The sequence below is a fragment of the Helianthus annuus genome, chromosome 3 (genome assembly GCF_002127325.2).
Source record: "Helianthus annuus cultivar XRQ/B chromosome 3, HanXRQr2.0-SUNRISE, whole genome shotgun sequence".
Lineage (NCBI taxonomy): Eukaryota > Viridiplantae > Streptophyta > Magnoliopsida > Asterales > Asteraceae > Helianthus > Helianthus annuus.
This window is the reverse complement of record NC_035435.2, coordinates 157,253,262-157,397,440: the sequence shown is the minus strand read 5'-3', so window position 1 is coordinate 157,397,440 and position 144,179 is coordinate 157,253,262. Positions and strand designations below refer to the sequence as shown.

Here is a 144,179-nt window from a genome sequence, read left to right as displayed (position 1 = left end):
ATTGAGCATAAAAATACACATATTTAGATTAAATGCTCATTTTTTCGTTTCTTGTGTGAATAGCCGCTCGGTCTTTACAAATCTAGAACTTGCCACGACGATACATTCCCGGTCCTTACCAACTTAAACCCAAGTAAGTAAATGACGGAGGCATTAGGACTAACTATTTTTCTTTCAAAACCATTATTTTTCAATTTTTTTTTACCTACCCAAAATCCCCCTAGAAAACCCCTTTGAGCCTAAGCCTTTCATTTCATTACCCCCAAAACAATTTTCTACCCACCAAAAACCTTTTTCATTTTTTTCACCTTTATTTTAGTGACAAACTCGGTTTTTCATAAACATACCTTTACGTGATCCTTAAAAAAAAAAAAAAAAAAATGTTGAAGTCAAAAACAAACATAAGCTACAAAAAGCTTGTTTGGAGAAATACTTCAAAAATAAATGTCACCAAAAATAAGGTATTTTACGAAAACCGACACTTGTTACGATTTTCGCCCTTTTTACTAACCACTAACCAACCACCCACCTTTAAACCCAAGCCTTCACCCCAAAAGACCTCTTGATATTTACAAAGGTAAAAGTTAAAAAGGAGGAGGATTGATCGCTTGGCAAGCATATGGAAAATGTAAATCCGTGCCGCTCTCGAGCGATTCACTTAAATATACACCTTCGGCCGAGTGATTGAGTGATCTCCCGTGAGGTATGTGAACTTGTATATAAATGGAATTTTAATAAGGCATGCTATGCCAAATTTAGTAATTTATCTTATGTAAAGTTCAAAATAAACCATGACGAATAAGATTGTAAATAAAATAAAAATAAAACCTATACAAACCTTGGATTCCCGACACTCTAGGACAAGTTAAAAAACTTCTCTTCTACCTATTCCATTTGGGAGTGTAAGCCACATTAAAAGAGTTTTGCTTGAGGACAAGCAAAAGTTCAAGTGTGGGGGTATTTGATGTGTGTAAAATGCAACATATAAAACACATCAATTAAGGCATAAAACTAACCCTTTTTAAGTACTAATGTTGGAAAAAGAGTGTTTTTGTCTTCCTTTTGTATTTTCAGGATGAAATGAGCTCAAAATCACAAAAGAAGCAAAAAGACTACTAAATCTACCATAAATACAAGAAAAGGAACAAAAGTGAACTGCCCGGACCCTCAACGGCACCTCCCAAGACAAAGAGAAGAGAAACAGAGCCTGAACACGCCCCGTGTCCAGTGAACACGGGGGCGTGCCCAGGAAGCAGCAGAAAAGACAAACCAGTAGAAGCTTCCATTGCTCACCACGGGGCCGTGCCCAGCGGACACGGGGGCGTGTTGAAAGTACAGCAGGCGCATTAATTGTAATTCGCAATTACAATTAATGAAGAGAGAGAATGTCAGACGGGCACGGGGCCGTGTTCAGCGAACACGGGGCCGTGTCCAGCGTTCTGTTCAGCCTATAAATAGAGGAGCTTGGCTTCATTCTCTCTCATCCCTTGGCACACCACCTCTCTCACACTTCATCCACCACCCACCACCACCATAACACCATCATCCACCACCATCATCCATTGTCCATCATAGAGTGTGTGAGTCGTCTCGGGATCCAAGATTGATCGTAAGAGTTCTTGACAATCAAGGCCATGTTTGCCTAAGTCTCTTACATCACTTGGTGAAGACAAGTGTTTAGTATAATACTTTTTATTTTTAATCTTTTGCACTTTTTATTTGGTTTTGTATTAATGACTTTAATAACTAGTTACTTATGTTGAAGGTGATCTTTCCTTATCGTTTGTCCGTGGTGTCTTGGCATTATTTTACTGTCTATATAAAATAAAAGATTTTCACCATTCATATCTCCACGGTCTATATGGAGGTATGTTGGCTACCTGGTCGGGGGTTAAGGGAATGGTTTGGTAAAGGTCTTGCCCTTGTTCAGCGTTTAGAGGTCCTGCTTGGGACCTGGGTCAAATTTAGTAGGATCTCCTTCAATGCCCATAGGTATTGGATGGCGGGGATCCAAACTCTTTGACCCCCTCATAAGCTAACTACTATTAATACTATAACCCGGCTATTTAGGACTGTATCCCTGCTGACTCAGACTACTTAGCCGAGGGTAACGTCACCGCCAAAAGCGGGGCCTACCATAATTTGCATTAATAACTTAATTCATTATCTTTCAATAATCCAACCCTTTAGGATTGTATCCTTGCTAACTCAAACTACTGGGTTGAGGGTAACGTCACCTCCGAAAAAGGGGCCTACTACAATAACTAAGATAATCTCTTAAACAAGTGCAAAAGTGCGAAAATAATCAAAGGTTATACTAATACACTTGTCGGATCCAAGTGATTCATCTTGTCTATCTGTTTTTATTTTATTTTATTTTTCAGCATTTAGTTAGTTTTTATTTTTCTTAGTTTAAAACATTTTTCTAACTTTTTGATTTGATTAGACGTTGAGGATAAACCGGTATTAAAAGCTCTTGTGTCCTTGGACGACCTCGGTATCTTACCAACACTATACTACGTCCACGATGGGTGCACTTGCCCATATGTGTGTTTAGTGTTAGTAAATATCGTGTTTTATAAATTTAAAACTTGGCTAAAAGTGTAAAAAGGGCTTAAATATATATCTAAAAACATATATACACTAACACGCATCAGATTTCCATCCACCTTCTTTGCCTCATATTTAACTCTTTTTGCCCAAATATATACCTTAAACTTTTATGGTCCGTATAGATAGTAAACTTACTTCCATACAGATAATGTCTCCAAATTTTAAGGGCAAAAATTATGGCTCCTAACTCTAGGTCATGAGTTGTATAATTTTCTTCGTGCTTTTCCAATTGCCTAGAGGCATACGCAATTACCTTTTTGCGTTGCATCAACACACATCCATATCCTAATTTTGAAGCATCACAGTATACTTCAAAATCCTCAGTTCCTTCGGGTAAAGCTAAAATTGGAGCATTTGTCAATTTGTGCTTTAGAATCCTAAAAGCTTCCTCTTGTCTAGATCCCCATTCAAACTTAACGGCTTTACAGGTTAGCTTAGTTAAAGGTATAGCTATCCTAGAGAAATCTTTAATAAATCGTCTATAATATCCAGCTAATCCTAGAAAACTTCTAACTTCTATAGCCGTTCGTGGAGCTTTCCAATTTGTGATTGCTTCTATTTTAGCAGGATCTACGTGAATTCCCTCGTGATTCACCATATGACCTAAAAATTGCACTTCTTGTAGCCAGAATTCACACTTTGAGAATTTGGCATAAAGCTTTTCTTTTCTTAACAAAGTTAAGAGTGCATGTAAGTGCTTACAATATTCCTCCTGACTTTTGGAATAAATGAGTATATCGTCAATGAACACGATTACAAATTTATCCAAGTATGGTTTACAGATTCTATTCATCATGTCCATAAATGCAGCTGGAGCATTTGTTAATCCAAAGGGCATGACTGTAAACTCATAATGACCATACCTAGTTCTGAAAGCAGTTTTAGGTATGTCCTCCTCTTGTACTTTCAGCTGGTGATATCCAGATCTTAAATCTATCTTAGAGAAATACCTAGCTCCTTGCAATTGATCAAAAATATCATCAATCCTAGGTAATGGGTATCGGTTCTTAATTGTGACTTTATTCAATTCCCTATAATCGATACACATTCTCATTGATCCATCTTTCTTTTTCACAAACAACACTGGTGCACCCCAAGGGGATGAACTAGGTTGTATAAATCCTTTGCTTAGTAATTCATCTAACTGCTTTTTCAATTCTAGCATTTCAGTAGGTGCTAATCGATAAGGTGTCTTAGCTATTGGTGTAGTACCTGGAATTAAATGAATTCTAAACTCTACTTCCCTATCAGGTGGTAACCCAGGTAATTCTTCTAGAAAAACATCTGGGTATTCTAAAACTATAGGGATGTCCTGAAGTTCCTTACTTTTAGTGTTAATGATTACAGAAATCATATACACCATTTCTTGTTTCTTGAATAACTAGCCAATTTCATTACTGAAATGAATTTTAGTGGCTTCCGAGGTCTATCTCCTGTAATTAGAATTACTTCTCCTGTGGGGGTACGGATTTCTACGGAATTCTTATCACACAGGATTCGAGCATGGTTGGCGACTAACCAATCCATTCCTAATACTACATCGAATCCGGCTAAATTCATAGGTAACAGGTTTGCAGAAAACTTATGGCCTAACAGTTCTATTTTTCCTTCTTGCAATACCTTATCTATGTTGACAGAATTTCCATCTGCCGTTTCGACTGTAAAAATCTGCCTAAGGGTAGTTAAAGGTAGGTTAAGAGCTTGGCAGAATGCAGTATTAATGAAACTTTGGTTTACACCAGAATCAAATAATACTTTTGCATAGACGTTATGCACTAAGAACGTACCCGCTATCACGTCTGGAATGAGTTCGGCTTCTTGAGTGGTCAGCTGGAATGCCCGTGCATTTTTCTTAGTAGTTCCTTCGGTTGTTTTAGCTCTACTGTCTGCTGGTTTAGCTAACTTAGGACATTCAGACTGGAAATGTCCTGTTTCTCTGCAGTTATAACAGACTCTTGTTTTCCTTCTGCAGTCTTCTTCCCGATGTCCTTTCGCCTTGCAGAAGTTGCAAAATATATTGCACTGTCCATAGTGTTTCTTTTTGCAGTTTCTGCAGAAAGGAGGTGATGAGGATTGCCCTGTTCCCCTCTTTTTGAACTTATTGTTACTATTACCCACGTGAAATCCTTGTGTAATCTTCTGAGCCAATTCCTTCTTGCGATCTTCCTCTCTGGTGCAGACTAGTTCATCGGTTAAGGTATTAGCTAATTCCACAGCATCGTCAATCGTGCGTGGTCTCGCAGCTTTAACGATGTTACGGATTTCTCTGATTAATCCCCAAATATAACGGGAAATAAGTACCGGTTCTGGCGAAGCCAGGGAAGGTACCACTCTCGCATATTCGAAGAATGTCGAAGTATATCCTCAACAGTCTACACCTATCATACGATGACTCGGGAACTTGTTTGCCATTTGTTCCTTCTCGTATTCGGGACAGAATTTTCTTTCGACAAGACTCTTAAATTCTTCCCAGTTCATCGCATAGGCCACCCTTCTTCCTTTTGCTTGTAGCACCGTGTTCCACCATTCTAGCGCCCCTTCTTTGAACAAGTTTGATGCATACATCACTTGATCTTCTTCAGCACATTTACTTATTGCAATTACTGCTTCGGTTTTCTCTAACCAACGCAGTGTTGCAGTTGCCCCTTCATTACCTGCAAATTCTGTGGGTTTACAGGCAAGAAATTCTTTGTAAGTGCAACCAGGCGTTGCAGCTTTCGTTCTCTTATAGAGTGGGGCCTGTTGCGGATCATAATTGTTATGATTGCCGCCTCCATTTATGTTGTTACTACCGTTATCTTCTGGAGTACGTTTACTAGGAATTAATTGTGGTTCGACAGGTTTTTGGACAGCAGCCACAATTTCTGGAATAGCATTGGCTATCCCTTGAGCAATAAAGTGCTCAATATCTTGTCTAGTTATATATTGATCTTCCTGATTTTACTCAGACTGATTTACTTCATTAACTGGTTCACTATTAGCGTTTTCCATCTGCTAATTAGTATTAGTAGGAATTATTAGTGTCTAATTATTAATACCAAAATCACAGATAAACACATAGATCAGTATAACATGCAAGCATAGCCAAAATTGTCGATGCCTCGACTTCTGTTTTGTTTTATATATTATACCTGCTTCAATACACACTTTTTATCTTACAGTATTTTATTGCCCATTTTACAAAGTTAGTTTTACTATATTAGTTATAATACAAACAAACTTCTCCAAACCCCTCCTATCTTTTGGTTCGCTGGCAGTTTCAGTAACGACGCTCCCTCTCGTCGTACTTCCAAGAAATCTGCTCCCCCATTTCCCGGATCCTATTCCCGGTGCCTATCAGTTCTTCACCAAACTGACGTAGTTCAGCTAAATTTTCATAGCTCATTGGCGGATTAGGGATTGGTTCTGGATCAAACTGTGGGAGAAAACTATAGGGACTATTAACTATATTTTGGAATTGCCAGTCATTGGTCCACCATTCCTCCATTTGGCCTAATGGTCGGGTGTGAACTAGTGGGTCTGGAGTAGCTGGTCCTAGGTTTATTGGGAATTGGGCTGTAGCAGGATAAGAGAAGAGATTATCGTTGATAGGCTCTAGAACATCACAATTATCCAGTAGGCGGTCTATTTCGTCCTGGAATGTGATTTCCTCAGACTGTTTAGAACTTTCTCCGATCTCTATTCCCTTTTGCTTTAGGTCTATCCCTATTTCTGCTGGCTTGGAACTTTCTCCGGTTTCTATTTCTTTTCCCTTGCTCACACTCACAGGGTTTTCTATTTTAGGGATTCTCCTAGGTTTCCTTCTGCGCACCTTTCGCCACCCTACATATCTTCTCTTCTTTTTAGGTTTTGCTTTTTCCAGCGGTGGAGCTTGGAATTCCAGAGGTTCCTCTATGTCAGCAATGTAACCAGTGAAGTTGTGGAAGACTTCAATTGGCACAGGATAGAGGTTGAGGTTCTGAAATGCTTCCGGCATCTCATTCATGCTGTACGGCATATATGCAAAATGCACAAAATGCTAAGTTAAAACTTTGGAACAAAGTTTAACAAATAAACATTTTTATTGCACATCAATTTGTACAACATAACAGCAAACAGAACATACTCAGATCTATTTATTTATTTACTGGGAAGTAAATATTTCTAGATTTAAGGCTTAAAGATTTGCATTTTCTGCTACAGTAGCGAGCAGATACAGATTTGCCCATTTTTCATCTAAGTTATTTTCCCCTGGTGGATTACTGTTAATTTCCTGAATTTCCGGGTTAAACCTCACTCTCTTGGTTTGGGGTTTCTTTTTCTCTTGACCCTTCCTAATAATCAAATTCCTTTTCTCTGGTGTAAGTGGGTTTTCATAATTTGCCTTACGGAAAAAGATTCCTTTTTCTAAATTGGTGGGAGATTTGGAGGAAGAGGTTCCCTGTTCTTTAGGTGTACTATCTAATTTGCGGTAGATAGCAGAAATCTTTTGTTTACCCATACTGTAATTTTAACAATTAATCAGTTAATAAGCATATATTCACAGAATGATAAATAAAATTTTCAATAAACTTAAATTAATTAGAACAGTGAGCTTAATCAGTAAGCTTAAAACAGTGGCTCTGATACCACCTTTTCCTGTCACGGCCCCCGACTCGGTTTGACCCGTTTCAGGAACCGCGGGACAGGAATCCCGTGGTATTTAATTTAGGCGACAACGGAAGTCTTTTTAAAACAGGATCTTTTAATAATTTAAACTGCTCGTTTCATAATTTAGGGATAAATTCCCGAATTTTACAATAATGTGATTTCTCAGGGAAATCTTTTATTTTCAAAACATGTTCATTTATTTATTTACATTGAGCCACTTTTCTAAGCTGGGAGTGCTCCACGGCACTTTTCTTTGCTCATACCAGATCACCTGAAACATGTTTGAAAAAGGTTTTGTCAGCGGGGAAATACTGAGTGAATCATTCATTTTGCTGAAAACGACACATTTGTTATAATCTACAGTATTAAGGGGAATTACAATGTTTCTGATATCAAACCAACTACCCACAGTATTTGTCACTCGACCATCCATTGGCTAGCCCATTTGTCCAATGGTGTCTGTGACTGTGGTCAGATCACCCCTTGGCCACCCGTTTGTCCAAGTGTGACGGGAAATAAGTAATGTATACAAAACCCCACATACCGGCTGTAATTTGGTGATTACATAGACTTAATCACTGTAACTATAACTTTGAAAATAAATTGGAGTTTTGTAAAACAGTTTGATAAAAAGAGAATGTCTCACAAACTGTGAGAAAAGAGTTTATAAAAGAGGAATGACTCACATTGCAGATTTACGAGCAGAGTATAAGCTTTACTGATTAGCCTTCTAACCTAATTTAATTAACAATGCACACACAAACGGGATTAGTAACTAATTCAGCAGTTACGTCAATTCACGAGATTAAACCCTCACAACTATTATCAAGTGCGATACTTAACAATTCAATGGATTCACAACGAATGACAGAGCATAGTCCGAATTCGAACAGCACTCAAACATTCAAGTTGAAATCACAATGAATAACAAAGTACAAGCTCAATTTGAGCAGCACTCGGACAATCGTTGGATAGTTATAATCGATCGGACGTTGAATCGTAATAGCGATCGAGTTATTACCCTGATTGCGGCAGCACCTCGTGATCATGTGTGTTTAATTGTGATATAACAGCTATAACTCGACGTATACAGAAGCTATTTACGTCGTTTTAACTCCCTTGTGCGAGTCCCAAGGTCGGCTATTTATAGTAATTTTTTGGGACTCCCTTACGGACCGTATGCCGGGCCCCTTACGGTCCGTAAGCTAAGCAGTCTAATTCATAGGCTGCCTAGCTCGGGACTAGCCTTGGTGAATCAAATGAATTGGCCAATCAGAACAATCCATCGTTTATTTTAGATAACTATTCAACTAGGGTTTGCCCCCCTCGAGTTTTAGGGGCCCTGATCCTGATTCTGATTGTTCTGAAAATTTTAGGGTTAGTGCAGAATTATTTGGGTGTCTCAATTAGGGTTTTCTTATTGACTAATTATTGTCCTAATTATTGATTTTAGTGGCAATTGTTACAGTGGGTTAGGGCCATGGTGATTTAGGGTTGATGTGTTAAGAGGCAGTGGCGGATCCAGGATTTTTTTCCAGTGGGTTCATTGTTTTTAGATGCTCTAATTTCATATAACCGGACATAAAAAATTCGGGTCGGGTAAATTTCATATAACCCTGGACGTAAAAATTTCGGGTCGGTGCAACTGAGTGGTGGTTCTTAAATCGTGGGGTTGTCCTGAAGTATGTTTAGGAGAATCAAGTTCTGAGCTTTCCTGAATTTTCTTAATCATGAATGACTTTAACCATCATCAAGAATAGATACAACTTTCTTGAATAAAACAACAGTTTCCTCTCTTTGTACCACTATGTGTTTTAATTGTACTTGATCTTTGGGTTAAGATAACTAAATAAGACTTTTGTGGCAACTTGAAAGAACAAAGCTTATACTGGACACATTTTGCAATCTGGTGTCAACTTAAAGGATGAGTTTTGTAATTTATTCTTCAATTAAAGGTGATGAAGAATCGTGGGTAAGCTTTTCAATTGAAGGTGATGAAGAATTGTGAGTTTAATGGTAATTTTGGGGGTTTTATAAGAAGATGAATTAAAATGACAAATATACCCTCACATGTTAGGCAAGTAAGGGGATTAAACTGAGAAAAGTAACCTGGTTAGTCATAAAGGATTGAACTTGCAACAAAAATAAACGTAAATGTTGTTTTCAGCAAGTTTTAAACATAAAAGTTAAAACCTGCAAGTTTGAGCAAACATAAAAGACGTTTTGTGCAATTTACTCAAAAGCTAGAGCAAACAACTAATGATGAAAGGGTGGTTTTGTGACAAAGCCATAGTCATGACTCTATATATTTTATTGAACCAAAGACACAAAACTACAATCACCCTATTAAACCGAAGACACAAAATTACAATCACCCTAAACTCTCTATTTATACCGCAATAACTTGTAGAAAAGCTACCTAACTTGACTAAAATTAGGGGTGCAAACGAGCTAAGCCGAGTTAAGCCCGAGCTCAACTAGGCTCGAGCTTGTTTAACTTATGAAAAGCTCGAATTGAGACGAGCTTTGTTTCTAAAGCTCAAGCCCGACTCGTTTATTGTTTCTTACTTAATTATTTACAATTATTATTTTATATATAAATTAGTTATTTTTTCATAAATTATTAATATAAATTATTATTATTATTATTTACCTATATATTTAATGTATTAATTAAAAATTTATTTAAATAGTAGGCTCGTTTAAGCTCGCGAGCCGGCTATCGCTCGATAAGCAAAGCTCGTGGTGCTCGGGCTCGTTTAAGCTCGGCTCATTTCAAACCTTTTTTTAGCCAAGCTCGAGTATCTTAGTGTGTTCGCACCCCTAACTAAAATACAAACTCTTAAAATAAGAAGCTAAATTTTTATTAATTTTAGATTAATTGCATCATATTTTTTAACGGTCAATGAATCCATCAAATGAGCTACTGGCGAAACTCACCACATCAAGTTACACTTGTCTCCGAACCGGAAAAAAACCCTCACCAAGGGTGGAAACCCATGAACACTTGCCCGCAGTAGGGGTGTAAACGAGCCAGGCCGAACCCGACTAGGCTCGTGCTCGGCTCGTCATGTTTTTATGAAGCTCGAGCTCGGCTCAGTTTGAGCCTACTAATTTGAGCTCGAGCTTGGCTCGCAAGTAAAGCCCAAAGCTCAAGCTCGACTCGACTCAGCTCGAGCTATTTTGAGAACAACCTTAAACGAGCTACAAGTTTGGCTCGCCAATGTTATCTTCATTATCATTATATATAATATATAAAAAAATTAAACTTTGTTTGGGCTCGTTTAGGCTGACCTTTGTATATCATGCTTGAGCTCGGGCTCGATAACTAAACGAGCTCTATTTTAGGCTTGAGCTCGGGCTCGGGTTCGTTAAGGCTTGCTTGTTCGAGCTTTTAACCGAGCCGATCACGAGTTGCTCTCGAGCCTTTGGGCTTGTTTACATCCCTAGCCCGAAGGCACGAACAGTGCGGTGAGGTAAAACCCGCTCAGCTCAAGGATCGAACTAGCGATCTTTGCCTACTCTCCTATCATCACCAGGTATCGTAGAAACTAATAAGGAGAGCAGAAATCGAACCTGAGTCACCAGATTTCTCCTTTACTGCTCTACCACCAGCTCATTGACATCATAACCTCCTTGATTTTTGATTTATATGTTCAAGAAAATGGCATTGGTTAGTTGGAAAATTAAATCAGTGCGGTGAATATTATCTATTAGAACAAAAAGCCATAAGTTCTTGTAACCACAATTTCTCTTCAATGCTTAATGGCCTCCTCCACCATCTTTCTTTATAGCTAGTTCATAAGTTAGGTTTATTTATATAAGAACAAACTATAAAATCAAAAAACATATATATAAATCGTCTAAATCATTGTATCTGTAATATATATTATGGTTTCAATAATATAACACGTATTTGTGCACAGTGGTGAAGCTTGAAAAAAAAAAATTCGGGGGGTCGAAAAGTAATGGACCTAAAAAAAGTTTTCTATCGCGTAATTTCGATGTGTATATTCGGGACGGACGCCGGTGATTCGATTCGGGTCGGGTCAAACATTAATATCAAATAAAAAACGTTCTCAAACATTAAAAAAGAAGTTATCATTTTATTCTTCTACATAGCATAATCTAATAACAAAACAGGTTAACAAATCACCCTAAATTTCAAACTCTAATTTTTATCTAAATCAAATTACAATAAGATTAAACAAATAAAATTAGACATAGTTACAGAAAAATTCAACAAGTTTAGGGAAAAAACTCGGAACAATTTCACCCCTAATTTCAACCTAAATCACATAAATTGCAACCCTAAATTAAATCTAAAGATAAAAAACACAAACCTTTAACCTTATGAAGATTGGATAGGGTGGACTTTTAAGTTGGGCTATATAATGATTTGATTTGGGTTATATAATATACATTCTAGTATTCTACCAAATATAATGATTTGGGCTATAATATTTGGACTAATTAAATATTTTATTTGGGCTATATAAATAAAAAAAATTAAAACCGGGGGGTCGAAAACGTATATACCTATATTTTTTTATAAAACCGGGGGGTCGAAAACGTATATACCTATATTTTTTTATAAAACCGGGGGGTCGAAAACGTATATACCTATAAAATCCTATACGAAACGTACATATATAACACTACTGACCGAAAAGTTCGGGGGGACGGGCGCCCCTCCCCACCCCTTAAATCCTTCGCCCCTGCTTGTGCAACTCTCCATAACCTCAACCTGTTTCAACTTGTTAACAACTCACCGAGTTATCATCGCCTGTTTCAACCTATTTCATCTGCACGCTCAACAAATAATTCATGGGTCTGCCTGCCATGAAGTTAATAACAAAGTTTTAAGTAGGTATCATCTTCCCTTTTACCATATTTATGTCGATGTACTTGTTCTTGTCTGTGTTACCCCTAAAGAGACAAGGTTGGTTTTCTAAATCCATAACTGAAGAAGGTAGGGCATGGATGGGTCTTGATGAATTATTAAATGCATTTACAAATTATATTTTCTAAGTTTTTTATGTTTTCTTTTAAAAACTAACATTTGAGTTTTTATTAAATAAATGTGTTACGTGTGAATAAACTTTTATATTAAACTAAATGAAATTGACCAAATAGTATAACTAAGAGAGACTTGAATATTAACTGTATTAAATATTTAATTTGTTAGTTTTATAAACTTTAAAATACAGCTAAAAGAAACAATATTGGGAGAATTTCGTAACCAAGTTTCCCAAATGTTACACTAAATAACTCAATTTTTTTTTAATTATTTCTAAAGTCATCCAACTTTTATTAGGTGTCTTGATGTATTGATTTTTTTTCCTTGTAAATGTTAAAAGATAGTAAGTGATCTAGATGGAAAATGCATGAATCCAAATTACTACATAGTGGATTGCTATTTTATTTTATTTTTTGTAGTTAACTTGTAGTAGGAGTACAGAAAAAATCACTAAACAATAATCAACTTTTAAAATTGTTAAATTTAAGTGACACTAAAATAAAATATAATTACTAAATATACTAACCAATATTCACAAATTTTTCATTTATGTCAACGTATCAATAAATAAAGAAAACTTCATCTGTTAGACTATACAAAGTGGAGGATTAGAAGTGATCGGAAAGCCCCCTTCACATCGTCTCGCCATAGGGTTTGAAGGTGGCGTGGGGGCAAGGGTGTGAGGATTCCCAATGGCGTGGGGCAAAGGTGGAGACAGGGTGTCGCGATGTGGTTGGTTGTTGTTGTTTGGTTTTATTTTGATTGATTGTTTTTATTTTATGTTTTTAGTTTTTTTTAAACCGCCCCCTTTAAGCCTCTTTCACCTAGTGGGTTTTGGGCTTGGAGGGCAAAACCTCTTTTGTCGATATGGCAGTCACGTGTCGCTCCACACCCCCTTCAAGCCTCTTTCACTCTGAGTAGCCATAGTAACCAAGTTTCCAAATGTTTCACTAAAGTTAATCAAGTTAATCAAAGTGTTTTTCCTCTAAAGTCACTCTACTTTTATTAAGTGTTACAAATCTTTTTTTTAAATGTTTACACTTTTTTAAAATCAATAGGCCCAAATGAACGTATACGAATATTGTTTAGTGATATTTGTATCCAATTAACTTAAAGGTAGGAGGTGGTAGTGAAGAAAAAACTTTTCACTAAATATTAATCACGTTTTATAATTGTTTAATGTAAGTCAAAATAACAAAATTAGTCATAACATAGTATCCGGGATTCATACATGTTTTATTAATCTCATTTAATTTTTATTTTTTTATGACATTTATAAAAGAAATTAACTGAAACATTTAATAAATGTTGGGGGATTTTAAAGAAAAAAACAACTCATGTGACTTTAATATTACCCTTAGAAAAAATTAATCATCTTTTTTTAAATATATGTGTAAAATTTATCATGTATAGAAAAAATGAATACACTTAGTTTTTCTTTTTTTTCTTTTTAGATATCCTTAATATCAATATATCATAGCTTCTATATATCAAGGTCAACCATCTTTAATATAATTAAATATAAAGACCATATATATAACTATTAAAATCATGTTAGACGTTTATTATCATCACGTTTACATAATCTAGTAAGTCTAAATTATTTAATTAATGAGCACGAAAATTCTAAACAATTGTTTTCTATCGTTTGCGTATTTTTATAACAACAAAACATAAATATAAGAACAAAAAGAATAAAACATTTTTACTCAAAGATTATTAACTTTTCGATCTTCAAAGATTATTGTAAAAAACATTTTTACGATATGCAATAAATTAACAAAATGAAGAATGCATTTGTCACTCAAAGTTGTAAAATGACAAATATTATGTAATTGGCTAGGAGTTGGCTAGAAAGTCCAAATTTCCTAAAAAGTGTAAAAAGTCATAAAACACTATAATGTCAACCATAAAACACACCAAAAACTCACAAATAACATGATGAAGATTACTAAAACATCATGTATGTGGATTTTGTGTTGTGTTTTAGATGTTAAGGCTCTGATTATGGAATGACAAATATTATTGTGTTTTATGTTGTTTAGCTTTTTGTGTTTTATATTCATAGTTCTACGAGGGTGTGTTTTAAGTTTTTATGGACTATTAGAGTTTGAATATGGTGTTTTAGTAATCTTCATTCTATTATTTGTGAGTTTTAGGTGTGTTTTATGCCTGAAATTATTGTGTTTTATGACTTTTTACACTTTTTAGGAAACTTGGACTTTTTAGCCGAACCTCACCCTATGTAATTAATTTCATGTATAGATGGAAGCGTTATCTAAATCTTTTTATCATTTGTCAAAACATATTTTGGGTTCAAATAAGTGCCACTTATTAAAATTTTAATTTGATATAGATAAACTCTTTAATTATGAAAAATTGTATATTTGTCTTGTCTTTTTAATACTTTGTGTTTGGTGTATTGCTTGTGTCTCCCGATGTTAAAACTTTTTTTGTGTCCTCAAGACAAAATACATACAAAAAGGCATATATATATCTTTCTTTCTTTGTATTTACTATGTAATATGTAATTTTCCAAGTTAATAAACGACAAATACAACATATTTTTATGTATAATTGAATTACATCATCATTTCCTAAAATTAATTGTACATTCTTAATTTAACTCCATGTTTCCATACATGGTAAAATTAAGTGTACACTCTTAATTTAACTCCATGTCCAACATTTCTCAAAAATATACCCATGTGTCATATGCTCATATCTCATATTGTTTACTTTTATTTGTTTAAATTCTTTAAAAATAAATAAATGTGTATATATTTTAAACAATTATCTATATATAATAAACCAAGCTAATAAATAGTGCTTGGTTTATTGCACTATTCATTGGCTGTCACGTGGTAACTTTTTTTTGTTGTTTTTTTTTTGGTACGATCCTGTTCGATATCATTACATGAAAATAAAAACCGACACCAGCCTGCTATTGAATACACCAAAAGTCGGTACCGAATTGATATTGAAATTCTTTTAGTTCAAGAAATCCGGTCCTGCTACCCGATACCATTTGGTCATCCATGATCACAGGTAGCGTACGAACAACGGTATCATAAAACTTTTTTTTTTATTTTCTTCAACTTTTAATTATTTTTTTTTTAGTTTTAGGGTTAGGATGAGCTCGGTGCCAACCGATATAATTGTTTTTAGTGTAATTTTTAACGACAAATTTCTTTTAGTCTGTATTGTCTATGGGACTTAAACCCAATACCTATCTCTTTCAAACTTAGGTGTTTACAAGCTTAGTCTTTGTTAATGGACCACCACCCTATTAGTGTTTTTAATGTAATCACGACGATAAAAATGTTGGAAAGGACGTGAATGCTCAAGTTCCGGAATACAAGTCAGGGACGAAAGTAGGGGTGTTCATCGTTCAGTTTATGGTTTATTTGGTTTATTCGGTTCGATTTATTCAGTTTTCAAAATTTTATACCCTAAACCAAAAACCAAACCAAACTAAATTAGAAATATGCAAACTAAACCAAAAACCAAACCAAACTAAATTAGAAATATGCAAACGAAACCAAACCAAACCAAATTTAACCAAATTGTGCCTAAGTACCTTTCTTCCTAATTTATATTTATGTTTGTGTTTTAACTTCCGAACATCAAATCAACAACTAATTTAAACCTAACAATATATAAATAAAAGATATAGCAAATAAAACAAACATATCTATAAAATTGTCGTACATATAATCACAAAGTTAAAACTTCAAAAAATAGATCATAGAATCTATACATAGTCAACAAGTCTAATGACACAAAATATAAATAATCTTCAAATTATGGGGATACATATACTTAGATATTAGACTTAGTATTTTTGGCTAATAAATTGTATATAGTTTATTAAACACTATTAATTTTATTTAATAATTAATTAAACTAACGGTTTATTCGGTTATCCAAATAACCAAATAAACTAAAAGTTTTGTTTAATAATTAATTAAACAATAAACTAAAAGTTTTGTTTAATAATTAATTAAACTAACGGTTTATTCAGTTATCCAAATAAACCAAATAAACTAAATTAAATAATAATGTGGATCCAAAAACCGTATTCACAATTCGGTTTCGGTTAGAAACCAATCCGAAAACCGAATTCATTGTTCAAATTGATTTATTCGGTTACGATTCGGTATACGGTTTTTCTAAACACCCCTAGACGAATGGAGATGCAAGAGGTGGGACAAGTACACGCCAAGACGCAATGAGAGATAGTGTGGGTAACCAACCATAGTCAAGCAATGAATCATTAAATCTCACTTCTTTACAACTTATATCCTGTCCCCACTTCTCTGTCTTCATATACATATGTACACATCTTCTCATCTTAAAACCCCTTCAAAATCCACCCACCAATCTCTGAGAAATCCCTTCAAAACCCAACCCAACCCAAACCTCTTAACCCATATACACAAATCTCCACATAAAAACATGCATTCATGAGTTGGGTCTTGACCAAATATCTTATCCGGCGGGGTGGTGAACGTGAATGTGAATGGGTTGTCTGGTCTCTCATCTCGCTGCGAAATTCGCATTCTTTCCTCCATCTCCCCCAACCTATCAGATCAAGACACGTGGCGACTCCACTCCGGTTGCTGTCTACACATCCAACTCTATACCCCTCACTGATGAAGAAGGCTCACTTGATGTGTTGTTGTTAGACACCAAAAGTGGCAACAAGATTGTTGCTTTTTATCTCAAGAACCCATATGCAAGACTCACATTGTTGTACTCTCATGGCAATGCTGCTGATTTGGGTCAACTGTTTGACCTTTTTCTTCAACTTAAAGCTAATCTCAGAGTCAATCTCATGGGGTCAGTTTCTTAATTCCTTATTCTTCTTTAAATAAATTCTTGGTTTTTGAACCTTTAAGTTATAATCTTTGTTCATGAATATGTGATTTTTTTAATGTTTTCCATGTGTTTTCTTTTTTGTATGTATTGTCAAAATCTTATTTTTTAGTTTTTACCGTCTGTTGTGTGTATAATGTGTGCCTTTTTTAATTTTCTTTATGGTTTTTTTGTTATATTTATTTGGTTGTTCAAAAAATATTGATTGCTGGGAATTTTCTAACAAGTACCAATACAGGCTGTACCAAATCAGTAACGGTACCGGTATTCATTTTTATAGTCATCGGTTTCAATACTTTTGCAATACTGGCTGCGTCGAAGCTTGAAAATTTCCACCGGGGTTGGAAGTCACTAGACCTAAAAGTATATGTCTATTTTTTTTTTTATAAAACCGGGAGTCGAAAACGTATATATCTAAAAAATTCTATACGAAACGTACATACATAACACTACTGAGCGAAAAGTTCGGGGGGTCGGGCATCCCCCGGCCCCTTCAATGCTTCGCCCCTGAATACTGGTACCGAACAAGTATGGTACCGCCATTATTATTGATACAGTATTCAGTTTACATATTTACTCATTTGCGGTATTGGTACTTTTCAGTTCGGTATCATACCGATCTCATCCATTTTTACCGTCTTTTGTGTGTATAATGTGCATATTTTTAATATTCTTTATGTTTTTTTTTATATGTTGACCAAAATCTTGATCTTTACTGTTTTTATGTGTCTATTGTATGTATTTTTATTTGGAAATTTGATTTAAATAATCCCAACTTTTACATATGTGTATAAGGAAATGTTTTGTACCATTCCCGACTTTTAATATATTTTAGTTTTTGTCGACGTGAACCGCTTATGTGGCAAAAAAAGTCAAAGTTTTGCTGACGTAGACGATTTATATAGCAAATAAGCCAAAGTTTTGATGACGTGGACTGCTTATTTGTCAAAGTTTTGATGACATGAACTAGTTATATAGCAAAAACTAACTATGTTAACTTTTAGTTAGGATGAGAATATGAGATCGTTCTGGGAAAATAGAAAATAGGTTAAAAGTGGTGACTGTTACAAAACATTTTCTTAGTTGGAATTATTGTAGGCTAAAATATCAAAAGTTAGAGTTTACCAAAATCTAATTTTACTTTACTTTTTGTTTTATATGTCCTGTTCTTGATTTTGTTTTTCTTTTTATGTGGATTTGCATCGATATTAGCATTAAATTATTGCAAGTGTGAACTGTCCTTCTCCCACGAGGGTTGGTGAATTGCACACAGCACACTTCCCCTTTTTCTGCCAAAGTTATTACCTTTGCTATCTCTCTAGGTTACGTGTGCCTTTTTGTGTTAAAAAGTTACAAGTTTTTAAGGTTTCTGTTGCCAAAATCTAAAATTGTTTTTACAACATTTTCTTACCATTTTACAACTTTACATCCTTGTGAACACAATAATCTATCTTTAAAAAGTTATTGATTTTATTCACATAGTTTACACTTTATGTTTCCATTTTGTTTGAAGTTAGTGGCTAAGTTCATTGTATATGCTGTAGGTGAATAGAAGTGTTAATTACGACGCTTACTTGTTTAAAATATACGTACTTGTGTGATAAAAAGAAAAATACTTGTTACCCTTAAACCGTTAAATGTGTTGTGTCTTCATGTATGCAAAAATTGTAGGCATGGATATAAGATCATGTAAAGATGATATGGATATATATATTTAAAGCATTTATATCTATCACATCAAAGAGTCTACACTACATCAACGTTAACAAATTAAATGACATTTAGTCACGCACAACCTTCATATATGACGATTGTGCTAGTGACCGACGTTTATTTCACATGTTTTTGGTATGTTAAACAAATTCAAATATTTTAATATAATAAATTTGATTTAAAGTTTTTATAACATAAAAAGATATATTTATTTGTAAGGGTATTTACCTGAGAAAGAAAAAAGTTGAAAAGGGAAAGCTCTTACACATGCTTTTTCAAGTATTCACTTTAAATTTTTGCCTGTAAAGTGAACAGTTTTTACTGGCTAGTTACCTGAATAAACAAGGAGCAAAAAACAATGAAATTGACAATGGATTTTGATAGAGATAGTGGTCTTTGTGCAGTGTGCTATCCTGCCAAATGGGGTCATAAAATTCCAAACATTCTTTTTTACCCTTCAATCTTTTTTTTTTTTTCATTTTATGAAATTGTTCACCACAAAGATTTTGGGCTTTTATCAAATAACTTAAAGATCGCATTAGATGTTCTATAATTAGGTAGTGTTTGGACGTCAATGGACATGATGTGGTGGTAAGGTGCAGGTATAAGAGTATTTAGGAGTAGGTTAGTTTGTCGTTAAAAAAAGATGGTGTTTGGACGTCCAATCAAACGAATGGTTGCATTTTGAAGTCGCCAATAACTATACATATATATATATTTTTATTTTATTAATAATAACGTCATCTGGTTTTTGAAACCGATATGACCTAACAAGTGGACACTAAGAAAATATATTATTGGGATACTTGTCTTAGATTGCATTCAAAACTGTCCTTATATGCTTGCAACATTTTCTTGTTCTGTAGGTTTTTACTTTATTCTCTAAGTCTTGTCATAAACAGAACTAGATCACTTCCTGAAAATTTGGCTTTATTAAAAGTTTTAGGTTTGATTTAATTATTGCTAATTAAGATACAGCATGATAATCAAAAGTAAGTTAGTGATAGTCAATTTGTGGGCGTGAGAATTGAATTTGGCTTCTTCTTTTGCGCTTTCAAAGGTGTCATATAATGATTGATGTTTATATGTCTTAATTTTTTAAACAGGTATGATTACTCAGGCTACGGGGCGTCTACTGGCAAGGTACCAAGTTTGCAACAATTTGCTTTCGGGTTTTAATACACAACAATAAATAAACTCACTTGATTAACATATACATACACTCACACACAAAAGTATTATAAAATATCATGTAATAGTGTAATACCCTAGGAAAATCCCACATCGGCTGTCGATATGTTCATCGTTGTCAATAGCGAGCGTAGCGATTGCTATAGCGCCCTACGTAGCGTATAGGTCTAGGCTCGCTATTAGGGTTGTGGCGATAGATAGCGATTATTGCGACAATTTATTTATTTATTTATTTTTGTTTTTTTAATATATATTACAATTAAATATAGCTATAAAATAGCTGGATTTTAGGTTCTTGTTAAATATACATGTAAAATAGCATATATACCAGGGTATTTTGATATAATATACATATAAACTTTTTTTTTTTCTAGTGTATCGCTATTTATAAAATAGCCGCCCGCTGTTTATCGTTATTCGCCATTAACAACTAAGGATATGTTTACTCGTGTAATTAAACTGTTTTTTTGCATAAGTTTTAAAACAGTTTCAATTGTCCTTTTTCTTTCCAGCCAAGCGAGAGTAATACATACGCAGACATAGAGGCAGTATACGAGTGTCTTCAAACGGAGTATGGAGTTAGCCAGGAAGACTTAATTTTGTACGGACAGTCGGTTGGAAGTGGGCCCACGCTGCACTTGGCTGCTAAGCTGCCAAGGTTGAGAGGAGTGGTGCTTCACAGTGGCATTCTTTCTGGCCTTCGTGTTGTTTGTCACGTGAAGTGCACACTTTGCTTTGATATATACAAGGTGAAAGGCGATTCAAACCCTTTAATTTTGTTAGTATTTTAGTTTTACATAAAGTGGATCTAGCGTCGAATGTTGGTAACTTGCGTCTCAAGTCACCTTCAGTAATGACATATTGGTGGAATCTTTTGCAGAATGTTAACAAGATTCGCAAGGTGAAGTGTCCCACACTTGTGATACATGTAAGTTCCTCTGAATCAATAATCTTGAAGATATGTTATTTCATCGCTAAAAATCTTGAAATTTTGATCTATTGTATACAATCTTAAAGGACAAAGTCGGTGGATTTTCCACCGGCTTTGCCTTTCAGCCCCTGTACTTTAACAATATTACAATTTTAGCCCTTTGATTTTGATATCTTTCAAGTTTCATAAAATGGCAAATTTTGTCCCTAAACCTTCAACTTTGAATTTCTAAACCACAACCTCATCTTTCAAACTTTGACAACACCAACCCTCTACTTTGGTTTTCCACCATCACCCCCTTAACTCTTACAAAGTTACGTCACCAACCCTCTTCTTTTATAGTTCCACCAACACCCCCTCATCTTTTACACATTTTTGCCACCACCCCTATACTTTTACACTGTCTTTTTTAGACTTTGCTTTTTTACCCCTTGCACTATTACTCCATTTTTACGCCCGCCCAACTTTAAAAAAATTGCAATTGTAACCCCTAGACTACAACTCCTACTTTTCCAAATGGCAATGCATTGTGTTTTACGAAATGTCTTAGGCATTGTGTTTTACACTTTGTATCTACCTTTGTGTTTTACACTTTTTTTACAATTGTCTTTTACGCAGTGCGTTTTACGAATCGTGTTTTGTCTTACTATATGTTTCCAACCGTCGCGCGTCGCCGCAACGCGCGGCGGGCAAAATACTAGTTGTATATTAATGAACAAATTTCAGGGAACCGAAGATGAAGTAGTGAATTTGCTACATGGTAACGGGCTATGGAAAATGGCTAAGGACGCGTATGAACCGTTATGGATCAAAGGAGGTGGCCATTGCAACCTAGAACTTTACCCTGAGTACATTCGCCATCTTTGTCGGTTCATCCATGAAATGGAAACCATCACCACCAAGACGCGACTCTCAAAGATCAAGCCCACTCTACGCTTACCAAAAAAGTCAAAGTCAAACCGCGACACTCCATCTTCTTGTACTAATCCATGTGGCTGCTGTTGTATAAAAACCAGGCAGGCCGAGTGTTTGAAATGTCCGAGACCTCCCTGTCTGAAATGCTCAGATTGTTTCAAAGCGACCTGTTGTATACTGAACTGGAAATGTGGATGTTGTTTGTGGCGGAAACCTACATGCTCAGATGTGAAGTTACCAAAATGCCCTGCTTGTTTGCGATGTGGATGCTTTGCGTGTTCACGCAACTGCATAAACTGTTCGTGTTGGTGATATAGTTTTGTTTTCATTATGGAGGCGGCGGGGGTATACGGGTGGAGCAGGAAACTGGATAAACTGTAACTTAATTGTTTGTATAGATTTGCTGTCTGTTCAAAAACTTGGGTTATTATCTAGGAAAAATGTTGTAAGCGTTCGTGATATTCGAAATCTGTATCTGGAAGTGGTTGTTAGAGGCTGATTATTTTTGGTTCGGTTTTGTCGGTTAATGTTGTTTCAGTTTGGTTAAGCGGTTTTATGCACGTTGTTGGTTACAGGCCCCACAAAAATACACACTCTTTATAAAACTCACGTATGTATGTATGTAATATATGAAGGAGAAAGTGTGCAGTAAAGAAAAGCTTCTGTTGAATATGAAAAGGGTTCATAACAAAGAAAAATAAACAACTATTTATAACCAAACCAATCCAATCTGCACGTTCACTTCCATTCCAATTCCACATCCTTTTGCATGAAACTCGGTCAACACACCACTCGGTCAATACACCACGTTTTCTTTATCAACTCATGTGCAGCCTCTAAACCATGGGTATAATCCCTTATTCTAATAAGATTCGGTCAAACAACTCTTGACCCGTTAGCTAGACCCGACTAGTGAACCGTTGACCTTGACCCGTGACCCGTAACCAAACCGATTAACCCAACACACGTCCCTAGTTGATGCTTTGCGTGTTCAACGAAGTAGGACTAAAGTGTTTTTTTAAATTTTTTTTATATCATTTAGTGTCAAGGACGATAGTGTTATGGCCAAGTGTTATTTCTAAAGTAATTTCACATAGACTTAACGGTGAAAACTATCGGACATCCACTCTAGGAATCATCCGAGTAACAAAAAGCAAACCACTGGGAGCACTGGAGTAATTTTAAAAGTTGGGGACGGGTCACAGAAAATCTCAGATTAGTAACTGCCTATAAAAAAGTAAAATATTTTAAATTACAAAAATAGAATCACAGAAAAAGTTTGATCAAACAAATATGCAAAAAGACTGCAAAGTATCACACCACACACGGCATGGTTTTAAATTTAAACTGGCCTCGCGTTTAGGCCCATTTGTGTATTGGGCGCATGGACGGGTCACGGGCTTGGCCTGATAAAAAAACCCAGTTTGTGGATCACATTGATCGATTTTTAAATTCGTTTGGCGGGAAGCAACTAACTTTTTAGAAGTTTGTTTCAACTTTCTCAGATAATTAAAAAAAACAACAAAATTATATTTTTTAAATCATTATTTAAATATGTTTATGAGTGGCATTCTGTTTTTCATGAACGCGTACAACAAACTCCCTAAATGAGATCTTAATTATAAGGCAACTCGGCTGTAAACGAATCAAATGTAGTGAACTATTTGTGATTTTTTTTTTGTTGGGAAATGTGTGTATGTTCCTTTAATTATCAAATGAACGAAAACGAACAAGATGTATAAGGCCACCCGGGGTGGTCTGTGATGGAGGTGCCATCACGCGTGGAACAAAACAAAACACCGCCGCCACCCAATGTTATAACGCGTTGAATTTATCACGCTTTTTAGATGTTTGAGTGGTGAGTTATTTTTAAATGGAGATGGGTGTGTGGTGAGTGATGGACATTTCCACTAAAATCCAGTGATGGAATAATGATTGATGACATGACGGAACTTGATTGGAAGTTGTGAGTGAGTGATGAGTGATGACCACCCCTACCCCCCTTATACATGTCATTTTTTATTTGCCCTAATGTCTTGCTCGGTGTTTTTTTATGTTAAGCCGTCTTTCAAAAAATTGGGAATCGGATTAACGGGGGCTCAGATGAGTTGTTCATCATCACCGGCATAAAAAGCTGGCCGGCCGGGCTTAGATGAAGTTGTTTCCATCATCACAGCCACCTACAATCCAAAGCAACATTGAGTATTGATAAAGAAAGTGCTAATATAGAGTACCGGGTCAAGTCGAGTCACAGAAGGAGCGTATTCTAGGAAACCAAGTTGACCAGGTTGTCGAGTCAACGTTATGAAGCGCTTTAAGTTCTCCATCTAGCATGCAGTTCACATTGTTAAAGATTAAACAACATTTAACAAAAAAACCTTAACAAAATCTGATGCTGTAACGCGCTTAAACACAAAAACTATAACAAAAAAGCACATGTTTCCAAAGACTGCACTGCACTACAGTGGCGAATCGTGACCTTGCCAATGAAGCTTGGTGGGTTGGGCCTTCTCTCGGCCCGGGATGTGGCTGCCTATGCCTTTGTGGTTCCAGGTCTCAATCTTGGGAGTTGCAGGACCACATCTTACGTAACAGTGGGGTTGCTAACACTGACCCGGATTATGCGAGCGCCTTGGAACGCTTGCATGAATCTCTACCTGACTTTGATCTCGGCGGTTTCTCTAACAAGGACACCACCCCCAAAAAGCCACAGAAAACTTTGGCGAATGCCCTTTGTTGTCGAATCGCACAAATTTTGGGAGAAGATTTCCATTTGTCACCCCGCCAGAAAGCCGTCATTGAATACCTACAGAGGCCTCACGCTCAGGATTTCTTAACTGTTATTCCTATTGAAGGTTTGGGTCAACGTATGTCAGCGGTGGAGTACCGGTCAATCCTTAAGTACCGTTTGATGATCCCCATGTTCCCGAATGATGAAACTTGCCCAGTCTGCCGTAAAGCATGCCTGGATAAATTCGGGGAGCATGCGTTACACTTTAGAGAGTTGCCGGGGTTTAAGTATCGCCATGACTTTGTGCGAGACGCGTTAATGGATATTCTCAGACGAGCAGGGATCTCGGCGAAGAAAGAGGCACCAGTTAATTTTCTTACAGACCCGTCGGAGGGGAGATCCACCCTACGCCCAGCTGACGTGCTAGTTTTTGGTTGGGAGGGCGGGAAACATGCCTGTGTCGATCTCACAGGTGTATCCCCACTAGCCGGGTTCCGGGAAAATGGGTTTGTGGCGGGGCAAGCGGTACTGAAAGCAGAGTCAAAGAAGGTGGAAAAGCACGCGAAAGCTTGTGAGGATAATCAGCATGCCTTTTTCCCCTGGCGTTTGACACGTTTGGCTCCTTGGCACCGGAGGCAGTTCGGTTCTTGTCTAGAGTTCAGCGTGTGGTCCATAGCAACTTTTCGACCCCTCAGAGGCGGGGCTTTGTTTTTAGTAGATTAGGGTTTTCTCTTCAGAAAGGGATGGCGGCGCAGTTTGTTGCTCGTCTACCTGCTATCCTTATGTAATTTGCTCTGATGATTGGAATGAAATAAAAATTCTAATTTATATATATAAAAAAATAAAAATTATGAATTAACATATGAATTTGAGAATGAAATCAGTACTTACGAGTTTTCATTTCTAAGCCTCGTGACTTCATTTCTCAAAATACATAGTTGCTTATCATTTTATCAAACCTAAAACGTCTTAAGACATACGAACCCGAACATACTTATGAGTTTACACTTTACAAGGACAGGCGGTTTAAAGAATAACAAAACTCATATGACTCTTTTAATGTATACTTTTTTAGTACGAGTCACGGGTTGGGTCAGGCTGCCACAACGGAGCTAAAAGGACTGTAGTTACAATAAAGGAACAGCTCCAAGAACATATTACTCTAAAATAGAAACGGGCTCGTATTATGAATTTGAGTACAACTTGAATGATTTTTGAACGTTCGGCTTGCGGTGTGTGCATATAATGATTTTTGACTTCTCACACTTTTTAGGAGTTTTGGACTTTGTAGCCAACTAGTGTTATGCCCTGTCGGCCTTGCGGGCGGTAAGCAGAATATATCTCAGTTTGATAACATGTATGTCTGTGTTTCAGTTACTTGAACATACTACTCATAACACAATCTCAATAAAAACTACATTGAGAGATAGGTAAAAATATGCTCATCATAGAGTAACTTTATTAAAGTCACAGTAACAAGGGAAAAAAGCTAAAAGATGAAACACTAAAAGAAATAAAAGTAGAAGGACTAAACATCTAAGACAACCAAAGTTAAAGAAGAGGCACTAAACACATATGAACAAAGCAATAAAAAGGAAGTTTTTTTTAAAGAAACATGAGGGCTAAACACGTATATTAGTAAAGTTGAAGGTTTAAAAGCAAGATAAACAAGTCATGATCAATTACTAAAAGAAATAAAAGTATAAGGATTAAAATGTACACTACTAAAGTTAAATCAGAGAGACTAAACATGCATATAAACAAAGTTCACCAATAAAAATAAAACTTTTTTAAAAGCGGAGGGGGCTAAACACATATTTTAGCGAAGTTAAAGGTTCGAAAATAAAATACAAAAAGCCATAACCAATGAGGGGGCGTCAGGCAAGTGCCTGACACTATTCCCCCTCATGGTAAATGTAGTGTACACTATTCCCCCTCATGGTAAATGTAGTGTACATAAATGACTACATAAACTTTTTACACAATGCCTGTAAACTTCTCACATAATGCCTAAAGATTGAGAATATATACATATGTATATATAAAAAAAATACATTTTTATGCATTTTTTTAAGAAAATGTGTGGTCTGGGCCGGTTCTAACAATTCGTGTACCCTGTTCGAGCTCGAAAAAACGTGCCCTTAGACCTTAATGAAATTGAGTAATAGGAGGTCTAAACCTAATGACAATGGACTAATAACTAATCTAAACCTTAAAATTAGTTTTGTAAGTGAGCCTATGTTGGTGTTTTTATGGGTGTATACCCTATTATTTTTTTTTTCACATATACATACCAATTTTTTTAAAAAACGTTCATTCGAAATATCGGGTCCTGACCGGTGGTCCTCCCCACCCACCCTCAGGGCCGGCCATGGGTCTATCCAGAATTATTTTCAAGGTGGCTTGTTTACTCCCCTAGATTAGTGGTGCACAAATCGGGTTTTTTTAAAAACCAGTTCCGGGTATGGAACCGGGTTCGGGTAGGATCGGGTTTTACAAAATCGAGTTTTTTTAAAAACCGGGTCGGGTCCGGGTCCGGGTTTTCTACTAAAATTGTATACCCTATATACCCGGGTTCGGGTCGAGTTTTATAAAACCCGGGTATTATAATACCCTATTTCCGGGTTCGGATCCGGTTCGGGTATTCATCGAGTAGGGTTCGGGTATGCATCGGGTTGGGAAAAAACCCGCACCGGGTATTAATGCTTCTTTATATGTTTTAGTGGATGGTGCCTATTGAAATTTTAATGACATTTCTAAATTTAAATTCGATAGTGCTAGATCGAAAGAATAGTCCTGATTTGAATCCTTTTGGATTACATAAACAAGGGGAGTGATATTCCCCCAAAGCTTAAAAGCCCTCACGAAGCCCATAAGCTTAAACAGAAGTGGAATGTCTATAATTAGGTGTGTGTAATCATATTTTCAAAGATGCATCTACTTAAAACTAGAGGTAGCTATATAACTAGGTATAAAAATACCCAGTTCCGGGTATTTATAAAAACCGGTTCCGGGTATTTATAAAAACCGGGTTTCGGGTATAAACCAGGTATAAAAAACCCGGTTCCGGGTTCAGGTTTTAGATCAAATATGAATACCCGGTCCCTACCGTATGGGTCGGGTCGGGTTCAGGTTCGGGTATAGAAAACCCGGTTTTTATAATACCCGGTTCCGGGTTTTTTTTCCGGGTCCAGGTCCGGGTCCGGGTCCGGATTCGGGGTTTTTGTGCACCATTACTCTAGATGGGATGACCAAACCATCAACCCATTTGGGCCCGAACCCAATATGCCACCTTTAGGATGTTTTTACTTCACTACTTTGTTACCTTTATAAACCAAATATACCAATATATGGTTCTGTTTTTAGATACTTGGTTTATGTGATTACATATATGTTAAAAATATTGTATATAATATATGTGTAATAGTCAAATTATATATTTGTGTCATAAATAATTACATATATGTAAAAAACCAGCTTACATATGTGTAATTATAAAATTAAATATAAAAAATGAAAATTACTCTTAACATGTATGTAATCATAAAAATACATAATGAATGATAAAATTATCCTAAACATAAAATATATAAGTAAAAAGATTGTTTATTAGAAGTTCCGAGAGTTCTGTAAATATTTCAAATCGGGCCGGTTATCACCTTCCATACTGTAACATACACGTGAATTTTTTTAAAGCTGATCTAATACCAGGCCGGTTGGCCCATACCTGTTGGGCTTCGGGTATACCCATTCTATATATTTTAGGTTTCGGTATACCTGTCGAACTCGGGTTTTTCCATCCCTACGTGCATTGATACTACTTAAAAGTAATATAAATTTAATTTAGAAAAAATTCCAGTCCCATTTATTTTGTATTTTTGTGACGAGACAATCATATAAAGATAAAATTTTATTATAATTGAACAAACTCAATACGATTACAAACTAATGGTAGGTAGACGAGCAACAAGCTGCGCCGCTACCCCTTTCTGAATAGCAAACCCTACCCTGCTAAACACAAAATTCTGCCCCTTAACATGTGCGGTGTTACTGCTTACCACCTGTTGAAGCCGCTTAAGGAACCGCACCGCGTCAGGGGCGAGAGCGCCAAATGTATCGAAAGCGAACGGGACGAACACGTGCTGATTCTCGATGCAAGCTTTTTCGTGTTTAGCTACTTTGCCCGCCTCTGCCTTGGTAATCGCATGTCCCGCCACAAACCGGTGGTCCCTTAACCCAACGAGGGGGGACACACCTGTCAAATCGATACACGCGTGTTTCCCTCCTTCCCATCCAAAAACAAGAATGTCCGCGGGCCGTAGCGTAGATCTCCCTTCTAATGGATCAGTCAAGAAGTTCACCGGAGCTTCCTTTTTTGCCGAGATCCCTGCTTGCTTAAGGACATCATACAGCACATCTCGAACTAAATCATGTCGATACTTAAAGCCCGGTAATTCTTTGCAATGTACTGCATGCTCCCCAAAAGAATCCAAGCAACACTTCCGACATACAGGACACGGTTCATCAGCCGGGAACAGGGGTATCATTAAACGGTACTTGAGGATAGCCCGGTATTCCACAGCCGACATACATTGCCCTAAACCTTCGATAGGAACAACAGACAGGAAATCATATAATAAATGGCAAAATTGCTATTTGTTGGATAAATGATAGCCGTAGGAAATAGAATGGCTACGATCGATCGGTTGTGGGTGAGAACAACAGTCAGTACCCAGTTTAATATTTTTAACTAATATTGCAATAAAACCGATATAAACACATTACACGCTGTTTATGTTTAAGGAATATAATTAAAATAAACACATTAAACGAATAACATAGAAAAAACGTGACGAGCTTCATGTGTTACATGATGAACCACCACCAACGGATAATTTATTTAAAATTTAAAGTTAAAATATATGGAGGGATTAAGAAGAGGATAGCGATGGCGAGTTGCTATTTAGTAACAACGGTTCGTATTTACTAATTTTCAAACGAAAATATCCATGGATCCTCTATTTTTTACGACCACAATTATCCTATATATTATCCTATATATTAATAATACAATATTATGAATAGTACTTTTTATATTAAGTTGGATAAGTCTGGTGTAAAACGGTATTGGTATCCAGTGGCGGAGCTTGACCAAAAGTTTCGAGTGGGCGTAAAGTGATGGGACCCAAAAATTAATTTTTTCCTATCGTTATGTTTCGGGTCGGGTTGGCTATTCGATTCTAGTCGGGTCAAATAATAATAGTTCCAAATAAAACAAAGTGTATACTTACCAAACTACCCATCATTTATATACAAAGTTTATAAATATTTAGGATATACAATTTAGGAAAAATAATCCGGGGGGGGGGGGGGGGTGGATCCTATATAATTTTAAAATTTTCGGACGAAAAATCGAAACTTATACACTTCTAACTGAAACATTAGGGTGGCGGGTGCACCCCCGGACACCCACTATACTTCGCCCCTGCTGGTATCGAAGATACTGGTACGCCCCGGTTCGGTATCATTAGTGCATTTTATGTTATAATAATTTTTAAATTTGTATTACGGGTCGGGATAAACTTGGTGTCAACCGGTACTGGTATCGAAAATACCGGTACGCTCCGGTTTGTTAATGTAAAACTTATTTGAAAAATCAGGGTGGGGTTAGTGGCGGACCTTGAACGATAAATGGGGTTTGGGGGGGGGGGGGGGGCACACTCTTAAAAATCCATATTTTACACTACAAAAAACAATCTGTAAAATTAACACTACAAGCGAAAAAACAATGCAGGCCGGGGCACCCTCGGGCCACCAATAACCTCCGCCACTGGCTTTCGAAGCCATTGTTCTGTTTTAACTCCACTTAATGTCTTGTGTTTTTGTTTTGTTTGTTCCTGAAGTTTTTTTTTGTGCCTGCTGTTCCCAGTGCTTTAAAAAAAAGCTAGTAAACAAACACATACTTTTGTAAAGAACAAACACAAACGATTGAGAAGACTTGTTCGTTTAAGTGTTTGTTCATGTACAATACACTTAAATGAACGAATACAAAGCGTCAAAGCTGATTTACATCCGTTTACAACCTTAATAATGGTCACCTGTACTCCTAAATACAAAGGCCATATACACATTCAGTTGCATTGTCCAAAATTCTAGGAAATGAAACCAAGATTAGCAATGAAATCATAATGATTTGCGGAAATTTACAACATCGTTCTGTATAAATTCATTTCAGACAGATGTAAATTATGCAATTACATATGAAGTTATGGCACCTTGCTGTATATATTTTCATAACTGACTATGCACATACCAAAGAATTAAAAAAAAAAAAAAAAAACATTTTTTTAATCACATTATTATAGTGACATAAAATTGTGAGGCCTACAGTCTATGGTTTATCAACCACAAAAACAGATAGTATAAATGAAACAAGTGTTTTGTTGTGTGTATTCACTTGCACAAAGATGTGGAGATTAAAAATAGCACAAGGGGGCAATAACCCATACCTGTATAGCACAAACAACTTTGTCGGGAGACAAATATGGGAGTTTGATCCGAATTATGGAAGTCCAGAAGAACATGCTGAGGTGGAACAAGCCCGTGAGCATTTCTGGAAACATAGACATGAAGTTAAGCCTAATAGTGATCTTCTTTGGCGGATGCAGGTGATCACGGTCCCTGCTTCATACAAGTTAATAATTATATTTCGGTTATGAATGTATTAGTAATATAATATGTTGTATATTGGTATTATGCAGTTTTTACGAGAGAAGCAATTTGAACAAACGATACCCCAAGTGAAAATAGAGGACGGTGAAGAAATATCGTATGAAAAAGCTACAACCACATTGAAGAGAGCGGTTAATTTCTTTGCAGCCTTGCAGGCCGACGATGGCCATTGGCCAGCTGAAATTGCTGGCCCTCAGTATTTTATGCAGCCCTTGGTAAGATCAAAACATAATTTGCTCAAAATTTATATTTATATTTTAGTTAGTTTTTTTTTTTTTTTTTTTTTTTTTTACACCTGATCTGTTATAGATAACACATAATCCTAACTAACTCATTCAGGTCAACAAAATTATTATATTTGACAAATCAATAAATTGCAGGTAATGTGTGTGTATATCACAGGGCACCTTAACAGTGTTTTCCCACCAGAATATCAAAAAGAAATTCTACGGTCTTTATACACTCATCAGGTACGTACTATCATAATTAACATTATGCATTAATAACCGACATTTGTGAAGGCATTAACAAACGGTCACGTGGAATGAACAGAACGAAGACGGTGGGTGGGGATTTCACATAGAGGGTCACAGCACAATGTTCTGCACCGCCCTTAGTTACATTTGTATGCGTCTTTTAGGAGAAGGGCCTGATGGTGGTCTGAATGGTGCATGCACCAAAGCCCGCAAATGGATTCTTGATCATGGCAGTGTTACATACATTCCATCATGGGGCAAAACATGGCTTTCTGTAAGACATTTTCATAATCTTATTTATTACCTTGACTATTTATAAACCAAATATAGCTGGTTTTAGATACTTGGTTTATGTGAGTGGGCTGGAAGCAACCCAATGCCCCCTGAGTTCTGGATCCTTCCTTCTTTCCTACCTATGCATCCAGGTTAGTTCTCTAGTACCAAATGTATTGAAACAATATAGATAACAATGATTATAATGTTATCAATCATTTTCTATTAATATATTTTTCTTAAATGCAGCAAAAATGTGGTGCTACTGTCGGATGGTATACATGCCAATGTCGTACCTATACGGTAAAAGATTTGTGGGTCCTATTACTCCATTGATTCTGCAACTTAGAGAAGAACTTTATGCACAACCCTATGAAGAAATCAAATGGAGAAGCATAAGACATTTGTGCGCAAAGGTGAACTTTTTAACGTTCGTTCACTCCAAGGACTGTATGTAATATGACCTTACTACAAGGCCATCCATGTAACTAAGTCAACATGTAATAATTTGCCGACCCAACTTATAATTTCAGGAAGATCTATATTATCCTCATCCGTTACTACAAGATTTAATGTGGGACAGTCTCTATATTTTGACTGAGCCTTTGTTGAATCGCTGGCCATTTAACAAACTGCGTGAGAGAGCACTCCAAACAACAATGAGGCATATCCATTATGAAGATGAAAACAGCAGATATATCACAATTGGTTGTGTAGAAAAGGTACATGATTTAATAAAAATATGAATAAACTATGTTCAAAACTTATTCATGGGTTGACATTTGATGTTCAGTCACTGTGCATGCTTGCATGCTGGGTCGAGGATCCGGATGGTGTTTGTTACAAAAAGCACCTTGCTCGAGTCCCGGATTATCTTTGGGTTGCTGAAGATGGGATGAAAATGCAGGTCACTTGTCCTACAAAAACACTCTCAAAAGATGATTTTTATATTAATCCAAACGTATTTCAATATATGTTTTGTGGGTCAAGTTATTCTACAAAGGCTTCTAATTGTAAGAAGTGTAAGAAGGATTTATAGAGTGACAAGTGTCCAATAAGCTAAAACTAAACCCACTACATCACCACCAAAAACCTAAACACCCACCCCCACCCCACCCCACCCCACCACCACCCAAAAACCTAACCCCCCCCCCCCCAACCCCCAAAAACCTAAAAAAAAAATCTAAAAAAAACTAAACACCCACCCCACCCAAAAACCTAAACCCCCACCCCTCACGATGTGGGGGGTGGTAGAGGATGTTTAAGGATTTTTTTTTTTTTTTTTTTTTTTTTTTTTTTTGTAGTGGGGTTTTTTTGTGTAGTGGGTTTTTTTAGGTTATTGGACACTTGTCACTCTATAAATCCTTCTTACACTTCTTACAATTAGGATCCTTTATATTTGATCCTAATCCTATGTTTTGAATTGTTAATCATTCTACAGAGTTTTGGGAGTCAAGAGTGGGATGCTGGCTTTGGAATTCAAGCTCTGTTGGCTAGTGGTTTTACCGATGAAATTGGCCCTACTTTGAAGAAAGGACATGAATTCATTAAAGCTTCACAGGTCTCTTACAATCTGATGTATTATTTGCAACTTTATTTTTAAATAAAAGATAGAATCGTTCAGAAGGCTAATCTTCAAAGTTTATCGATTGAGACAGCGGCAGGCCCAACTAAAGACATTTTTAATGGATTAATCCAGAAGTAGTCTTAAGCCCCCGCATTGCGGTGCTGGGGGTGTAAAAGCATGCTACCAGTGTTGCGGGTTGGGGGCGTAAAACCATGCTAAATAGCAACCAAACGACGACAAAAACCAGAAAAAACACGTATTATAAAAACACGAATTTCTAACACCAAGTGACGTAAAACATAGATGGAGTCGAATTTATACCGACACATATTAGAAAGTCGAGAGGGTAAATAAATCCAAAGGACCAAATGTGACCACCAAACTCCGTGCTAAGTAGCAACCAAATGACGACCAAATCCGGAAAAACGTAAAATAAAAAGTAATAAAAAAAACTTAACTCATTTACGTTTTGTGGCAAATTATAAAAAACCAAAGTTTTGTTACAAAAATGAAAACCCTAAAGTTCACCATGCAAAAAAAAGGACAAAAGAGTTGCTATTCCTCTCCATGTTATGAATTAATATATAGAAATTTATTAAATACTCCTGTGCAGGTTAAGGACAATCCTTCTGGAGACTTTAAAAGCATGTACAGACATATTTCTAAAGGATCATGGACCTTTTCGGATCAAGATCATGGATGGCAAGTTTCAGACTGTACTGCTGAAGGATTAAAGGTATATTTATACGATTTCTATGAAAAAATAGTCATCACAAAATTCAAAAAGACCACTGTTTATGATCTACTTACTGTCTTTCTATACTCTATCCCCAGTGTTGCCTCCTATTGTCAACTATGCCACCAGAAATCGTCGGTGAAAAAATGAATCCTGAGCAACTGTATGATGCTGTCAACGTAATGCTTTCCTTACAGGTTAGTCAATGTACAATGAAACTTAAAATGTATCAAATTCATAATATAAAAATTCTTAACAAAACATTCTAAATCATCAAATGTGATCTTAACAAGTTCTGTTCGACTGCGATGATAATGTAGAGCAAAAATGGTGGATTAGCCGCGTGGGAACCAGCAGGAGCATCAGACTGGCTGGAGGTATATATCTAAGTCAAAAAGAGAAAATATTGTTATTTAAGATGCACAAATTTGATATGCATTCCAATTTTTTTTTTTCGTTATAGATTCTCAATCCTACAGAATTCTTTGCTGACATCGTCATTGAGCACGAGTAAGACTTCAATATAACTTACCATTAATATATATGACATATAATATATACATCAAACTTCTCACAAAAAAAAAGTTGACTAGGTATGTTGAGTGCACAGCATCAGCAATGCAGGCCTTAGTTTTGTTTAAGAAGTTATACCCCATGCATAGGAGAAAAGAGATTGAAAACTTTCTTATTGGTGCAAGTGGATACCTAGAGAAAGTACAGATGCAAGATGGCTCATGGTTTGTTCCTGCCTTTTACATAGAAATACAACTGTAACCAGAGGCGGCATAAATGGGTGGTTCGGCCAACGGGTTAAAAACGGAACCGGGTGGGCCGGGTTGCCCTCAAAACACTTTGTCCACAATTTTGTTCACTAAAATTCAAATGTCAAATATGATTATAAAAGTTATATCATTTCAGGAACAATCTAATTTTTTAAAGAGTAAAATGCCATTTTCGTCCCTGATGTTTGGCCAGATTTGCGACTTTGGTCCAAAAGTTTGTTTTTCCACATCTGAATCCAAAAGGTTTGAAATCTTGTCATTTTCATCCAGCTATTTAACTGCATCCATTTTTCTCTGTTAAATCAGGGGTATTTCCGTCTTTTTTTGTTAACTTAAAAGGACATCGGTCTTTTTCAGGGGGTATTCGGTCTTTTTACATAAAGTGAAAAAAGACCGAATTGCCCTTTAAGTTAACAAAAGAGATGGTAATACCCCCGGCTTAACAGAGAAAAATGATGGAGTTAACGAGCCGGATGAAAATGACAAGATTTCAAACCTTTTGGATCCAGATGCGTAAACAAACCTTTGGACAAAAGTCACATAACTAGTCAAATCTCAGGGATGAAAATAACATTTTACTCCTTTTGAAAGTTATGAGGTTGCATGCATTAAAAAAATTCTGACCCGTTTGACCCACTTCCTTCAAAACTAATTCTAACTACTTGTTTGACCTGTTGGAGATCAGACGTACTCCAAATCGACCCATTCACGAGTATATGAGTCAAAACTGCCACCTCTAGTTGGAACCAGTTTTTCTTATTTTGTTAACATGAGAAGCTGTGGTAATTAGGTATGGAAACTGGGGTATTTGTTTTACATACGGAACCTGGTTTGCCCTTGGAGGACTAGCAGCAGCAGGAAAGACATATGAGAACTGTCTCGCGGTTCATAAAGGCGTCAAATTCCTGTTGGAAACACAGATGGAGGACGGTGGGTGGGGAGAAAGCTACAAATCCTGCCCAGAAAAGGTAACACCGCAACATAAATATTGTTTAACGAAGCAAATAATAAATAAATCACAAAATGTTTAACCAAATTTCTCTATGGTTACTCAACAAACAGAAATATATACCCTTGGAAGGTGGGTCGAATCTGGTGCACACTGCATGGGCAATGATGGGACTTATTCATGCTCGACAGATGGAGAGAGATGCAACACCCCTACACAAAGCCGCCAAGTTGTTGATTAACTCTCAGTTGGAAACTGGTGATTTCCCGCAACAGGTAATTATATAATAAAAGAAGTTGTTAATCAAATTTAAATAACAGTTTATATAACTTTTATGATAACAAAATACTTAATGCAGGAAATAACTGGAGTATTCATGAAGAACTGCATGCTACACTATCCACTCTACAAGAATATATATCCAATGTGGGCTCTAGCCGAATATCGCAAGCATGTGCTGACGCAACTCTAAGGGATCAAGAACCATCAAGCCAGTGATGCATTTAAATGTTGATGAGGTGATGGTCAAGATCCATTACCCAAAATAAATAAATGGGTTGTTCGGAATAATATGATGTTGTTGTGTACTATGTGGCCATGTGCTTTGTGAGTTTATATTTGTGATGATCATACACAATATGTAAACAGTGACAAGATAAAACTATAGAATAACAGGTTCAAAAGAACAAAATAAGCTTACAAACAAGTAATGAACATAGTTGAATATGACACAAACTCATCTTCTAATAGAACGTAAGGATTGTATTATTGATTTGAATAATGATTACAAGAATGTTATATATATAGAACATAAAGATACACTTTAGCACCACTAAATATAATGATATATAAAACTAATCTTTAACTTAATTATATGTGTTGGATCAGTTCTGTTTATACATGAAGGAAAACATTGAAACATACCTGTTATAGCAGACAGTGCGTTGGAGAATCCAGTAATGGAGTTCGACATGCTTGTCATCATGATCTGGTTCCTCCTTAGGGTGCTGACTAATGATGGGGACTTAGAAAACCGAAAAGGGATATCGGCTAGGAGAGGAGGTCGAACGTAATGATGTTATGGCTAATGGGGTGTGTGTAATTGTGTAACTGAGTAACCCCTTAACCTCCACATAATTCTCCTTATATAAGCACCCTGGAGGAAACCTAATTAGTTAATAAGGGTAATATGGTCCATCAACAATTACCAACTAATTATTTAATAGGTTATAATATATTTTGATCTCTATAATGTAAATGATTATGATGGCTATAGATTAAATATCAATACGTAATATATTTAATCTTACATTCTCCCACTTAGCCGAGTAATCATTTACTATGAGTATTAGATAAGCCTGATCAGGAGTTAACACTCATTTTAGCCTTAAACAAGTACTATAGCAGAAAAATACAGCCGTTGAATCATTATGCGACTCAGGACCCCCATTAATCATACTATAGCCTTAATTTAAAACCTAATCGTCATGATCAAAATACGCGTAAGCCCTTTGTTTGACTTGTAACTTTATTTGTCTATATGCCATTATACCGGTTGAACATATTCTAAGAGACATACAAAATCAAACTGAGGGAATTTCATTAATCATAAACATAAGCTAGTACAATATGCTCAAATAAGGTCTTTACTAAATCCCATATTCCGAACATGTTCTTCATAAACCTTAGGAGGGAGACCTTTAGTCATCGGATCCGCAAGCATATCCTTAGTACTAATATACTCGATACAAAGATTATTTTCCTCAACTTGTTCACGTACAAATAGATATTTTGTATCGAGATATAAACCAGCTCCAGTCGAACTGTTACTGTTCAAGAAACTAACGGCAGCTGAATTATCACAGTAAAGCTTCAATGGTCTAGAAATGGAATTAACAATTTTGAGTCCATTGACCAGGTTTCTAAGCAACATTCCATGACAAGTTGCGTTATAAACAACAATGTACTCTGCCATTATTGTGGAAGTTGTGGTCAACTGTTGTTTATGACTCTTCCAAGAGATAGGGCCGCCTGCTAACATAAAGATATAGCCCGAAGTGGATTTCTTGTCATCTTTGCATTTGGCAAAGTCAGAATCAGAATAGCCCACCACTTCTAAATGATCGCTTCTTCTATAAGTCAGTTTATAGTCTTTCGTCCCTTGCAGATATCGAAGTACCTTCTTAGCTGCTTTCCAGTGATCTAGGCCAGGATTAGTCTGATAACGGCGAAGCATTCCAGCAATATAAGCGATATCTGGACGAGTACATACTTGAGCATACATCAAGCTCCCGACTACTGACGCGTAAGGTATCTGGCTCATTTGCTCCTTCTCAACCTCTGTTGTCGGACACTAGAATGAACCGAAAACATCTCCCTTAACTACTGGAGCGACGGAGGGTTTGCACTGTTGCATGTTATACCGTGTAAGGACACGATCTATGTAAGCCTTCTGGGACAATCCTAAGATCCCCTTGTGTCTATCTCGGTGGATTTCGATGCCAGTGACGTAAGAAGCATCTCCGAGATCCTTCATGTCGAAGTTATGCGAAAGTAACCGTTTCGACTCATGCAACATGTCTAAACTATTACTTGCCAATAGAATATCATCTACATAAAGGACAAGTATAGTAAAGTTACTCCCACTCATCTTGAGGTAGGTGCATTGATCCACTTGATTCTTCATAAAACCTTGCCTCTTCATGACTTCATCAAACTTGAGGTACCACTAACGTGATGCTTGTTTTAACCCGTAAATGGATTTCTTCAACTTACAGACTAGATGCTCCTGACCTTCAGGTTTAAAGTCTTCAGGTTGTTTCATGTAAACATCTTCGTCCAAATCTCCGTTAAGGAAAGCGGTTTTAACGTCCATCTGATGCAGCTCTAAATCGAAATGAGCTACTAGGGCCATGACGATCCTTAATGAATCTTTACGAGAGACAGGTGAAAACGTCTCTTGATAATCAATTCCCTCTTTCTGAGTGTAGCCCTTTGCAACCAATCTCGCTTTGTAGCGTTCAACGTTCCCATTTGGATCCAGTTTTGTTTTGAACACCCATTTGCATCCTACGGGTTTGACTCCGTTGGGTAATTCTACCAAATCCCAAACGTCATTTTTTCTTCATGGATTCAAGCTCATCAATCATCGCTTTATTCCATTCAGAAGACTGATCACTGCTAATGGCTTCATTGTAAGAGATAGGATCATTGAGCTTTCTGGGATCCATTTCAGTCAGGTAGGTAACATAATCATCCCAATTAGTAGGCCTTCTTTGCCTAGATGACCTCCTGAGTGGATTATCGGGTACAGCGTTTTCTTGGTTATGAGCGTTTGATGTGCCTTCGTCATGAGGTATAATGGGTTCTGATTGTAGAGGTGAATTTGGAGTTGGTGCAGTAGCTTCAGGAACAGTAGTTGCATTGGGTACAAGAGGAGTAATCGGAGTAATGGTAAGCGACGAGTCTCTCCCCCCCGCGTCTTGTACTTCTTGCAATTCTTCGTAAGGGTTGGTACTGCTCCCACTGACCTTGAAATCCTCCAGGAACGCGGCACGCTTGGTTTCAACAATACGGGTGACATGGGAAGGACAATAGAAACGATAACCCTTAGAGTTCTCAGGATACCCGATAAAGAAACAGGTAACAGTTTTAGGGTCAAGTTTCCTTAGGAAAGGATTGTAAAGTTTTGCTTCAGCAATGCAGCCCCATACTTTCATATATTTAAGACTCGGTTTCCTTCCTGTCCAAAGTTCATAAGGAGTTTTAGGGACAGACTTAGAAGGAACTCTATTGAGTATATGAACAGCTGCTTTTAATGCTTCAGTCCAGAGGAATAATGGTAAATTAGTGTTGGCTAACATACTGCGCACCATGTTCATAAGGGTACGGTTTCTTCTTTCAGCGACACCGTTCTGCTGAGGTGTACCAGGCATGGTGTATTGGTTCACAATCCCCTGGCCCTTACAAAACTCATAAAATGGACCAGGAGCTTGACCCATATCAGTATGTCTTCCATAATATTCACCGCCTCTATCTGATCTCACAACTTTAATCTGACGATCTAATTGCTTTTCAACTTCAGCCTTATAATCTTTAAAAGTTGTAAGAGATTCAGATTTCTCCTTAATAAGATACAAGTACATGTAACGAGAATAATCGTCAATGAAAGTGATAAATGAAGTATGTCCTGTTATGCCAGCGATTTGGTAGGGACCACTAATGTCAGTGTGAATGAGTTCTAATAAATTAGAACTCCGAGTGGCACCTTTCTTATTCGCTAATGTCATTTTACCTTTAAGACATTTGACACATGTTCCAAAATCAGAGAAATCGAGAGGAGGTAAGACTTCATCCTTTACGAGACGATTTAATCGTTCTTTTGAAATGTGGCCTAAACGTTGATGCCACAACATGGATGAAGTCTCTAAGTCTCGTTTCTCTTCCATCTTTGTGAGTGATTCATTAATGTTATATGACAACAAAGATTTGGAAAAGTTATCTTCTAGTTCTAATCTATAGAGACCACCATCCAGAACACCAGTACCATAAAGAACAGAATCATAGAGGATAGAGAGTTTGCGATAACCATGGGAAACAATAAAACCGTCCATGTCTAACTTTGGTCCTGATACAAGGTTCCGAGTTACCTTAGGAACATATAAGGTATCATAAAGTTTAATACATAAACCCGTTTTCATAACTAATTGTAATGTTCCAATGGCCTTCACTTCTAATTCTCGATCATCCCCAACCTTAAGCGTTCTTTGGTTTCTTTCCAGCTTCCGGATTGAAAGGAATCCCTGAGTAGAATTGGTAACATGAACCATAGAACCAGAATCAAACCACCAAGAATTAGCAGGAACACTTAAATTATAGGACTCAAGTATCATAAAATAATCGTTACCTTTCTTAGCCAGCCACTCCTTAAAGTCAGGGCATTCCTTCTACATGTGTCCTGTCTTTTTACAGAACTTGCAGCGGATACTGCCTAAGGAGTTCTTAGAGCTGGAAGGTGTACTTGTATTATGATTAGGATTAGGCATTTGGACTTTTGAAGCATCCTTCCTCTGATAATTGTTCTTCCTTTTCTTAGGATTGGAAGTAGTGAAGTTTGCAACATCAGTATGGCGATCCATCCTCATACGCTCTTCCTCCTGCACGCACATAGTGACCAGTTCACTCATTGTCCATTTGTCCTTCTGAGTGTTGTAATTGATCTTGAATGCTTCAAAGGACGAAGGAAGCGAAGTAATGATGAAATGAACAAGGAAACCATCACTGATTTCCATTTCCAGCCCCTTCAGCTTATTGGCCATGTCATTCATCATCATGATGTGCTCGCGAATGCCGCTCCTCCCATCATACTTAGTTGTCACCAGCTTGAGAATAAGGGTACTAGCGTGTGCTTTAGACGTCCCCTTGAACTGCGCCTCCACAGAAGCCAAGTAGGTTTTAGCATCTTCAGAATCAGGAATAGCTCCCCTGATAGCATTGCTTATGGACTGCTTCATAAACATGAGACACATGCGGTTACACCTAGTCCACTTTTCATGAAGTATCTGCTCAGCAGCAGTACTCTGAGTGGTAAGGTCCGCTGGCTTATTCTCCCTTAAAGCATAATCAAAATCCAGCAGCCCAAGCGTAAGCATGAGAGCATCCTTCCATGCAGCAAAGTTATCACCAGTCAAAGATGGAATCCCCTAATTGGGCGCTGATAGTGGAAATAAGATGAGCAAGTTATGATACTAAGGAAGAAGTCCTAATGTGATCTAAGGGCACGTTAAACTAAGGCGGGCATAAATAATGACCATTTTACGTTATGAAGCTGTGATATTGTCTATTACTAACATCAAAATAATAGACTTAGTTAAAATTCTACTTAAACAAAAACAAAACAGCTTTGGCCAGAAGTGTAATCATTTAAGCATATGTGCAAAGTGGTTGTAACAAATCAGCTTTGGCCAGAAATTGAAACAATCACTTTAGTTATGCACTTGTTAAGTATGCCATCTATGAAAGAATTAAATCAGCTTTGGCCAGATATTAAAACATTCATGCTTATGATGCACACTTAACATAGCTTTCGTAATACTTGAATGATAAATAGATGTATCAAGTCAGCTTTGGCCAGAAATGATACATCAGAAGCTCATTCAAGTTAAGCTATTTTGGTTTTGCAAAACATTATCTGATTCTGATTAATTAACTAAATAATTACAAAACCAATTATTTAATAGCAAACCACCCGTTAGCGCGGTGAGTTCGCTGGGGGGTGCAGGGGGACAGCGTGCCCCCGCACGGGGTTCGGGGCGGAGCCCCGAGCTAAATCTTAGTTCACATTTAAACAACCTAGAATAATGAGGTTTCGAGTCAGGTCTCGACTGAGTTATGAGATCTCGAGTCATGATGAGGTCTCGAGTCGCAACGTTGTTGTTACGAGTCGGAACCATGGTCTCGACTACTATATCTTATGAGATCTCGAGTCATGATGAGGTCTCGAGTCGTAACCACGGTCTCGAGTCGCAACCTTATGGTCTCGAGTTATGACGTTATGGTATCGAGTCACAACCTTTGTCTTGAGTTATCACGTTATGGTCTCGAGTCGAGACCTTTGTCTCGAGTTATCACGTTATGGTCTCGAGTTGTAGACCTTTTGAGCCCTTATGATTTCGAGTCGAGACCTTATGGTCTCGAGTCGAGACTGATGGTCTCTAGTCGTAATCTGATGATCTCGAAACTTCCTGTTACAGCTGTTTATTGTGATAACATAACTGAAAATTCGAAATCTAAGGGATTATGAGATATTATTTCCTGTTTTAAGGTGATCTAATTTTATCAACATATTTCGAAAATCTATTGAGGACAAAACTGATCAAAACAGGAAAAACACTTCATAATCCGAATCATATTCCTAATCATAACAGAATTTTCGAATTTTCTAAGAACATGCGATGAACCCTAAACAAAAAAAATAAAATTCTGGAACCCAAAACCTGAAACTTTTAAGACTTCTAAACAGGTTTCGGTTGTAAAACATAAACCCATTTGATTTCGAGTGAATACATAATAAATCCTTTTCCGAAAACAGGGATTTCGTTTGATTATATCCGACTCGAAAACTGCTGTTAATTATATATGGCTTTCAAAATTCCGTTTTCCAAGTTTCTATCCCAGAATTGATGGATACGAAAACAGAACCGACTAATCAACATATGCTCTGATACCACATGTTGGATCAGTTCTGTTTATACATGAAGGAAAACATTGAAACATACCTGTTATAGCAGACAGTGCGTTGGAGAATCCAGTAATGGAGTTCGACATGCTTGTCATCGTGATCCGGTTCCTCCTTAGGGTGCTGACTAATGATGGGGACTTAGAAAACCGAAAAGGGATATCGGCTAGGAGAGGAGGTCGAACGTAATGATGTTATGGCTAATGGGGTGTGTGTAATTGTGTAACTAAGTAACCCCTTAACCTCCACATAATTCTCCTTATATAAGCACCCAGGAGGAAACCTAATTAGTTAATAAGGGTAATATGGTCCATCAACAATTACCAACTAATTATTTAATAGGTTATAATATATTTTGATCTCTATAATGTAAATGATTATGATGGCTATAGATTAAATATCAATACGTAATATATTTAATCTTACAATATAGTCTATCATCCCCCGCAAGTTGAGGGTGGGAACGACCTGCAACTTGGACCTCAGCATTAGAAACCTTTGAGACGGTAGAGGCTTGGTGAAAACGTCGGCTATTTGATCATGTGTGGAGATAAACTTGACCTGAAGTTTTCCCTGAGCAACTTTCTCGCGAACAACAATTACACATTAAAAGCAACGTGGGTCATAGTTCATTTACTTGTTAGCTACTTAATTGTTTGAATATGTGAGTTTTTGTTTTGAGTCAAAGTATATAGGGCTGTTCACGAGCCGAGCCGAACCGAGCGGACCTTTGCTCGTGCTTGGCTCTTTTACAAACCGAACCAAGCGGAGCGGCTCATTTAAAACCGAGCATCAAATCAAGCGAGCATTTTTCGAGCAGTAAAAAATCCGAGCGAGCGTCGAGCAAAGTTCGAGCGATTTGGACAACCGTGTCACCCAATTTAAATTTGCTGAGAGAGATAGTGACAATGTTGGGTCTCAAGTTTTTATGTCTTTAAAAACATGCACATTTCATGGCATAATATTTTTCTTATGAATAACAATGTTGTAGCTGACGAGGCGATGATCATATTGCACGAACAATTACGTTAAGAACATGAGACGATCGACTTAGGGTAACGACATGAAACATTGAGGCGATGAACAGATTGTCGTTTATTGGTTTAGGGTTTAACTTTTAGTTTTGATTTTAATTTTTCATTAGCGTGGTTAGGCTAGTACGTATAGATATAGTTGTAAATTTGTATATAGTTTACCAAAATCTAATAGATTGGTACATATAAAACTATAAATTTAATTTATATTTAAGTATATATATATGTACAAGTGTGTGTATATACATGTTTATAGATACATGTGTATATGTATATGTATATGTATATATATATATTAATTAAAATAATAATTCGAGCCGAACCGAGCCGAGCGGATCTTTGCTCATGCTTGGCTCATTTACAAACCGAACCGAGCAGAGCGGCTTGTTTACAACCGAGCGTCAAATCGAACGAGCATTTTCCGAGCAATTTCCGAACGAGCGTCGAGCGAGCGACGAGCGGCGAGCGATTTGAACGGCCCTAAGTAGTAATAGGGTAAGAGCATTCACATCCAATCCATCATATTCTCACCCTAAATTACACTAAAAAACACTACATTTTCTCTCTCATTTTCAATTAAATAATATTTTTTTATACTTTTATCATTACCTTTTCTCTCTCCTCCATTCACAACCAGTTTCAAAATATATTAAAAAATTATAGGGGGTGAACAGTGTCCCCCCAAATATACAGATGAACAATAACATTTTCTCTCTCCTCCACTCACAACCACTTTTTATACTCTTTATATTTTAAAAACAACACATACATAATTTAATTCCTTGGATGTGAATGCTCTAAGTAGGGCTGTAAACGAACCGAACGTTCAGCGAACAGTTCGTGAACCGTTCGGCGGGAAGTTCGTTTATGTTCGTTCGATTAGCTTAACGAACGAACATGAACAAAAAATTTCGTTCGGTTAGCTTAGCGAACGAACACGAACATAGGTCTCGTTCGTTCGACTGTGTTCGTGAACGTTCGTAATATGTTCGATTACGTTCGTCCGTGTTCGTTTGAGTATATTAAAAAATAATAAATAATAAACCTTTTATCTAAACATATAGAAAACTTGACACCTTGTTATTTTTTCTAAGTTAGCTAAAATTTGGACATGCTAAGACATTTTTGGGGATAATTATGTCTAAGTTAGTTAAAGTTGATTCATCGTTTGGTGGTTTATTAGACTTGTGTTTTGATTTATGATTTGGTGGTTGTATTTAACTACTTATATCCAATATTTAAGAATAAAAATATTTTTATTTTTTTTATTTTCAAGTTAAATGTTTGTTTGCGTTCTTTTTTATTTGTTTGCGTTCGTTTGTGTTCGCTTGCGTTCGTTTGTGTTCGAGACCAGTGTTCACGAACTGTTCGTGAACAATTGAATTTCCTTAACGAACGAACATGAACATAAACTTATGTCCGGTATGCGTTCATGAACAGTACGCGAACATGTTAATTTCCTTAACGAACGAACACAAACATAGCCTTGTTCGTGTTCGTTCGGTTCGTTTACAGCCCTAGCTCTAAGTGGTTGTAGTTGGTAGTTAGTGTTTGCTTTTTGTGTAGGAGTATAAAATAGTTTATCCATCTTTTAATATGAAGTATGAATGAAAAATTATTAAATGAGTCTAAATTATCCCCAAGTGTTTTTCTAGCTTTTCTATTTTCTTTGGACCATCTGATTAACCATTCGATTTGTATCAAAGGGTGGAGGGGTACCTTTCTAGCAACCCATTTGAACTCATAAACCCAACCAACAAGAAGATGCTGTCACAACCCCCGACCCCACCCTGGGAGCGGGAGCCGTGAACCAGTCAGATGGTATCGGTGTTTATTAAATACGCAGCGCAAAATTTTCATCAAGATCGTAATTAGGAAATAAATTTCAGAGTTTCAAAACACAAAACTTTTATGATAAACAAATGGGATAAAACTCATGTTTCATTCATAATGTCTTTATAGGGATAAACTCTAATTGTTGAAAACATAAACTTTTATTTAGGAAACTTTATAGCCACTTTTTTTAAGTCTCCATTGCTCCGTAGCTGGCTTCTTATAGTTTCGCATTAAGTTACCTGAAACGCGTTTTAAAATATTTTATCAGCAAGAAATACTGGCGAGTACATTCCAATTTATAAAAAAAAAATATTAGTTGTTATAACATTACAGTATTAAGGGCGATTACAATGTTTATATCTACCCAATTACTCATTCAGTACTTGTCACTCGATCGGATCTGTATCTATGGTCATATCACACATTGGCTAAGCCATTGTCCAATGGTGAAGCTTATCAAGTAGTGTATACAAAACCCCGTAATACCGGCAGCAATGATAGAATACAAAGACTTAATCACTATAATTATAACTGATAAATATTTAGGGTTTTGTAAAACATTTTAAATACTGATTCACAAACTGTGAGAAAAAGAGAATGAACTCACTTTGTAGACTTATGTATTTCTACAGCTTCCTATCGATTTTCCTGATTATTTTCTAAAAAAACATACAATGCACATGTGTTAGTAAGATAACCCAAATCACATTAGCCATACAACACGAGACAGAACCCCAACGAACTTAGTCAGATAGAGCCTCGACATGCGTTACGGGGCCCTAGATCAATCGGGTAGGGTAACGAATTAGTGATCGAGGTTAAAATACTTACAACGAGGTATAGCTTCATGTTTTAGGGGGTATAATATCGAGCTACTTTGGCTATAACAGAGGCTGAGAGAGAAAGAAAGTTGAACGAGAATGAAAGGCAGAAGTCTGCTCCTTTTATAGCTGAATTCGGGCTTCCTCGCGCCCCGCGACTCCCCTCCCTCCTTCTTGTCACGCCCCCCGAAAGACCCCTAGCTACGGCTAGGGTGGTCCAGTGGCAGGTAGCTTGGCCAGACGTCGGGACACGTGGCACATATGTGTGTCCAGCAAGTAAAGCTCGTCGCGCCCCGCGAGACACATGGGTAACCCTGTCGCGGCCCGCGAGCTACTTAAAATGTTTATTTTATTTGATATTTGTAAAAACTAAGGTTATACTGGTCTAGTTTAGCGTATACGAGGTATTTTAGGAGCGTTTTTCGAGGGTTGTTATAGATGCCACCTCACTTGAACCCATTTCAAACTTAAGGGTGAACAGGGTCGAGAGCTCGCGAGCATACGATCTTATGCGAGTTTGAGTGGGTCTCTGCCGCAAGTCTTGCAGGGTGGTTTTCTGAGCTTGTTTCGTGAGTTGGGAAACTGCAAGATTGGGAGAAGAGGATGGCTGTTCAAAGTGTGGTCATAAGGGGTTAACCAACTTTTTCGTCCCAGATGGATTGATGAAACAATGGTTAACCGGGCAGGGTTAACACACTGGTCTCGTCAAGAAGGGTTAATCCCTTCCTCTCGAGGATCGCTGGCTGGATCACCGGTGGTTGATCTCCTGCACAAGGAAACAAGCCGTGACTCGTAACAAGGAGGATGGGGTGGGGGGTGCTCCTTGTTACCACTCTCCGGCGTGAGAATCAGTAGTTTGCTTGAGAAGCAAAGTAAGATAGTAGTAGTAGTGAGAGAGTTGTGAAGAGATACCTCAAACCTGGTTTGGGGTTGGTATTTATAGCCGAGGAGTGAAGGAGGAGGATGATGGATGGACTGACGACGTGCTGCACCTTTGCAGGTGTGTCAGGCTTGTCGGTTGTGGAGGTTACGCCACGTCAGTCCATTGCTTACGTAGCTCTGACAGGTAACTGCCATTGGTGCCACTTGCACTGTGGTGTCAGTCCCACTTGTTGAGTGCATAGGATGCGGTGCAAGCCGCATCGCTGCATGCGGTAACGTCTGAGGTTACCGCGTCTCCTACTTGTGATCAAGAAATACGCGAGATGCGGTGCTGGCCGCATCGTCGTCCGCGGAGACTATTTGCCTGCATCCCTTGTCGTGACGAAAATGCCCATATGGTGCGGTGCCAGCCGCACCGTTATGTTCATCTTCTTCTATGCCTAAGGTAAGGCTTTCTTGTATTGATAGAAGTGTTCACTGGACGCGGTGCGAGGCCGCATCGCTGTGAATACTTCCGTTTTCATACACCAGATGTGATGCTATGTCGCATCACTCTACCGTTCTCATGTTCCATGTAAGTCCTCCTTCGTTACTAGATAGATTGGATTCAACCCTTGTGCCGACGCGTTCTCGCATGGGCACAAGTAGGTTGTTAGCTGGTGGGGGTTTTGATAAGGGTAATGGTCACTCGCGGTCGATGCTGACGCGAGATCTGGGACCATACCCCTTCAAGTCCCCCCAGTCTAGTGTTGCTGCCACATACAAGTTGTATGTGGGAGGAGTACTGGACTATGGTGTTTGGAAGGTAGTTTGGAGTCTGGAGAAGATCCTAGACCATGTGGATGGTCTTTTCTGTATGTAAATCAAGCTGGAGGTCTGGAAGGGTCATCTGACGCCTCTTCCGTATCGGTGAAGGAATTTCGTCTGGTGCGAAATTCTCAGCCGTTTTATGTTACCAGGTGGGTTGCCACCTGTTGTTGTGTCGAAGGTCTCTTGGAGACTTTGTTAGTAATGCTGCACAAACTTCGAACCAACCTCTGAGATGGTGGTTTGAAGGTATGCACAGGCTTTCAACCTCTGAGAGGTGGTCTTGTCTTCACACCAATTGTTGAAGTGGTGCATGAAGAAGAAAAGAAACTTTGGATCAATCTCTGAGATCGGGATCAAAAGTAGTTGATGCTTGTAAGTGCTTTGCTCAAGCTCTATGTTCAGCATCTAGTCATGAGATGACGATCCCTTTTTTGTTGGGTTTTCGTGTTCGTCGTCATAGCTCTCTAGTAACCGCACGTCCTTTGCGGTTACCTCGTTGCGTCATTGTTGGCCATGTTTGGTCGAACAATGTAGATTTGTACTATGGGTAAATAAACATGGTCATAGGCAAGGGTATGCCCACCATTGTTTATTCTATGCGGCCCATAGGCGGGCAAACAAAGTCATAAGCAGACTTGTTACCGCTGTTCGGACGCTTGATGTTCGACAAGGGCTTGTTTAGAGCGCTTATCTGCGTTCTTTCTGGAGCCACCTACCTTCACGCTCCAATACCGAGTTTGCCTTGAAGTAGCTTCGCTCGGTGATGTGGAGTTAGCGTGGCTCTTCTGTAGCAACCAGTCTGCGGAAGCTATGGTTATGTCCGTAGCTACTCGTGAGTGTCTGCGGTTTTGCATTCCCATATTCACTCGAAGCGGGGGTGTTGCTCGGATGTAGCTCTTGAAGGTTCAGGAGACAGGGTTGCTGATGTGCGCGCGCGTACATTCCCTTCCTTCTTTATGTTAAAGAAGGTGTTCATGTACCCTCTGCGGTTGTGAACCGGACAGGAGGGATTTGAAGCTTGAAGAGAATGAAGGCGATGCGGTTTACCTGTGTCTGAGATGCGGTTCAGTCCAAAGAACAATGCTGGTTCTGAGCATCTGACACACCTGAACGGGCTCGTGTGTGTCATGTCCGCATATTCCACGTGTGCTCGTGGGTAGTGCGGATAGGTATTATACCCCCTTATAGTGTAGAGATATATATTTTTACCTATTTTTAGGGGTATGTTAAAAAACGACATGCGGTATGGGTTATGGTGCGGTATACCAGAGAAACCGCATGCCGCTTATAATTGGATAATGTAGTCGCTTTTTGTTGCATACGTGGCTGATCTCACGTGTGAGTTGGTGGAAGTTGGTGAGATCTTCCTGGCATGTGCTGAAATGAAAGGACGTTTGCACTGCCCGAGGCATTAAATGCACTGTAGCAAAGAGTGTAAACGTCTCTTATGTCAGGCGCGTGGGCGGCCACGCGCGCGTGATAACCGTCAGCGAAAACGGCGCTTGACACGTGGTGTCGCGCAATTCGTTCTTTTTGAACGTGATGATTCGTTTTCTCCCTCCGCATTAATTGCGATGGGTATATAAGGGGAAACCGTTCGTGGTTTCCCCTCACTTGTTCGAAATTTCAAAATTTTGCCGGTGAGAGAAAACTTTTTCTTTGTCTTCTCCGACGATATTTCTTGAAGTTCCGGTGAGGTTTTTAGTTTTTCCACACACTGTCTTCTGTTTCTTTGATATATCTGATGGCTGAACCATCAAGTCCACACAATGTGGAGGGTGAAAACCCTGAACAGCCGGTAGTAGCGGCTGATGAAGACGAAGATGATGACGTTGACGTTCCCGGTGGTGGGTTACCGGTGTTGAAGTGGTCAAAGGGTGGTTTTAAACTCCTGATGACCACTGTGCAGATGGCCGACGATTGGGATGCCACCTACCCACAAGAGGGGGATACCGGTGCCGATGCTCCGGCCGGTTATATAACTTTGTGGGCCGATTTTTTCAACGACGGCAACCTTAGGTTGCCGGTGACGGTGTTCGTTGCGGAGGTGTTGGAGTATTATCATCTCCATATCTCCCAACTTAGTCCCTTTGGAATGTTCCGAATTAGGAATTGAATATACATTCCGTGCCCTTGGCTTGCGCATTACAGTGGAAAATTTCCGGCGATTCTACCAGTTGACGGTGAACACCGGTTTTTTCTCGTTTACTCAACGGCATGGGAGCTTGAAGTTGATGACGCCCCCTAAGGGTGTGACAGGCTGGAAGAAGAAATTCTTCTATGTGAAAGCCTGTGCGGTCTATGCAAGCATGTCTTTCAGGAATGTCAACGTTGGAGTTTCTGATGAAGATATTCCTGTTGCCACCGCAAAGACTGTGGATTGGTTCTCTAGGCTGCGGCCTATTGAACTCAAGAAGTTGGATAACAATCAGCTGTGGGTATTGCGGATGATGCTCACTAGACCGGATAGGAAGGCAAGGCCCGTTTTGCGGGAAAAGAGTGGTGGTAAGTTTGTTACTCTTTGTTGTTTTCCTTATTTCCTAAGCCTTGTAGTAACCTGCATGCATGTGTTGTATCAGCGGATGCGGTTGGCTTGTGGAGAATGTTTGAGCCCGATTTCGAGGGCCGGGTTGAGCTTATTGCGGTTGAGCTGAAGAAAGACTTCAACCTAGAAATTCTTAGCAACTTCCGCGTACCGTCGCGTGCGGTGCTGGATGCTCCGGTGCTGGGAGACGCAAGAGGTAGTTCGTACGTTGCATTTGTTTTTCCAGTTTATCTTTTTGACTGGTTTTCTTGATTGTGTCAATCCAGGTATTCTTGCGGATTTGGGGAAGTTTGAGAAGCGCATTCCCAAAAAGTATGCGGAGAAGAAACCAGTGAAGAAAACCGCGTGGGGTCGTGGCAAGGGGAGTTCTGAAGGCTCAGTTGCCCCTTCTTCAGTTTCTGAAGCCGCAGGTACCTATCGATCTTGTTATCGCGGGTATACCGATTACGTGGTAGTATCTGACACCCTTGAGGGCTTGGGTGTTGTAGGTAGTGGTGCGGCTGCGGGTGGAACTGCTGCGGTTCCCCCTATTGTTGGTGAGAAAAGAGGACCAGAGCAGAAGGCTGGTGGTGGTGGTGAACCAAAGCGTCGGAGACTGCAGACCAAAAGGGCTGCTCCGGCGCAAAAGAAACCTGCGGTTGCTGCTGGTAAGTATATCCCGTTTCATTGTTTTGCATGTACAATATGTTGGTTTAACAATTGTTGCCCTTTGTGTTGCAGAATCCCGAGATGCAGGGTATTCTTTCTTTGACTTCCCTTCGTCTCCCCTGCATACCGCTGCTGCGGGTGCGGGTGCGGGGGTACCGAAGGAGACTGTTGTGCCCAAGGAGCCTACGGCCCCTTTTGTTGGGCCGGTTCGCGATCCCACCGTGGAGAAGACGGTGGAAACGACTGCTGACCAGATATTCGACACTGTGGATTCCTCAGACAATCTGATCTCTCCTAATGAGGGTGATGGATTGGACTTGAGGTTTTCAGATGCTGGTAAGCAGAAGTCTGATGCTGAGGTGCGGCAGCAGGATGCTGAGCCGCGGAAGTCTCCTGCTGGTGAGAAGGGTACCGGTTCGTCTGCCGGTGGTGCGGGTTATGATGGGCCTCCAATTCAGCCTGGGGAGTCTGAATTGGAGTATTACTACCGCACCTATACCCAGGGTCGAAGTACTGTTTATCACCGACCCCCTGGACTGTTATGCAGGGGGATGATATTTCCAATGACCCTTCTGCGTGCAAGGAGATTTTGGGTGGTCTGGGCACCCCGTTTGAAGTTGATCGTGCCCGTTCGGCACCCCGTGAGCTGCGGATCAACCAACTTTCTACCATGCTAGTAGGAAGTTCCATAGTGGCGAACGCCATTTTGGAAGACTATCGGGTGTTAGGCCGCAGAGAGGATGAAGCTGCTCGCTTGCGGGCCGAAGCGGAAGAGTTGGTCAAGGCTGCTCGTGCGGGTGCGGAGCAGCTTGAGAAGGATAGAGCTGCTTTTGAGAAGCAGAAGCAAACCTCGGAGTGGGCTGCCACTGCTCAGTTGAAACAGGTTCGTACTCTTGCCAAACTTCTTTCTGATGAACGCAAGAGTTGGAATGAAAAGTATTCCAATGAGCGCAAGAAGTGGAATGAATCTTGGGCGAAGCAGAATGACACTCTGTTTCGTGCTCGGCAGGAGTTGACGAACGCCAAGGCAGCGAACGTTGCCTTGGGCAAAGAAAAAGCTGCAGCTGAGGCCATTGCGGTTAAAACGCAGCAAGCAGAGGCCTTGGCTATTAAGGCGCTGGAAGAGGCCAAGGAAACGGGGGCCCGTTCTGCGAAGGCCCTTGATGAGGCCAAAGAGAGGGAAAACCGCACTTCGAAGGCTCTGGAAGAGGCGAACGCGGAGCGTACCCGCTTGGGTAGGGTTGTTGCCAGCCTTCAGGTATGTTTCGTTACCTCTGTTGTATGTTTCCTTCATTGTTTTGAAAATGTTTATCGAGTAACCTGTTTTCTGTTTTTTGACAGGCTGAGGTTCAGGCCCGGGAGGTCGCGGTTAAAGACCTTACTGCCCGCGTGTCGGTTGCGGAAGAGCGGGCTGATGCCGCTGTTGAGGCCAAGGATGCCTTGGCGTCCTCTATGGACCAGTTGAAGGCTGACCGTGAGTGGTTGCGGACTCACGGTATCGCGCGTGTAAGTATCCGTTGCCTTTATATTTGCTTGGATTAGCATCCGAGACTTATGATCCTTTTATTGCAGATTGCTGAGGCTATCATGGATGCCCCTGAGACCGCAGCTGGCTTGGACTTGGTCAAGCAGCGTGCTCGTGACGCTGGTTTTAAAGCCGGTTATAACCGCTGTATTTCCCATATGAACGTCATGTCTATAGGCGGTGTTATCGAAGAGCGATCCGGCTTTCGGGACGTGGATACCGAAGCTCACCTGAACGCGGCCGTAGCCTGCTTTTATGATACGTCCCTCTCTTGTGTAGAGGAACTGGACAATTGTTTAGAGGCTGCGGACTATGTTGATCGCCTGCGGATGCTTTATCCTGATGCGGAAGAGGAAGATCCCGCTGGTGGTGCCGAAGGAGGTGCGGGAACCAGCGGTACAAAATAGGGTTTAGGTTGGCTAGTGTGCCTCCTTTTTGTTTCCCTCTTGTATAGAATAGGAACTTTATGTAAATCCATTAAGCATCACGTGGGTGCTTGAATTTTTTGAATATAAAGTTTTTTGTTCAATTTGTACAAGTGTTTTTACTTCTTGCATGTTTGAACGTATGTATGCGGAACTTTACCCATTTGTGAATGGGGTCAAGTATACTCTATACTTTTGTCGTATGAGTACGCGTCAATTCTGTTATTTACCCCGTTAGGGTTTTAGAATTGTGTAAGCTTTGTAAAAGCTTATATATCCGGAACTCTACCCATTTGTGAATGGGGTCAAGTGTACTCCATACCTTTGTCGTATGAGTACGCGTCAATTCCATTGTTTGCCTTTTTGGGCTCAGGAATTGTGTTAAGTGTTAACAAAAAACTTGTTTATCCGGCCGGATAAATATGCAAGTCTTTTTGCCTTCTGCTGGCCTATTACAATATTTGTGTGTGGTTACCACTTTGTATGGGTATCGCGAATGAAGATTTTGCCAATCTGTTTTTGGGATACCGTAAAGTGGAACACGCATTTGTAATAGTAGTAACAAACAATAATGTATAAAATTGTTTATTTATTTATTTGCCAATGGCCTGCGGCCCGATAGGTTACATAGAGAAATGTAAGAACAAGGCTTACATATAACAGCGTCGAAGCTGTTGTGCATTCCATGTTCGTGCGATAGGTTCGCCTTCTAGCGTTTGTAATTTGTACGCGCCTTTCCCTAAGACCTCTTTGATGAGGTAGGGTCCTTCCCACTTGGGGGCAAGTTTGCCTGGGCGCTCGGCATTAGATGCCTCATTGTCGCGTAGGACGTAGTCTCCTGGGTTGAAAGTACAAACGCGGACGCGCGTGTTGTAGTACTTTTCAAGTTTGGATTTATATTTGGCCTCGTTGATGGCAGCGTTTTCGCGCCTTTCTTCCAAGAGGTCCAAATCGATCCTGTGTTCTGTGTTGTTGTCTAGTTTTTCAATAGCCAACATTCTAGGAGATGGGAGACCTACTTCCGCGGGGATCACCGCTTCTGAACCGTAGACTAGGCTGAAAGGTGTCTCCCCGTTGCTTGTTTTTGGGCTTGTACGGTGAGCCCATAAGATACTTGGGAGTTCATCGACCCAGCCACGCCTGGCCGTTCCCAACCGTGCCTTGATCCCTTCGACTAGGCTTTTATTGATACTCTCAACTTGGCCGTTCCCTTGCGGGTGTGCGACTGATGAGAATATGTGCTCAATATGTAGTTCTTCTAGCCATTTTTGAAATTCGTCGGCAGCGAAGTTGGTGCCGTTATCGGTGACAATGCACATTGGTAAACCGAAACGGCAGATGATGTGTTCCCAAATGAACTTTCTTGTTATCATAGCAGTGGTTGAGGTGAGCGGTTTTGCTTCTACCCATTTTGTGAAGTAATCGACCGCTACTATGATAAATTTGACCGCACCCGGAGCGTCAGGGAAGGGTCCCACAACGTCAATTGCCCATTTCTGAAAGGGCCATGCGGTTGTGACGGGGACTATGTTGTTCTTTGGCCGCAAGGTTTTTGGAGCATGACGTTGACAGTCAATCCATTTGCGCAACTCTTTGACAGCGTCTAGGTGCATGACGGGCCAGTAATACCCGGCATTCATGATTTTGGCCACTACCATGCGCGGTCCAGCATGTATGCCACATATGCCCTCGTGTATCTCTCGGATGAGGTATGTGGCATCCTGTGGGTTGACGCATCGCAGGAGTGGCCCGAGGTATGACTTTCGGTATAAGATACCGTCTCCCATTTGATAGTGGCACGCTTTGTGTTGCAACTTACGTTCCTCTGACTTGCTTTCGGGAGTCACACCTGATTGTAGATATGCGATAATAAGTGTCATCCATGATGTTGTGCCGTATTGAATGATATTGACTTGGCGTAGGGGTACCGAGGGATTTTGCAGAATTTCGATGCGTATCTCCTTTGCCAAGTGTTGGAAGCTGGTAGATGCAAGTTTTGATAGTGCATCTGCGGACTTGTTTTCGCTTCGATTAATATGGCGAATATTGAACGAAGCGAATTTGGATATTAGTTGCAGGGCTTGCTCGAGGTAGAGGATCATGATATCCCCTTTTGCGGCATAGTCGCCGCGTATTTGGCCTGCAACTAACAAAGAGTCGACGTGTGCTTCCAGATGTTGCACGCCGATTTTGACTGCCAAACGTAGCCCCGCTTACAGGGCCTCATATTCTGCCTCGTTGTTTGTGCTTTTGAAATCGAGGCGGATTGCATATGTAAGCTCTTGGCCGTCAGGGCTGACGAGTCGCAGACCTGCACCCGCACCTTCCTCGTTGGAGGCACCATCGGTGAATAGTGCCCATGTTTCTGAGGAGGATGGCGTTGGTGCAGGAGTTTGTGCTTCTTCGCATTCTTGGATGCGATTCACCGGTACTTCGGCGGCGAAATCAACTAAGATCTGGCCTTTAATCGCGGGGCGCGGTTTATAGTGTATCGTGTGCGCGCCCAGCTCGATTGCCCATTTTGCTAACCTCCCAGAGATGTCAGGTTTGGATAGGATCGGGTCGATCCTATAATTGGTTAGCACTGTGATGACGTGGTTTACGAAGTAGCGTCGCAACCGTCTTGAAGCGTGCACTAATGCTAGCACCAACTTCTCCATTATTGAGTATCTCGTCTCTGGGTCGTTGAGCATCTTGCTGATGTAATAGATGGGTGTTTGAACCCCCTCTCGCTCCACTATCAATACCGCACCCACCGCGTTGTCCGCGGCGGATAGGTATAATATGAGTGGCTCATCCTTGCGTGGTGCGGTTAGAGTTGGGAGTTGTATCAAACACTCCTTCATTTCCCGGAAGGCCTTTTCAGCCTCTGCGGTCCACTGGAATTGTTCTTTCTTTGAACAGCTCCGCAGGGTCTTGATGAAAGGATAAGACTTAGCTGCATGGTTGGCTAAGAATCTGTTGAGTGCCGCTAGTCTGCTGGCTAGCCGTTGCATATCTTTCATCGATGATGGCGATGGCATGCGCTCGATCGCCTGGACTTTCTCCAGGTTTACCTTGAATCCATCTTTAGTCACGATGAACCCAAGGAATTTGCCTTCTTCCATTCCAAACGAGCATTTCCCTGGATTGAGCTTTATGTTAACGCTTCGCAGAGTCTGGAATGTTCTTTCAATGTCTGTGAGCATGGTATCTTCCTCCATGCTCATGACGACTAGTTCGTCCATGTAGATTTCGACACTTTTGCTTATTTGGCCGCGGAAAGTGTCGTTCATCAGCTTTTGATATGTTGAGCCCGCGTTGCGCAACCCAAACGGCATCTTTGTATAACAGTAATTTCCGGTGGGAGTCCGGAATGCCGTTTTGTCTTCATCCTCGATTGCCATTTGTACTTGATGGTACCCTTTGTAGCAATCGAGGAAACACTTCCACCTGAATGGTGCGAGATTATCGACTTTTTCGTCGATTTCTGGAAGCGCGTAACAATCCTTGGGGCAGGCTTTGTTAAGGTCTTTGTAATCGACGCACATGCGCCAGCCCCCGGAAGGTTTCTCTACCATGACTGGGTTGGATAACCAAGTCTGGTATTTGACTTCCCGCAGGATGCCTGCGGAGAGCAGTTCTTCGATCTGCTCTTGCATCGCCTGATTTTTAGCTGACCCAAGGTGGCGTTGGCCTTGGATCACTGGGTTAATACCTGGCAAGGTATTCAAGTGATGTTGCGCAATATCACGTGGGACCCCGGTCATGTCTGCGGGTGTCCACGCGAAGATGTCTTGGTTACTGAAGAGAAGTTGCTTCAGGTGCGCTTTGGTGGCTGGGGACAAGGCGTGACCCAATGTGACCTTTTGTTCTGGGTATCTCGCGTTGAGAACCCATTTTTCTGGTTGGTCGTTGGGAGTGGGCCTTGCGACCTTGGTCGGACGTATTTCGTCCGACATCATGACGTCCCTGCGGGCATAGATTATCGCGACCCCCGATTCGGTTGGGAAACCGACCGCAGAGTGGGGGACGGATGTAATCATATTGAAATCTCCTTGGGATTCTCTCCCGAGGAGTACGTCATATCTGGAGGTGTGAGGTAAAACCATGAAGTTTACCTCTTCTGTTCTTGTGTGTCTTCCGTTGGAAAGACGCACAGGAAAATTAATCTGGCCCAGGGGAAAGACAGTTTCCCCTGCGAACCCGGCCAACGGGTAATCTACCGCTTGCAACCGATCTTTGTCCTCCTGGTCGAACTGGTTGAAGCATTGTTCGTAGATTATATCAGATGTACTGCCCGGGTCGATGAATAGACGCTCGGTGCAGTAGTGTGCCAGTTGGCCTGAAATAACGATGGCGCGCCTATCGCGCGGTCCGCCTCGGACTTTTGGAAAGACGACTTGCTCGTCTTTCCAGTCATTGTCCGGCCTTCTCGCCGCTTTGCGTGGCCTACCTTTCCCTCCGTGGATCATGTGGGTGGAAGCCACGTACATGGTTTTCTTCCCGGAGGAGGTACCTTCGCCATGAGGGGTGATGCGCTTGGTGGGTTTTTGCCCACCTGGCAAAAGGTGTTGCAGTTTCCCCTCCTTTAAGGCCCGCTTAATCTCCAGCCGGAGACTGATGCAGTTGTTGGTGGTGTGGCCCGAGTCCTTGTGGTACTCACAGTAGAGTGTGAGGTCCTGATTTTTCTTGAACTTCATTGGTTGGGCCGGTCGCAAGAACTGTGGGTCCGCAAGGAGGACCTCACTTGGCGACATGGTGATCTCGGTCCAGTTGCGGTCCCGAGAATCTTTTTTTGACGCCCGACTGTCTCGGGCGGGGTTGTAGTTCCTTGGGTCGAACGGGTTGGTTCGCGGGAAATACGGTTTGGAAATATCACGATTTCCAACGTCCCGGTTGCGTTTATTGTTACGCTTGGACCCTTGGTGGGATGTTTCGGCTTGGGGCTTTGCCTTTGCCACGTGCGGTTCGAGTGACCGCTGTGTCTGGGCGTATGTCTTGACCGCGGTCATGACATCCTCCCATTTTTTGGGCAAGCCCTCCTTGCCAGAGATAGTCATGATCATCTCTCTGTCTTTGACGGCCCGGATGAAGTGGTTTCGTGGCATCTGGTCTGCCACGTCACCTATCTCCAGGCACTCTTTATTGTAACGGACGACGAATGCCTCGAGGGATTCGTCGTCCCTTCGCCAGATGTTCATGACGTCCAACGAATCACGTTCGTGGCGTCGCTGCTGGCTAAAATGGGCGAGGAACTTGGTACGCAAGTCCTCGAATGAATCCAGTGATCCCACTGGCAAAGAATCGAACCATGCCCTCGCCAGGCCCGTAAGGGTCTGGGGGAAAAAATTACACCAAGTGGGTTCATCCCACTGGCCGTTGATGCCCGCGCCCATGAAGATGTTCATGTGGTCGTCCGGGTCGGTCGAACCACTGTATTTCCCAACGTTGAATGGGAACTTTGTCGTGGTGACCTGGGCGTTGGCGATCCGCGGGCCGAATTTGGAATTTTCGGCCGCTGCCTTTGGCCTCTATGGTTCATTCGCAGGGCGCTTAGCCGCCCTGAGGTATGTGTTGCGGGGGTGACTGGGAGGAACATAGTTGCGTCCTCCCGGTCTGCTGCTGGTGTCATGTGAATCCCCGCGGTAGGTATGGTCGTCAGGGTCGGTATGACCATACCCTTCGGTGTATGGTAGTGGGCCCAATCGGCTCTGAATGCCTGGGCCGCGTCGGGAGGTTGATCGCCTCCTGTCCTCGCCATGGGGGCCAAGGCGGGTATGCACTGGTCCTCTGGTGTGGGACCCGTACGAGGAATCGTCCTCGTTGAGGGTGCGGACCGAACAGTAAGACGATCCGCGGTCTTCACGTCGGCTTCTTGAAGCCGGACGTGAATGTACCCTGCCTTCGTATTGTAAAATACGGTCAGCAGGGGTGTGCGGTGCTGGGGTAGGCCCAACTTGTATATGCGCTTCCGCACAAGCGCGGTTGTATGTTGCTGTCAGCAGGGCTGCCTGCTGCTCGTACCAGGTATGAACGTCCATGCCTGGTGGGATCATAGATGCGAACTGTGATAAGTCATGTCCAAACGTAAAGGAGGGACCCCTTTGTGTGGACGTGCCGATGTGTCCAGGTTGGGAGGTCGAGGCATTGACCCCTACCGGAGGTGGGATTGGGGGATTTGGGTTATCCGCAGTGTTGTTTTGGTGATCAGTCATGATCTTGAGAGAGGGAAAAGGATAGATGAGAAAATGCTAAGAGTAGCGGTGGGCGCCAATGTTGAAACAATGGTTAACCGGGCAGGGTTAACACACTGGTCTCGTCAAGAAGGGTTAATCCCTTCCTCTCGAGGATCGCTGGCTGGATCACCGGTGGTTGATCTCCTGCACAAGGAAACAAGCCGTGACTCGTAACAAGGAGGATGGGGTGGGGGGGTGCTCCTTGTTACCACTCTCCGGCGTGAGAATCAGTAGTTTGCTTGAGAAGCAAAGTAAGATAGTAGTAGTAGTGAGAGAGTTGTGAAGAGATACCTCAAACCTGGTTTGGGGTTGGTATTTATAGCCGAGGAGTGAAGGAGGAGGATGATGGATGGACTGACGACGTGCTGCACCTTTGCAGGTGTGTCAGGCTTGTCGGTTGTGGAGGTTACACCACGTCAGTCCATTGCTTACGTAGCTCTGACATGTAACTGCCATTGGTGCCACTTGCACTGTGGTGTCAGTCCCACTTGTTGAGTGCATAGGATGCGGTGCAAGCCGCATCGCTGCATGCGGTAACGTCTGAGGTTACCGCGTCTCCTACTTGTGATCAAGAAATACGCGAGATGCGGTGCTGGCCGCATCGTCGTCCGCGGAGACTATTTGCCTGCATCCCTTGTCGTGACGAAAATGCCCATATGGTGCGGTGCCAGCCGCACCGTTATGTTCATCTTCTTCTATGCCTAAGGTAAGGCTTTCTTGTATTGATAGAAGTGTTCACTGGACGCGGTGCGAGGCCGCATCGCTGTGAATACTTCCGTTTTCATACACCAGATGTGATGCTATGTCGCATCACTCTACCGTTCTCATGTTCCATGTAAGTCCTCCTTCGTTACTAGATAGATTGGATTCAACCCTTGTGCCGACGCGTTCTCGCATGGGCACAAGTAGGTTGTTAGCTGGTGGGGGTTTTGATAAGGGTAATGGTCACTCGCGGTCGATGCTGACGCGAGATCTGGGACCATACCCCTTCATGGATGTAAATGGCTTCCGTTGAAATGCAATATATTCATATGGAAGGTTGATATGAATAAGATTGCAACTTTGGATGCTTTGAAGAAAAGGAACATTGATGTGGAAGACTCAACATGTTCGTTGTGTAGAGGAGGGGAGGAATCGGTTGATCATATCCTCTCCTCTTGTTATATTGCATCAGTAGTGTGGGCTCATATAAGCAGATGGTGTAGGGTCTCAAACTTGTTCTTTTTCGCGTTCAAAGACTTGTTAGACATACATGAGCATGTGGGTTTAAAAGGTATCAAAAAAGAGGCTTTCAAAGGGATAACGAGGAGTGGATGTTGGAGCATTTGGAGAGCTAGAAAACGGGTGAGATTCAACAACAAAGTGGCTAGAGTCGAAGATATTATAAGCGAAATAAAAGCGGTAGGTTTTTTATGGTTTACGAATAGGTCGAAAGTTAAATCGTTTACATGGAAAAATTGGTGTAAATTTGTAGTTATGTGATGTGTTGTTTTGTTGGCCGCCTTGTTCTGAGGTTAGCTTGGTTCTAATGAAATTCACCTAACAAAAAAAGGGTTAACCAATCATATTCCAACATTTTTGTGTGGGTTTAAAGGGTTTCTTGGGTTCATTTGAGTTGGTATATTTCTATTGGCTATGTGTGTGGGTTTATTGGGTTAAGGGGGTGGGGTAACCACCCCTTCCACCCTAAGGATGGGACACCTTTCTAGTTGAACTCACTGTCGCAACACTCGGTGTTTGCAACTTTGCTTTTCCCTCGCTCTCTTCTAATAAACACACCTTTCTAGTTGGACTAATTCATTCGGTGTTTGCAACGGGCCCGTGATGCATCGCCTGTGGGTCTTATTACTACTTTACGTAAAATCCATTATCTTTGAAAACCAAATGATTTGTTAAATTGAAAACTGGTTTTGAGTAAAATGGACCATCGAGAAACCCGGTGCAAAGCCACCAATCTTATCTCCTGCCTTTGACAAGCGACATGGTTTTGAGACCAAGCCCATACAACAATACATACAAGACCGTCGGAGGAGCCCGTCTAAGACTATGTGTTGTGGGTTAACTAAATATCCGTTAACTCATTGTCACAACCATCTATTTCTAGTCACAGATTACAAAATATGTTAACTAATCTGTGAGCTTAACCAAAGACGCACATGGCTAAGAAGAATAACAAAGACAGACTCAAGATTCCCTAATCGAAGTGTGTAGATAATTCTGGATGATCTCTCCTCTCAACTTAACACAATGAGCCTTTATATAGCAACAGCAACATCAAGTCATAGGCAGCCCTAAATCCATCAGCCCTTTAGCCCATCAACTCCTCAAGAATATAATAAGCCCAAAACAGCAATGAGTCCAGCCCAAAATGATCATGAGTCCACAACACTCGAGCAACCCTCATCATAACAAGTCCAATCATGAAAAAAATAGGCATTAGAAAATATTAATATGAGTTATATGTTTGGCATTTAAATTGAAAATAGACACATTTCAACCCTCACCACCCATTTTAGTCCACCATTCAATAACATTGTGTCACGTCTTCATCCAATACGACAATAAATAAATACAACATTGAATCTTTACCATAAGCTGAACCAATGGTTGTTGTGGTAGTGTTCCCATGGTACCCGCTTCATCCCATGGCTTCATCTTGTGAATGTCCCGACCTGTCCATCTTAAGCGTAACGTTTTATGGTATTTAATTGTAAATAAAAATTGTTCAAAAAATAAGATTACATGTACTCCTAAACACAAATGGCCATACACATTCAATTGCATTGTCCATCCACCTTGCCTAGGAGAGTAAAATCATTTTCAAAACCTATACCTACGTTCTAAATCAGGACTTAACATTTATTTTGCCGGTAAACAATAAAATAAAATAAAATAAAAATTGTATTGCCCAAAATTCTTGGGAAATGAAGCCAAGATTAGCAATAAAATCATAGAGATCTATACATATAAGGCTACACGGTATGGGGACGTTCCCACACCGTCGCGGTCCGGCGCCGCACCAAATACCGTGCCGCCCCCGGCACGTCGCGTCTTCTCCGTCTGTTCTTCGCCGTTGGAGACGGACCAAAAAAGTGGGGCCACAATAAATTATTCGACCGTTAAAAAAAAAGAATTTCCATTTTTTGAATAATTCCAAACGGTCAAATTTTTTAAATATATATATTTACCTTCCATTTTCACTTCCAATCACCAAATTAACCCCAAAATTTCATCTCTTTCTCACATAATTTTTATAAACCTTCTTCCACTATTTTATAAACCTTCTTCCACTATAAACCTTTTTACACTTTTTCATGGATCCGTTCAACAACCCGGACAACCCGAACACTCCGAACAACCCGAATACTCCCAACAATCCGACCCAACCTAATGTTTTCTCGGTTCCGGGATATTATCCGACGCTAGAACCGAACCAATTATCGCAATATTCATCGAACGCGTTTGCTTCATTCCAACACTCGCCAAACCAATTCGCTCAAATCTCCCAAAATCAAGCCCTTCAACAAATGATGATGCGGGGTGCTTGGAACTTCCCACCCGTTCAACCTCAACCGATCCCCACACCACCCGTTCAACCTCAACCGATCCCGACCCAATCCGAACCCGAAGACGATGTGGAGATTGTTCCCGAAACCCAACCGCCTACAGGGAAAGGAAAACGAAACAAAGGCAAGCAGGTGATTGGTGATCAACCGTCGAAACCGAAGACGACTAAGTGGACACCAATCGAAGAAGAAGCCTTAGCCAAGGCTTTCATTGGCACTTCTGACAACCCGACAAAAGGTTCGTAATTTTTTTAAAGTTTACATTTTTTAAAGTTTACATTTTTTAAAGTTTGCATTTTTTAAAGTTTAAATTTTTTTTTCTTACCCGACAGTAGGTTTTGTAGTTTAAGTTTTATTTATTTATTTTAAGAGTAAATTTCAAAGTTCGTCCTTTATGTATGTCTAATATATCAAAGTATGTCCTTTATCTTTAATAAGCTCAGAAAACATCCTTAATGTTTGAAAAACCAATCAGGTTATGTCCTTTACCCTAAACCTTGTTTGTTTTCCCAGTTAAATCAGGTCACATGTGAAGCACATGAGGGCATTAATGTCATTCTACCTACCAATATATATACACACCCACACATACATACAGAACACACACACTCTCGGAGGTTTTGGGTTAGTATGTATGGAATTGGGTTTTTGAGATGAAGTGATGGGCTTTTTCCATTACGGGTTTTGACCGGAAACAGAGCCTTATTACACAGAACCACCAGCGCCAACGCTCCGCCGCTCGACGCCACCAGCTCCGCCGTCTGATTCCTCTCCTTCGATTCCGGATTTGAAATATCAGCGTCTAATTCTTCTTCTTTAGGTCCAGCCATACCGACTTTTTCGAGGATCGATTCCAGCTGCTTAAATCGGACCTTTTCTAACGCCGATTCAACGTCGAGGTTGTTTTTAATGGCGATGTAGAGGCCGGTGATGCTTGCGGCGGAGACGGAGAGGTGGACGCCGAGAGCGACCTTGCCGTATTTGTTTAAGAGCTCGCGGAATCGACCTCCGGCCATTGGTTGAAGGTTTTGGTTAGGGTTAGGGTTAGGGTTTTAGATGACGGAGAGTCGTTTGACCCGCCGCCGGGAGGTACTTTTTCCTGTAGTGAAATTATTGGGCCGGGCTTTATGTAGTGACGACGGAGAAGCCCAACTGTATTATCCGGTGCACAAATTGTGTATTGGGCTTTACCAGGTTTTGGGTTAGTATGTATGGAATTGGGTTTTTGAGATGAAGTGATGGGCTGAAGTGGTGTTAGTCGGAGGTGTATTGTTGCAGGTTGTGTTTTGCGGTGGTGGTGGTGGTGGTGGTGGTGGTGGTGGGGTGGTGGTGGTGGTGGTAGTAGAGAGAGAGAGAGCAGAGAGAAAGATGAGAGTGTGTGTGTTCTGTATGTATGTGTGGGTGTATATATATATATTGGTAGGTAGAATGACATTAATGCCCTCATGTGCTTCACATGTGACCTGACTTAACTGGGAAAACAAACAAGGTTTAGGGTAAAGGACATAACCTGATTGGTTTTTCAAACATTAAGGATGTTTTCTGAGCTTATTAAAGATAAAGGACATACTTTGATATATTAGACATACATAAAGGACGAACTTTGAAATTTACTCTTATTTTTTTTGCTACACGGTAGGTTTTTTACTTTATTAGTAGGTTTAAATTTTTTTTTAACAGTAGGTTTTTTACTTTTGTTTATTATTATGTTAACACACTTTATATATTTTGTTTGTTTTTTATAGGTAATAACCAATCGGGTGAGGGGTTTTGGTTCAAGGTATTGGCTTTTTTTTAAGTTTGTGTTTTTTTTATGTTTATGTAATGTGGGTTTAATATTAATGAAAATATTTTGTTAGTATATTTGTTAAATGTTAAAAAAAATAGAATACTAAAAAAAATAAAAAAAAACATAAAAAGTGGTGGAGGACTATGACTATGACCATCCTACCATGCCCTCTAGTTTTGGAGGATGGACCATCTTAGGGAGGAATGTGACGTGGCGCCTACGTGGCGGATCATCCTCCAAGGATGGTCCATCACCATACCTTGTAGTTTAATAAAAGAAACCTCTTTGAGAACACGTGTCAATCAACAAGGCTACCTAAACAAATGACTCCTGATCTGATTAAAAAAGTTTTTTATAAATATTATTTAAGTGTGATAATATCTTTTGTTCAATATTTGAATAATTCATGGTTGTTTGTTGCCTAATGATTTAAAGATAATTTAATCCATTAAAATTTTTAAATCTTCCATTCAAACTTTATCTAACATTGGAATTGGGTTTTGAATTATTTATTAAATATTAGGATAAAGGATTCAACTGACAAGCGATTGGATCGACACTTTATTTGGAGAAATCTTCATTGGAAATGAATTGTGTCAATGTGGTCAACAAAATTAATTCTCAATTTTTTTTTATTTCTAATTTTAATATCCTTCCTTTTGTTTAATTTTTTCTACCGTATATTGTATATTATGTTGATTTACTTACTCTTTATTAATTAATTCAATGACGAATGTTATAATAACTTTACTTCTAAATTACACAAAATAGATCCTAATCTATCCATACTATTATGTTGATTCACTCTCTTTATTAATTTTTTCAATGGCGAATGTTACTTTTTGTGTTTAACGTATAGTGCATTCATAAGTTTCCATATCTTTTAAAAAAACTTAAACATATTAAGCATAGGTACTTGGTGTCTTTATAGATAGATATATTTTTCATATAAGTAAGTTTTTTCATTAGCCATTTTGGAACATAATGCTTCCCTATAACGAAATCGTTTGTTTTTTATGATATAATTTTTTCTTATTATTACGAAAACTAAACTTTGTATTAATATATTATCTTTAGTTTTTTTATGATATAACTTTTTTTTCTTATTTGGTACATATTATTAGGTTTATTTAACCCGTGTAATACATAGGGTTTTAAAAAAAAATAACTTTTTTTATTATTTATTATACAAAGTTACATTTATTTAACCCATGTATTACACAAGATTTTTAAAAAGATAACCTTTTTTTTTATTATTTGGTATATAAATTACATTTGTTAAATCCATACAATACACGAATTTTTTAAGGATATATTATTTTTATTATTTAGTATATAAAATTATTTTTAAGGATATATTATTTTTATTATTTAGTATATAAAATTACATTTAGTAAACCCGTGTAATACACGGGGTTCTAACCTAGTTTGCATATAAATCCAAAATGATTTGCAGAAACTTACGACATAATTTATATAAACCCATTTCAAACAGACAAAAATTATGAGATTACATATAATGATATAAATCTATGGCACCTTGCATAAAAAAGAAATCATTTTTGGACCACATGTAGTAAATATGCAAGATTTTGACATCTATTAAAGTCTGACATTATTGAAAAGGTTTACATATTGAAAAGGTTTATAAATTAGACATGTGGGAATTAATTGTATGTATTGAATTTTCTGAATAATAAATATCGATGATAATGAGGGTGTGTATATGTAATCACCTAATGAATATATAACTATCACCTTAAAAACAATATACTCCAGCAAACTTCACTTGAATCAAGTGTTTTGTTGAGTGTATCAACTTACAGAAAGATGTGGAGACTGGAGATAGCAGAAGGGGGCAATAACCCAAACCTGTATAGCACAAACAACTTTGTCGGGAGGCAAATATGGGAGTTCGATCCGAATTATGGAAGTCCAGAAGAACGTGCTGAGGTGGAACAAGCTCGTGATCATTTCTGGAAACATAGACATGAAGTTAAGCCTAACAGTGATCTTCTTTGGCGGTTGCAGGTGATCACAGTCCCTGCTTCATACAAGTTGTTATTTCTTGGTTATGAATGTATTAGTAATATGTTGTATATTGGTATTATGCAGTTTCTAAAAGAGAAGCAATTTGAACAAACGATAGCCCAAGTGAAAATAGAGGACGGTGAAGAAATATCGTATGAAAAAGCTACAGCCACATTGAAGAGAGCGGTTAATTTCTTTGCGGCCTTGCAGGCCGATGATGGTCATTGGCCTGCTGAAAATGCTGGTCCCTTGTATTTTATGCAGCCATTGGTAAGCTTTCACATTATGTTGGTTGAAACTTGAAACCGCTCTAAATTAATGGTTAAGGTATAACATAAAACAATCACTACTAAACAACTGATTCGTCGGTAACATGGGCGTGAATAATTTGGTTTCTAGCGGACTACCGAGTGAAGTCACCAACGGATTGTTTAGCGAGGGATTACTTATAGATCTTCTCCGAGGATAGTCTTCTTAGATGGAGCATACACTATCACAGGCTAGGCTGTTTAACGAGTGAAAGTTTAAGATATTACCAACGGACTTACTCTCGGTAATCCGTTGGTAAAATATTTTCAACAAAAAGTAAACTTATTTATATTTCAGAAAATAAAAACAAAATCTAACAAATACAAAGTCTCCTAAAAATAAGAAGTCATAAGAAGGGTATCAAACGGACTCCGATTGACCTCATTTAAGCGGCATTGGAACCGTCTCATCGAACTCTACAATGTGAGATTTTAGGTTTTTGTTTTTAGATGTTTAGCTTGTATATTTTAGACTTATTGTTTACATCATTGTGTCTTTTTATTTATCATTGTATATGTTCTATATTTGTGTCATTGTGTCTTTTATGTGACTCGTCGTGTCCTTTTTTCTTCGACATTGTGTTATATTTTGCGATCCATTGTGTTTTTATACACTTCTTATTTTTATAAGCATTTATAGAATAACTTTATCCTAATATATGTACGTAGATCGTATGTTACATAGCTATTCAAACGTATATTATTACTATATAGAGTAAATTACAAGTTTTGTCCTTTATGTTTGTACCAATCTGCAGGCGGTGTCCTTTACCTTTAAATTTGACGAGTTTTGTCCTTAACGTTTCAAAATCTTGCACGTTATGTCCTTTAGGCTAAACCCAGTTAGATTTTTTGGTTAAGTATGGTCATGTGCCTTGCACATGAGGGTATTCTTGTCATTTTACCTCTTTATGGGCTATTTTGTAACAAAACTCTTTGCTCAGGGTCTATTTTGTACAACAACTTCTAAACTCATCTTCATCATCTCCAAACTCCAACTGAACTACACCCTTCATTTGAGTTCAAACTCTGTAAAATCCACACAAACCCATCAAATTTCAGAATAATCTCATCAAATTAAACCAAACCCAAATCACAAAAGCTACAATATTCAAAACCCATATTGAAAAATACTAATTTAGATTAATTCCTTCAAATTAAACCAAACCAAACCCAGATCACATACGCTATAATCATCAAAACCCACATTAAAAAAAAATACTAATTTAGATTAATCCCTTCAAATTAAATCAAACCCAGATCAAAGTAAATCACATAAGCTACAATATTCAAAACCCATATGGAAAAAAACAAACTTGATCAGCAAACTGAAAAGGGGATATGAATATATGATCTTGAAAATTACAAAATTGAATAAATAACATGAAGTAAAGTGAAGGTTCCATGAAAGTAACCACCACCAGTACCACCGTCATCTTGGGGCTAGAGAGGGAGGAGAGAGAGAGGAAATTTCACAGTCCACCACATCCAACTTGATCCAGAGGCATGATTTATTTGGGTAAGTAAAAATTAATTTCTTTAGCTTCAGTTGTAGTTTTATTACAGGCAAAATGCTGACTTTCAAAAATGATATGTGGGCCATCCGCCATTCAGGAAAGTTTAGAAGTCCTTTGCCGATATTGGAAGAACTGTCTTTTGGTGGGCAAGGAGAGCATATGTTTGTGCCCTTGTTCAGATCCAAACACCACATTGGATCCAACCGTCTCAGATCCAACTTGAACCAGAGTGGAGATGGTGGGTCGCCGGAGGTGATGGTGGTGGATGATGGCAGAGGCAAGAGAGATAGTGAGAGAAACAAGAGAGAGATATAGAGAGAGACTGGAGAGAGAGAGAGGGGCTTTCAATTTTATACATGTTTTATTTTTTAATTAAAATAAATGAATAAAATTACAAAAATAACCTTATTTGCCTACTAAAATTACAAAAATACATTGATTTAACAGAAAAAATTAACTTGGTTTGGCTTAAAGGACATAACGTGCAGGATTTTAAAACGTTAAGGACAAAACTCGTCAACTTTAAAGGTAAAGGACACCGCCTGCAATTTGATACAAACATAAAGGACAAAACTTGTAATTTACTCTACTATATATTAAAAAAGCAAATAAAATGAACAGTTATTATAATATATTATAATCATATATTAATATATTAATAATTATTATTATTTTCTTTACTTTCTAAGTTGGATAAGCTTGGTGTCAATCAATACTGGTATCGAAAATACCGGTACGGTCCGGCTCATTATCGGTACATGAAGGTAAAAATCGATACCAGCCTTATACAGAAAACGGCAAAAGTCGGTACCGGATTGAGTTTGAATATCTTTTAGTTCGGGAAATTCGGTACTGCTACACGGTACCATTTGCTCATCCCTTATCAGAGCTCCGTGGCAAACGATACTGAAAATACCGGTTACGGTACCGGTATATGAAGGTGAAAAACGGTAGCGAACCGGTACTAGAAACGCCAAAAGTCGGTACCGAATTGGTACTTAGGATCCTTCTATTCGGGAAATTCGGTACCGGTACCCAATATTATTTGCTCATCTCTAACCACGGGTTTCATACGAACATCATTAACATACAACTTTTTTGGTTGGTTTTCTTTCGATTATTTTTTTAAAGTTTTTTACATTTTCTTTTTATTCCTGTTAGTGGTTCCGTGTGCAACACGCTCGTAGTGATTTTAAAACACATGTAAATACAGATTAAATAACAAAATAAGTTCGCCGCAACACGGCTAAGGTGATAAACCTAGTTAGTGTAATGAAGCAAAACAAAAATGTTATATAAAAATGTTATTTCAAAAATATTAATTGCTTCTAGCAACGTCGACTTATAGGGTGAACTACCAGCCCATCCACAAGTTTTTATGTGACATCGATATCGACCATGTGGTGTGCCGGGATGAATACCTAATGCTTGGTATCATGGTTTTTCTAGCGGGGCCCTCAACTTCGCCTTCCACACCTTTCCCACTTGTATAAAATAAATAAATATACTTAATTTTAAAAAAAGAGTTAATTACACAAATGGGTCCTGTGGTTTATACATAATTTCGTCTTAGGGTACTAACTTATTTTTTTAACAGGTTTAGATTCTATGGTTTCAATTTTGTAACACCTTTGGATACTAACACCAAAATTAGTTAATTAATGACTAAAATACCCTTGCATTTTTTTTAAGTTTATCAATGTAACACATTTGGGTACAAACACCTAATTTTATTTAAGTTTAAATCAATTTTACAAAATCTATTTATTTTTTTATTTTCATTATTTTATTATATCTCTTAATTAACATAAACTCTATTTATTTTTTTTTATTTTCATATTTTTATTAAATTTCTTATTTAACATAAAATCTACTTGTTACACCAGTATTTTTTTAAATAGATTTTTTAAATAAAATCTACTAGCTATGTAGTTTTATGTAAATTAAAATTTTCATTTTCAATTTTGGATTGAAATGATTGATAATAATAAATATCTTTCATGTAAAAAAAATTAAGCCTTTTTTTAACTCGTTTTTTTGTTCATTTACATTTTACCATTTTAGAAAGATATTTAATTTACATAAAACTATATAGCTAGGTATTTTAGATAAAACTATATAGCTATGTATTTTAGATAAAACTATATAGCTAGGTATTTTAGATAAAACTAAAAAAATTTAAGCCTTTTTTTTAACTCGTTTTTTTTTTTTTGTAAAATAGATTTTTAATTTACATAAAACTATATAGCTAGTAGATTTTACTGGTGCAACTAGTAGATTTTATGTAAATTAAATATTTTCTAAAATAGTAAAATGTAAATGAACAAAAAACGAGTTAAAAATGGCTTAATTTTTTTTACATGAAAGATATTTATTATTATCAATCATTTCAATCCAAAACTGAAAATTAAAATTTAATTTACATAAAACTATATAGCTAGTAGACTTTATTTAAAAAATCGATTTAAAAAAAATACTGGTGTAACAAGTAGATTTTATGTTAAATAAGAAATTTAATAAAAATATGAAAATAAAAAAAAATAAATAGAGTTTATGTTAATTAAGAGATATAATAAAATAATGAAAATAAAAAAATAAATAGATTTTGTAAAAGTGATTTAAACTTAAATAAAATTAGGTGTTAGTACCCAAATGTGTTACATTGATAAACTTAAAAAAATGCAAGGGTATTTTAGTTATTAATTAACTAATTTTGGTGTTAGTACCCAAAGGTGTTACAAAATTGAAACCATAGAACCTAAACCTGTTAAAAAAATAAGTTAGTACCAAAGGCGAAATTATGTATAAACCACAGGACCCATTTGTGTAATTAACTCTTAAAAAAATAACTAATACAGAGTTTTTTTACCCATGGCATTATAGCCTAGTGGTATCTTGGGGATGAGATAAGGCTTATGACCATTAGGTCATGGGTTCGATTCTCACAAAGGGGGTTTTCCCAAATTTATTGGGTTTCCTCCTGAATTGGTGTATAGGCATTATTGCCTAGTGGAGATGGATATGATCGGGTGGTTCTGTTGGTGGCACGATGATACTCCAGTGGTCCGTCAGTGATCCAAATTTGTCGTTCAAAAAAAAAATACAGAGTTTTTTTTTTCCAAACTAATGTTGATGGAAAAACCCATTGCATTATAGCCTAGTGGTATCTTGGTGGTGGGATAAGGCTTATAACCATTAGGTCATGGGTTCGATTCCCGCAAAGGGGTTTTTTCCCAGATTTATTGGGTTTCCTCCTGAATTTGTGTATAGGCATTATTGCCTAGTGGAGATGGATATGATCGGGTGGTTCTGCTGGTGGCACGATAATACTCCAGTGGTCCGTCAGTGATCCAAATTTGCCGTTCAAAAAAAATGTGGATGGAAAAACTATTTTGCTATTTTGATGTTTTTTGAAGACTATTTACCAAAATAGTGTTTTTATTAATTTTGTGTTCTCCTTTTCTTTTAATCAATGTAGTAAACTTTTAATTATTTTTTCTATTCAATTAATCCATTGTCTGCATTTTATTTCTTTTATTATACCATTTCTTCCAATCAACCCAATACTTTTTTTATCTATTTTTTACTTATTTTTTCTTTTAATCAACATAAAAAAACTTATTGAAAACTATTTATCAAAGATGGATATGATGACCAAAGCTTTACCTTGATTAGCATGATGGTATGTCTTGCCGAGCAATCGTATGCACCCAAGACCCATCTTATGTTCATAAGTAATTTCTTGATTGTATTTTTTTTGTATTAGTAGATAGAGGAGTAGCCAACTCACCAATTTAATTGACTTCGTTTGATAGAAAATTTGTTTTTCTTCTTTTAACTTCTTCTCGTTAATTGTATAGAATAACTCTAAATAGACCTTTTTTTTTATCAACTTTCAGAATATATGTTAATTAATTAAAGAAACAAACGTATTGGCTTGATAAAAAAAAGTATGATAAAAAAACGTTAATAGGTTAATTATTAAAAAAAACTACATGTTTGTCAACTTTTAGAATATATGTTGATGGAAGATAAAAACATATTAGCTTGATAAAAGTAAAGTATGATAAAAAAATAAAACATTAACAGATTGATTATAAAAAAAACTATATTGCGTTAATTGAAAAAATGTATGATAAAAGAATAAAACATTTATAGGCTTATTATATAAAAAATAGATTGATCGAAAAAAAGGTATAATAAAAGAATAAAAACGCAAGTGTATTGATTGAATAGAAAAAAATAAAGGTTAATTATGTTGGTTAAAAGAAAAGGCAAATCTAATACTAATAAAGCATTTCTATTAATGTCACATGGCATTCTAATACTATTAAAACATTCTTATTAATACCACATGACATTTTCTTCACTAACTTATTAATAATATTGTTAATATTGCTGATTATTATATTAATTTATTATCTAATATTTAATATATGCACCCTCTTCTTTAATATTTGAGTCTTATTAATACCCCCATGACATTCTCTCAACTAATTTAGTAATAATATTGTTAATATTACTAATTATTATTTTAATTTAATATCTAATATATGCACCCTCTTCTTTAATTAATTAATAATATTTGATATCAGATTAATAGACATAAATTTATTATAAATATTTAAATCTAAATTTACATTTATCTTTAGTTTGAATATTGCAGCATAATTGAATTATAAACCCACAAAAACATAATTAGTTAATAATATTATTAATATCATATTAACAGACATAAATTTGTTATAATACCTAAATCCAAAATTTTGCATTTATGTTTACTAGAAATATTGAAACATAATCCAATGAATTATAAACCTACAAAATTTATCATCAATAATAAAGAAACATGTATCAATACACGACTTAGCAGTGATATTTGGATTTATAATTTTATATTTTAATTGATTTTTAAATAAATAATAAAATCCATTTTGATTTTTTATTTAAATCAGTCATATATTTTAGGTATTGTTTTATGTTGATTAGCCTAACACATTGTAGATAAATTTATAGAGGATTAACAACATGCAATAAAATTAATAAAGAATGTGTATTGCATGTGTTGATGATAGAAACTATGTAATTCTATAATGTTTAAAAAAAATGCATACCTGAATTATTTTTCATACATATAACAATATAAAATGAATGTACGATTACACAAATCTCTAAATAGTTCTTTGTACACGACATTTGTTGTTTTGTTTGTAATTTAATGGATATTAAATTTTGTTTATAACAATCTATTCTAATAAATAATTTTATAAAATGCCATGTGTCTAAGCATTTTTTTCTTACCAAAATTTTCTAATTTTCCATATACACATTAATATTTTTAAACAAATATAATAATTAGTATCAAATTCTTTGAGATAGACATGTGCCTCCTAAGTCAAATATATTTAATTTAAATCCTTTATATTTTTAATATAAAAACCTATACCTAACAATATACCTAGCCCTAATTGTATATAATGTAAAACACCTATTTTGTACCATATTACATAGCCATTCAAATTTCGAGTTAATACTACATATGCTAAGTTTTATTGATTAAAACATAAACTAGATTATGATATGACACTTAATTATTATTTGCCAAAAATACAGGATTTATAAGTAGTATTAAGTTATTATTTTAGTGTGTGTGTATATATATATCGAATTGAATAATAGGGATGGGTTAAGCAATTCAAAGTTGATAAAGAGGATATAATTATAAAAAAACAAATGTTGTGCATAAAGAATTTTTTAAAAATTTGTGTATTGTAATCGTCTTTTCTTTTTTCTATTGTTATACATAACAAAAAATACTTCAGTTTTATAACTTTTTATACATAGTACAAAATTATATAATTTCTATTATATACAATACTGTAAATTTCGTACACATTATTATATTTTTATTTTTCTATTATACAACCACATGTAATACATGGGTCTATAACTTAGTATAAAATAAACAAAAACACTATTTTAGTAAACAGTTTTTAAGGAATACTAAAATGGTAAATATTTTTTCCACCATCACTAGTTTCGGAAAAACTCGTTAATACATACCTTGTGGATGATGTCTTCCTAATGAGGCTTTCATATCCAATGTGGAGGGTACAACCTGAATGATGTTAAAGTCAAGGTTCGGGCGCCTAAAAACTAGTCCATCTTTCTCAAGCACATGTATTGCTGCATATTGGCACACGTCCCTCATAACACAAGGACCACCAAAACAACTCTTTAGTATGGTTGTTGTCATCCACAGTCATGAATCTGCATAAGTAAGACAAATTCGGTGTGTCAAAAAAAAAAAAAAGATAGAGAAAGTAAACGCATTTAATAATCAATAATGTACGTGTCATCTTCGCCTATCCTAATCTCTTTCCGGGATGATCGAGATTTTGAGAAACCTCCCCTTGTACATGGGGGCACAACCCAAATGGATTTAATAATCAATGTTTTCTATTTTCTTTATTATTTATAAAATTGTCAGTCAAGTTGATGTCCATTATTTATTTATTTTCTATATATATATATATATATATATATATATATATATATATATATATATATAGAGGGTAGGCTAGATAGAAAACCCTATATATATAAAAAACCCGAGAAAACCCAAGCTCCCGACATTTTTTTTTTTTGAAAAAAATAACACATGTAATATACATGTTTTTAAGACTTTTGGGCCAAAAAAATCAAAAAAGCGCCGAAGGGATATTTTTTAAAAAAAAAACAAGTTTCAGCAATTTTCAGCGAAATTATGGATTTTTTGCTTAACACGTGTTAGGAGCTGAAATTTGTTTATTTTTTTTAAAAAAATCCCTTCGGCGCTTTTTTGTTTTTTTTGGCCCAAAACACTCTAAAACATGTATATTACATGTGTAATTTTTTTCAAAAAAAAAAAAATGTCGGGAGGTTGGGTAAAAATGGCTTCCCATTTGAGTTTCCAGAGTTTTCTAAGAATTTTAGGGTTTTTTATCTAGCATTATCCTATATATCCTATATATATATATGTATATATTTCTTTCTTTTAATTTTTTTATTATTAACTTATATATTATTATTCTATTTAATCAACTTATTATCTATTAATTTCTTTTATTTTATTTAGAACTTATTACTTATAAGAGCATTTTATCATAAATTATTTCTTTGTATTTTAAACATATAATTGACTATTGTCATGTAAAAATGCTTTACAGTTGGGATTATTTATATAAGGGAGTTAATAATAAAAACCTTAAACACTTTAACAAATATACTATATAGCCTAAAAGTCCTTACTCAAGATAAACTTGGTAATTTTGTGTATGTTTTGTATATCATTGATCATGAGATTACAAAGGATATATATGCAGTCATGTCGTGTAATAACCTAAGAAGATGAAAGGACTTAGGAATAACTTTTAATAACTATAACATTCATCCATTGGGAATAGCTCAATGGTGTTGGTGAGTTAAATAAGGTGTAAAATAACACATTAAAAATATTGACCGAGGGGCATGGATTTCGAAGAAGATGACCGGCCATGGAATCAGGCCACCGGAAAACGAAGGAACAAGAGCAACAATCAGAAGTCCAAAAGACAATTGTTCGAGTTTGAATACGCGACAACTTTCTTCGTATCAAATCTCCCAGAACTATGCACCAGGGGTGAAATCTGGAACGAGTTTCGGGTATTCGGTGAACTTGAAGACGTTTTCATACCAAAAAAGCTTGACAGGAGAGGTAACAGATTCGCTTTCGTGAGATACGAAAATGTTCATGATATTGAAAAGATGTTGGAGGTCTTAAACAAAGTAAAAATGAAGGGAGCTAAGTTAGCCATAGACCTAGCCAAGTTCCGGCGTGACGGTAAACCAGTCAATGGGAGTATGGGTACAAGAAGAAACGGAACAGTCAATGGAGGTGTGCGTTCAAGACGAAACGAAACAGCCGGGGAAAAACCGTACTTCCAAGATCCCATCATAGACAACAACGGGTACGGTTACGGGTTGAACACGGGTAACGGTAGATCATACTCAGACGTTCTGTTGGGCAAGGACAATGGTAAACGTAAGACCATTGACTTCCCGACTATTGAATCCATTACAAAGAAGGAGTGGATCGGACGCTCTGTTTTGGTTGAAGCAAAGTCTTATGACATTCTGAGCAACATATTAGAAATCACTGGCAATCTCTCTAAATTTCTTATTGGTCTTAGATACATTGGTGGATTAAAGGTCCTCTTATCTTTTGCCCAAAAATCCCACTGTGAAGCTTTTATCACTCACTACACGGAAAAACAATCTAATTGGTTTTCATTGATTAAACAATGGGAGGGGACGGAGAAGTTCACAGATAGAATTGCTTGGCTTCGTATCGACGGGGTCCCTATCCAAGCATGGGATCCGGTAGTTTTTAATGCGATTGCAAGTACTTTCGGAGCCGTCATCTCGCCATCATTGGCAACGATAAAAGACTGTAACTTGGCATACGAGATTGTTGGTGTCCTTGCCAACTCCGGTAAAACAATTGAAGAAGAGGCGAGCATCATATGGCATGGAGTCGAACACAAGGTTTGGATATCGGAAACCATGAAAGACTGGGTTCCAGATTTCATTGTTGGAAGCACGGGTGGCCCTATGCGATACCAAGCGTCCGTCCCGGTAAAACCAGTTGAAGAATTTACAGTTCCGGTAAATATCAACGGAAAATCCGTTAACGAGAAAGTGGCCGGAGAAGTTGATGAGCCTCACCATGAAACAGAAAAGTCTTGCATGGATTTCAATACGTGCATGGGGAATGACAATCACGAGTCGACGCCCACGTTTAACATTAATGATTCCTCGGAAGATCAAACAGGCGTGGGTCCCCCCACCCAATCTGTATTTCTTGGTAACTACACACGTGGGGACTCGGTATCAAAAGCTGACCATCCCAGATCTAAGAGATTGGGCCCTAGACTACGTAACAACAGGCCCATATCCTCTTCTAATGGATCTACACCCAGCCCAAGACAACCTGCCCCTAAGCGGCCCAGATGCGTTTCTCCTGTTACGTCACAGGTCGATCATGAGTCTTTCAATTTTCCATTACCCTTTTACCCTGATTATCTCCGCCCCTGCTCTACTACCGTCCCTGAGCCTATTCCCACTGCTATCGACATGAACGCCTCCGCTGAGGTACAAGATGTGGTGTCGACTCCCGTTGTGACTCTTAACCAAGGATCCGATGCTCCCTTAAATGACAACCCGGTGTCTACGTTCGTACCAGCTAGGGTTCCGGCCGATGATGCAGTAATCATGGATGTGTCTGCTGAAGTTAATGCCACAATCAATGTGGGTCGTCTCTCAGGTATGCACGTGTTGAACTGTGAGAGTCAGATTGAAAACATGATCAGGGGTGTTGGTGAACACACTGTTGATCAATGAATTTTCTCACTATTAACATTAGGGGGGTGGGCAATGCTCACAAAGCAGGATGGATTAAACAAATAAAAAGAGAACATGGAATAGGTTTTATTGCCATTCAAGAGACAATGTATGCAGATGGGTCAAGGATTAATTTTGGGAAGTTTTGGGGAAATTCTCCTCTGGAAGTAGACTGGATTAATTCGGAGGGCAGGTCGGGTGGCCTGGCCTCTATCTGGGACTCGACTATTTTTACCAGATCTGAAACTATTAAACATAGGCACTATTTACTGATATGTGGCACACTCAGGGGCTTCAATGAGCAGTTTAATGTGGTAAATATCTACGCTCCACAGTCCACCACGGCCAAAAGAGCACTGTGGGAGCATATCAAAGAATTAAAGATTACACGCGGGGGTATCTGGATCTTCCTGGGTGATTTCAATCAAGTGAGATCTGCTGAAGAAAAGAGAAACTGTATTTTTGATCCAACGCCAGCTACTGACTTTAATTCGTTCATATATGAAGCTAACCTGGCAGAATATTTAATGAACGGATTCAAATTCACTAGATGGTTGGATGGGGGAAATAAGCTCAGTAAATTGGATCGAATGCTAGTATGCGATAAATTTTGGGGGTTATGGCCAACCGCGACCCTACGTGCTCTTCCGAGGAATCTCTCGGATCATTGCCCACTGATTCTGATCACTTCACCGATTGACTTTGGCCACATTCCCTTTAAATGCTTCAATGCCTGGCTCACCAAACCGGGTTTTGATGATGTTGTCCGCTCCTCTGTCAATTCGTTTAATCTTGCAGGACCACCTGATGTCATCTTGGCAGAGAAACTAAGGAGTATCAAAAGGGCAGTCAAGGAATGGAACAAAGCAAATAAAAAAGTCGAAAATGAAACACTCAGCTCCTCGGTCGCTGTCCTCGAAAAGCTTGATTATCTGCGTGAGACTCGTGACCTCACAGAATCTGAAGCGGTTGAATACGGGGAACACAGGAATAAAGTATCTGCAATCAATGATAATCGGCTTAGCGAACTTCATCAAAAATCCCGTGTCAAATGGGCGATTGAAGGCGACGAAAACTCTGCATTCTTTCATGGCTATATTAACAGCAGGATGTCGAAAAGCCGATTGAATGGTCTATGGATTGAAGACGAATGGTGCACTGACCCTACAAGGATCAAAGATGAGACCCGTAAATTTTTCGAAAACAAATTTCAGGAGCCGATGCAAACGAGACCGGTTTTCACTTGCCAGCACCTCAAAAAACTCACTGATGTACAGAGTATGTCTCTAATTTCACCATTTTCCTTCAATGAAGTTAAAAATGCAGTTTGGGATTGTGGCGGAGACAAAGCCCCGGGGCCAGACGGCTTTAATTTCACCTTTATAAAGCACTATTGGGACCTGCTTGGGGACGATTTTCACAAAATTATGGTTCGGTTTCATGGTTCGGGTAGAATTTCGAAAGGATGTAGCTCCTCTTTTATCACCCTAATACCGAAAATAAACGACCCGGGAAGTTTAAATGACTTTCGGCCTATCAACCTCATCGGTTGTATAAGCAAAGTCATATCAAAGGTACTAGCGAACCGTCTCAAAAAGGTAATTGGGTCAATCATCTCGGAAGAACAATCGGCATATCTCTCGGATAGGAACATACTTGACGGGCCCCTCATCACCAATGAAATTATTTCCTGGGTTAAGCGTTCAAAAAACCAAGCTTTTTTATTCAAGATTGACTTCGAAAAGGCCTTTGACACAATCAACTGGAACTTCATCGACTCGGTACTTCAACAAATGAACTTTCCCAATGCGTGGAGGCTCTGGATTCATAATATTTTAGCCTCATCTCGTTCTTCTGTTTTGGTCAATGGCTCCCCTACGGAGGAATTCCAATGCTTTCGAGGAGTTAGGCAAGGGGATCCACTATCGCCCTTCATCTTCATCCTTGCCATGGAGGCTCTTTCCAGCTTTTTGATCAGTGCAACTTCGGCGGGTATTCTCAAGGGGGTATCTCTTCCGAACAACGGTCCAAAGGTCTCACACATTATCTTTGCGGATGATGTAATGCTTTTGGGGGCGTGGGAGGAAGAAAATGTCCTAAACATTAGGCGGCTTATGCGATGTTTTTTTCTAGTCTCCGGACTAAAAATCAACCTTCACAAGTCTTGCCTTTACGGTGTAGGTATCACACCGGAGGAGTGCAACCACATGTCATCTCTACTCGGGTGTAACTCTGGTTCTTTGCCCTTCATGTATCTCGGCCTAACGGTCGGTGGGAACATGAACCGGTACAATAATTGGGCTCCGGTCATCAAATCTTTTGAAGCTAGATTATCTTTGTGGAAGGCCAAACGCTCTCCATTGGAGGAAGAACAACACTCATAAAATCGGTACTTGATTCTCTCCCAGTATATTACTTTTCGCTTTATCAAGCACCTCGGGCGGTGATCAACAAGTTGGAAATGATAAGAAGAAAATTCTTATGGGGGGATACAGATGCAAGTAGTAGAATGCATTGGGTCCGTTGGGACCATGTGACAAAACCGGTAAAGTATGGGGGTCTTGGCTTGGGCTCGTTAGATAATATGAATAGCAGTCTTATGGCGAAATGGGCATGGAGGTACAAAACAGAAACAAATAGACTGTGGAGATTGGTCATCAATTGTCTTCATTTCAATAAAAAACACGGCAACTTCCTTCCATCCAAAAAAGGGCTCTCGGGAGTATGGAACAACATAATAAAAAAAGAATCAGTTCTTCAGGATAAAGATATTCACATCAGCCACCATATCAAATGCAAAGCGGGGAACGGTGTCGACATTCAGTTCTGGACCGATGTCTGGGTTACCGAAACTCCACTGAAGACTAAATTTCCGTCATTGTATTCGCTGGAAAAATTCAAAGGTTGTTATGTCCGAGATAGAGTTCTATGTACGGATAATAACAACGTAATCACAACGACATGGTGCTGGTACCGGGAGCCTTCTTCGCAGCAGGAAACAGAGGAACTCGCTGAACTTACAAACATGATCTCACAATTAACGCTAACCGACTCGAGAGACAGATGGGTATGGGCGTCGGACCCTTCAGGGAACTCCTCGGTGAAATCTGTTAAAGAACTACTAAATAGAGATCTACAGCATTCAGAAGCCAAGACATTTGAATGGAACGCTTGGATCCCCCGCAAGGTAAATATCTTTGGATGGAGACTGAACTTGGATCGACTTCCTACACGAGTCGCTCTAGCAAGAAGAAATATCATCATGGCATCTACATCTTGTCCTCTCTGCGGTGATTATGAAGAAACAGTTGACCATATCTTCTCATCGTGTTTGGTCAGCGCTGTAGTATGGCAAATGGTGTCGGGATGGCTAAAAATCCCACCCGTATTTGCTTTCACGGCTGCAGACCTGCTCCAAGCCCACCATCACGTTACCGGGCCAGCTGCGAGAAGAAAATTGATTCACGCCATCATCCTAACCGGCTGCTGGAATATCTGGAAACTACGCAACGATGTAATCTTCAACAATAAACGGGTGGACATCTCCGCACTCTTGATCGAAATCAAAACCATAAGCTTCCTATGGATAAAAAATAGAGCAAAAATGCATTCCTTAGATTGGTCGGATTGGGGTAGCTTCAATGTATTGTAATGCTTTAGTTTCCTCCTTGTTTCTTTCTAGCTTCTTGCTAGTGCGTTTCTAATAAAATTAGCCGTTCAAAAAAAAAAAAAGGTGTAAAATAGGTGGAGGTCATGGGTTCAATCCCCATGACATGCAAGTTTAGCCATTCAAAAAAAAAAAAACTATAACATTCAATATAAATAAAAGCTATCTTAAATGAGTGAATTATGAAAGATGAAGAGTCATGTTTAATGCATCCATTGTATAAAAAAAAAGACACTTAACTTAATAAGTCACATGCGTAATGAAACCAACGTATAAGCAAACGAATGCATGATGAAACCACCACATAAGAGACCAATACATAATAATGAATTAATGAAACCAATACATAATCAAAACAATACATTGTGAAACCATATAATCAAACCATTACATAATCAAACCACATAATGAAGCCAACACATAATCAAACCAACACATCAAGACTTACCAATGCATAAAGAACCCAACACATAATGAGACAAATGAGACCAACACGTAGCAGAAGAGGTGGACCAAACCTCTGCAGTCTGCAAGAAGAAGATTGTTTGTTTTTTAACTTCTGCAAGCTGCTAAAATAATCAAACAAGTTAAAGTAACAACATAATAGGCATGACAAACAATTTAACATAACAACATGATAGGCATGACAAACAATTTATCACAAGAATCTTTCAAATACAATATGCAAATAATGATCTTGCGTATTTATAAAACTATAAAACTGAAAATGGAACCATGTGACAAACAACTTATCACAAGCATCTTTGGTATGAACGAAAATCATGAACAACAAGTAAATGGAAACAAGAAAATCCATAACAACAAGAAAATCATGAAATGTGGAAAATGGAAACATGAAAATCCATAACAACAATAAATGGAAACAAGAAAATCCATAACAACTGAAAATGGAAAAAATAAAATATGATGTACATACCATAAGCAAGAGTCGCCGGCGGAAAGGAGGGAGGAGGCGGCGGCGGTGAGGAGGGAGGAACCAGCGGTGGGGAGGAAGGAGGATGTGGCGGCGGATGGGGTGGAGGAGAAGGAGAAGAAGGTGTGCTAGGGTTTGTGCGATTTTGTAGTATCAGGCTAAAATGAAAGACAAGAAGAGGTGAGAAGAGTTTTTCCCACATCTGCACCAAAAAGAGGACGCGCAAAGGTTTGTAAGTGAAAGATCTTCGAGAAAACAAACAGTCTTCAGACCCAAACGTCTACGCGACACAGATATAAGAGGCCATGAAGCACTAATCAGAAAAAACAAACAGCCCTGTAATCAAACGAATACATAATCAAACCAACACATTAAACAAGCAGAAAGAAAAGGGAGGTAGGGGCTTTATACTCGCCAAACAATATGAGATTCGCCTATTGTGGTGGTGCAATGTTTGGCGGAATCGTTGTTGGAGAGAGCAGTGCGCTAATTTGGGGAAAGTGGAAAAAGCCATACAGAACGTCTGTTTTAAGATTACTGACGGAAACTGTCTAACATTATTATTGCCTGTTGTTTGCTCTAAATTGGCCACCAATCAGTAATGCGCAAATGTGTTGTTTGATTGGTTTTGTTATACAAAGTTATGTTTAGCAATAACATGTCATTTTCTTTTTTAAACATGTTGATATAGTCTTGGTGAGTACTGATCACGGATTATTGTGAGGTCAACAAAATTCTTACATTCGACATATTAAAAAATGCAGGTAATGTGCTTATATATTACAGGGCACCTTAATAGTGTTTTCCCAGCAGAATACCGAAAAGAAATTCTTCGGTATTTATACTGTCATCAGGTACGTAGATATATATATACTGTTATATATAATTAAAATATGTAGTTTTTAACCGACAGTTAACAAACGCTCCTGTGGAATGAACAGAATGAAGACGGTGGGTGGGGATTTTACATAGAGGGTCATAGCACAATGTTCGGCACCACCCTCAGTTACATTTGTATGCGTCTTTTAGGAGAGGGGCCTGATGGTGGTCTAAACGGTGCATGCAGCAAAGCCCGCAAATGGATTCTTGATCATGGCACTGCTACATCCATTCCATCATGGGGCAAAACTTGGCTTTCTGTAAGACATTTTTTTTAATCCTGTTTACTACATTACATGGTTTGATAATAAAATAAAAGCAAAAAAGGGTTGACAGGATTGGTGTAGTGAATTTTTGTAAACCTTGATTATATAAACCAAGATAACAATTATCACAATGGTTGATAAAGATCTCAAAGATGTCAGGGCCGGCCCGTTAGGCTTACCAATCTAGGCACGGGCCTAGGGCCACCAAAAATCAAGGGCCTCTAATTTTTAGTAAAGTTTTATATATAGTATATGTATCAGATCCAAATAAAAGCAAAACTAAACCATATTTTTTAATAAAGTTGCACAGATAAAAATTGTTTAGGAAAAAAAGCCCACATTCAAGACCCAGATTCGAAATTAAACCACAGACATAACTACAGTCTATAGCAACCATCGACCACTCGACCTCATACAAATTCAGCGAATTGGCGCCTAAAATCCCTAAAATTGAGCCGCAGTCATCGTTCCCACTTCCCATCGCAACCTACTCTTTCAATTTTCTAGGTTATCGGCTATAACTAACGGTAATCACTCATGGCGTCAGGTCCGCCGGGTTTGGAGGAGAATTTATGGGCAAAATTAGGGCTAATTACTAAACGTAGGTTAACTTTAGCGGCTAATTTTTCTATTAATCTTTGTATATTATGCAAAAGGACCTCCACTTCGTAGTCCGCTTGGGGTCTACAAAAATGTTGGAACGGCCCTAACGAGCGTAAAGAAGAAAAACCACAACTTACCAAGGATGACCGAACCACCAACACGTTTGGCCCAAACCCATTTGCAACCAGTAAAATGTTTTTACTTTGTTCGTTTTATAAACCAAACATACCAACACATGGTTCTTTTTTAGATACTTGGTGTATGTGAATGGGCTGGAAGCAACCCAATGCCCCCCGAATTCTGGATCCTTCCTTCTTTCCTACCTATGCATCCGGGTTAGTTCACTAGTACCAAACGTAATAAAATAACATGTTTACATATAAACCTATATCTAAATGCAGCAAAAATGTGGTGCTACTGTCGGTTGGTATACATGCCAATGTCATACCTATACGGTAAAAGACTTGTGGGTCCTATTACTCCATTGATTCTGCAACTTAGAGAAGAACTTTACGCACAACCCTACAATGAAATCAACTGGAGAAGCGTAAGGCATTTGTGTGCAAAGGTAAGCTTTTAGTATTTATAACCTTTTTAAGGCCCGTCCACTAGTCCAAGGACTGTAAGTGTAATTCCTAAAAACTTGGGACCAAAACCGTAATACAGGATCATCTGTGTAATTAACTCTACATTTGACTTTCATAACAATTATCTTCGGGAGATAATTTGCGTACGTAACTTACGATTTCAGGAAGATTTATATTATCCACATCCTTTACTACAAGATTTAATCTGGGACAGTCTCTATTTTTTAACTGAGCCTTTGTTGAATCGCTGGCCGTTTAACAAATTGCGCGAGAAAGCACTCCAAACAACAATGAAACATATCCATTATGAAGATGAAAACAGCAGATATATCACAATCGGTTGTGTGCCAAAGGTACATGATATAATTAAAATATACTTAAATTATCTTGAACCCATGGTTGCAAAAGTCGCTAGGCGCTCCCTAGTCGGTCGACCGGGGAGTTGAGAGTACTCGGTCTACGCGGAGAGTACTCGGGGAGTACTCGGACATGTTAAATTATAAAGAAATTACTTTTTGGAGATTAAATATATGTCAAATAACACAAATTTACTAATATTTATAACAAAATACGTGAAAATGATATTCATTCTTTAATTTGATAGGCATAGACATTATGTTATATTATTATTTAAGTCAAACTAGGCCCGGGTTGACCTACTAGATCCAAATCTGGCCGAGGTTGACCGCGTTTGACCGACTCCGAGTAATTAGGTGGAGTCAAAGAAAGTCCCCTCGGCAGCCTGCCTTGTAGCGACTACTCGGGGAGTACTCGGCCTTGGAAACCTTGTTTTACAACCATGCTTGAACCTATGCAGTTAATGCGGTAAAATATCGGATATCGGTCAAGGACCCATATTTGAGATATAGGTTATCTCGGTGAGATATCGGTGGGATATCGGTAATTTTAATATAATGCAAAATGTACATATATAGCAATTTAACAATAATAATTCATTGATATATCGGTTATATCGGTCAAATATCGGTGATATATCGGTTATGTCGGTCAAATATCGGTGAGATATCGGTTATATAGGTCAAATATCGGTCAATATCACAGATAATATCGGTACCGATATTCTGACCGATATTTTACTAGGGGACCGATATAACCGATATCTCACCGATATTAACTGCATAGTCTTGAACTTACTCATGGTTTTACATTTGATGTTCAGGCACTGTGCATGCTTGCATGTTGGGTCGAGGATCCGAATGGTGTTTGTTTCAAAAAGCATCTGGCTCGGGTCCCGGATTATCTCTGGGTTGCTGAAGATGGAATGAAAATGCAGGTCCCTTGTCATACAAAAAACACTATAAAAACATGATTTTTCATATAAATTTAAACGTATTTCAATAAGTATTTTGATTGTTAACCATTCTACAGAGTTTTGGCAGTCAAGCGTGGGATGCGGCTTTTGCAGTTCAAGCTCTATTGGCTACTGGTCTTACCGATGAAATTGGCTCTACTTTGATGAAAGGACATGAATTCATTAAAGCTTCACAGGTCTTATCTGTAACACTAAGACATTTTTACTGGATTAATCCTGATTATTTAATAAATACTTTTGTGTAGGTTAAAGACAATCCCTCTGGTGACTTTAAAAGCATGCACAGACATATTTCTAAAGGATCATGGACCTTTTCAGATCAAGATCAAGGATGGCAACTTTCAGACGGTACTGCTGAAGGGTTAAAGGTATATGATATGATATGATATTCATACAATTTCTTTAAAATTCAACATCACAAAATCCAAAAAGGCATCTGCTTATGATCTACATACTGTCTATCTGTATTCTATATTTCTATCCCTAGTGTTGCCTCCTATTTTCAACTATGCCACCGGAAATCGCCGGTGAGAAAATGAAACATGAGCAACTGTATGATGCTGTCAACATAATACTTTCCTTGCAGGTCAGTGTACATTATAATTTGAAATGAAGAGAATTTATATTAAAAAAAGAGTTAAATGCCATTTTAGTCCCTGTGGTTTGGGCCATTTTGCCAGTTAGTCCAAAGGTTTCATTTTTCGCCTGTGGGTCCAAAAAGGTTTCATCGTTGCCATTTTAGTCCACTGGGTTAACTTCATCCATTATTTCTGTTAACGAGAAGAGCAATTTGGTGATTTTATAAGGCCAAATTGCCCTTCTAGTTAACAGAATTACATATAAAATGACCGAATTGCCCTTCTCGTTAATAGAAAAAATGGATGAAGTTAACCTACAGGACTAAAATGGCAACGATGAAACCTTTTTGGACCCACAGGAGAAAAATGAAACCTTTGGACTAAACTGGCTAAATGGCCCAAACCACAGGGACTAAAATGGCATTTGACTCTTAAAAAAATATCCTTCTGCTTAATAAGTTTTATTTTACTGCGGTGATAATGTAGAGCAAACATGGTGGAATACCCGCGTGGGAACCAGCAGGATCATCAGACTGGCTGGAGGTATATATCTAAGTCGTAAAAATATATTGTTATTATGATGCACAATTTGATATATATTCTAAACTTTTTTTCTTATTATAGATTCTCAATCCTACAGAATTTTTTGTTGACATCGTCATTGAGTATGAGTAAGACTTTAATATAATTTACCATTTCCACAAAAAATATCGGTTACACTTCTCACAAAAAATCGCTGTCTAGGTATGTTGAGTGCACATCCTCAGCAATGCAGGCCCTAGTTTTGTTTAAAAGGTTATACCCCATGCATAGGAGAAAAGAGATAGAAAACTGTCTTACAGGTGCAAATGCATACCTAGAGAAGATACAGATGCAAGATGGTTCATGGTTTGTTTCGGTTTTTTTTTTTTTTTTTTTTTGAGTTAAATGCCATTTTAGTCCCTGTGGTTTGGGCCATTTTGCCAGTTTAGTCCAAAGGTTTCATTTTTAACCTGTGGGTCCAAAAAGGTTTCACTGTTGTCATTTTAGTCCACTGGGTTAACTTCATCCATTTTTTCTGTTAACGAGAAGGCCAATTCGGTCATTTTATATGGCTGAATTGCCCTTTTAGTTAACAGAATTACATACAAAATGACCAAATTGGCCTTCTCGTTAACATAAAAAATGGATGAGTTAACCCAGTGGACTAAAATGGCAACTGTGAAACCTTTTTGGACCCACAGGTTAAAAATGAAACCTTTGGACTAAACTGGCAAAATGGCCCAAACCACAGGGACTAAAATGGCATTTAACTCTTTTTTTTTTACATAAAATAGAGCTCTGAAACAGTTGGAACCAGTTTTTCTTGTTATTCTGTTAAAATGAGAAGCTGTGGTAATTAGGTATGGAAATTGGGGTATTTGTTTTACATACGGCACCTGGTTTGCCCTTGGAGGACTAGCAGCAGCTGGAAAGACATACGGAAATTGTCCAGCAGTTCGTAAAGGCGTCAAATTTCTGTTGGAATCACAGCTGGAGGATGGTGGGTGGGGAGAAAGCTACAAATCCTGCACAGAAAAGACATATATACCCTTGGAAGGTGGGTCGAATCTGGTGCACACGGCATGGGCAATGATGGGACTGATTCATGCTCGACAGATGGAGAGAGATGCAACACCCCTACACAAAGCAGCCAAATTGTTGATCAACTCTCAGTTGGAAAACGGTGATTTCCCGCAACAGGTAATTAGATCATAAAAGGTCAATTAATCAAATTTAAATAAATAAATTGCATGTAGTGGTAAATTATATGATGATGAAATACCTAATGCAGGAACAAGCTGGAGTGTTCAAGGAGAACTGCTTGCTACACTATGCACTCTACAGAAATATATTCCCATTGTGGGCCCTAGCTGATTATCGCAAGCATGTGCTGCCACAACTCAAAGGGATCTAGAACACTCAAGCCAGTGATCATTTTTTTTTTAAATGCCATTTTCGTACCTGAGGTTTGGCCATTTTTGCGACTTTCGTCCAAATGTTTGTTTTTCCGCATCTAAGTCCAAAAGGTTTGAAATCTTGTCATTTTCATCTATCTCGTTAGCACCCCTCCATTTTTCTTCGTTAAGTCGGGGGTATTTTCATCTTATCTTTTTTGTTAACTTAAAGTCAGGGGACTTAACTTTTTTAGTAAGGTTACTGCCCTTTAAGTTAACAAAAAGACAGAACTACCCCTAACTTAACAAAGAAAAAAGGATGGAGCAAACGAGCCAGATGAAAATGGCAAGATTTCAAACATTTTGGACTCAGATGTGGAAAAACAGACCTTTGGACGAAAGTCGCAAAACTGGCTAAACATCAGGGATGAAAATGGCATTTTACTCTTTAAGGTATGTAATGGTCCATAACTCAAAATAAATAAATAAAAAGTCGTTCCAAATAGTATGGTGTTGCTGTGTGCTTGCAGTGATCAAACACATATAAATAGTGGCAAAAGATATTTGTAGAATAAAAGGTTCAAAAGAACGATATAATCTTCTACATAAGTACTGAACAAACATAAACCTTAAACATACTAAGATTGTTTTGTACCGTTGTAGACGGAAACTTCTGAATAAAAGATACATGCCATGAAAACTGATAAAGCACCTACAACTGCTGCAATAAAAGTAAGCACAGACACGATTTTTGTGTGTTTCACAATTCCTGAAGGTACTTCCCAAACAATAGCATGTGGACTCGTTCTAACACCCTCATCGGTTGATGAAAATATACAGCTTTGGTTAAGTGTGTCCCCTTCATCAACGCAATGTACGAACAAGTCGGGAGACTCAAATTCGACTCTTGTGTAACCGTGTTTCCCCAATGGCTGCAGAAATAAAAAATAACTGAATCAAACACATAGTATAACTAAAAGAACAACTGATGCGCATCATTCGCATACCGCATAACGTGCATGCAACGGAATCTCAATCTTTAGTTCCCAGCTGTTCTTGTTTCCAGACAAAGAATTAGGGCTCAGATCCACGTGAACCTCAACAACGGATCGATTTGCCCGCACGGTAGGCAACTCTAAATCTGTGTCCCCAAACGCAGAAGCACCACTAAACACTGCAAGAATAAACGAAAACAAAATAACTCAAAAATCATGACGTAACCATGTTGTTTAAATTGCTTCAAAGGTATGAACGTTTACCACCACGTCCTGTAAGATGTTCTAGCTCAAACGGGTCAGCAAATACTCCAGAAGGCAGTCTCTCAATAACTATGGCCTCACAGGAGAGTGAGGATATAACTTCTGGCTGGATTTCAATTTTAACGGATGAAGTTAAACGCCGGTGAGAACCTTCGCCGATTAACTGCCGCTGCATAACCGACAGTTTTGGCATGAAATTCTGTTTGCCACAGAAGACATGAGAAAGCTCACTGGATATGAAATCTTGGAAAGCGCGGTCTATTAAGGTTTCGTGTTTCTGAAAGTATGCTTCTGTGATATATTTATGCCTCCTAAACTGCAGAGGTAAAAAAAATCTTATAATAACTAAATATGAACAAGGAAGTAACGAACAATGAGACGGATAACACTTGGAGCAATTTACTTGTTAGAAGAATGTATATGAAAGAAAACAGACTTTATACCAGCTCAGAGAACGATGCAGGGGCGTGTTTGCAATAGGTAATTCCAGCAAGCAATGTCAGCATGATACCCAATCTTAGGTGAAGCAGGACTCGGAAGCCTTGATATTCCATGATAAAACTGGAGAGAAGAAAAAACAAGATTCTGAAATGAACGTCGAATTAAAGGGATGGTGTTAATGAAGGATGCTGAGTTGGCATGGTGATAAAGTTGATGGTGTGGTTCAAACTTCTAACTGCAGACTTAACAGTTCACTGTCTTATTGGAGGTCATCTTTACATAACGGAACCATCTTTATTTTCTTATTCTAAATAAATCTACATTAATTCCGTACTCGGGAAGCCTCATTTGGTCATAAATTTCAACTGTATCTATAGTTTTTTGCTTCATATTCTTTCAAGAAAATGTCCTAATTTTGCCAACCTCACTTTCCAATCACAAACAATCCGATTCGGTATCCCTAATGAGTGTGCAAGGCTATGTAAGGTACACAGAAAGTAACTAAAGATTGATCTTTTCTTAAAAATAAACGATCTATATAATGTTACACTGCAACTTCAATAGCGAGTAGTGAACAGGCATTTTATCGAACACCTTGTGTGCATCCCCAACAAATTAACAATTGATCTGTTGGGTGTAAATAAAAAAGGGGAATTTGATCAAGTTTACCTGCAGATTGGTTACGTTGATTTCTGGTACAGAAAAGAATGTTGTTTAAACCTGAAACAAGAAACATCTTTCATTGGTTTCTTGATAAAGAATAGCGGCAAATAGAAGCAAAAAAGAAACGGTCCGAAACGGAATTAACCAACCATCTGACTATATGTAGGAGTGTGATGAAGGTGTAGAAAGAAGATTGGATCCTCGCCTGCTTTGCAAGTGTTTGAATTCTTAACTAGGTTAAGGTTAATTAACAGACTTGATACTATTGATAAAAATAAATTAAAAAAGCAAAATAGATTTTAATAGTTTTTTTTTTCTTTAAAAAAAATCAATACTGGCAAGATGACCAATGACATTTATAACTTTCATTTTTGCGCTGTCGGTAGCAATTTGTGTACTCCTAATGAATTTGACCGAAATTTATCCCAATTAGAATGCTATAATTTGGTTTTAAACGACCAAAATTTTTATGTTATTACTTTATTAGCTTAGGAAGTTACTTCTTCGTTAGAGTGGCTTCGCAACAAAAGTGAAAGTTAAGAACGTGATTTGTCGCATTGTGTAAACGGCATGAGCTCTCATAACAATAGAATCAACATCAACTCATACAATGAATGGTATCCTCTATGTATAGTTAAAAGAGGGAGAGGATCGGTGAACTACTAATATGTAACTAACTCATAATCTCCGTACATATATACTAATATAGTAATATGCCCCCTCAAGCTGAACGGGAAGAGTCCACATGAAGCTTGGACGGAAGACTGTCAAAGCATGAAGATGACAAGCCTTTGGTCAGTAAATCCACAAGCTGAAGAGCAGTCGGTACATATCGAACGTAGAAAGTATGTACTAAACCCATATCTCAAATAAAATGCAAGTCAATGAATTATTATCAGCTAATGGGCCGTAGTTTTTATTATTAAAATCCAATATGTCAAATTAAATCTTGAAAAACTAAATTGAGAGCCCTGGATGGTGGGTGTGATCCTGATAGTATTCAACTGATAAGATTATCATTCTAGTCACACTAGTTTTCGTAGCAAAACTTCTAAAATATTAACAACATATTCAAAAAATTGTGAACTGATAGCTAAAACTTTCATGAATGTTTTAACATAACCAAAGAATGACATAACAATTCATATTTATGCTTCAATATAGAAAAGTATACATCTTTAGACCAGGGGCCGACTTAGAATATTAATAGGGGTAGCACAGGCTACCCCTCAACCCCATCTCCGTAGTGTAAAAATACCTCTTAACTCCATTTTTGTAGTGTAAAAATACCCCTCAACCCCATCTCCGTAGTGTAAAAATACCTCTTAACTCCATTTTTGTAGTGTAAAAATACCCCTCAACCCCATCTCCGTAGTGTAAAAATACCTCTTAACTCCATTTTTGTAGTGTAAAAATACCCCTCAACCCCATCTCCGTAGTGTAAAAATACCTCTTAACTCCATTTTTGTAGTGTAAAAATACCCCTCAACTCCGTTTCTGTTAGATAAAGGATACCCCTGATCCTAGAAAAAAAAATTAGGATACTCCTAACTTTTTAGGCTAGTTCCGCCACTGCTTTAAACACCGAAAACTTTCATAAAACAGAATCCATCTTTTACATATATTTCTTTACAGTGATAAATTAATTTTTCAACTAAACTGCATGTAGCAATTTTACTGTATTGCCCTTGTACAGAAGAGAGCAAGTTGTAAACAATAATGCAGGTCCTTTTTCCCTCAACAGCATCTGCAGCACGAACCACCGAATCCCAACTGGGAACCCGGGGTTGTTATTGAGGGTAGACTTGTATTGTAAAGATTTTAAATCTCAAGAGGGGTTGATTGAATCGTGATAAACTACACTATGATGGCATCTTCTTGCTTATAAGTGTAGGGGTAACTGATGCAAGCCCAATGAGAAACAAGGTTCCTATTGAGGTGATGTCGTATAGATCTCCAATTGACTCTAGTTCTCCGAGAGTTATTCCAGCCTGTCGAATTATATATAAATAAGCATGAAACCACATAAATATCAAAAGTGGTGATAACCCTTTAGTTTATTGTATAGCTTCATTAGCTTGTTTAGGAGATTCAAATTAAAATAAGAGTTAAATGTCATTTTAGTCCCTGTGGTTTGGGCCATTTTGCCAGTTTAGTCCAAAGGTTTCATTTTTCCCCTGTGGGTCCAAAAAGGTTTTACCGTTGCCATTTTAGTCCACTGGTTTAACTTTATCTATTATTTCCGTTAACGAGAAGAGCAATTTGGTCATTTTAAATGGCCGAATTGCCCTTCTGGTTAACAGAGTTACATATAAAATGCCCGAATTGTCCTTCTCGTTAATAGAAAAAATGGATGAAGTTAACCCAGTGGACTAAAATGGCAACGGTGAAACCTTTTTGGACCCACAGGCAAAAAATAAAACCTTTGGACTAAACTGGCAAAATGGCCCAAACCACCAGGACTAAAATGGCATTTAACTCTTAAAATAAAGTCTTTCAAATTATGTTATTAGAGGGACCAATAATCAGTATTCTAAAAGCACATCCAAACACCCTTAAGTGTCGATGATATAAAATAGAAGAATGAAAGAAAACTTAAGAATAATACCTTGACGGTTACATAAGCAGCTGGAATGAGCCCGATGCAAGTGGCCAGCAAGAATGTATGATATGGCACATTTACTATCGGCGAAGCAACATTAATGAACATATTAGGTAGGGTCGGGGTCAACCTTAAAAAAAGCATGTAATTCAACAACCCTTCTCGCCTTTTAGCCACCTATGTAAACAAAACAAAATTCATCACTTCATCAAATAAAGCTAGAAGCTTTCGACATTCCAGAGATGGATACATATAAGGTAGCAAAATGATCGGGTCAAACAGGTTGAGTAAATGTCAAAATGGGGCATTTGAGCCTCACCTGGTCTTGGAAGAAAACCAATTTATCGGGCCACAGAGACGAGATAAGGGGGCGTCCAATCAACTTAGATAAAAAGTAGCAGGAAGATGCACCAGCAGTAGCGGCAAAGACGACAAGAGTTACACCTCGCAATACCCCAAAAAGGGACCCAGCAAGCAGTGACATGAAAACAGTTCCCGGGATCATAAAAGTTTGCATAAATATGTAGACGGTGCAATATCCCACTAAGACTTGGATAGTGTAGTCACTTGTATATCTCTCGAGATTATCTCTACAGAAAATTAATGTTTTCAGAACCACGTGTACAAAAAACTGAAAAAGAAACACATTGACACAAAGGTTAAACACAAAGACGTAACTTGGCTCGTTCCTTTCTGATATGTGCACTAAAAAAACTCAAATTCTTGAATTCCAACCAAATATGTTATCTAAGTGAACCACAATAGATAACAAGACTACATTTATGGTAAATCAGCTACATTTACATATGTCTTGATAACAGAAAATCAGAATCGTAAACGATCTTTTGTATACCCTTTAATTTGAGTATAGTAAAAAAAAAAAAAGCCAAGCTAACTTCGGCTGCAAATGACTATTTCACTTCATGCATATACCAAAAAAAAAAATTGCAAGATTAAATATGTATTACATGACAAAAAGAAACATATTTTCATTAGTTGTTCCAATTTCAAAAACTAACACTAACAATCAACACAAAAAGACCTTTTTAAGCCATCATATATAGAAAAATTGCCATAAGAAACTATAATAATTCAAATGGCAGACTCTTTAAAGGAAAGCAATCTAAGGCTACAGAGTGTGGTATAAAGCCCCTAGGGGCTTTATCACGCCACCTCAGCGCCACGTCACACAGGGGGCTTTAAAGCCCCTTTCTTTAACTTGCAGGGTGTGGTTTAAAGCCCCCCCTTTAAGCTATAGCGCCCCCCTCTAACCAATCTCAGCCTTCATCCCCTCAATTCTGCTCGTTAACACAATGGCGAGGACATGATGGCGCCCCCCTTTAATTCCGGCGGTATGGTCGATGGCGCCCCAGGGGCACCATGGTGGCTGAGGTGGCGGGGTGGCGTTAAGCCACACCCACCGGCCTAAGGATATTGTTTCCTACATACATTAATTACAAAAGCTTTTGCCCATTATTGAAGGCTAATGTTGTTCTTGCTTGTGTGTTTTTCACTTTTTCTCATAAGAAATTTCTCCCATTATTATATAGATTTAAATTTCAACTACCCCATACAAGATCAAATAAACAATTTAAAATCCCATCCAAAAAAAAAAAATCAAAAATCAAAACTTGTAACACATAACAGATCCACTTTCTTAAACTTAAACATACATAAATAATAAAACTTAAAACAAAATCAATTAATACCTAAGAATATGAAGATCTTCAAGTGTTCTGGGAAGCTTAAGAAAACTGTAATCAGAATCCGGCAAAGTGAGATAAACTCCGAGGAGACCTAAGGCGAAAGTTAACACAACCCCAGATGCACCTGCAATCTCCCAACATGTTAACGGAAACTTTGATGAAAGTGACGATGAATTCACCTGTTTATTTCCATTATACTCATGGGTTCTCATTGAAGAAGAAGAAGATGAAGATGATACTGTTTCAAATGGGTCTTGTGCCATTTAATTGAAATGTATGTTGTTCGAGTGAATACGTTTCTGTTTGGATCAGCTTGTTGTTTCTGTTGATCACAATATGGTGATGATGAGTTGGGTGTCAGGTGAGATTGTTATTGAGTTTGGGAATAATGGGTGCAATTGCAAATTATTAGGGTTTGAAATATGTATTTTATGAGTATTTTTTAAGAATCAAGTAATGTGATGATATGTTTGTTATGAGTTATTGAGTTATGACAATAATGTAGAATTATTTAAATAATTGTATGTGATGATTGTATTAATCTAATTAAACTTTCATAATTGATCTCAGCATAAACCTTTTTATTAAAATTAAGAGATTTAAAATAAAATAGCATCGTAGTATCATCTCACTCGGTTTCAATATCGTAAATAGCATGTAAAATAGATTTTACGTTATTTTTCTTGGAGTCTTTAAAAATCGGTAAGATTGCTACCAAATCTCTAATCCATAGTTGCAATCTACTTACTATAGACTATTGGTATAACTGTAGGGGTGAGCAGAAAACTAAAATAACCGAACCGTAACCGAAAAATCCGGACCGAAAAAACCGAACCGAAACAAAAACCGACAGTTCGGTTTTCGGATTTTTAATAACCGAAAATTTCGGTTCGGTTTTCGGATAATCATTTTCAATAACCGAAAATAACCGAACCGAACCGATAAGTTTTAATAGTATACCAAATCTATATATTTTTATGTTTAAGTTGTTTAAGTGTTTACCAATGCTACAAATAATTATTAATTTTATTCTTGTTTGTTAAATATTTATAATAAGAACATTACCATGTTTATTTATCAATAAAATTATCCATTGTTTACAAGAACTAACAACGTTTAATATAAAAATTAAATGGTTTTCAAAGTATTATAAAAGAAAACGGTTTAACAAAAACTTTGGATAAACATTAAAATAGATTAGAAGATTAGGTTTATGTGAATAATATTAATTTAAAAGACTAGATATATTAACTTAAATGTAAACATTTAAGAAAGATTCTTAAACTATGAATTATACTTTTAGGTTTTGAATCTTACATTATTTGTTTCAAAAACCAAAAAAACCGAAAAACCGAATCGTTGCTAAAACCGAAATAACCGAAACCGAAAAAACCGAAACCGAACGGTTTTTAAAAACCAAAAACCGAATCGAGCCGTGCACACCCCTAGGTATAAGTGATGATGTATGGTGTATCATTTTAAAATTTGATTTAGTATTTTCTTGTATGGTGTAATTAGTATTATTATATTATATAAGCATTACTAGGTTAGAACCCTGTGTATTATACGGGTTGAATAAAATAAATATATCTGATAATAAAGATTAAAATATTATAAAACAGATTTTGTGATAACGTATTATTGACTTTTTAACTAAAATTTTAAAATTGAATAATAGAATCTGAAAGAGAATAAAATAAGAGAGGAAATAAATGTTCGGCTCACTAAATTATAAATATGACGCAAAATGACAACACTAATAGTAATTGTAATAATAAAAGTGTTTTATGTACTTTGGTAGATAATTTGTAGGAATACATTTATCACACGTCATGATAGCCAAGGGCGTAGCATAGTAGGGGGGAGGGGGCGGTCGACTACCCGAGGTTTCGTATAGTAGTGGAGAGTATGTAGTTCTCGTATAGAAATTTTTTGGTATATACGTTTTCGACCCCAGGTTTTATAAAATCTTTTGGGTATATACGTTTTCGACCATCCGGTCGTAAATCTTAAGCTTCGCCACTGGCTAGGTTATAAGCCGATTATATTTTTTGTAGTTTCAAATTTGTGTAACATTCTGATTATAAAACCACATAATAATAATAACAATAACAATAATAAAGGACTCCATTGTATGGATTAAAATATTTTATGTTATATAAAGTGTACTCGGTATTAAAAATCCAAAACAATAATATATAAGCGAGACTTGAAATAATTGAAGAAGTTGTCAATGGTTCACATACCCATAATGGAAGATTTAAAAATTTTAATGGATTAAATTATCTTTAAATCATTAGGTAATAAACAACCATGAATTATTCAAATATTGAACAAAAGATATTATCACACTTAAATAATATTTATAAAAAACTCAAATTTTGATAACCTCGTTGATTGACACGTGTCCTCAAAGACGTTTCTTTTATTATATGTATAGATTTTATTTGTCTTTATGGAGATTGATAGGAAATTTTGATAATGTTGATTAAGATCCAAAACAATTTTATAATTTCTAAAGGAGTTAATTACATAGTTAGTCCTTGTGGTTTGCATAAAGTAACATACTTAGGTACTAATAGTTTAAAATCACATTCTAGGGTATTAACTTATCATTTTGTAACGTTTGGAGGTATTAACGTTATTTGTAGGTTTAAAATCACATTTTATTAGTACCTAAGTATGTTATTTTGTGCAAACCACAGGGACTAACTATGTTAATACCCTAGAAGTTAATAACTCCAAACGTTACAAAATAAAAAGTTAATACCGTAGAAGGTGATTTAAACTATTAGTACCTAAGTATGTTACTTTGTGCAAACCACATGGACTAACTATGTAATTAACTCTTTCTAAAGTTCACAACTTCGGACAATTTGATAATTTTTTTATTTTCTCAAAAACTACAATCAAGCATTTTAATATTTTGATTACGATCCAAAACAATTCAATTGGTAATTAGGATTCACTTTTACCAAATATTATTGTTCAAAAAACTATATATATAAAATAATAATAATCACTTTTACTCAGTTTCATGAAAATAGATTCACTCAATTTACATGCACCACCTACCAATTTTCATGCAACGCCTCTTAACACTAACAAAGTAACCACTATGTGTTTTTGACTATTTTTTTTTTAAATCACAATTAACCTCCTTAATACTTCGGTTATCATCCAAAACATCGACTCTTAACACTAACAAAGTAACACTTATGTGTTTTTGACTAATTTTTTTTAAAATCACAATTAACCTCCTTAATACTTCGGTTATCATCCAAAACGATTTCATTGATGATTACCACTTTGACCGAATATATATTTTTTTTGAACGACCAACAAATACTCTAAATGGGGCTACCCGCGAAATTCGCCTCATCGGAATACGCTCGCCTCTGAACCGGGGAAAACCCTCACCTAGGGCCGAAGCCCGTGAACACTCGCTTGAAGGCACAACGGTGCGGTGAGGTACCCGCTTAGTTCAAGGATGAAACTAGCGATCTCCACCTATTCGTCTAGTCTCTCATCATCACTAGGTGTCACAGAAAATAACCAGGAGGGTAGGAATCGAACTTGGGTTCCATAGAACACCAAGTCTCTTCCTTACGACTCCACCACCACCTCATTGACACTTTGACTGAATATTATTTTCCAAAATACTATTTATATTAAAATCCACTTTTACTCAATTTTGTGAAATTTAATTCACTCAATTACGCAATATTATAATTTGCAACATTTTTAGACATAGGGATGTTGTAACTTATACTTTGAGAGTTTTTCAAAAAAATATGATTTTTTACTTTTAATCCATAACTATTTGATTCTTTACTTTTAGCCCAGAACTATTTGATTTTTTTACTTTTAACCACAAAACTTTTCATCTTTGCCTTTAACCCAAAACTATTTGATTTTTTTTTACTTTTAACCGCAAAACTTTTCATCTTTTGCAATTTAACCTCACAACGTTTTTACTTTCAACTTTGATCCTCTATACTTTTCATTTTTCGCTAAATTTTGTTTTACATTCTGTTCTAAATTTTGCGAGTTAACACGGCGCAACGTTCATACGTGGTTAAACGTTTCTACGTCGTATATTTTTTCCCGTTTGACAGGTTCATCGTAACGCGTGGGTCCTAAATCGACTTAGTTATTCTTTTATATGTTTTACGTTTCGGTTTAATTTCTTCACATTAACACGCCGCAACTTCAGTGTTGGTGGTCGCTAACAGTAGTGTGGCATTGGTGTTCACTCCGCCGCAACACGGGGTGCTTAATACTAGTTTAAAATATTTCATACATCATTAATCAACAGTTGCAACTCTATGTTTTTATCCATTTCCTCAAAACTCCCGATCAACCATTTTCTTCGTCCAAAACAATTTCATTGGTGATTACGATTCACATTGAACAAATATTTTATAAAATCTACTTTTACTTAATTTCATAAATATAGTTTCACTCAGTTTTAATACATCACCTACCAAATGTGCGTTTTTACCCATTTCAAATGCGATTCAAACCAAACCGTTTGTGGTCAAAAGCCATTAAAATGAACACTTTTTCAATTTTGTTCAAAGCACTTTAATCATTTGCTAATGTGAGGTTAACCCACTTGGTAGAGGTATTTGCTTCTCAGATAAAGATTCCAAGTTCAAACCTAAACAAAGAAAATGTTTTTGAATTATTAAGAGTAAACTTCCGTTTTGCTCCCTGTGGTTTGGTCACTTTAACGGTTTTGCCCCAAACCTTTAAAAATAGCCATTTTACTCCTTGATGTTTTGATTTTGTCTCCAGTTTGCTCCCCGGCTGTAACTCAGTTAAAACGGTCAGTTAAAAGTAAGGGTATTTCAGTAATTTTACTTGCAATCAGTAGGGTATTTTAGTAATTTTACACATAAGCATTTAATTATTTATTTTAACATTAAAAAAATAAAAGTTTAACTATTTATTTATTATGTCATATATGTACATGTATATAGAGATATTCATCAAGCTTGAGTTATTGTCTCTCTCACCACCAACACCGGCTGCCTCCACCAACCTCCACCACCCACCACCTCACCACTATCAGCCACCACCCAATATTACTGCTTCCCCACCACCCGATATCATCACCATAAGCCACCGCCTCAACACCACTTGACATCTCCACAATCAGTTACCGCCTCACCCACCACCCAACATCATCACCGTAAGCCACCACCTCACCAACACCCGACATCACCACCATCAACCGCCACCACACCTTCCATCTGTCACCGCCTCTCCAGCAGCCACCACACATCACCGACATTTTTCTCCCGATCTATTTTTTCCAGATCTGGTTATCAGATGCTGCATCTTCACCGGATCTAAACATCGCGATCTATTTTTTCCAGATCCGAAAACGTATGAGCCCCTCATTTCCTTTTACTTTTTCTTGTTTTTAGCAATATCTGCAAGCAGATCTGAAATGGGTAAAACCGAGAATGGTTTAGAACTCGAAGAACCTACACCGGAAATGGTTTAAGCAGTGAGGATGGTGATGGCAGAATGGTGGTGGCAGAATGGTGCTTGTGGACGGTTAGAACTAAGAAGAAGGAGATGTTCTGGTGAATGGTGATGGTAGATTGGTATAGGTATAATTGTATATGTTAATAAAATTATTATATAATTAAAATTTCATGTTTATAATATCAGTAAAATACAAACAAATTTAAAGAATTAATAAAATTGAATACCTATATATAAAATTACCGAAATACCCCTACTTTTAACTTAAAGTTTTAACTGAGTTAGAGCCGGGGAGCAAACTGGCGACAAAATCGAAACATCAAGGAGTAAAATGGCTATTTTTAAAGGTTTGGGGCAAAACCGTTAAAGTGACCAAACCACAGGGAGCAGAACGGAAGTTTACTCAATTATTAATGTAAAGTAAAATAGCATTAACATTTGTGGTTAAAAAAAACTTTAATCCTAGGGTTTAAACTTGATTTAACGATGGCAGTAAGCCCAATTCATTCATTAAGCCCAATATAAATGATTAAATAAATTTAATATATAGCATATAGAAAGTGAAAACAAATTGATGCGGTATGGACTATTTCACATTTTTAAATCGAACCGTGGACACTTGTAATTTTGTCTAAATCCTGATTTAGAACCGAACTCGCACTTATGGGTGTAACCAAGTGACCGTGTCAAACCCAAGGATGAGTACTCGAGCTCGACTCAAAAAAAAAAAAAAAAAAAATTAAAGATCAAGCTGGACTCGTTTCAAAGCCTACTTTTCAAAACCAAGATAAGATTGTTACATGACCCTTTAGATATAGATCAACTCGAACTCGTTTATTGTAAAGCTTACATGAGCTCAAGCTCGACTTAAGGTCCACATTATTTTGGTACATGTCAACCAAAGACTGGGCATTTAAACTCAATAAGGCAACGGCATTAAAAGACCAAAATAACTCATATAAGATTATCACACACATTATATAGTTACGAGACATGTAGACCTGCAATGCCGGCAACAATACTCATAATAAAGAGCATTAAATGCACTCCAAGCTCAACTCCCTTTGAGGTATCTGAGTTTGTATTCTTTGAGAGAACAAGGCCTTCAATTCTTCTCAACAACCTACTCATTTAAGCACTTATTGCATGCACCTTTTTCTTTCTTGACAAACAGGATGTTGAGTCTACTAGATTTCAAGAACCAGGGATGGAGCAGGGGCATAACACATAACCTAAGGCTACGTTGTTGATGGAGGATGGGCCTTCATGTCAGTGTCATGTAGGATGAGTGTAAGAATAGTACAAAGAGGATGGGTTTCAGGAAATGAGTGATGGGCCTAAAATATATATGTATATGTTGTATGTATATGTGTCTGTGAGAAGAAGATGCACAATTTTTTATCTTTTACCTCCCGTCCTCGTCGTCCCACCCCTGACGTTCACGACGATGACGAGCCACCCGAAATGATGTTTAGAGGCATCGCCGGGCTTGTACGACCCTTGGCCTAATATTTTGAAACCATTTGGTTTCGGTCGTATGTATGCAATCCGGTCTGTGATGATGGGTCCCATTCCTAAACGATAATTTTGTGACGACCACAACCTTCTAATGACCCTTGCTACGTGGCACAATCTCATCTCTCAATCCAGCAATCCAACGGCTACCACACCGTGTTCCTTCTTTTGGCAAATTATTATTTTTTAGTTCATTCTGACACTTGCTAGTGCGGCGGAATCCGTATATTTTTTGAGAGAATATGCCACGTGGACTGCCCATCCTCTTAACCCTAGTTAATCACCACCCGAGTTAACCCACCTTACTTACTTAAACCCTATATATACTATACATACACTCCCTTCACCCAACCACAGTCTCGTTAACTCCGAAGAATCTCACCGGCGTTTCTATTATCATTTCATATGTTTTTTTCATAGGCTCTTTTTCATATTCAAATCCTGTAACCTATCCCTGTTCTTCTGAACCCCTCTGTTGTTATCGTTGTTTCTATTGCGTTCATGTAATCAAATAATAAATTTGAACACAGAAACTATTGAGATGACGACGAAGCGATTCAGTATCGGTTACGCGTTGCTACTGAAGAAACAGAAGAGTTTTATCCAAGATTCTCTGGTGAATTTAGCGAAATCACGGGGTATCGATCTCGTTAAAATCGACACCGAGAAGCCGTTAGTGGATCAAGGCCCATTCGATTGCGTGCTCCACAAGTTATACGGTGAAGAATGGAGAAAACAGCTTCAAGATTACTTAATTCTCAACCCTAACGCGATTGTAGTCGATTTTCCGGAAGCAATCGAACGGTTACACAATCGGATTTCGATGCTGGATGTAGTATCAGAAATTGAAGAATTGGATAATGATTTGAGAGACGGTGAAACGGCGTCGTTTGGGATACCGAAGCAGGTTGTGGTATACGAGCCGGAGAAGTTGAGTATTAATGAAACGGCGTCGTTTGGTGAGGGTTTGAACTTGAAGTTTCCGGTGATTGCGAAACCGTTGGTGGCTGACGGTAGTGCGAAATCGCATAAGATGTTGTTGGTATTTAGTAATGAGGGTTTCGAGAAGCTGAAAAGCCCTACTGTTGTGCAGGAGTTTGTGAATCATGGTGGGGTGATTTTTAAGGTGTATGTGGTTGGGAAGTATGTCAAATGTGTGAAGCGGAAGTCGTTGCCGGATATCGATGAGGAGAAGTTAGATTGTTTGGGTGGTTCGTTGTCGTTTTCGCAGGTGTCGAATTTGACTTCGGATGAGAGGAATGATGATAGGTATTATAAGATGTTGGATTTGGAGGACGCGGCAATGCCGCCGATGAGTTTGATTGTTAATATTGCGCGCGGGTTGCGAAAGGCGATGAAGCTGCATTTGTTTAACTTTGATGTTATTCGGGACACCAAGGTTGGGAATCGGTACCTTGTTATTGATATTAACTACTTTCCAGGGTATGCTAAGATGCCCGGGTATGAATCTGTGATGACGGATTTCTTTTGGGATGTTTTGAACAAGAAAGAAGCGAGATTGTTCAACTGCGAAAAAGAGGTAATGAAGTTGGTGGATAGCAACGGTGAATGTGGTGAGGATACAGAGTCTCATAATGTTTCTTCTGCTTAGAGGAAAGGCGGATATGAAGGGGTACCCGAAGGGGTGTGGTAATGCGTGTGGAGGTCGAAGACGGAGGTCGGTTTTGATAAACTGAAAGCAGGTTCTGGATAGTTGGTCAAAGGGAGCTGTTGCTGTGGGCATTTGGTTTTAGATAGTTGTTAGTACAGGGTTATGAATAGGACTCTTTACTTTCACTTTCGACGCCCTGTGACGTTTGCATTGGAGACAGGTAATTTTAAATTTCTCCTAAAGTTTGTAGGAAGGTTAAGTTTCTCTTTACAGGGCATGTTAGGGAACTTTTATATCATTCGCTACTTTACATCGACTGCTTGGCAGCTTGATCAATGAATTTTTGCCTTTTGATGATGATAAATTGGTGTTTCTATTATATTGTAGAGTGCTTGTTCTATTCATTTATTATATGAAAAATCAGGGGCATATGACTAAGTTTATTTGCAAGAATAATTAGTGGTTTAACCCAAATGTACATGAGTTAATGGTATTAGTTTGTAGTGATTTGATGCAGTAAAATACATGATCGTGTCTTTGATGATTTTGAGTAACGTTTGCTGTCATGTGATATCTCAGACGCAAATGACCTCTAAGAATGGTTTGTTCATGAATCTTATGTTGCAGTGTGCTTTGTTATGCCATGAGTATGTGCATAGATACTTGTCAAATGTTAGTCATTGTTTTCGTGTTATTTCTGCACCGCGGTGCATAGGATAGATGATTTTAGGCTCTTTGACAGCCACATTAACAAATAAAAAATTTAAGCCAAATCAGCTGAGAACACATTTCCACATATAGTTAGAAGTTAATTTTCTGAAGCCGTTAGAAGTTAATTTTCGGAAGCCGTAAAGTCAAAACTTGTTGACTTTCAAACTAGCGGAAAATTTTAAGACATATATACATCTGCACACTTGTTTTATATTCCATGTTAAAAAATCAATGATCCAAATTATACCAATAACATAGTTTAAACATAATTATAAGTTTCAAGGGGTATAGCCAATGATCCATTGCTTGTTAAAATCAGTGGCGGACCCAGAAATTATTTGCTGGGGGTGCGGATGAGTGGTTCAAGCATATTTTCAGGGGGTGCGGTCAGGGTTTTTGCCTAAAAGATACACTAAATTTTTTTTTCAAGGGGTGCGCCCGCCCACCCTGGGCCTAACCTAGGTCCGCCCTTGGTTAAAATACAAAGGATATGTTTGGCATTGAGCTTTTAGGAGCTTTTAGGAGTTTCTAGCTTTAAGCTTTTAAGAAAAAACCCTTACTCAATAAAAAACCTTGTTTGGTTGAAGGAGCTTGAAGCTTTTATTTGAATGCTCCTACTAGTAGCGTTTAGAATGAGCTACAAGCGTTTAGGGAAAAAAATGACTATTTTAACCTCTAAAGATAATGAACTTTTTAATGCACAAACTTTTTAAATTTTTAGTAATGTCCATTTTGGTCATTTTATTAAAAGCTCCAGCTACTGTCAAACACCAAATATATCTAAAAAGCTACAGCTACCAGCTTCCAGCCCTAGCTAGCATCTTCCAGCCACCAGCTACTTTTGCCAAACATACCCAAAGTAGACTTAAAACAAGCAATGATATAGTCTTCTAATCCTTTACTGTGACACAATATCCTTATGAATAAATTCTTTTATAAAAAATCTATCCCCAATGCCTCATAGGTCATAGAGAAATTTATTGAAATCACACAGTTAGTGGCAAGATTCACACAAAGTCACAACCATATTCTTTTACATACCCAAAAACTGCTAATATAATCATTTACATTTTCTAACCTGACATTTGTGTGTGTGATTTTCTAAGTTATAACTGCTGTCCACACGGTTTTATAAATAAATATACCGTTTTACACTTTGATAAAAAAAAAGAAAATGTTCTTTCATTTAATTCAATAGAACATGAATTTGTACATAACCTTAGAGAAGTGTGTTTCAACTTGTTCAAACGCTTTCAACAAAATTCTTATTCAAAAATTATATCTTTCATATTTTAAACCCTTGAACAACCATATGTCTTGAGACTCGTGAATTACTTCAGAGCCATGTTAGACATCATCATGTATTGATTATAAAGGTAAAAGTTTGACCAAATAGGTCAAATGGATCAAAATATGATACTTACAGTCGTTCCATGCATCCAGTGTATGACTTCTGTTCTTAAGTTCTTTAACTTTCAACGGTCCATATTTCTTAATATTCATCAACAATTTAATCTTTTGGGCACTATTGGTTAGGCTTCCCGGGGCGGTCACGTTATACTTTCGTATAACGCGTGATGGCCAGATTGTTCCCACCGCCGCCATATAATTAACGCGTGATGGCATTTTCTAAAGTATAACGCGTGGAAAAATTAACGCCGTGATGGTTTGGTTTTGTGGGTGGAATTGTTGGTTGGGGGAAATTGTTGGGTGTGGTGATGAGTGATGACCACCCCCACTAAAAAAGGTTGTGAGTGATGGAAAAATGGTCGATGACATGGCGGAACTTGATTGGTGCTTGTGAGTGATAAATTCTATCACTAGTGAACCACCCCCCTCTCCTTATGATGATGATTGGGGATTGGGGAATGTAAGATATAAGAGTATGATTAAATATATTTAGCATTTTGTATCATATATTTATTTTTTTTATTGTCATCAAAATAAGAAAGACACTGTATTTTACAGTATACACTACCATATAAAAACAGGGGATTTTTTCTAAAGAATTGCAAATCTACAAATTTTTTTACCTCTAAAGGCATACTCTACTGATTCTTCTTTAACTCAGAAGTTGTGATTGTTGTGTTATGATGTTGGCTGGATATTTTTATGGTAAAAAGAAGTGTTTCTACAAGCATGCCCACACAATCAATCCGAGGATGCCTCCAACAGCATATGCTGAAAATCAAACAAGGTGAAACATTTTTATGTATTATTATTTATTAGCGGTATCATGTGTTTGTGTACAACAGTGCCTGTAAACATTGTAAGTGCAACATGTAGACCTGACAAAGTTCAAGATCAATGTTAGATGCACATAATGTGTAAATAGCTAGACCTCGGTCCCTAATGAGCGTTCATCAAGCCGCCATGTGCGTCGACCAAAAAGTAAGATTCGCTGGATAAAACGTGCCCAGAGATACAGTGGTCAAACAGCAATTTCCATGGTTTGTTAAGAATTTTTGTTCAAAAGCACAAAGGTCAAATAAATATGACTTTACCCCCACAATGTCTGCTATTTAAGTTATCTGTTCTGTTATTACCAGAGGTGACAAAATGGACAAAACGACTTTTTAACCTTTTTTCGAATTTAATGAACAACAGTCACCTTGTTAACTTTCGTTAAAGAAAATGTATTACAAAAACTAGAATCTTTTTGATAAAGCGGTTTAGAGATTTATGTACACTTTGAGAGCGTGACCCGTTATCATCTTAGCTAAAAAACTAATCTCTTCTTGGTGCAACATCCTTCACCAGCTCCTTATACGCCTTCCCCTCTGCCACTTGCTCGAATTCCCCAAGCGTCACTTTCAATTCATCACTCTTGATACAAGTACATGCCTATGAGGTTGTAAATCACTAAAACTGTAGTACATAATCAAACAACAGTGCTTTAGCATATCCAATCCATCAAATTATACATACATTCCACTAAAAAACAACTCCTATATCAATATATTTTCACTAAAAACAAATACTTTTTCTCTCTCCTTTTCAATTAAATAATATTATCATTACATTTTTCTCTCTCCTTCACTCACAACCACTTTCAATATATATTAAAAAAATTATAGTGAGTGAACAGTGTCCCCTCAAATATAAAGATGAACAGTAACATTTTCTCTCTTCTCCACTCACAACCACTTTTTATACCCTTTATAATATAACACCCCCCCCCCCCCACACACACACACACATATTTTGATGGATAGAATGTGAATGCTTAGAGGTGTCTGGATGTGCATTTTCAAAGCTATTATTTTAATCAAAAATCAAGATACTAGTGAATTGACATTTATCTCAATAACTAGTTTTCTCACAGTTTACAACTGCTCCACCAAATAAGACCTATATACTATATCAATACATGCAAATTTGTTACTAGTAGATATTTCACAAAAATATGCACACTTGTTATATAGTAGATACTATGAGTGATTCGCTAAAGCTTGAAGAACGTGGAACATTGTTGGGTAGTTGACTCTTAGGTAGTACACGCCACTTATCAATGTATACCATAGATTCTCGATCTATGTCTGGAAGTTGACGCGCTTCAAGGATTTTAAGGATCTTTTTGGATTTACCAAGAAGTTGAGCTGCATTCTGGATGTCGTCTCCCCTTTTCTCAATTGCATGGTGATGACAGTTCAGTTTTATAACATGTGGTAAGTTGGTAAAGCAAGCGGCTAATACATCTGCAGTTATAGTTGATATCCATTCAAGAAGTTCTTCATTATTTGGCCAATTTTCTTTCCCATGACAGTACAACAATATTGTCTGACTGATTTTGTACATGGCGCCTGCAAGTATAAGTTTATTAGGTGATTGATCTATACTTGTTTTTTTGCTACTCTTAAATTGGATCACAATTTTTGCAGCTTCGTCACCCAACCATTTAAGAATTTCCTTTGATGTATTTTCTTTACAAGCCTTCTTTCGAAGATGGATTTTTAGCCATGTGTGGTATATTTCAACTTCTGTCCACACGCACATGGCTGCTTTTCTTGCCTTTATTGAGTCAACATCTACATACAAACATTCTTCTATATGACTTACGATTTGGAGTCCTTCCTTCAAGCCAGAAAGCAACCGCTTGAAATAATCATTTCCAATGTTAGGAAGCGCAATGGCAATTGTTGTCAATGTTACTAGTACAAGGCTCCAACAAACGCGAATTTCTTCCGGATATAAAGATGGGACTTCGTTATTGTCAAACTCTACTACTCCATTGAATCCTATGGATTTCTCCAGAAGCATTATAAGATTGTGCGGTTCTTTCTCTTCAGATGCGTTAATGAGTTTAGTTATCGAATGGAGTGTATTTCTTAATAATCTATTTGAAAGTCTCTCATCTTCATCAATTTGTATAGCATACCTAGTATATTCTTCTATTTCCGAGCTCTCATTGATATTAGACGTGTTTTCGTTCTTCTTAAACCTTTTCAAAAAGGACTTGAAAAAATACCAACAGCAAGAGAGTAAGATCACAAAAGTTCTCGGAACAAGGCATATTGTTTTGCATACAACCAATACCACAATATGATATATTATACAAAAGTTTAGAAAGGTGTTTTTTATGCTTTGGAAAATGATTTTGCAACGCCGTCCTGGGATATGTGAATGAACATGGGTACGCTTCCACTGCTGAAGCCTTTGCATCCAATGTTCTTCGACTCGAAACACATTTAAATTATTCTTGCTCCATTTCATGGAGCGATTGTAATGACCAACGTATGTGAAACATCTAAAGATTGGTGCAATACTACCTACCACAATCCCAAAAGCTTGCACGAGAAAAACTATCTTGAGCGACCACTTGTAATCTGAAGTACCAAACCAATTATACCGCATGCCTTTTATCGATTTTACAAATGCTAGGCTTGAAATCAAAGCAAGGAATACGCATATAACCCCATAACAAGAAGAAACAGGCGAGCAAGCAACTACAAATTGGGGGTTACGAGTTTCCGCAATTATCCAATGCCTTTTAACATAACGTTCGAGTTCTTTGGAGGAAAAGTTTTTTTCTTCGTTACTTGAAATCAATGCTCGTGACTCATTGTACCGGTGTTCTAACTGTTTTCTAGTTTGTGAAATTGTCAAAGCTACGGAAAATGGCCATAGAAGAGGAAATATTATTAAAGGAATTCTTGCGAAGGGAAATAAACGCACCTCAGTAAAAGTTTGGATACATATATTTACAATAATGGTGATTACGAGAATACCCAAGGCTGCAATGTTCATTAGAAGCTCCTTGTCATCCATAAGCCCTAATGAAGGGAGAAAATTGGCTAGCATGGTTATCAAGAAACCAATACCACTGAACTTTGCGCCATAAACTTCAATGTCGTCGGTGTCTGTAGTAAGATCCATTGGTAGCTTCATCGCTATGGCAATAAGCGTGATGGTAGATGCATTGAGAGTGAAAAATATACGTTTGGAAACCAAAGCTTCCATTTCCAAAAGGCTTGGACGACATCAACGGTCATTGCAAGAGTGCATATTAAAGATGCTATCGCAGTATACAAGCCCACCCACGGCATGGCATCTTTAGGAGATTCCCAGACCATCACGCTAGACAAGATTGACAAAGCTTATGTTTCGTTTAGGATGGAGTGATCAATATATTGTGCAACGTTATTTGTTTACAGAATTGTAGGAAGGAGTGATCATGAATTATTTTTTAATTGCTTAGCGTTTATGCAACGTTACTTCCTCTTCCTTTTATTAAAGGGCCACTTAACTAATTTGTGCATGTTTCTTTAGTCAATATATGCAATTATTATGTATTTTTTTCAACATTATGTATTTTTTCAACAAATATCACATCTAACATTAACAAAATATCTCCGTTGATTTTTAATATGCTATAAAGCCTAGAAATTAGTCATCACGTACCTATGAAAAAATAAAAGTTCTAATATGTTTAGAACATCTTAACTCAATTGTTAAAAACGGTAATTGACCTGTAATAATTTTAACTAGACGTCATTGGCCATTGTCAGTTTCATCTTTGAATATTCCCCATGTCGGTCCCACCCTTTACTTATTTTTCCTCCACCGGTCCTCAGTTAAAAAACTTAATAGAGTTAAGTTTTCTTCTGAAATTTCAAACTGACGTTTTAGGGTATTTGATCAGAACGAGGATACGAGTCGAATGATGTAAAACTTACCTTGAAATTGTGCTCCAAGCGATGAAAACGGTGCTTCAATTCGGGTGTTTAAACTTCCAATTAACAAAAATCAAGTCGTTTGGTGCACCGTTTCGAGGTAAGTTTTACATCAATAGACTCGTATCCTCGTTCTGATCAAAAGCCCAAATACGTCAGTTTGTAATTCGGAAAAAAACTTAACTCCGTTAAGTTTTTTTAACTGAAGACCGGTGGAGGAAAAATATGTGAAAGGTGGGACTGTCATGGATAATATTCAAAGGTGTGACTGGCAATGGCCAATGGCGTGTAGTTGGGATTATTACAGGTCAATTCCCTTGTTAAAAACACATTCTTAAGCGCTCCCAGTCAACTAATACATCTAATTTCCCTCCATCATTCAAAAATACTATTTTTTTCTTTCAAACTCTGCAAACATCATAATCTTTACATTTTCACATAATCCCTTGTGTCCCGGTTTAGTCAAAGATAAATTTATAGAGTCCTTATTACTAGGGGTGAGCAGAAAACTAAAATAACCGAACCGTAACTGAAATAACTGACAAAACCGAACCGAAACAAAAACCGACGGTTCGATTTTCAGATTTTTAATAACCAAAAATTTCGGTTCGGTTTTCGGATAACCATTTTCAATAACCCAAAAAACCAAGCCGAACCAAAACGAAAAAAATATATATTTTATGTTTAAGTTGTTTAAGTGTTTAACCCATGCTATTAGAAAGTATTAGTTTTATTCTTGAATATTAAGTATTTATAATAAAAACATTAATATGTTTATTTATAATTGAGATTATTTCTTGCCTACAACAAATAACAAAACTTAAAATTAAATAAATTGTAAAAGAAAATGTCCTAATAAAAACTTTTAACATAAAAATAGATTAGAATGGTTAGGTTTATAAGAAAATTATTAGTTAAAAAGGATAAGTATAATAACTTAAATGTAACCATATAAGAAAGATTCTTAATTTTTAAATCATACTTTTTATTTTTAATTCTTACATACTTTTGTTTCTAAAATCGAAAAACCGAACCGAATCGGTGTAAAAACCGAAAAAATCTGAAACCGAACGGTTTTCAATTACCGAAAACCGACATTTCAATTTCAGTTTTGGTTTTGTCCAAAAACCGAACCGAACCGTGCACACCCCTAACCGAACCGTGCACACCCCTACTTATTACCACAACCTAATAGCAAGGTCGAAATCCACGAAGGGTCCCTGGTCCGTGTAAAAACTTGGTTGATTATGAATTGTAACTTATGAATCTTGCTATTTATTCTCTTTGTTTGTTGATTAAAAAGGTGTTCGATTTATCCAACGTTTTGTCACTAGTTAAGAAAACAATTTTTACTACGATTACAAAACTTAGAATTTGGTTTAAAACAATGATTTGCAGTAAGGTTCACACCCGGTTTAAAATCATAAAACTTGGGGTTCTACACGATTTAGATGTAATCAAAATCACAATTTGGTGTTAACGGGTTTACTGTTTTAAAGCAAAATACACTACAATTGTTTGCTTTGTGTTTAGGATGAAGTATGAAGAACGAAAGAAAGAAGAGAATCAAATTCGACGGGCACATTGAGGGTAGAGAACACGTTGTGTGTGAAACAGACTAACAGAGACGCCGAAGCCAAACTCAGAAGCTTACTCATCCCACCTCACCCCAATCTCGGTTTTTACTCTCTACCCGAAGCACCAAACCCGAACACAACCAATACCAGAACCGAATAGTTGTTTGGTCCTCGGTTTTTGTTTACGTGTATTCTCGGGTATCGGTACGTTCGGGTTAAAGTCCGGTCGGTCCGGTTTTGTTGTGTGCGCAACCCTTCATTTATTTAACCTTTTATTTTTTAGAGTAAATTGCCATTTTAGTCCCTGAGGTTTGTCCAAATTTGTCATTTTAGTCCAAATAGTTTGTTTTTTCTTCTCTGGGCCCCTGACTTTTCCATTTTGTTGCCATTTTGATCACATTACCTAACTCCATCTAAAAACCCCATTTTTAGCCAGAGGTATTTTGAGGATTTTTTAAATCTTTCAAATTTTCATTTTGATCCATTCTTTTTTATATTGAAAAAATAAAAGAAAAATGTCTAATTAATGGGACTCACCCCTACCCTCCCCTTTTTCATCAAACCTACTCTCTCTCTCTCTCTATATATATATATATATATATATATATATACATACCTTCAACTCAAGAGTCTTATTAGCATTTGACAGTTCTGAACCAGTTTCAAACTCTTTGGCCACACTACAACAACCATCTTGATTGCCAAACACATGCAGACGGGACTTCTGGTTAGAAATAATGTCACACCCAACCGATGGCGGAATCATCGGGGCATGACATTGAGCGAAACAGATTGTCCAGAAGTTTCCACAACAACTATCATTACTATTTAGTTTAATTAATACGTCCCATACCGTATCCCAAATAGTAAAACAAATTATTACAGATAACAACTAGTCAAATGTTCCTGTTTCGACAACTCAGATTCAAATATAAATAATATAATTGTTTAAATGCCTCTAGAGACTTGATCTGCAAGATCTACAGACAACTATGCTCTAGACACTTATTCTAAGCTCGCCTTCCTAGCAGATAAGCATCCTAATTGCCTGTCACATACGTTAAAATAAAGTCAATACATAAAATGTAAAGGTGAGCATACAAGTTTGATAATAGCATATAGAGTTCGAGATAGTTTACGCATAACCAGGACGTACACAGAGGAAAACGAAGCATGTTAATTATCGACATGGATTTATCGATACCAATGACTGCGGGTTGACTGTCCGAGACAGTCGCAATACATGATTACCACCGTAATCCATGCAAGTAATTGTCCTTAACAACCCCCGTGTGAACGGGTGCTGAGTCCGAACTATAGTACTACGTCGTTAAGGCAGGTAGACAACATTCCATGTGTAAACATAACAACAAGCATTCATTTAGTCACGTAATACATGCAGAACGGTTAGCGTTTAAATAATTGAGTAGTGTGTTCGATTGTAATTTTAGATAAGTAACGTATGTAACACCCAAAAGTGCTAAAGCAAAAAGGGTTCGAGTATACTCACAACGATTGATTGATGGATTGAAGGGAGCGCTTGAGAGTAGGGTTAGCCTGAATAGTTCGATAGCATAACGATGAGTAACGCGTTAAATGGAACAAGTGATGATGGGTCGAACAGCCTGGTCGATCGAACTGTAGGTTCGATCGAACGGGTTGTTCGTTCGGTTGGACAGTCCATTCGGACAGCCTGTTCGATCGGCCGGTAGGCTCGATCGGTTGGACAGCCCGTTCGGACAGCCTATTCGATCGGCCGGTAGGCTCGATCGGTTGGACTGTTCGTGTGGATTGTTTCTTCCTTTGAGTAGGATGTGTTTGTGTATGATGGCTTGTCCTTTTGAAGTTTTCGTTGTAGTATTTGAGAACACTGAAGTGTCCTTACCTTTCAGGTCGATCGATCGAACGGCCTGTTCGATCGGCCGGCTTAACCGATCGGTTAGGTACTTCAGAATGGGTCCTCAGTGGGATGTCACCTGATCGGACAACATGTTCGATCGGGTGGCACTCCATTACGTTGAACGAGTTGAAAATCGATTAAGGGTTGAAGCATAGTATCTCATGATTCGAAGAGTAATGTTACCAAACAGTCGTTCGATCGAACATCACTTCGTTCAATACTATACTTCATGAAATTGTTAAAGTGTGGGGCCATGTGCTAGCCGATCGGCTGGCCTGGTCGATCGGCTGACATGTCCGATCGGTTGGGCTGTTCATTCGAACAGCCTGTTCGATCGGTCAGCATTCTGACCTGGTCGGCCTGTTCGTTTAACACTTGGCTGTTCTGATTGTTTAACGTTATATCGATGTATTTTGACAATGAGCTGAACCATTGCTCATTCGTTCTTACTTGTTTCCCCTGCTCGGACAGGAATCACCCAAGTCCGGCCGGTGAACGGTTCGGAACGGTAGTTTAACGTTTAACCCGAAATCGGTGAACCTCGTAGATAGAATCCGAATCTTGAACCACATAACCATTAGAATGATTAGTCAGTTGGCTCAAGCTCCATTTCTACCTGTTTGAAGGCATTGAGTGTAAAAGAGTTAAAAGAAAGTTGGAAATCCTTCTTTCAATCCTTCACACCATGTAAATGTTCAGACCTGTGATAGATCTTAGTTTGTTTCTGTGGAAATCGGCTAGATCCAAGTGATTCTTGGTGGATTGAGGCCAAAACATGAAGTTCTTGAAGAACACCATGATGACATCATCCTAGAACACTTAGATCTTGATGATTTCACGGTTAGAAATCAAGATTTGAAAGATAGAAAGGTGTAGGAGTGTGCATAGATCAAGAAAGTACAAGATTTAGGATGAAATCTTACCGGGATTGAGGGAAATCTGAGAAATAGTGAAGAACACGAGCTGGTCGGTCAGAAGGTTTCCAAAAGTGGAAAGAATTACAATGACAGGCCTATTTATAGGCTTCCAAAAGGGGAAAGAGCTGGCCGATCGGCCAGGCATCCCGATCGGACAACCTGCTCGATCGGACAGTGCGTCCGATCGGCTGGGTTGTTCGATCGGCTAGGAGCCTGATCGATCCACAGCCTGCTTTGAGTGTTTGGTGCGACGATTTCTGATATTTCGATTCCGATTGAAGACGTCACGAATGCGATAGAGTTTCCTATTCAAATTACTTTTAATCCCAACCACTATATCTACATACAAGCATCTATATCTCACACTAACTTTTCGCTATCATTCATCATAATTCGATTTCGATTGAGTTCGATTGAGTTTCGAGTTTCGATTCGATTGATTGCCACACATAACATAAAGTAAGCATGCACAGGTAACACGTAAGGCACACACACATGTAATATAACACCAAATTCGCATAATTCGAGTTTCGAGTTCGATTGATGGTTCGATTAGCTTGATTATTGATTGATTGACTTTATCGCATTGTTACTTCCTACTATTCACAGTCGTAAAACGTTTCGCGTCGATTAAACATTCGATTCGTTCGATTACTTTGATTAACAACACTTACTCCACATAATACAAACAATAAAAATAGAATAGACTAATTACAGTCAAAGAAGTCAAACTTGACTTTGACTTTGACTTTGACTTTGACATTCGGTAACACGGGGTGTTACAAATAACGTCATCACACTCGACATAAACATCATTTCCTGAGGAAAGATTCTCCTAAACTGATTTCTCCAAATTTTCAGCTTCACTAAATATTCCAGATCCCACATTAACCTCCTCATTCTGATTATGTACACGAGATACACCTGAAACTACATCACCAGGTACATTCTCAACATTATCTACCGTTACTTCTTTAAAACTTTCAGATCCAACTACTACGATGTCACCATCTGGATTGGGTTGGACTTCCACAACTTGAGGTGAGCATAGAACATTATCATAAGGTTGTTTGATTTCAGATTGAACTCTTAAGGTGTCAGCACCTGTATGGAACCCGACTTCTGTATCTTCGGGTGAAAACTTCTGACCCTCATCAAGAGGTTGTTCAAATTCAGCCAGAACTCCTATGGTTCCGACATCAGGCTCGACTTCTGCAACTTCAGGTGAAGGCATTCGAGCATCATCAAGACGTTTTTTAAGAGCCAATTGACGTGTCTGCTTCTTCTTATCAACTTCAGGTGAAGATAGAGAGAGAAAGAGAGGGGGTTTGATGGAGAAGGGATCAAAATAACATTTTTCTTTTATTTTTTCAATATAAAAAAGAATGGATCAAAATAACAATTTGAAAGATCTAAATTGAAAATCCTCAAAATTTCCATGGTTAAAAATGAGGTTTTTGAATGGAGTTAGGCAATGTGATCAAAATGACAATAAACGGGAAAAGTCAAGAACCAGAGGAGAAAAAAAACTATTTAGACTAAAATGATAAATTTGTGCAAACCTTAAGGACTAAAATGGCAATTTACTCTAATTTTTATTAACAGAGACTTCCAACTTGAGAAAAAACACTATGCAGGTGGAGGAAACCGCCAACGGCGAAGATGACGGAAACAGTCGGCGCTTCACCGGCGACGGCAAAGATGTTCCGGTGGTATTTCGTGATTTCTTCTTGTAATTTCTACCGCCCCTTAATGGTATATTTCTAAGACAGTTGTAACTATGTGTTATTAACTAATCCGAATGTATGTTCCGTTAGTGGGGGCTTCCCATGTCGTATGCACTAGACTAGTTGTACCAGTATGAGTTTACGTAGGTTTTACGTAAGTGTTCTTTCCAATCCGAGAACAGAGGTGTGTACGAAGTTTACGTAGGTTTTACGTAAGTGCCCTTCTTAACCCGAGGACAGTAGTACGTGTAAGATTTACGTAGGTTTTACGTAAGTGCCCTTCTTAACCCGAGGACAGTAGTATGCATGAGTTTACATAGGTTTTACGTAAGTGCCCTTCACAACCCGAGGACAGTGGTAAGTAGTCTAGTTGTGGTGAACGTACAAGTCTATCATAGCTATCAATCCCATTCCCAACCCACCGGGAAATCCCATGCCTTGGAAGTGTGAACTCACCTTGGTTTGCTCGGCAGATACACATAAAGGTTACTTGAGTTATAAGTGGTCAACCACGTCCTAACATGGTTACCATACAAGTTAGGTTTTGGTTTCAAGTAATGCACATATGTTTTCACGGAATTAACAGGTTATGTACACGTATTGATCATGGTAACACGTTTACAGTCAAACACATAATATATGCATGCTTGTGCGATTCAAAGGATTGGGCTCGCACAAGTCCAACAACCTTGTGCGATTCACCCGTTGGAGCCCAAAGATACCCGACCCATTTAATATAGACAGTCCAAACATATACACGGCCCAACAGTTAACCGAAAATTAAATTGTGCGATCCAATTAGTCTTGTACGATCCGGACGACTTGTGCGATCCGGTTGGGTTGTGCGAGTGGATATTGGGCTTTAAGGCCCAACAGTCCGATTGTTTGTGTGTGGCCAAAGCCTTGTGCGATCGGCACTGCCTTGTGCGATCCACAAGGTCTTGTGCGATCATGCATAAGCTGATGGTACACGGTGCTTAAAGTGACTGTACCCAGCTTGTGCGACTGCACTTGTGCGTCTGGCACTTGTGCGACTAAGTAACTTGTGCGATCAGTTTAATTGTTTCTAAAATCTTGCAATCAGTTTCGTGGTTTCCATTTAGGGAATTATCAATCAACAACCAATCAGTTTTAGATCATGCAAATTCTCGATCAAACAAAGCAATTGCCCTTTAATTCATATGAACCCTAATATCATAGACATGAACAACATTCAACCATTCAATCCGGATCATCAAATTTATGAACTTTTGTATCAATAAGCAAACCCTAACCATCATACAACCACCTCGACAATTAAATCACAACAGCCGATTATCAAGCACTCGGATCTGGATCTATAGTATGCAAATCCGATTAATATGAACATATTCCAATATACACATACGAGCCGATTTCATGAACACTAAGAATTAACATCATAATCAATCATGCTAACAAGAACCCTAGATCATCATGCAAGATTATTATAGCACACACATCACAACATCATCAAACATGTAATCGGTAAACACAAACACTAACCGATTAGAGAAGAGGATGATCCGAATCAAAAGCTTCGAGAGAGATGGGGGTGTTCGCCGTCGGCTTCTAGAGAGAAGGAAAAAAAATAGGGTTTGTGTGTGTTGGGAGGTTTGCAACTAATGAGAAACAAAACCCTATCTTAGGTGATAGTATACGCAAAAAGGAGTGGGCCGAACCCATACATGGGCTGCCCTTTTGGGTTTCGAGTACAATAGATGTAAACCGAATGGACTTGTGCGATCGGGTTTGTTGTTGTGCGATCGGTTCATTTTATGTGGTCCTATTACATACATACATGCACAACACATATTCACATAACATAATAACACATATCTCATTAATCATCATAGTTCATATAATCACATAGGGTCCACATACGTTACATTAAACACAAAGATGGGTTCTGAAATACGAGTTGTCACAACAATGGCCAATGACGTGTAGTTGGGAATATTACAGGCCAATTCTCTTGTTAAAAACACATTCTTAAGCGCTCCCAGTCAATTAACACATCTAATTTCCCTCCATCATTCAAAAATACTATTTTCTTCTTTCAAACTCTACAAACATCCATAATCTTTACATTTTCACATAATCCCTAGTGTCGCGGTTTAGTCAAAGATAAATTTACAGAGTCCTTATTACTAGGGCGAGCAGAAAACTGAAATAACCGAACCGTAACTGAAATAACCGACAAAACTGAACCAAAACAAAAACCGACGGTTCGATTTTTAGATTTTTAATAACCGAAAATTTCGGTTCGGTTTTCGGATAACCATTTTCAATAACCCAAAAAACCAAGCCGAACCAAAACGAAAAAAATATATATTTTATGTTTAAGCTGTTTAAGTGTTTAACCCATGCTATTAGAAAGTATTAGTTTTATTCTTGAATATTAAGTATTTATAATAAAAACATTAATATGTTTATTTATAATTGAGATTATTTCTTGCCTGCAACAAATAACCAAACTTAAAGTTAAATAAATTATAAAATAAAATATCCTAACAAAAACTTTTAAGAAACATACAAATAGATTAGAATGGTTAGGTTTATGTGAACATTATTAGTTAAAAAGAATAAGTATAATAACTTAAATGTAACCATATAAGAAAGATTCTTAATTTTTAAATTATACTTTTTATTTTTAAATCTTATATACTTTTGTTTCTAAAATTGAAAAACCGAACCGAATCGGTGTAAAAACCGAAAAAAATGAAACTGAACGGTTTTCAATTACCGAAAACCGATATTTCGGTTTCAGTTTTGATTTTGCCCAAAAACTGAACCGAACATGCACACCCCTACTTATTACCACAACATAATAGCAAGTGGCAATGAGGGTGTCGAAATCCACGAAGGGTCCGTTGTCCGTGTAAAAACTTGGTTGTTTATGAATTATAACTTATGAAGCTTGCAATGTATTCTCTTTGTTTGTTGATTGAAAAGGTGTTCAATTTATCCAACGTTTTGTCATTAGTTACGAAAACAATTTTAACTACGATTACAAAACTTAGAATTTGGTTTAAAACAATGATTTGCAACAAGGTTCACACCCGGTTTAAAATCATAAAACTTGGGGTTCTTACATGATTTAGATGTAATCAAAATCACAATTTGGTGTTAACGGGTTTACTGTTTTAAGGCTTAGGCACCAATATCTTCAGGGACGCAAATTGCAGTTTACTCTTATCTTTTTATTCTACTCTTTTAAAAATATAAAAAAATACACTACAATTGTTCGCTTTGTGTTTAGGATGAAGTATGAAGAACGGAAGAAAGAAGAGAATCAAATTTGACGGGCACATTGAGGGTAGAAAACACGTTGTGTGTGAAACAGATTAACAGAGACGCCGAAGCCTAACTCAGAAGCTTACTCATCCCACCCCGGTCTCGGTTTTACTCTCTACCCGAAGCACCAAACCCGAACACAATATCTGTTTGGTCCTCGGTTCCTGTTTACGTGTATTCTCGGGTCTCGAGTAAGTTCGGGTTAAAGTACGGTCGGTCCGGTTTTGTTATGTGCCCAACCCTTCATTTATTTAACCTTTTATTTTTAGAGTAGATTGTCATTTTAGTCCCTGAAGTTTGTCCAAATTTGTCATTTTAGTCCAAATAGTTTTTTCTCCTCTAGGTCCCTGACTTTTCCCTTTTGTTTCCATTTTGATCACATTACCTAACTCCATCTAAAAACCTCATTTTTAACCAGGGGTATTTTAAGGATTTTCAATTTACATATTTTTCTTTTATTTTTTCAATATAAAAAAAGAATGGATTAAAATAACAATTTGAAAGATTTAAATTGAAAATCCTCAAAATACCCCTGGTTAAAAATGAGGTTTTTGAATGGAGTTAGGTAATGTGATCAAAATGGCAACAAAAGAGAAAAGTCAGGGACTCAGAGGAAAAAAAATAAACTATTCAGACTAAAATAACAAATTTGAGCAAACCTCGGGGAGTAAAATGACAATTTACTCTGGTTTTTATCAACATAGACTTCCAACTTGAGAAAAAAACACTATGCAGGTGGAGGAAACCGCCAACGGCGAAGATGACGGAAACAGTCGGCGCTTCACCGGCGACGGCAAAGATGTTCCGGTGGTATTTCCTGATTTCTTTATGTAATTTCTACCGCCCCTTAATGGTATATCACTACTTATTGCCTCTTACAGATCTGAAAACCTCATATAAATATAAACCACTGTGTATTGGTTTGAAAATGACTTAGGCACAATGACCCTTTCTTCTTTTTCCCCTGTTTTTTTATGCAGGAAACCGATTCTAAGCTTAATTATTTATAAGGGTTGGGTTCAAATACATAGTCTCCTAAAATTATTTTTAAGTTTTGGATTTTGGATTTTTAGTTCGCAGATTTTAGAATTTTTGTTTCAGAATATTCATTGTGTTTTTATTTTTATTTGGCATTGTGTTTTTTTTTTCCGTCGTTGTGGCTTTTTTTTTGCGATTTATCGTGTCTTTTTCTCTTGGCATTGTGTTATATTTTGCAATCGTCTTTGTATACTTTCTAGATTTAAGAGACTGTGTAGGATAACTCAACCCTTATTTTTTAGGGGACAGCTCCCACTACTGTACATACATTATGGTTGATATGTTGAAAAGTGATTCATGAACTATTTTCTAAACTATAGTTATGAACTTATGATTTCGTTGGTTCACACTTGCCTAGGCTCAGAGTCACGGTTTTAGCCATGGATCAAGGTGTGAACTATGCAGTCAATAGCGTGCTATAGCACTGCTATTGCGCTTAGCGGACGTACGAACCCATAGCGGTCCCGCTATTAGCGGTGCTAAATCCCGCTATTGGACCGCTATTTTGAAACCCATATAGCGGTCGTAGCACTGCTTTTAGTGGTTTTTCTTATTTTGAAACACCGTGTGAACTCTAATGCCATGATAAAGTTGTAAGAAGAGAATATTGAGAGAATTGTATTTGTATTCACTTTATTACAAAGGTAAGCACATCAGAGATTGTTTATAGTCAGCAGAATAACCACATCAGTTACTGACTTATTTGTAACTGCTTATCTATTACAAACAAGCCTCTTGGTCAGTGTCATAACTACTCTTAGTTCTTTAATCCAAGTTGCAGTTTTACCAGATTCATTGGATAATAACTGTTTTCATGGGATAATCTTCCTTTTCCAGTGTAGTATTATAATAAATGCCTATAGTTCTTTGGATTACAGTAATGTTGCATGCACCTGCTATATTTATCAGATTATCTTTTCCAGTGACAGATTGTTTTATTCTCAAGATTTCCATCCTTGGGATGTATCTACTCTGGATTTTGTAAATGGGTGTATTGTTTTTTTGTTGCAGTACATCTTATGTGTAGGATTTAAATGTTGCAGTTAAAGATATTATAGGTTCTCCATCTATTTGCATTTTTCTAAATCCACAGTCAAATGTCGGTAATACTCTTAATTTTCAGTTTTTCTATTTGCATCTATTTGAGTGTTGTTGATGAGTGAAACGATTTTTATAAACTTATTTGTACACTGTAAATCTGGTTCAGTTGAACCCTTTGGGAGGGTTTGGTTCCAGACCTTTGTAGAATCTTAAGCATAGTTATGAAGAGCTTGCATAGAGCCATAGAACATTTAGCAGATGGTGAAACTATTGAAGCAGTGCTTTGGAGTTGGCTGATGTGTTCATAGGAGATCTTGGTTGTCTTGTGAGATAGGAAGGAGTGTGTGTTTTCTTGTCTTCCTTGCCAAGCTGTACTATGTTTAGGGGTCCAGACATGGTGTTACAAAACTTTGACATAAATGAATGATAAACAACCCAATATGTTTTCAGGGATCGATGTTTCAGTTAACATGTAATTTGTAATCCTTTGTTCCTTCATTACAATACTTTCCCTTTCTCACTCTTTTCGTGTAAAACAGCAACATGTTGACAAAACCCACTTGATTGAGGTGACATATGTTCCAAAATCTTAACTTTTGGGTTTAATCTGAGTCTTTGCCTTATCTTTACCACATACATTCTATATTAGCTGCTTTCTTTGTTAATTTCCTTTTTTCTCAATGTCATAACCTTGGTTTAAAAAAGCGCGCTTAAGCGCAAAGCGACCCTAGGCTCAAAGAGTTGCGCCTTGTGTGACATAAGGCGAGCTCTGTACAAAAAGCGAGCTTTTTCCGAAAAAATCCGACTGAGGCGCGTGCTTTTTGTACAGAAGGTGTTTTTCTGCTTTAAAGGGTTATACATGTAGCTAAAAATGGTTATACATTATATGTTTGGCATGGAGCTTTTAGGAGCTTCTAGCTTTAAGCTTTTAAGAAAAAGCTCCTACTCAATAAAAAGTCTTGTTTGGTTGAAGGAGCTTTAAGCTTTAAGCTTTTAGGTTAGGAGCTTTAAGCTTTTGGTTGAACGCTACTACTAGTAGCATTTAGAAGGAGCTACAAGCTTTTAGGGAAAAAATGACTATTTTAACCACTAAAAATAAGGAACTTTTTAATGCACCAACTTTCTAAATTTTTAGTTATGTCCATTTTGGTCATTTTATACATTTTATTAAAAGCTCCAGCTACTCTACCAAACACCAAATATATCTAAAATGCTACAGCTACCAGCCTACCAGCTTCCCGCCACCAGCTTCCAGCCACCAGCTACTTTTGCCAAACATACCCTAAGTGATTTATACATTAAATCATATATAAACCTTATTTATCACTATATTTTGGGTAAGGGATGCTAAAAGCCTATAGGATATATATATATATATATAATATAATATAAGCACCTTGCGCCTCACGTACGAAAAGCCCGCCGCTTTTTCGATTTGCGCTTCGCGCTTTGATTTTAGACCTTGTCGCTTTTGTGCGCTTCACGCTTTTTTAAACCAAGGTCATAACTACTCTTAGTTCTTTAATCCCAGTTGCCATACATTAGTTTGATTATATTCATTAGATAATAACTGTTTTCATGGGTAATCATCTATTTCCAGTGTAATTAAATGCTCTTAGTTCTTTGAATTACAGTATATAGTTACCTAGATCTTTTCCAGTGACAAAAGTTGTATTATTCTCAAGATTTCCATTCTTGGGTTGTATCTACTCTGTATTATTCCTTTGTTGTAGTACCTCTTTTGTGCAGGATTTTAACGTTGCAGTTAAAGATATCACAGATTCGCAGGTTCTACAGATGTTTGGATTTTCTATCTGCATTTATCTAAATGATTAATCAAATATCTAAGACAGTTTTTTTTTTGTTTACTCGGATCTTAGCCTTTTTTTCATTTTTGATAAGTAACAATAAATTAGTTCTGCGACGTCGTTTTTGGAGCTGTACTGCCTATATATAGCCGTTTCTTCTAGGGTTTCCCTTACTTCTTTTAGTGTTAAAGATATCCTGAGGGTTTCCGCCGCCACCAAAATGAGTAACCATCGAGATGGTGGAAATGTCATTCACATCATCGGTGGAAATGAAGCTGATAATCAGGACGGGGGGCGATCTGGTGCGGCTGTTTCTAACTTGACTTATGGTGGGAATGTGGCTGTGGTAAGTGAACCATCTCAAATTTCAACGTTTGGGCCTTCTAGCTTTGTGAACGACGGGTCTTACAAATTCCGACACTGCAAGCAATTTTACACCGAAGCGGGCTGTCCATTTGGGGATAACTGCATTCATATTCACGATAAGAATGCGAAAGTCCGAGAAAGTTTGGCAGTAGTTGTGGCTCCCGGATCTGGTGGTGGGTATCAGAATGTGGTAGCAACTGGGAATGTAGGAGGATCGGCAGCACCACTGCCGCTAGCAACGCCACCACTAGCACCACTGCCAGCACGACCACCAGCAACGCTACCATTAGCACGACGGCCACTGGTAGCAAAAACAATTTCTTCTGGCACTGTGAGGCCGTTGTTTTGGAGAACAAGGCTTTGTAACAGGTGGCAGCAAACTGGTTATTGCCAATTTGGAAGCAATTGCATTTTTGCTCATGGGGAAGCAGGTATGCTTCATTTTAATCTTAATTCCATAGAGTAACTATAAACTAATAATCTTAAATTGCCTTGATGTCTTTTCAGTTTATATGTTTATGCTAGATATCACAATTAATTGCTTGAATAATACTTGTCAGCCATAGATGGTTTGAAATTCTATCTTGAGTTCTTGACTAAGATTTAGATAAAAGATTGTTAATTTGGAAATAATTTAGTGGATGTGTTTCCTTAGGAGACTCTGAGGTCATCACACCTTGAGAATCATTCTCATGTTAGTTGTATACATGGTTGTAAAAGTCGCTAGGCGCTCCCTAGTCGGTCGACCGGGGAGTTGAGAGTACTCGGCCTAGGCGGAGAGTACTCGGGGAGTACTCGGACATGTTAAATTATAAAGAAATTAGTTTTTGGAAATTAAATATATATCAAATAACATAAATTTACTAATATCTATAACAAAATATGTGAAAATGATATTCATTCTTTAATACGATAGGCATAGAAATTATGTTTTATTATTTTTTAAGTCAAACTCGGCCCGAGTTGACCTACTAGGTACGATTTTGGCTGAGGTTGACCGCGTTTGACCGATTCCGAGTAATAAGGCGGAGTCAAAGAAAGTCGCCTCGGCAGCCTACCTTGTAGCGACTACTCGGAGAGTACTCGGCCTTAGAAACCTTGTTTCACAACGCGTTGAATGATCAAATCTAACATTTGGAGATGCCAAATTTGTTGAGAACATATGTTTATGCCCAAGTCCAGCTTTATGGACATGCTCAAGATGAGCCTTAACTGTGGTTTAGGAACTTAGATGTTCATACAGTTTAGGGGTTTTCTACATGTGTTTGTGACTGTGCGTGTTGATATGTTGTGCATCATATTATACATGTCCGTGTTTTTAGTATGCTACCCTTTCATCCCCCCTTTTATGTCTATCTAGTTAGTTTGCGTGTTTCTCTGTTTTCTGTTTGGAGTCGGGGGGTCTCTTTGGAAGCAGCCTTTCTATCCCATGGATGGATAGGGGCGAAGGATAAGAGGGGCGGGGAGGGGCGCCCGCCCCCCCAAATTTTTCGCTCAGTAGTGTTATATATGTAGTTTTCGTATAGAAATTTGTGGGTATATACGTTTTCGCCCCCCGGTTCTATAGAAATTTTTTGGTATATACGTTTTCGCCCCCCCGGCCAAAAAATTCAAGCATCGCCACTGTGGATGGAGGTAAGGTTTGCTTACATCCCACCCTCCCCAGACCCTACAAATAGCTTGCTGTGTGTGGGATTTACTGGGTATGGTTGTTGTTGGTTGTTTGTAAAATGGGTATGTCGGGTTGATAAAACATGGGTTCGGGTTGAAGGGTCATATTAGTACATGTGACAAATGGGTGGGTCATGTTGGGTTGACCCCAAAACATTTTTGTGTTCACTAATAGTTTACATTTGAATGTGTTGAGTTTGATTATGAAAGCAATATTCCTAATATAATAATATATATCTTTGAAAAAAAATGATCTTTGAGGTTGTATAAATTAATTAATGATAAATTTTGGGTGACTTTCACCAATATTTTTATTCTAGTTTGACTCATTTGAGATAAAAACGCAACCACCACATTGACCCATTTATAAATTATAAGTAAACAGGCCACAGTTTCCACTTTCCACCCATGTATATGAAGATGCTTGACGATGAGTCCCTATTTATGTGGGTCCTACTTTTGTATCTATTGACACTAATGCTTCTTTTTGACAGAACTGCAACGACACGGTGGTGGAGAGGTGCACCAACGGGCCATTGTTCAAAACCTTCCCGCACGGCCCACACCATCTGGGCCGTCGGCAGGTCATGCTGTAACTGCACCTGCTGCTGATGCAGGTGGTTCTAGGCAGATGTCAAGTGCAACACAGGGACCCATTCCAAGCAGGAACGCGTGGAAGGTTCCTAAAAAGATCAATGGGATTTATGGTGACTGGATTAATGACTCCATGCCATAGTTTATGCGGGCTTATGACTTTTCATTTCTTTGCCTTTGTTGACTTAATAAGGTTAAAGCTTTGACTTGATGCAGATTGGATGGTTTTATTTTGTTTCCTGAATTTAAATTTTCGGATTTGGAGGTTTTATTTGGTATGATGCATGTTCTTGAAATTGTGTTGTTTAGAGCACACGGTATGGGGGAGAAATCACTTTTGGTAGCGTAAGTTTGGGTGGCGTGGCCAAGTGGTACCGGATGGAACACATCCCGGGTGTTTCACCGATCATCCCGTTAAAGCCCATTTCTTCATATGCAATGATCTCTGTTTTTTTAGTTTTAATTCAATTGGTTGTCGGATGAGTGGGAAGGACCCCTCTTTTTGAGTTTCGTAACTTGAATCCACCTTACAGAGTTTCAGTAGCTTGTGTTAGGAGCTTATCTTATTTCGGTTGTTTGCCTTTGATGACTTGATATGGTTAGAGCTTTGACTTGATGCAAACTGGATGGTTGTAAGTAGTCTCCTGAATTTGAATTTGGGATTTAAAAGTTTTATTTGGGATTTAGAGAAAGACCCAAACTGATATGGGATGAGCGGATTAGGCAGGATTTGATAGAGTTGCACCATTATGGTCTATGATAGGAGTTCGTAGAAATGTAGTGGTTAAGGTTGTTTAAGGGAAGGGTACGGTTGTGTTTTTTGCTATGTTTTATGGGCTTAGATTTCAAATAATTTAGGTTATCTGCCTACGTGTATTTATGTACATATGTTTTAATTTATATATATGTTTCTACTCTACTTTTTCACCTCTTTTCCCGTTATTTTTAGTAGAGATGAGCGTGGTACCAGTACCGAAAATACGGGTATCGAAATTCGTTAAAACTGGGTACCGGTACCGAAATATTTGGTACGGTACAGTACGGTACCGGTATTCGAAGGTAAAATTCGGTATTTTACCGGTACCGTACCGAACTGGTACCGATACCGAAAATGCCAAAAAGTGGGTACCGGTACCGAAACCTAGGGCTGCAAACGAGCCGAGCGGCTCACGAGCTACTCGAGACCGGCTCGAGAAAAAGCTCGAAACGAGCCTAGCCTTATCGAGCTCGAGCCTCACATGTGAAGCTCGTTAGGCTCGTCGAGCCTTATCGAGCCGTAGTGTAAACGAGCCGAGTTTATTTAAACTTGTTTACAAGCCGACCTCGAACCTAAAATAAGCTTATTTAGTAAACGAGCTCAAGCCCGAGCTTCACTTATCGAGCTCGCGAGCCTAAAAAGTCCATTTTTTATATTATTTTTATTTAATATATTAATTAATAGATAATAAACGAGCCGAGCCTGAGCCCGAATCCGAGCCAAGCTTGAGCTTGAGAAAATACCAACGAGCCGAGCTCGAATTTTGAAAACAAAGCTCGAATGCTCGAGCTCGAGTCTGGTCGAGCTCGGGCTCGGCTTGGCTCGTTTGCACACCTGTCGGTACCTAGTACCAAATGCTTATCCCTATATTTTAGTGTTGTTTATTTGTCTTGGAGTATGGAGGACTTTCTGGAAAATGTTTGCCTACATCCTACCCTCTCCAGATCCTAACGATGGTTTTACTATGGGTGAGATTTGTTGGGTACGGTTGTAGTATCTGGTATGACATATATGTTTTCTTTATTAAATTTAAAATTTACTTGTACCATTGAAATAAAAGTAAATCTATGAAATCACATTTGTTTTTTGGCTGAAATTCAAGAGCAATTAGCTAAAACAGGGTAGCCATTATTGAGAGGAAAGACTGTGGTCATATGGATATATGGCAGGGTGTCAGACAAGTTGGACCCTGGTCCAAAGGAGGCCACACCATTGTTCCCCAGCCTTTTGATGGGGATTCTTACTATTAAACATGAAACATTACTTTCATAAATAAGTCATAACTTGACCATATCTCGAGAGATCGTCCCAGCCATTGATTTGTACATGTAGGGCCGTTGTCGTTGAAGCGAGCTCGGACGAATTTTCTTACTCGTATTTAGTACAAGTTATAAAGTTGAAGCTCTTGCAAAGTTACAAGTGCCACAAGTATTTGTCGGTTTATAGTTTATATGGCGATCCTCAATGCTCTTCTCCTTCCATTTCTTTTTAATTAATAGAGCTATTAGTAAACTACAGAAAAGTTACATGAATGGTTTTGTGATTTGGTGAGATTTTGATATGGTCCTTAGGAGCAATGTAAGATGGGTTTACGCCCTTTCACTCCATCTTTGTCATACCATGAAGTTACTGTCACCTCACACGTCACCACCCTACTTTCCTTCACTTTTTTTCAATAACACCTACTATGGTTTTCACTCCACATACCTCACCCTAATCATTTTTAATCTTACCCATTTGTTTAAGGGTGTACGGGGGCGCATGCGGTGAAAGGGGAAGATGGGACAACTCCCCTCTCAGGAACACCCCCGCCATCCCCTTTCACCCCCCCCCCAAAACCCAAATAACCGAGGATTGTTTACCAGTAAGGTTGGGGGTGTGGTTTAAAGCCCCTAGGGGCTTTATAGAGCCACGTCAGATCCGCATTAGTGCCAAGTCACATAGAGGGCTTTAAAGCTCCCTCACCATTTAACTTGCATGCAATGGTTTAAAGTCTTGTATTAAACAAAATAAAAAAAGCCAAATATTTGATTAGTTGATGGTTTAAAGCCCAACCGCACACACCCTTTAGCGCTCGTTAGTGTGCTGGCGGGCCATCAATGACGCCCCATCTTTGGCGGGCAGGGGATGGTTGAGGGACGCTATGGGGCGCTAACGAAAGTAATGTGGCCAGGGACGGTATACCACACCTCCTAGCCTAAGGGAAGTGGAGAGAGAGGGGGTTAAATGTTAGTGGTAGGTCCCACTCTCGTCCACCCAATTACACTTTTATCTTTATTTATTTTTTAAAGAAAAAATTGTTTGGGTGGAGTGTTGCCAATGTTTTAGTACAAAATAAGTAGTGTAGAGGAGAGTTAACATGACAAGGTAGGATTGGACGGGGTAGAGAGGGGACTCCTACAACGGTGAAACGCCCCTTACACTCTAATTCTTACTCTTTTTATAAAAAAATTAATTTACTTAAATATTTAAATAAATATAACAGTAAAATTTAAATAAATAAATAAATACAACAATAAAGTTTAAAAAACTTAATAAACTATTGAAATGAAATTAATTGAAATATAAATTATATGATATAATTTTGATAAAATAATTAAACTTATATAACATTAAAATAAAAAAGACAAAGAAAAAAGCACATTTTTTTAAATAAAACGGGCATTTTTTAACTTTACATAAACTACATGGGGAAATATGAATATGGGTAGGTAGGGCTGTAAACGAACCGAACGAACACGAACAAGGCCATGTTCATGTTCGTTCGTTAAGGAAATTAACATGTTCGCGAACTGTTCACGAACGCATACCAAACATAATTTTATGTTCGTGTTCGTTCGTTAAGGAAATTCAGTTGTTCACGAACAGTTCGTGAACACTGGTCTCGAACACAAACGAACGCAAGCAAATAAAAACGAACGCAAACCCTTAACTGGAAAATAAAAAAAAAACATTGTTATCCTTAAACATTGAATATAAGTAGTTAAATACAATCTTCAAATGATAAATCAAAACACATGAAATCTACCACACTACCAAACGATGAATCAAGTTCAACTAACTTAGACATAATTATTCTAAAAAATGTCTTAGAATGTCCAAATCTTGGCTAACTTAGAAAAAAAATAGAGTTTTAAGTTTCAGTATGTTTAAATAAAAGGTTTATTACTTATTATTTTTTTAATATAATCAAACGAAAACGAACGAACGTAACCGAACATATTACCGAACGTTCACGAACGCAGTCGAACGAACGAGACCTATGTTCATGTTCGTTCGCTAAGCTAACTGAACAAAATTTTTTGTTCGTGTTCGTTCGTTAAACTAATCGAACGAACATAAACGAACTTCCTGCCGAACAGTTCACGAACTGTTTGCTGAACGTTCGGTTCGATTACAGCCCTATGGGTAGGGTTATTGTAAAAAAAGTGTGTTTTGTGAGAAGCTAGGAAGGAATCTACACCCTTTGATCTATAATCTAATGGTTGAGATTATAATGGCAAAATTGTAAATATTGTTTATCATTAAAATAATTAATTTTCTATATTAAGAGTATAAAGGTAAATTTAACATTTTTAAATTTAAAAACCACATGTAATGCACATGCAAGTTCCCCCGTCTTTTTTAAACGTTAATAACTTTTTATCCAAAACTTTTTTTTTTTCAAAAAAAAAAAAAAAGAATTACACCATAATAACGAGTGTTTTTTATCTTTAATATGAGTAACATATTGCTATACTTATATAGAGAAAAAAAATTTACATTCGATCGTATGTTTTAGTCCATGGTGTTTTGTTTATGTTGTTTTAATTATATAATGATTAAATGCGTTGTGTTTTACAGTAAAACACCGTGAACGTATATAAGACACCATAACATTGCAAATACCATTTACATTCAATCTTGTTTTCCATGGTGTTTTATTTACAAGGCACCATAATTTGTTTTGAATTCCTAAAATAAAACACCATAGAAAACAAGACTGAAAGATTGAATGTAAATGGTATTTGCAATGTTATGGTATCTTATATACATTCATGGTGTTTACTGTAAAATATAAAGTCTTAGTTTTTTTTCAACTTATTTTGTATGGCGCTCACAAACTAACTGAACCCTAACCCATTTAGTTTTTTTGTTGATGTGACACTTTTTTAGTGATGGGACATTTATTCAGTGACGTGGTATCTGACATGGTTTTTTAGTGATGTGGCATCTGACATGGCTTTTTAGTGACGTGACATTTGATGTGACACTTGTTTAATGACAAGGCTTTTTTAATGATGTGGCATGTGTTTAGTGACATGACATCTGATGATAGTAAAAAAAAACTAACATGATTAGAGTTCAGTTAGTTGGAAAATGCCCGATAAAAATAAGTCGAAAGTTGAGAGTGATCGAGGACAATTTGTTAGTTAAGAGTGTTGTCGGACAACAAGTGAAATTTAACACCACTTATTGAGAATGGTTGTTATCCACGCACACACAAACAAACACGCCCAAAGACATACCGAGCACATCTATACATACAAACTACTATGAACTAAAATAATAAACACAAAATCTTAAGCACATCTATACATACAAAATATTTTGAAGTATGAGCTAAAATAATAAACACAAAATCTTATTTCAAAGCATAATTTATGTTGATTTTAAGTGTAAGTTAAAATGTCAAGTTTAAAATCATCTATCATCGTACCACATGAATACTTAAGCATATTTGTAGGCACCAAGTTCAAATGCCATGAAATCCAAGTTAACGAAAATTATACAACCTACTATTTGACAAAAGTAAAAATATATATAGTAATATAGATTTACTTCCCAAAAGTTATTTGACTTTCTTGGGATTCATGTTTGACCATATAAACCGGCCAACCCAAGTCTGCTTTCACTTTAACCATCATTGATTGATGATCTTTCATAAAGTAAAAATGAAAGGTTCGAAAATGTTAAAACAATTATAGACCTTTCCAACCTGTAAGAGTACTCTCACTCAAAACTTGCATGGCCTTTTCATAGTTAAAATTAAAATACATCAACGTTAAAGTTAATATATATAAGTCGGTAACTTTTTGTAAAAAGTAACTTTTGTCGACAAGTGTAGAAGGATTCGTAAACGGCATACTTGCTTGAATATTAAAGGAAATGTATTTACAAAGTACACCAGTTCTTAGGCTATAGGGTGTGAGGGTTATGGTTGGGACATAATTTGCTACCTAAGAACATGAATGGAAGACTATACCACCCCCTTGCTTGATCCACCATGGTTTGCATGGATTAAACCATGGCAACCATGGTCCTCCTTTCCATTTTTCAACAAACCGAACAAAGATAAATTAAAATAAATAAGGGGCTAGTGGTTTGGGTCATGACCACACCCTTAGGGTAGTGGTTTTGGATAGTGGATTAGAGGTGGGCTACATGACACTGACGTGATGGTAGTCATGAAGGTCATGACCACACCCTATAGCCTTATAGGTAAGTTGAATTGCCGTTTAAAAAAATGTAATTTAAATTAAGGGTTGTTTAAAAAGCTCGCGACTCGTAACTTACTTGAAGGCTCGAAATTGGCTCAGCATCGGTTTGTAAACGAGCCGAGCCCGAGCCAAGGTAGGTTCGGTTCGTGGCTTGCTCGTTGACTAGTTCGTTTGGCTTGTTTAAACTGAAGCCCAAATTATGCATACACATATACATATATGTGTATGTAAAGCCTAAAATTATGATATATTTTTAAGCAATCCTTTTTAATTATTAAATATTGTTCTAGTAGCCTAAATATTATTTTAGTTTGTTGGTTTTATGTATATTTTTAAGTGTAAAAAAATATAATAACTAAACAAATATATATATTTCTAAAATAAACGAGTTGGCTCGAGCTTTTGACGATAATCGAGCCAGCTTGGGACTACTAGGTTTATATACAAGCCGAGCCCACCCTGGCTCGGCTCTTCTCGACTTGTTTACAACCCTAAATTAAACACATCATTCTTGGTTTAATTACACTTTTGTAACTAGGAAGGTACCAAAATTGAACACCTCAATTTCGGTTTAAATACACTTTTGTAAGGGGGGAGGGGGTGGTTATCACTTGCAAAAATTCCATCACTCACAACATTTAATCAAGTTCCGTCATGTCATCAACCATTATTTCATCACTCACAACCTTTTTTTAGTGGCAATGGTCATCACTCACAACGCCCAACAATACCCATCACTCACAACGCTCAACAACCCATCACTCACAACCCTTCAACGCGTGAAGAAATCCACGAGTGATAGTGTATAGTCAGGGGCGGACTTACGTTACGAGGAACGGGGTCCCCGGACCCCAATCTTTTTTTAAAAAGTAGTAGAAACGGTATATAAAATTGTCTATGGACCCCATAAAATAATTTAGTTGTACCCCATAACAATGAAAGTCAGCCTAGTGCAGTGGTAAAACCTCTTGTTTGCACACAAAAGGTCATGGGTTCGATACCTGTTTCTCTGTTTTTTGTGTTTTTTTTTTGGACCCCATTGTCCAAAAATCCTGGGTCCGCCACTGTGTATAGTGGCGACAGTGTTTGGTTGTTTTCCACGAGTGATAGTTTGCCATCACGCTGCCAACCCCAGTCCCCTAATGAGAGGGTTTATACGCAATCAAAATTTATTACTAGAGTGAGTGAGTCATACATGTTAATTACAATTTAACTACCTACTATTGATAAATTTCTCACCATCTCAATTTTAACCAATAAGCTAATATGATTAGACTAGAAGGTATGGGGGCCGGCTTGGCCCGGCGCCGGACCCCCACACCGCCCCCCTGGCCCGGCAATCATCACAACCGGCAAGCACAAGACGGGTGTGCCGCCCCAAATTTCAAAATCCAACCGTTATACATTATTAAAAAAAAAAAAAATTCAATTTCCTTTTAAATTAAACAATAAAAAATATGTGTGGGGCCCCATCCTCCATCCCCTCCATCTTCATTTTGGCTCATCCCATGCTAGCCGTCTACGTGGCGCCTACGTGGAGGCTCATCCCCGTGGGGATGAGCCAAACCATACCTTCCAGCCTTAGTAGTCACGTTTTCTTCCTCTCCACATGCTAATTTATGTTTCTACTTCAACCGCTTTCTATACATATATATGTATAGAGAGTGAGATTTTGATAATTTTATATATTATAATTCTTTGAAGAAACTTTTTATCATCTATATGACTAGATTTTCATTTCTATATGCTTTACTCATTATATTGATCACTTCAGAATTAAGATACATTTATACTTGAATAATGGTTTGGAAAATATGAATACAATTAACACTTAGATGGAAATTAATTCAAAATATATAGAATGCACTAGTTTATTTTTAACTAAATGTCCTATACGTTGAAAAGATTAAAAAAAGTGCGAAGCTCTATTAGTTTTTTTTTTTAAATTCATTTATTTTTTGTATAACGTCCATGATAACAAGTGAAGAATATCAAATAATTTTTAAGTTTTATAACATTCTATATATTAAGTATTATCAATGTTATTAAAACAATTGAAATATCATCAAATAGTAACTAGTTTTTTAAGTGTTCATAACTTCGTTTATATCATTTTTTAACACATTTTGACCAAATTTTTAGTGACTTTTAATAAAAAGTCATGAGTTTATTTATAAGTTAATAACGATTTGTAACATATAAAATAGTCTAACTTATAATAAAAGATTACAAAAATAATGGCACATGACATTATCTCCTTCAACCTCATAAATTTTATTTACAATTATTTAATAAATTTCTTTTAATATTAATAACTAATATATAAATATCTGTTAAGGTTATTGTAAAAAAAGGTTAAAAGTGTGAGAAGTGTAAGAAATATTGTAGAGATGACATGTGTCCTCAATCTAAATTAATTCAAAAGGGTAAACAAGTAATTTTATCATTGAGTCAATTAATTCAAAACCTTCCATAACCGCCACCTTATTTATAGGAACATGATTTTTTTTTTAAAATACTTCTATAAAAACACTACGAATAACACTGCAACCACCATTCAGCACGTATATAACACCATTCAATAAGTATATAACACCATTTAATAAGTATATAACACCATTTTAAAGATCTCTATAAAAACACTACGAATAACACTGCAAAATCACCATTCAACACATATATAACACCATTCAATAATTATATAACACCATTCAATAAGTATATAACACTATTAAAGACACTAACTCCATTTCCAGAATGTGTTCTTAGTATAATGTTCATAGTATGGTTATTGTACATAGTGTTTTAAACCTGCATACATGCTAGTAGATGTTCCAGATTCCATAACACCTAAGGACCTGCGAGCATGCAACAAGTGTATCATTGTATCAGACAACGCTGGTGAGTTCATAGTTTTACGAAAACGTTAATTGCCAAGTGTTTAGTTCAGTTTATTGATAATGTTGATAATAACTCGAGTACCGTACAAGATGGCTTCCAGATTGTTTTACCCGTCCCTAATGCCCCCTATCTAAGCATTGGTCATGATTAAGGTCATTAGTTCACGCCCGTCCTCGCAGGTACAATGTGAGGTTGCCAAGCCTAATAGCGCTATCAACTAATACCCCGTTACCTCTCAGGTAACTATTCGGTATAAGATGAGACTTAAAGTGATAGGAAATGAGTGTATTATCTAACATCCCAGTTTTACCCAAAAGACTTATTCCTCTCAGGAATACCCATTTCATTGTCCCACCCACTGGGACGCATGCTCAAGAGAAATGAACTCACCTTAGTTTTGCTCGGTATGATAAGTTACCCGTTCCAAGTTGGTCAACCAAACCCTACCCTGGTTACCAACCAAGTCAGTTTCATAGTCAATTAAGGCACACATTTATCACAGATTGCATTCATCACAAAGATCACTATACAACATGTAACACATATCCAATTCTCATATAAGTCCACATCCCATATGCATGTCACTTAACAACATATAACAGGTGGGTTTGCTACTCACACAAGTCAAACCAGATTTCTTATTCTTATTAACATGCAACAGATAGATCTTATAAGCACAAATGTCCATCATCATAAACATCATAAACTGTTCTGTTTGTTTACACACATGCAGCATCTCCATGAAGAATCTATTCTTCGTGGGGTGTTCTCATGGCGAAGAACCATATTAATGAAGAATCATTCTTCGTCTAAGAGTGTTGCGATGAAGGATCATATTGGCGAAGGACTAATCTTCGTCGTGGATGAGTACGGCGAAGAACCATGGAGGTTCGTCACGAATCAGCCGACGAAGGACCTAATTCTTCGTCGAACTAGATTCTTCGTGGGGGAGGTCTTCGTCTGTAACACCCCAAAAACGGGTTTGGTAATCATACTCCGTTAATACTAAAGGACGGGTAAAGTGCCGTTAGTAGTAAAAATAACCCGGTAAATAATTGGATTTAAATAAGAAATCCTAATATTAAATACAAACGAATCAAAGTTTTAAGGAAATTGAGTCTATAAGAGCCCGAGTTAACGGGACTTAAAATAAAAACGGGTTATAACTCCCTAGACCCACCAAGTAACTAGGAATGTTAACCTAGTTAGTTGGCGTCTTGACATAATAGAACAAATATGGCTAAAATAACCAAACTATATGATTAACAAAAGTGGAGGGGCCTATGTTGTTAAAATTGAAACTTATATTATTAGTTTTAATTAAAAACAAAACCAAACACCCCCATTTGGATGTCTGGTCGATCAAGAACAGGAGAGGGCGACCTCCCTCATCCTCAAAACCCTAAAATTCACTAAACCCACAAATTGAAGGCTCAATCCAAGTTGAAATCAAAATCTGAACATGGAATCGTGATCACCTCGTCAAAAGGAGTCATAAGGTATGTGAATTTCGTGAGAAATATCTAGTTGAATTTCTGGGTGATCTTAGAAACTTCGAAATTGATGGTTGCATGTTTGTTATATGGATAGAATAGGAACATAGTAGTGTCTAGGAGTAAACCCTAGACAAGTATATGTTGAAATCATGCTTAGCTCAAGTTTTTGTTGATATCAAATTCATGTATGAGATGTTTTTAGGGTTTTGATTGCAAAAGAATAGTGTTATGATGTCAAGAACAAGCTTAAACTGAAAGCTGAATTCAAACGATTCTTGATCAAAATTTACAGCCGATTTGTATTGGCTGTAACCTGGACAAAACCTGATAAAATCATGTGTTTCTTGAGTCTAAAATGTAATTCCAGGAAATATCTTTAAAACCCCACTGGAATCGCATTTTTTCGACGAAAATTGAGCGTTTTATGAATTTTTCCGTATCAAAGGTTCAAGCTGCGTTTTCTGGCAGAATTTGCAGCCCATTACGAATGTCATAACTCAATTTAGGAATTGAGTTATGATCCCAAATTTGTACTGTAGAAAGTGCTAAGTGATTAGAAAAATCGCCAATTGGAATTTCGTCAATCGGATAAATGAGGAATTTTAAATGAATTTTTCCGTAAGCTGCAGTCAGAAGTGACGAATCTGATTGCAGCTTAGTTAATGAATTTTTACGAATTTTTGGTAAAGAGTTAGATCTTGAAATTTTAACACAAGGTCTAACCCTCCGAGTGGCACACCACATAAAAAAATTATAGTTTTTGAAGACTTGCAAACAGGTTAAACAGGTCAACAAAAACAGCCTATTTTCAGTGATACAAAACTTGATTGTTGATGTTATAAATTATGCCCACAATGTTCATATGTTGAAACTATGAATGAAACGCGTAATTTCCTAATTGATTCAATTAGGGGTGATAGGTGATAATACGGAATCTAATCATAATGTAGATTTTAGTTAATTTCACGTATCATATGATTAGAGGTAGTTAACTAGTAGAAAGTTAAAATTAACCAATGACGAAGTCGAATAATGATTTCGACATAGAAAATACGTAAGGTGGAATAGTCGCATTAGTTAATGACTAATCTAACCACCTTGTGAATGATGATGTTAGTTTGACGCTAAACGAGCTAGGTGGAAGCTTGAGGACGAAGCGGGTCAAACAAATCAATAAGGAAAAGTAAGGCATAGTTTGGATGCGAGGTAAGTAAAGCTTACACCTTTATCGTAGGATATGTATTTATTTATAGATTATAAATACGACCAGGTTATATTCAAAATAAGATTTTGACACGATAAGATACGGGTCGGAACGTATCAAAAGACGAAAAACCATGTTTAATGGTAAAAATGGGTGAAATGGTAATTTGGTAATGGGATGACATAAATAAAAATGAGTTTTTGAATGGCTACTTTCTAAGTAAGCTTAAACGAATAAAAAGGGTAAAATGGTGATCTAGTCAAATATAAGCGCGAAATGTTTGGTCGTTTAGACCAAACGGGTCAAATGGTAATGTTGATACCATTTAACAATTAACGACTAATAAGTGTTTGTGGAGTTTTATGCACACAGGATAAATCGACCTATGAATTAGCGATGCTATGAATTAGCGATTATTGAGACAAGGTATTAAAACGGGTCAATATGTTGATCCGAACCAGGTACGCATATTGTGGGTTATAGATGAGTATACAGTAGACTGTGCATAACCAAGGGGAAAGATTTAAACTTAAAAAGTTTAAATCTTCGAAATAGGTCAAAAGAATTATGCGCATAGATTGGGTACTAGCCGCGTAATTCATAAAATTTACAAACCCGAATTAAAGAGTTTGAGATAAACATGTTGATGTATGCTTAATGGTTAATTAGAAACAAGCTTGTGGTTTAAAAACTCGAACAGGTCAAAAGTCTTTAAAAATGAATTTTAAAGCCAAGGGCTCAAAGCCTATTAATTTGTGAATTCAGATGTTAAGTTTGAAAGCTACCGTAAGTTAAGCTAGCCACCGTAACTTACGGTAGCGAATAAATTGTTACGGCAGTTTTCTACTGCCTTACGGCAGACCAATTTTGCCCAGTGGCTACCGTAAGTTACGGTAGAGCCCAATCACTTTTGCTGAATTTTGCATATCATAGTTAATCGAATCCGTTTTTGAGCATAGTTTCGATTACGGCACGCGACGGGTGTAAAACCTGCAAATCCTTGTTATTTTAATTGTTTGATACATGGGACTTGTATTAACTTGTAAATAAACTATCAAAACTAACTTTTTGTTGGTTTTGATTCTAGGTGAATGTTATATGCTTCCGCATGAAGATCAAGCCACGAGCAAGAACCGAACACACCTCTCAATGAAGCTTCCGCATTCGATCTAGTTTTCTTTTAATAAAAGTGGATTATGTAAACACTTTTAACGATGTTTTGGATGTTGTAAACATGTTTAAATACTTATGATGTAAAAGTTTTTGCTAAGTGGCATTTTCATATAAAATGCTTACTTTAATGTTATGTAAATGTAAAAAATTATTATGGGTGTTACAAGTTGGTAATCAGAGCCCAAGGTTAAAAGAATAAAGTGTTCGGTTTGAGGCTTGATCGCAAATCCGGTAGGTACAAGTATGTTAATGGTTTAGCGTATTTAAGTGTTGTAAACAACACATAGGGTTATCGTGTAATACACGTTACCCTAATTAAAATGATTGATATAGTTGATGAAAATACGCGCGTTGACGCATATAGTAGAAAAAGCCTTGTATTATAATACGGGCGATTATTGAAGTTGATATTATTAACTCTTGTAAATGTTTTAGTTGAAGGACACTCGCATCTAAAGATAGCGGGAGTCTAACAAATTGCGGACTTGACGGGGGAACGGTCCAAAGTACGACAAGTAGAACATACTCACCAATGACCTAAATCACGTAGCGATCGCGAACAAGGCTAATGGCAAGAGAAGCCCGTTAGGGCAAGCATTACCAGGTGCACATTTTAAATTTAATTGCACAAATAGTAATATGCAACAAATATGTAGATATTGAAAGTTGCATATGTAGATTAAAAACTTGGAAAAACCCGGATAGAAAAATCTATCCGGGATATTGTTTCCAAGAGAAATAAATAGAAGTGTTACTTACATGGGGCGTGATGTGAAAGTTATAAAAGGGCCATGTATGTCATGTGTTGATCGCCTACTCTGGCCAAGTAGGTAGTGAACACATGATACCATGAACTTATTATGATGGACACACTTACACCCGATGTAGTAAGGACGGGGTGAGTGGGACAAATTAAAAAGTACCCAAATGAATCAGATAAGCAAAATATTTGATAATAATGTAAACGCACAGCCAAGTGACGGAAGCGTATTACATTAGGATAATGAGCCCGAGTGAAGGGACAAAGAAACATGTAAAATGATTTAGACATGAATTGAGAGGGAGTGTACTTACACTCGAACCCAGAAAACGTAAACATGTAAAATGATTTAGACATGAATTGGGAGGGAGTGTACTTACACTCGAACCCAGAAAACGTAAACATGTAAAATGATTTAGACATGAATTGGGAGGGAGTGTACTTACACTCGAACCCAGAAAACGTAAACATGTAAAATGATTTAGACATGTATTGGGAGGGAGTGTACTTACACTCGAACCCGGAAAACGCAAACATGTAAAGTGATTTAGACATGTATTGGGAGGGAGTGTACTTACACTCGAACCCGGAAAACGCAAACATGTAAAGTGATTTAGACAAGTATTGGGAGGGAGTGTACTTACACTCGAACCCGGAAAATACAAATATGTCCCTTTACGGGTCGTTTTGTAAAACGTCAAACTTAAGGACAAAGTCAAAAAAAAAAAAATGAAGCGAGGTCTTAATGCATACTTGGAGGGTTGCAATAATAACGACTTCGGTAAAAAAACCGGTTAATGGGTAAGAATTAAACACATGCGTAAACCAAGAAACGTGAACGCGGGTTTAAAATTCAAAGGACTTGGATTATGAATTATGACCATAAATTTCGTGCAAGAAATTTTGAATAAATATGTTCAACTATTTTAAAGTTGAACGGGTCGAATATAATATTATGCCGGACGATATGAGTAAACGCAAGCAGAATAGTGGTAGCGTTAAAAACAAAAGAACAATGAGCCCGGTAATGGGACATAATCAAATATGAATGTATGTAAACTGGAAAATGGTGAGCATAAAATAAACCGACGCATAAGCGACGTGAGAAGTCATAAAGTCGGAAAAATTTGTTCGAAAAGAAACGAATGTAGCCTTAGACTAAGGTCAAGGTCAAATAAAATACCAAGGCGAAAATAAATGATTTTAAACAAAAAACAGGATGCCTTGACACCAAATATGTATTTTAAGAATGACATGAGTAAGGAATGATCTACGGGATCAACCTAACCTTTGGGGTTATAAATAATGGAAAGGTCTACGAGACTAAAACAACCCACGGGTCATGACTAGAAAGAAACAGATTATAAGGACCCCGCCTTAAAGAGGTGAAAGTCTAATAAAATAGCCTATAAGGCAAAGTGATAAAACCTACGGGTTAATTAGACAAAGCGAGGGAATAAATTGAGGATCCCCGCATAAAACAAAGACTGTAGAAGAATGAATTTTGGACTGTCGATATCCCGGTATGGATAATTAACAAAAGTTAAAAAGAAGATACTAAAACTAAAACTTCAATTTTGATAAGAAATAACGTTCTTACAAATATAAATTCTAATAGGAATTTAAATAGTAAGTATAAAGGATACAAGTCTTGACACTGATAGGCGCAAGACGATATATTCGAAAAGAGATATTTTCGAAAAAAATGAAAGGTTGATATAAATTAAATATGATGTGACACGATTACGGGCAAGAAAGGCAATGTGAAGTAGAATCACATTATAACCAAGCGAGCGGTAAAAAGTAACTGGACTAATAAGTCTAGTTAATGAGACCGGTTAAGGTCAGCAATTCAAATCAAGAAATTTGGTTTGCTCGTAAGCGGTAGATTTGGTATAATTGAACCTAATAAATAAATTTGAAAACAAAAGAATTTGTTGCTAAAAGTGAAAGATTTCACTAAAGACCTTAAACGGGTCAAAGTAACGGATTCATAAAGAATTCGATAGTATACGAAAGCGATGGATATCGCTAAGTTAACTAAACTAGTGGAAATAAAGAGATTACGTTATTTCAAGTTGCACTATGTCTTATGAGATACATAGACAATTAGTGACCAAAAATATGTTACCATACTTATCTGGTAGTAATAACAATTGGTTAAAAGTGTAAGTAATGTTTAAAAGATTTCTCGGGTCAAATACATTTAGTTTAAACTCAATGAATTATGTAAAAAAAGGTTTCGAGGACGAAACCTCTCTAAGGGGGGTAGACTTGTAACACCCCAAAAACGGGTTTGGTGATCATACTCCGTTAATACTAAAGGACGGGTAAAGTGCCGTTAGTAGTAAAAATAACCCGGTAAATAATTGGATTTAAATAAGAAATCCTAATATTAAATACAAACGAATCAAAGTTTTAAGGAAATTGAGTCTATAAGAGCCCGAGTTAACGGGACTTAAAATAAAAACGGGTTATAACTCCCTAGACCCACCAAGTAACTAGGAATGTTAACCTAGTTAGTTGGCGTCTTGACATAATAGAACAAATATGGCTAAAATAACCAAACTATATGATTAACAAAAGTGGAGGGGCCTATGTTGTTAAAATTGAAACTTATATTATTAGTTTTAATTAAAAACAAAACCAAACACCCCCATTTGGATGTCTGGTCGATCAAGAACAGGAGAGGGCGACCTCCCTCATCCTCAAAACCCTAAAATTCACTAAACCCACAAATTGAAGGCTCAATCCAAGTTGAA

At 37.6% G+C, this 144,179-nt stretch overlaps 10 protein-coding genes and 2 long non-coding RNA genes across 16 annotated transcripts in view; 8 read left to right on the top strand and 4 right to left on the bottom strand.

The window, feature by feature from the left end:
- Positions 1-16,624: 16,624 nt before the first annotated feature.
- On the top strand, positions 16,625-22,402 carry LOC110930223 (alpha/beta hydrolase domain-containing protein 17C). Its single transcript, XM_022173473.2, has 5 exons — positions 16,625-17,104; positions 19,960-19,996; positions 20,557-20,793; positions 20,925-20,972; positions 21,702-22,402. The coding sequence occupies exons 1-5, from the start codon at positions 16,785-16,787 to the stop codon at positions 22,200-22,202; spliced, it is 1,143 nt and encodes a 380-aa protein (XP_022029165.1). The 5' UTR covers positions 16,625-16,784; the 3' UTR covers positions 22,203-22,402.
- Positions 22,403-31,076: 8,674 nt separating this feature from the next.
- On the top strand, positions 31,077-36,766 carry LOC110930222 (beta-amyrin synthase). Of its 2 annotated transcripts, none has more exons than XR_004888706.1 (17): positions 31,077-31,289; positions 31,383-31,568; positions 31,734-31,823; positions 31,906-32,103; positions 32,170-32,254; positions 32,352-32,518; positions 32,636-32,824; positions 32,896-33,009; positions 33,544-33,663; positions 34,283-34,405; positions 34,504-34,602; positions 34,699-34,782; positions 34,869-34,915; positions 34,999-35,142; positions 35,978-36,155; positions 36,250-36,411; positions 36,495-36,766. XR_004888706.1 is itself a non-coding variant. In XM_022173472.2 (17 exons), the coding sequence occupies exons 1-17, from the start codon at positions 31,089-31,091 to the stop codon at positions 36,606-36,608; spliced, it is 2,274 nt and encodes a 757-aa protein (XP_022029164.1). In that variant the 5' UTR covers positions 31,077-31,088; the 3' UTR covers positions 36,609-36,766. The 2 variants fall into 2 exon arrangements, 1 of the variants encoding a protein (XP_022029164.1); XM_022173472.2 differs by having other exon boundaries at positions 34,726-34,782.
- A 27,435-nt stretch (positions 36,767-64,201) lies between these two features.
- LOC118490543 lies at positions 64,202-64,730 on the bottom strand. Its single transcript, XM_035988238.1, has 2 exons — positions 64,363-64,730; positions 64,202-64,245 (listed from the first exon to the last, which is right to left on the bottom strand). Exons 1-2 carry the CDS (start codon positions 64,697-64,699, stop codon positions 64,202-64,204), a joined length of 381 nt encoding a protein of 126 aa, XP_035844131.1. The 5' UTR covers positions 64,700-64,730.
- A 2,560-nt stretch (positions 64,731-67,290) lies between these two features.
- LOC110930249 (shionone synthase-like) lies at positions 67,291-67,897 on the top strand. The gene is made up of 2 exons (XM_022173527.2): positions 67,291-67,503; positions 67,588-67,897. Exons 1-2 carry the CDS (start codon positions 67,303-67,305, stop codon positions 67,804-67,806), a joined length of 420 nt encoding a protein of 139 aa, XP_022029219.1. The 5' UTR covers positions 67,291-67,302; the 3' UTR covers positions 67,807-67,897.
- Positions 67,898-84,092: 16,195 nt separating this feature from the next.
- Positions 84,093-89,622, top strand: LOC110930250 (beta-amyrin synthase 1-like). The gene is made up of 14 exons (XM_022173528.2): positions 84,093-84,203; positions 84,291-84,488; positions 85,348-85,432; positions 85,499-85,665; positions 85,849-86,037; positions 86,865-86,978; positions 87,074-87,193; positions 87,263-87,385; positions 87,505-87,603; positions 88,082-88,138; positions 88,220-88,266; positions 88,340-88,483; positions 88,978-89,317; positions 89,409-89,622. The coding sequence occupies exons 1-14, from the start codon at positions 84,108-84,110 to the stop codon at positions 89,529-89,531; spliced, it is 1,902 nt and encodes a 633-aa protein (XP_022029220.1). The 5' UTR covers positions 84,093-84,107; the 3' UTR covers positions 89,532-89,622.
- A 437-nt stretch (positions 89,623-90,059) lies between these two features.
- LOC110930248 (phosphatidylinositol-glycan biosynthesis class X protein) lies at positions 90,060-92,180 on the bottom strand. Of its 3 annotated transcripts, none has more exons than XM_035987636.1 (6): positions 92,024-92,180; positions 91,881-91,931; positions 91,214-91,331; positions 90,771-90,969; positions 90,519-90,685; positions 90,060-90,443 (listed from the first exon to the last, which is right to left on the bottom strand). In XM_035987636.1, exons 3-6 carry the CDS (start codon positions 91,322-91,324, stop codon positions 90,150-90,152), a joined length of 771 nt encoding a protein of 256 aa, XP_035843529.1. In that variant the 5' UTR covers positions 91,325-91,331; positions 91,881-91,931; positions 92,024-92,180; the 3' UTR covers positions 90,060-90,149. The 3 variants fall into 3 exon arrangements, with proteins under 3 accessions (XP_035843529.1, XP_022029218.1, XP_022029217.1); XM_022173526.2 differs by having other exon boundaries at positions 90,060-90,462; positions 90,771-91,086; positions 92,024-92,179; XM_022173525.2 differs by having other exon boundaries at positions 90,771-91,086; positions 92,024-92,179.
- Positions 92,181-93,447: 1,267 nt separating this feature from the next.
- On the bottom strand, positions 93,448-96,608 carry LOC110930252 (uncharacterized membrane protein At4g09580). The gene is made up of 4 exons (XM_022173529.2): positions 96,186-96,608; positions 94,796-95,066; positions 94,483-94,653; positions 93,448-93,865 (listed from the first exon to the last, which is right to left on the bottom strand). The coding sequence occupies exons 1-4, from the start codon at positions 96,443-96,445 to the stop codon at positions 93,737-93,739; spliced, it is 831 nt and encodes a 276-aa protein (XP_022029221.1). The 5' UTR covers positions 96,446-96,608; the 3' UTR covers positions 93,448-93,736.
- A 6,901-nt stretch (positions 96,609-103,509) lies between these two features.
- Positions 103,510-105,187, top strand: LOC110930253 (inositol-tetrakisphosphate 1-kinase 1). The gene has a single exon (XM_022173530.2). The coding sequence runs from the start codon at positions 103,738-103,740 to the stop codon at positions 104,806-104,808; it is 1,071 nt and encodes a 356-aa protein (XP_022029222.1). The 5' UTR covers positions 103,510-103,737; the 3' UTR covers positions 104,809-105,187.
- A 3,059-nt stretch (positions 105,188-108,246) lies between these two features.
- On the bottom strand, positions 108,247-110,979 carry LOC118490542. Its single transcript, XM_035988237.1, has 3 exons — positions 110,740-110,979; positions 109,039-109,974; positions 108,247-108,363 (listed from the first exon to the last, which is right to left on the bottom strand). The coding sequence occupies exons 1-3, from the start codon at positions 110,977-110,979 to the stop codon at positions 108,247-108,249; spliced, it is 1,293 nt and encodes a 430-aa protein (XP_035844130.1).
- A 6,726-nt stretch (positions 110,980-117,705) lies between these two features.
- On the top strand, positions 117,706-127,942 carry LOC110930254 (zinc finger CCCH domain-containing protein 56). 2 transcript variants are annotated; one of them, XM_035987634.1, is made up of 4 exons: positions 117,706-117,841; positions 122,109-123,889; positions 124,708-125,812; positions 127,547-127,942. In XM_035987634.1, the coding sequence occupies exons 3-4, from the start codon at positions 125,236-125,238 to the stop codon at positions 127,786-127,788; spliced, it is 819 nt and encodes a 272-aa protein (XP_035843527.1). In that variant the 5' UTR covers positions 117,706-117,841; positions 122,109-123,889; positions 124,708-125,235; the 3' UTR covers positions 127,789-127,942. The 2 variants fall into 2 exon arrangements, with proteins under 2 accessions (XP_035843527.1, XP_022029223.1); XM_022173531.2 differs by lacking the exon at positions 117,706-117,841 and having other exon boundaries at positions 121,847-123,889.
- A 10,086-nt stretch (positions 127,943-138,028) lies between these two features.
- LOC110930256 lies at positions 138,029-140,793 on the top strand. Its single transcript, XR_002587726.2, has 3 exons — positions 138,029-138,283; positions 139,398-139,945; positions 140,572-140,793. It is a non-coding gene; the product is annotated as an uncharacterized LOC110930256 (long non-coding RNA).
- Positions 140,794-143,975: 3,182 nt separating this feature from the next.
- Positions 143,976-144,179, top strand: part of LOC110930257 — a 2,765-nt gene continuing 2,561 nt past the window's right edge. The window contains exon 1 of the long non-coding RNA XR_004888705.1: positions 143,976-144,179. This exon is cut by the window's right edge and continues 51 nt beyond it. This is a non-coding gene — a long non-coding RNA (uncharacterized LOC110930257).

Bases quoted from the DNA above. Each gene is read 5' to 3' on its own strand.
- LOC110930223 (XM_022173473.2), top strand. From the start codon at position 16,785: ATGGGTTGTCTGGTCTCTCATCTCGCTGCGAAATTCGCATTCTTTCCT. The intron at 17,105-19,959 runs GTCAGTTTCTTA...TTTTTTAAACAG, and splicing joins CTCAGAGTCAATCTCATGGG to GTATGATTACTCAGGCTACG. The intron at 19,997-20,556 runs GTACCAAGTTTG...TTTTCTTTCCAG, and splicing joins ACGGGGCGTCTACTGGCAAG to CCAAGCGAGAGTAATACATA.
- LOC110930222 (XM_022173472.2), top strand. From the start codon at position 31,089: ATGTGGAGATTAAAAATAGCACAAGGGGGCAATAACCCATACCTGTAT. The intron at 34,406-34,503 runs GTATATTTATAC...CTCTATCCCCAG, and splicing joins GTACTGCTGAAGGATTAAAG to TGTTGCCTCCTATTGTCAAC. The intron at 35,143-35,977 runs GTTTGTTCCTGC...TGTGGTAATTAG, and splicing joins CAGATGCAAGATGGCTCATG to GTATGGAAACTGGGGTATTT.
- LOC118490543 (XM_035988238.1), bottom strand. From the start codon at position 64,699: ATGGCCGGAGGTCGATTCCGCGAGCTCTTAAACAAATACGGCAAGGTC. The intron at 64,246-64,362 runs GTAATGGAAAAA...ATATATTGGTAG, and splicing joins TCTGTTTCCGGTCAAAACCC to GTAGAATGACATTAATGCCC.
- LOC110930249 (XM_022173527.2), top strand. From the start codon at position 67,303: ATGTGGAGACTGGAGATAGCAGAAGGGGGCAATAACCCAAACCTGTAT. The intron at 67,504-67,587 runs GTGATCACAGTC...GGTATTATGCAG, and splicing joins ATCTTCTTTGGCGGTTGCAG to TTTCTAAAAGAGAAGCAATT.
- LOC110930250 (XM_022173528.2), top strand. From the start codon at position 84,108: ATGCAGGTAATGTGCTTATATATTACAGGGCACCTTAATAGTGTTTTC. The intron at 88,139-88,219 runs GTATATATCTAA...TTCTTATTATAG, and splicing joins GATCATCAGACTGGCTGGAG to ATTCTCAATCCTACAGAATT. The intron at 88,267-88,339 runs GTAAGACTTTAA...ATCGCTGTCTAG, and splicing joins GACATCGTCATTGAGTATGA to GTATGTTGAGTGCACATCCT.
- LOC110930248 (XM_022173525.2), bottom strand. From the start codon at position 91,324: ATGGAATATCAAGGCTTCCGAGTCCTGCTTCACCTAAGATTGGGTATC. The intron at 90,686-90,770 runs GTAAACGTTCAT...TTATTCTTGCAG, and splicing joins ACATCTTACAGGACGTGGTG to TGTTTAGTGGTGCTTCTGCG. The intron at 90,444-90,518 runs GTATGCGAATGA...TTATTTCTGCAG, and splicing joins CGTTGCATGCACGTTATGCG to CCATTGGGGAAACACGGTTA.
- LOC110930252 (XM_022173529.2), bottom strand. From the start codon at position 96,445: ATGGCACAAGACCCATTTGAAACAGTATCATCTTCATCTTCTTCTTCT. The intron at 94,654-94,795 runs GTGAGGCTCAAA...TTGTTTACATAG, and splicing joins TGGTTTTCTTCCAAGACCAG to GTGGCTAAAAGGCGAGAAGG. The intron at 93,866-94,482 runs GTATTATTCTTA...ATAATTCGACAG, and splicing joins CTGCTTATGTAACCGTCAAG to GCTGGAATAACTCTCGGAGA.
- LOC110930253 (XM_022173530.2), top strand. From the start codon at position 103,738: ATGACGACGAAGCGATTCAGTATCGGTTACGCGTTGCTACTGAAGAAA.
- LOC118490542 (XM_035988237.1), bottom strand. From the start codon at position 110,979: ATGGAAGCTTTGGTTTCCAAACGTATATTTTTCACTCTCAATGCATCT. The intron at 109,975-110,739 runs GTAATCACCATT...TATTTTTTCAAG, and splicing joins TTGCAGCCTTGGGTATTCTC to TCCTTTTTGAAAAGGTTTAA. The intron at 108,364-109,038 runs GTATACATTGAT...ACAACCTCATAG, and splicing joins ACATAGATCGAGAATCTATG to GCATGTACTTGTATCAAGAG.
- LOC110930254 (XM_035987634.1), top strand. From the start codon at position 125,236: ATGAGTAACCATCGAGATGGTGGAAATGTCATTCACATCATCGGTGGA. The intron at 125,813-127,546 runs GTATGCTTCATT...TCTTTTTGACAG, and splicing joins TTTTGCTCATGGGGAAGCAG to AACTGCAACGACACGGTGGT.